At 37.8% G+C, this 144,179-nt stretch overlaps 2 protein-coding genes across 8 annotated transcripts in view; one reads left to right on the top strand and one right to left on the bottom strand.

Moving 5' to 3' along the window:
- Nucleotides 1–6,253, top strand: part of MYOC (myocilin) — a 21,484-nt gene extending 15,231 nt beyond the window's left edge. Inside the window, exons 2-3 of the mRNA XM_027868584.1 lie at nt 1,026–1,151; nt 4,708–6,253. Of these exons, the coding sequence (XP_027724385.1) occupies nt 1,026–1,151; nt 4,708–5,492 (911 nt within the window). The 3' untranslated portion in view covers nt 5,493–6,253. The remainder of the gene's footprint in view (nt 1–1,025; nt 1,152–4,707) is intronic.
- Nucleotides 6,254–24,033: 17,780 nt separating this feature from the next.
- Nucleotides 24,034–121,585, bottom strand: PRRC2C (proline rich coiled-coil 2C). 7 transcript variants are annotated; one of them, XM_027868577.1, is made up of 35 exons: nt 121,328–121,585; nt 99,551–99,719; nt 93,070–93,247; nt 92,054–92,163; nt 88,652–88,777; nt 86,138–86,373; nt 81,867–81,949; nt 80,858–80,991; nt 80,682–80,772; nt 79,004–79,142; nt 76,011–76,100; nt 71,096–71,768; nt 68,235–68,404; nt 66,244–66,490; nt 64,988–65,201; nt 59,160–61,424; nt 56,677–56,885; nt 52,585–52,739; nt 51,611–51,980; nt 51,098–51,183; nt 50,011–50,199; nt 49,567–49,818; nt 48,641–48,733; nt 44,625–44,726; nt 39,761–39,962; nt 38,516–38,719; nt 37,352–37,464; nt 36,551–36,687; nt 34,705–34,939; nt 32,981–33,103; nt 31,219–31,437; nt 30,356–30,459; nt 28,881–29,007; nt 27,832–28,068; nt 24,034–26,034 (listed from the first exon to the last, which is right to left on the bottom strand). In XM_027868577.1, exons 2-35 carry the CDS (start codon nt 99,663–99,665, stop codon nt 25,777–25,779), a joined length of 8,286 nt encoding a protein of 2,761 aa, XP_027724378.1. In that variant the 5' UTR covers nt 99,666–99,719; nt 121,328–121,585; the 3' UTR covers nt 24,034–25,776. The 7 variants fall into 7 exon arrangements, with proteins under 7 accessions (XP_027724378.1, XP_027724380.1, XP_027724381.1 ...); XM_027868579.1 differs by having other exon boundaries at nt 32,996–33,103; XM_027868580.1 differs by having other exon boundaries at nt 92,069–92,163.
- Nucleotides 121,586–144,179: the final 22,594 nt, after the last annotated feature.

Raw genomic sequence — 144,179 nt, 5'->3', positions numbered from 1 at the left:
TATATAAATGTTCTATCATTGTTGAGGTGTCACTGCTCCCAGGGACGCCTGCATTTCAATATCTGAACAAAGCCTTTAGCTAATAATAGCAATGATGGTGATGGTGATGGTGATGATGATAACAATAGCTTACATTTATATAGCTCCTTGGGCTTTTAATATCTTGTCTCATTTGATTTGATCTTCATAATGTCCAGGTGGGGTGGATATTTTTATTATTATTATCTCCATTTTGTTGATGACAAAACATGACTTCCCAGGGTCATGCAGCTATTAAGTGTCTGGGGCATTACTGGAACCTGGGTTTTCCTGATTCCAAGTCCAATGCTATACCATGGACCCACTTCTCTGAAATCAAAATTAACCTACTGATAAAGCAGCTCTGTTAATCAAATATCCCTCCTACATGACTTCCCTCAGCACCTATGGCCTTCTTCCCCAAATTACTCTGTATTGAATTTTAATTTTTAAATTGTATTTAATTTTTCTCTCTTTCGCAAATACTTATTTTGTATTTACAAAAATGTGTACATACTGTCTTCCTCTATAGAATATAAGCTTATTGAAGGCAAGGGCTATTTCACTTTAGCACAGGGAAAGTGCTTAACAAATGCTTGTGAAAATAAAACAATTCAAATTGAATGCTGTGAAATTATAAAGATTAAGCTTGGCCTAAGGAAAAGATAGGAAAAGGTATCTTCTTTGTAGAGGTGGGGAACTATGGACATGGAGCACTGCAGATAAATGCTTTTTTGATGTATTGGTTGGTTTTTCTGAACTAATTTTTAAAAATCTTTAAAAAAATTCTTTGTTACAAAAAATGGTTCTCTGGGAGAGAAGGGGAGAGTTGCATTATGAACCATGGGTAATGTAGAAAGAAAATATACAAATAAATTTATTTTTAAAAAGAAATGTTGGTTGAATTGTATGGAAAGCCTATTTAAACAATTTAATTTATATTTTAGTTGTATATCATTATCGATATCTCTCCTCACAGCTTCATTTATCTCATTCTTTCATTACAGTTTCTAAATGGGGTGTACAGAATTTAGACTACCAAGAACTGAAGTCTGAATTAAGTGAGGTTCCTGCTTCTCATATCTTCAAAGAGAATTCAACCAATCATTCTGGTACTAAAGATGTGGACAATGGTATTACCTTTATATTTCTTCTTATTTTTCTTTTCCTAATTTGTCCCTATCCCTCTTTGACTTGTCCTCAATATCAGCCTGCCCTGAAGAACAAATGAGAATTTCCTTTGTGAACTGTGAGTTGACTTTCCCTTTTCTGTGGTTTTCCAAGGAAGGAGAAAGAAAGATAGGCATGAACAGGGGCCTGCTGTTTTTGTGAATGTTATAGGAACTTGCCCTACTTATTTTGTGGAATCTTTCCATATGTGTTTGACTCACAGACTCTCAATGTTGGAAGGCACCCTAGAGGCCATAGAATCTAGCCTGTACTTGAAGAGCAATTCCCTTTATGACATCCCCAAAGAGTCATCAAGCCTCTCATTTAAGTATTCCAGGGATGGCAGCCTGAGGCAGCCTATGACGCTTTTGGACAGCTCTGTTTATTTGAAGAATTTTTCTGACATCAAGTTTTGGGTTTTTTCAACATCTGTATGTTGCTCCCTATCCTACCCATGGGCCAAGGGAAGCAAATCTAATGCCTCTTCCAAATGATGGCCCTTGAAACACTTGAAGACAACCATCATATTCCTGAGTGTTCTCCAGGACAAATATCCCTAATCCCTCCAATCAGTCCTCATTTAGCATGGTTTCCACTTTTCTTCCCATCCTGGTTACCTTTATCTGGACTCATTCCCATTTACCAGTAATCCTTCCTAAAATGTGGTACCCAAAACTCAATACAGTACTGTAGATATGGTTTACATAGGGCAGAGTATAACAAAATTATCATCACAGGGTCTGATCACTAAGTCTCTTTTTGCAACCTAAGATCCCTTTATATTTGGGAGTTATATCACTACTGATTCATATTGAGTGTGTGGTCTGCTAAAACCACCTACATTTTTTTTCATATGAAGCATTGTCTAATTTTGCCTTCTCCATCCTCTACTTCCACAGCTGATTTTTGAAACACAAATATAAGACTTTACATTTCTCTATTATATTTCATTTTATTATACAGGATGTCCCAGAAGTCTTAGTATAGTTTTAAGCCACTGAAACCTAAAACTACACTAAAACTTTGAGGCACCTTACATTTGACCCATCCTATCAGCCAATGGAGATATTTTTCAATGCTTGCCTTTGTCCTACAATGTGTTTGCTATCCCTCCCAGTTGTATGTCACCCACAGATTTGATAAGCACACCTTCTATGCTTTTGTTTTTGCCACAGGTAAACACATTGAACAGCACAGAACCACCAAGAGACTCCTAGGGAATTACTCTGGAGACCTCCTCCCTGTTATCATCTGTCTATTAATTCCTTGACTCCAGTCACTTAACTGGTTTAAGATCTAACTAATGACAGTATCCTCTTGCTCATACCTCTCCATCTTTTCCAAAAGGACAATATAGGACAGATTGTCAAATCTTTGCTGAAATTTGGGTATTCTCTATCTACATCATTCCTCCTCATCACTTTAGTCTAGTAATCCAGTCATAAAAAGTAAATGAGTCAAAGCCATGCCTAGTTATCACCACTTCCCTTTCTAACTGCTTACAAATTATCTTTAATAATACATTCTAGAATTTTGTATTATACTTAAATTCATCCATCCATTATGTGCAGAGTAGTGCATTGGGCCATAATGAGAAATCAAAGATTATTGAGACATGATGGTGGATCTTAAGGTGTTTATAATTTAGTTCCAATACTTCTTTTAATATATTTCTTCCATTTGTGATAGAAAAACTCCCACACACATATCTTCACCAAAAAATTTATGCGCAAAACATTATGCTCAGCTGAAATAATTGAGGAGGCTTAGCCTTGAGGAGATTGAGAAGGGACAGGATAATGACCTTACAGTAGCTGAAGAGCCGCCATCATTGTGAAAGTAGGATCAGACTTGTTTTGCTTGGCTATAGAGGGCAGGATCTGGGGCAATGGTTAGTTTCAAGGAGGCAAACAGAGGCTTGAGGTAAAAAACAAAAAACAAACAAACAAAACAAAACTACCAAATGAACTCTGTGTATGATACAGCTATTCAAAAGTGAAATGGTTGCCTTGGGACGTGGTTCCCCCTCGCTGGGGGTCTTCAAGCAAAGATCACCTATCACATATGACATAGAAAGAATTCTTGTTCAAGTATAGGTCAGACTGCATGGTTTCTGAACTTCCTTCTGACTCTGAGATTTTGTGATTCTATGAGGCTGAGATTATACATTTCAGAAATGTTGACTATTACTAGTAATATCAAAACTATTTTTAAAGTGCCTGGCACATAGTAGGCATTTAATAAATGCTTACTCCCTTTCCAGTGATGATCATATGAGAAAAGTTTTGAGAAATAGTCAAATTATGAAATAATGAGATATGAGAAGACTAGAGAAAATAGACCCCATCTTCAATAACAAAATTAAAAATGCTTAAGCCCATTCAACACAGTGACTAGGATTTGTTTAAATCTAAATTTTTTTTGTCTAGACCTTTCCTCAAGCTGATGATTTATATATCATTCTATGTCTATCAAGATATTTTCCCCATTTATTCAACAAACATTTATTAAGTGCCTATTGTATACAGAATACTGTTCCAGTGACTAGGGCAGAAGCAAAGTTTAGACAAGAGATGGACCCAGTCCTTACAGAGCTTACAGTTTAGTCTTTGGGAAGAGCCAAGACACAAATGTAACTAGCTCTAAAACATACTATTACTTGACAATTGTATTAGAGACCTGACGAATGTGTGAGAATATGGCTTGTGAAATCAGTAAAAATCACATATTATCAAAGTAGCAAAAGAAGAAGGTAATTCTCTCCCTTATCTGTAAGCTGGGTCACTTTAAAATGAGCTCTCCTCACAACAACTCCGTGAGAGTTTTATGTCTATTTTATGGATGGAGAAACTAAAATTCAAGATGTAACATTATTTGGCCTAGGATCACACAGCCAGTAGGTGGTTTGAATCCAGAGCTTCAGATTCAAGTCAGGCTTTCTTTCCACTACATTGGCAGCTGGGTGGCCCAGTAGAGAGGCCATTTGGCCTGGAGTCAGAAAGTTCTGAGTTCAAATTTGGCCTTAGACACTTAGTAGATGTGTGATGGGTAAGCCACCTAATCTCTTCCTTCCTTAGATCCCTCAACTGTAAAATGGGGATAATAACAGCACAGATCTTATAAGGTTGTTCTGAAGATCAAATGAGTTAATATTTGTAAAAGCTCTATAGCAAACTGCCTAGCACATAGTAGGTACTTAATAAATGCTTAGCCCCTTCCCTATACTATGTTGCTTCTATTAGAGCCAGGCAAGGTGTAGTGATGTGCTTAGAGCTCAGATAGGATAGTTGAGTTGTTTTGTTTTCAAGCCTTGGGTCAAAGGGTTGCCTTTTAGGAGTTCTTTTTGGGTTAGTGCTATTGATTTTTTAGGATGAACATCAGTAGGACTCATCACTTCACCTAAGCCCATGAAAATTGAACCAACAGTGCTGTGGAGGTGACATTTCCTATCTTTACAATTAGCATTTACATTCAGAAAGATCTTTGGTAAATAGGTTTATTTTTCTATTTATTCAACAGGATGTGGAGAACTCGTCTGGGTAGGCGAACCTATCACTTTGAGAAAGGCAGAGACAATTGCTGGCAAGTATGGTGTGTGGATGAGAGACCCCGAGCCTATGTACCCCTACACTCGGGAGACCACTTGGAGAGTTGACACAGTTGGCACAGATATTCGTCAGGTCTTTCAGTACGACCAGATCAGCCAGTTCATGCGGGGCTATCCTTCCAAAGTTCATGTGCTGCCCATCCCAATGGAGAGCACAGGTGCTGTGGTTTACCGTGGAGCCCTCTATTATCAGAAACATACATCTAGAATTGTGATTAAGTATGACCTGAAGACTGAAAGTGTGAAGGCTCAGAAGGAGATTCCCAATGCTGGCTATCATGGACAGTTCCCTTATTCTTGGGGTGGCTATACAGACATTGACTTGGCAGTGGATGAAACAGGACTATGGGTCATCTACAGCACAGAAGAAGCCAAGGGAGCTATTGTCCTTTCCAAAATGAATCCAGACACACTAGAACTCAAACAAACCTGGGAGACCAACATTCGAAAGCAATCGGTGGCCAACTCATTCATAATCTGTGGCACTCTGTACACTGTCAGCAGCTATTCAATGGCCGATGCCACCATTAACCTGGCTTATGATACCAGTGCCAGGAGCAGCAAGGCCTTGACCATCCCATTCAAGAACCGGTATAAATACAGCAGCATGGTTGATTACAATCCTGCTGAAAAGAAGATCTTCTCATGGGATAACTTCAATATGGTGGAATATGACATAAGGCTCTCTCAGATGTGAAACACATCAGAGCTATCCTAGGAATTAGAGGAAGACACAATCCTCAGTACTAACTAGGAACTCAAGGACGGGAGGAGGCGGAGGGAAAAGCAAGCTGTCCTATGCTCATCCTGGTTTTTTGTGCTTTCTGTTTTCATAAACTCAGAAGAATTCACCTTTTCATAACACTTGGCTCTGAAGTAATAACATTTTGCCCACTAGGGGGACTGAAGGGAGAGAAGGAAGGAAGGGTAAGAAGATGGGTACAGTCACAAGTGTTGATTGAATACATGATAGGTTCTGCTCAAAACTAGCCATGCTTTTATGAAGAATACCAAATGGCTGAAGAATCACACCTTTGGAGGGCTTCCTGAGGAAAGCAATAGGGGAAGAAGCTGATTGTTTGACGAGTGGTTTAGCCAAGACCAGCCATTCCATTGCTTTGGGTGGTGGCTTTGTGAGTCCATCAGCATGGATTCTCCCTCCATGGATGGGATTGCACCACTCCTCCATACCTGCTCATCCTCCTTGATTCTCATTCATGTTTTCCTATAAATTTATCACCAAAGACTGCCCGACTTGCTGGGGTGGGGGGAGCAAGGGGAATCTTCCACTGTTATTTTAATTTCGTGGGGCTTGTAGAACTGCAATATATAACACAAAGCCAGCAACTCAGAGTGAAGAGAAGCATCCTAGTGCCTATGCCGGGCTTTGATTCAGAGACAATGTATTCACAAGGGTAGCTCCTACTGTCTCTGATTGTGCCCACTGGTGCCTTTTCAAATAAACATGTTGCAAAATGTTCACGTTTGTATTCGGTGTGATTATATTACTGTGCTTTTGATAGATACTTGTGTTCACCGAGGGCATTCATGTTTCCTCCAGATTCCTTAGAATGCTTCCATTTGAGATCAGGGGAATGGTATTAGCTTCCAAAAACTAATATGGAAGAACAGGGCTTGAAGTAAAAAATCATAGGACCACAGATAGAGAGCTGAAAGGGACCAAAGGACATTTAGTTCAACCACCTCAGAAGAAGCTGGCATGGTTTACACCTCCAGCCTCTTGCAAAATAAGGAATCAGGCAACATTTATATATAATCTTAGAATCATTGATCTAGAACCAGAAGGGGCTTTAGAAGTCATGTTCAACCTCTTCATTTTACAGATGAGGGCACTGAGAAACAGAGAGGTTAAAAAACTTATGTAAGGTCACTCAGTCACTTAGGCAACTACATAGTAGGATGCATAGAGCAATGGGCATGAAGTCATGAAGGCCTGAGGTCAAAGTCAGGCCTCAGACTGGTTCAGGGACCCTTGGCAAGTCGCTTAATTTCTGTCTGTCTCAGTTTCCTCAACTGTAAAATGGGGATAATAATGGCACCTACCTTGCAAAGAATGTGATAATATTTTTAAAGTGCTTAGTGCAACACCTGGTACACAATAGGTGTTTAAATAAATGCTTGTTTCCCTTCCCTTTCCTTCAGGTACTACATGGCAGATTCAGGATCTCAACCCAGTCTTTCTGACTTACCACATTACCTTACATATCCCTTTAGTACCCCCCCTTCCTTTCCTTCTCTCCCTTTTCCCTCCCTTCCTATCTCTCTTTCTCTCTCTCCCCTCTCCTTCTCCCCCTTCTTCCCCCCTCCATTGCCCTGATTCTGCCTTACACCCTCATTTTGTCCCCAGTTAATCCCCAATAAAGTATCAGCTGACATGAGGATGCAGCTAGAAGAGAAGCTGACTCTGGAGTCTGAGGATAGCGATAGGGGCTACACCTGAGAAACTCACTCTACAAATGCAGGTTGATACCTTCTCAGCAACTTGGAGTCTTAAGAGAGTTGCCGAGATCAGAGGTACCAAACGGCCTGCAATCTCCAGTGCAGCTAGATTACAACGTAATTGGGAAATATTGAACAAAAAATACAAATACAATAGAACATAGATATTGCTAATATGTGGTTTTCTAAGCCAATATATGGCCGGCAAGGACCCAAGGTCAAACAACTAATATGTGTCAGAGGCAGGTTTTGAACCCAAGTCCTCTTCAAGGAAAGTCCTCTAGCCGCTGTGCCACAATCCCTCTCAGTCAGGTAATCTGGGTTAAAATCCGACCTGTGCCATGGCTTGTACAACCTTGGGCAAATCATTTCATCTCTCTACCCTCAGTTTCCTCATCCATAAAATGGGGTTTGTATGTCTAGATGAACTCTGAATGCTCTTCCAGTTCTAGATCTATAATAATAGCTATCATTTTAATATAATAATATATAATTTTAATATAACAACAGCTAGCACTTTGGGACTTGCAAAGGACTTTACACATATCATCTCATTTGATCCTCACAATAAGCCCAAGAGGTAAGCGCGATTATTATCCTCATTTTACAGATGAGGAAACTCAGCGAAAGGTTAAATGACTTGCCCAAGGTCACAGCCACTAACTGTTTGAGGCTAGATTTGAACTCAGAGCTCCCTGATTCCAGGTCCAGAGCCCTATCCACTGAGCCACCTCCTAAGGTCTCCTGGGGTATCTGCATTTTAATAGGAGTTGCAAAAATGAAAAGTCATTAGGACCCAAAGAAATAAATTTTTTGATGATGAAATTTTAGACATGTTGACAAGTTATTGGAGAGGAAGAGGAAGATAGGTTGGGACATGATATCATTTATTCTAATCACACCATACCTACACAGTACTAAGGTTTATTCTGGTTTTGTTTTTATTTTTTCACCAGTCCTGGTCCTACTTTTCCATCCCACTACCTTTGGTTTTTTTGTTCAACTTCTGTGACAAGCAATGACTGAAGTCTCACATTTTCAAGATTTTATTACTTTTACCAATTACAAAAGACAACAAATATTCTACAAGGTAACATCAATGACATCAGAAACTACACCTACTTCATGTCAAAATTTTGGTTTAAAAAGAATTTTTAAAAATACCTAAGCTAAGGAATAACAATTGAGGTCAAGGGAACAAAAGTCTCACTCACATTGAAAAACGGGTGCAAAGCAGAGGATGCATGTGAAGCTGCTCATTTCTGGTGGTATGGGAAGCCCCTTGGAGACACATGAGACAGAACTCAGCAGGAGTTATTTCAATCAGTGACTTCAGTCAGAGAGGTCTCAGATCAGCATTACAGAAGCAGGCAAGGGCCTCTGTAGCCTTCGGCAGGAGATGGAGGAGGCGGTGGAGGGACCAAGAGTATAGGAGAAGTTGTGCCCGGGGGAGAAGAGAATCCTAGCTTCATTAATCTAGAAAGAAAGGCAGAAACGAATCTTTGACAGTGAAATTTTAGACATGTTGACAAGCATGTTGACAAGTGAAGAGACTTGATTAAACATCCCTTGTAATGCCAAGGACAGCTAGATCTGGTTTCATCATTCTCAACCTCCTACTGTCTTTGAATGTTGGACTAATTATCTTGAGGGACCTAGCAAGTATTCAGCAAATATTTCTTTGATTGATTAAAGTCAGCGGAAGGCTAATTATCTTGGCTAATTAAAAATAATATACTTTCCCTATAGAAATCAAAATACTTATGCCAGCATTTTTTTGTGATAGTTAAGAATCGAAGACAAAGTAGACGTCCATTACCTGGAGGACGCTAAACACATTTTGGTACCTGAATGAAATGGAACACCACTGTGCTGTAAGAAATGATGTGTATGGGGCAGCTAGGTGGTGCAGTGTATAGAGCACTGGCCCTGGAGTCAGGAGGACCTGAGTTCAAATCCGGCCTCAGACACATGATACTCACTAGCTGTGTGACCCTTCACAAGTCACTTAACCCCAAATACCTCACCAAAAGAGAAAGAAAAGAAAATCTACAATAAGTACTTCATTAAAAAAAAACAACAACAACAACACACTTTTGGGGCAGCTAGGTGGTGCAGTGGATAGAGCTCCGGCCCTGAAGTCAGGAGTACCTGAGTTCAAATCCGGCCTCAGACCAAACACTTGACACTTATTAGCTGTGTGACCCTGGACAAGTCACTTAACCCCAACTGCCTAAAAAAAAAATGATGTGTGACGAATTCAGAGAAGCAGGGAAAGATCTACATGAACTGATGCGGAGTGAAGCAGGCAGAGGCAATAAAACAATATACACAGTAAAGACAACAATGTAAATAGAATGAACCACACACACATACATATAAAAATTGAATGTAACAAAATTATGAAGATCAAGCATGATTCATATGAAGAGATATGAGAGGACACCCCCAACTCACCCCTTCATGGCAGTGGGAGGTCCACAGATGTTGCACATTGCACCTGTTTTCAGACTTTTTTCAATGTATTGATCAATTGTACTGAGTTTTTTTTCCCTTTTTTTGTGTGTTTAAAAAATACTATTTGTTACATGGGTGACTCTCTGAGAGGAGGAGGGATACTGGAGAAAACTATAATGATGTAAAAAACAAAAGACAACAATAACAATTTACTTAGAAAATAATAACACATTCAACAGCTATCTAATTCATTGGTCTATGAAATCTGGTCCTACATGAAATAGTTGGACCAGATTTAGAGATCATCTAGACCAGAAGGCCACATGTGGCCCTCTAGATCCTCAAGTACAGCCCTTTGACTGAATCCAAACTTCACAGAACAAATCCCCTGCACTTGAGGACTTAGAGGGCCACATGTGGCCTTGAGGCTACAGGTTCTGCACCTCTGATCTAGGTTAATGTCCTCATCTTACAAAAGAAAGATTTCACCTATATCACCCTACCAGTGAAAAAAGTTCTATGAGTCAAACCCAGAGCTCGTGTCCCAATCCACTGTTCTTTCTACCATACTATACTGCCTCTCAATTTCATATATGGAAACCTGACCTCAGCAGATCATAAAAGCAGTGACTGTAAGAGTTGGAAGGGGTCTCGTTCAACCCTTCACCCAGTCCGGTAGTACCCTTAAAAATAATCCCAACAGTCTAGTTAGTTCTTGAACCCTTTCAGTAACAGAGGACTCACCACCTAACAACATAGACTGGAGAACATTATGGCAATCTTCAACTATTTGAAAAATTATTAATTATTCGATGTATCAGACTTGTTCTGGTGGATCCGAAAGGTTGACGCTAGGAGCAAAGTGTGGCAGTTTCAGAGAGTAGGGTTTAGACTTAAAGAAAAACTTGAACAATTAGAGCCATCCACAAGAAGAAAAGGCTGCCTGCCCTTCCTAGAGGGACTCAGTCAGAAGTTGACCATGTTGGAGGTGGGATCCTTTGTTCAGGCACAGGTGGGAGTAGGTAGGCCCTGAGGTGATTTCATAACCCATTTTATTATGAGACAGCTTTAATTCTTAGAAATTCCTCAGACGGGGGCAGCTAGGTGGTGCAGTGGGTAAAGCACCAGCCCTGGATTCAGGAGGACCTGAGCTCAAATCCAGCATCCGACACATTAACACTTACTAGCTGTGTGACCCTGAGCAAGTCACTTAACCCCATTGCCCAGAAGAGGTGCTCGATAAATAATTGTTCCCTTCCTCTAAGATCTAGCTTCTACATTCATAAATAGAAATAATATATAGATAATACATAATAGATAAAGTAAAACATGCCCTGCCTCCCTCAAAGGCTGCCAGAAGATCAAATGAGACCTTGAATAGGAAAGTCCTACAGAAAGGTGAGAAGGTGTCTTTTATTCGTCTGTTTTCAGAGTCAGGCCTAGACAAACCACCTACTCTACAGTTTTGTAGTGTAGCTTGCTGGCAGGATGGCCACTTCTCTGCCTGGACCAAGTCCCTTCCTCCCAAACAATCCCAGCATCCAACTTCAAGATCTTTGTATCTGTGGGGAAGGACTTTGGAGGGCATCTGATCAAACTCGCTCGTTTTAGCGATGAGCAAAATGAAGACGTAGAGAGGTGAAAGACATACAGTGACCGGCCCACTATCTTCTAGGAAGGAGAAGCTGTATATCGGGGTATATATCATAGCCATGCTCTTAAACCCTCATACCTCACTCCCATTAAAATACACTTATGCTGTACCCTATTTCCTTAAGGGCACAATGGCCTCTGCCTTCTAAAGGTTCTAATCCATACCATAGAAAACTAAAGGAAATGCCTGCTCCCTATAATTTCCCTCCATTCTGTCTCTCTCTGTCCCTCTGCCTCTGTCTCCCTCTGTCTCTGTCTGTCTGTCTCTCTCTCTATATATGTATATGTATATGCATATATGTATATTATATATATATATATATAAATTCCTCATCATTATTACTGCCATTGGAATAACTGAAGGGCTAGACTTCAGGCACAGGACCATGGTGGGGGGGTGGGTGAATAGCTCTAGCAGGCTCCCCAAATGGTACAGATGAACCCCTCCCTTCTGTATACATGGAAAGTCTGCTCCCATTATTGAGGGCTCTTCTCTTTCCTCCACAGTCAGACGCTTCATGTCCTTGCCCTACTAGAGCAGGGGTTCCTAAGATTTTTTGTGCCATGGACTTTGGCAATCCGGCTAAGTCTATGGACATCTTCTCAAAATAATGTTTTTAAATGCCTAAAATATGTCCAAAAGGAAATCAATTATTCTGAAATACAGGTATCAAAATATTCACAAAATAAATTCATGGACTCTAGTTTAAGAATCCTTGTCACCAGCAGAATGTTTGAGAGAAGATTACCCCAAGGAATTCCATGGGAAAGATGTTTCTGGCCACAGTAGGTTGGGGAATACATTTCACTTCCTCAGCTTCCAATCATAGCAAGCAAACAAAGAGATTTTGAGTACCTCTGATTCATGGCAACTCTTCGCTTGAACACCTCCATGGCCAAGTCTTTGTAAGGGATGTTGATGCTTCTGACCATGGGGATGTCCTGAGCTCCTGCCTGGAATGCCAAGGAAGGATGAGGGCCTTCCAACTCCTGTAGTGCTTTGCTTTTTTTCATTGCTGAATCTGAAACACAGCATGGAATGAATATTCATTAGGCTTCTCTTACAGAGCTGGAGACTAATCAATCTCAACGAGCACTGATACTTCTTGCCAGGAATATTGTCATCCAATGGGCAGGAAAGAGAATAATCCAGATGCATGCATGCATGCATGCAGCTTCCTAGGGTTCCTAGTAAACTTATACTGTTGCCTATGACAGCATCTTAGTAGCAGCCCACTCTCCTCTCAACTTCTCCATGTTGGACATACTCCTGGAGGAGCCTGGCCTACAGACTTTACAGGGAATAAAGGATGATAATTAAAGAACTAAAGTTGCTTCTTTCCTATTTTTTTCCTTTTGGGGGGTAAAATCCCAGTACTTAAGGAAACACTAACCATTTACAGTGCATCAGAACAAATATTACTGCTTACTATGTTCAAGGTTCTGTGTCAAAGAGTTCAGAATACAAAAGGGGGCAATTCCTGCCCTCAAGTAGCTTAGAATCTAGCAGGTTAGAAATGACATTGTCCAAATAAGTACAATTCAAGGTAAGATAGTGCTGGAGGAAAAAGAGAGAGAACCAAAGCACTTTAGGAAAAATTGAGGAGAGAACCCAGAACTTAAAACCTTCTGAGATCTGATTCCAGACCTACCTTTCAGCTGAGTTTTGGGGCTGAGAGTCAAATCGGGGAAGGCTTCATGGAGGAAGCACCCCTGAACCAATTCTTGAAGAAAGAGAAGGATTTCAATGTGGAAAGAAAGCACTCTCTGTGGAAACATACGGAGGCAGAAGATGGCAGGATAAGGTCAGGGATCAATTTAACTAAAATGGCAGAATGTACAAAGGGAGTTGAATGCAAGAAGGCTGGAAAAGTATGTGGAACTGGCTAGTAGACGACTTTAAAAGCCAGAACACGGGGTCTACAGGCAATGGCAAATCCCTGAAGGTGTTTGAGCTGGAAAGTGATATGGTCACATTGGTATATTAGGAAGTCACTTAGCTAACTCCAGATCACAGAGAATCAGCAAAGAAAAAATTTTTAAGTCCTCATTCTTCTATCAAGACAGATCAGGCGCTGGTGGAAATTTCAATCTTTAGCTTCTTTTTGTTCTGACTTGTATGATAGACCAGAAAAGATATGTTTTCTTGTTCTTCCCATTATTAAACTGAAGATGCTTTTTGACAGCCAAGTGCTCCCCAAATCCCTGGCCTTCAGGGAGATGAATATCTAGATCCATGATAAAAAGGTTCTTGGTAGTGACTTAAAGTACCTTGGGAACCCTTTCTAATATTAGACACCGAGGTCTCCCCAGGCAAAGCTACTCAGTGTCCTCCTCCTACATCAGAGGTTCTCAACCCGGGACCTGTGATTTCAGAAGTTTTGCAAACTTGGATGGAGTGAAAATCACATCTTTATTTTCACTGACTGCTAACTGAAATTTAGCATTTCCTTCAATTATTTGAAACAAACAAAAAGGTTAAGAATGGCAGTCCTCTACCCTTGAAAAGTCACACCCCAGGCCTTCCCTTTTTACAGTTATACAAACAGTTCCCCTTGTGAACCGATTTTACTTTCTCTCATCAGAGTATTACTCAGTTTATCCAAAGCTTTTTTAAAGATGCGGTGACAAAAACTAGACCATCCCTCTGACCCTAACCCCTTTTATACTTAAACACATACACCATACCACACCACACCACACCTGGATGAGCTTTCATTGGGCAGAAATGTGAACACTTCTTCAAGCAATAAGTCTTGAGTTCCTGATTCCAAATGAACTGATTTTTTTTTTCCCCGATAGGGAGCTCAATCTTCTTGCCCGTCAAAGGAATGCTTAGTAAGCAAGCAGATGTCTTCTGACTTGAACACTTGCCTGCTTAAACTCTCTCAAACATTGCCAACTTAAGCCACATTACTTAACTTTCCTCCCTTATTTCAAAGACTGAAGAAGGAAAGGTTTGACTAGTCAGGTGATAGTGAGAGCCTACAGCTGGACTCACTTAGTATACCTTCCTCCTTTCTCATTTGATCATCACTAACAACCCTGTGAGTTAGAGAAGAACATGTATATTATTATCCATATTTTACAGATGGAAAATGGAGTCTCAGGTTGAGTGATTCACCTAAGGTCACACAGCTAGTAAGAAGCAGAGTGAAGACTTTTGAACCCAGGCCTCCTGATACCAATTACAGTGCTCTTTCTGCTAGCATTAGGACCCTGGGGAAGTTACCTCACCTCTTGGTGGCTCAGGCAGCTTACTAAGACTTTAAGTTAGAGAGAGAACAGCTGCTGACCTGTTTTATTAGAAGAGCTTTTTTTTTTTTTTAACCCCAGTTCCCTACACTGATGAAATCACAGGCACTGATAAGAATATCTACCTATTTATCTGTATCTCCAACATCTCTATCTTCAACATCTGTCTGTCTCTATCTACCTATCTCAACATCCATCTATCACGTCCATTCACCCACCCATCCATCTCATCCATCCATCCATCCATTTTTATATTATCTATCCACACATATATCTATCTATTGACATATGTATCTTAAGGTATACATATGTGTATATGTGTGTGTACATACCTACACAAACAATTTCTGAGTCTGATGTAATTTTCAAGATAAAATAATGCTGCTTGGTTTTTACTTTATTACAGACCACCTCCAGTTAGTCCTTATTTTCTGCCCTTAAAGAGTCATCCCAACAAGGTTCCAAACAGGTCCTCCCTTCTGAACTTGGATCGCTGTAAAGCAGTGGAAAGCACTCTGGATTTGGACACAGCCTATTTTCGAATATGAGCTCTATTATTTTCTTACCTGTGTATTCTTGGCTTGGTCACTTAATCTTTCTGGGCCTTAGTTTACTCATGCTGTCATCTATAAAATGATGGGAATGAACAAAATGACTTCTAAGGGCCTTTTCAGCTCTAAATCTCTCTCTCTCTTCCTCTCTCTTTTTTTTCCCCCCTTGGAGCCTTGAGGTGGTGCTTTGGATAAAGCTGGGCCTGGAGTCGGGAAGACTGGAGCTCCAATCCAGTCTCCGACACTTTACTAGTTGTGTGACTCTGGCCAAGTCACTTCATCTCTCAGTTGCCACAACTGTAAAATGGGGATAACAATGGCACCTACCTCCCAGCGTTGCTGTGAAGATCAAATAACAAAATATTTGTAGAGTGCTTACACAGTTCCTGGCACTGAGTAGGTATTTAATAAATGTTTGTTTCCTTCCTTTCTAGTCTCATTTTACCTGTTTTTACAAATTTCGAGTCAACAAGCATTTATTTTTTTAAATAAATTTTTATTGATGTCTTATGTTTTTCTACATCAATATAATTTCCCCCAGTATTCTTCCCCTCCCCCCTCCCACACAGCCATCCCAGATAACAAATATTTTTGACACCCCCCCAAAAAAATAGAAAAAGAGAAAAAAACCAGCGTAATTGAACACCACATCAAAAAAGCCTGAAAACGTATGCAATGAACTACACTTGTGGACCTCCCACCTCGGCAAAGTGGCGGGGTTGGGTGTCTTCTCGTATCTCGTCCTTTGAGTCATGCTTGCTCATGACACCAAGCCATGCTTGACTCTACTTTTGATTTCTCTTTGTGATTGTTCTTTCCATTAACATTCTATACTCATTGTGTATATTGTTTGCTTGGCTCTGTTTACTTTACACAGCATCAGTTTATGTTGATCTTCTCATGCTAGCATTTATAGAGCTCTTTCAGGTTTATAAAGCACTTTACAAAAATTATCTCATTTGATCATCCCAACAACTTGGGGAGGTAGGTTCTATTATCATCCCTACTTTCTTGTTGTTCGGTCATTTTTCATTCATGTCTGATTCTTTGTGACCCCATTTGGTGTTTTCTTGGCAGATACTGGAGTGGTTTGCCATTTCCTTCTCCAGCTCATTTTACAGATGAGGAAACTGAGGCAAACAGGGTTAAGTGATTTGCCCAGGGTCACACAACCAGGAAGTGTCTGAGGCCAGATTTAAACTCAGGAAGATAAGTCTTTCTGACTCCTGGCCTGGCATGCTAAGCTTTTTGCCATCTTGCTGCCCTACTTTACGGATGAGGAAACTGAGGCAGAGAGGTGTTAAGAATGACTTATCTAGGGTCATTCAGCCAATAAGAGTCTGAGGCTGAATTTGAACTCAGATCTTCATAACTCCAGGTCTAGCACTCTATCCCCCGTGCCACCTCATGTTTCTCTCTATTTATCACATTTGTCATTTCTTAGAGCAAGTAATATTCCATTAGGTTCATTGTTTAGTCGTTTCTCAATTGATGGGCATCTCCTTTGTTCCCAATTCATTTTTGTCACAAAAAAAGGGACTGCTATGTTTTGGTGTAAATGGGGACTTTCTTCTTATCCATGACTTCTTTGGTATACAATGGAATCTCTAGATCGAAGGGTATGGACGTTTTCGTTACTTTATTTACTTAATTCCAAATTGCTTTCAAAATGATTATACTGATCCACAGTTCCATCAATCATGCACCAGTATGGCTAATTTCCAATAACTCCCTCAATATTGACCATCCCCATGCGCTAAGTGCTGTGGATACAAAGAAAGGCACAAACCAGTCCCAGTCCTTGACCAGCTCGAAGTTGAAGGGGGGAGACAACATGCAAATGATTTTGTGCAAAGAAAATAAATACAAGCAAAAATGGAGGTGATGTTGGAGGAAAAGTATTAATATGAAGGGGGCTTGGGAAAGACTTCCAGAAGGAGGTTGGGACCATTTCAGCAAATAGCAACCTTTAGATGTCATAGCCTATTCAATCCAAAAAGGGCCTTTAAAGTCATCTAGTGCAATTCTTTTATTTTGTTTAAGGAAGAAAATTAAACCCAAATAGAGAAAGCAATTTGTCCAAGCGAAACAACTAGCTAGTGGCAGAAATAAAACCATAGCTATCAAGGTTAAAAAGACATTCTTCTATACTCAATATGCCTTCTGCCTAATTTGATCATTGGGTCTCATTTTCCTAAAATGTAAAATGGACCAGGTGACCTTCTACAAGTCCCTAAATGATTCACTATTCTACTCACCACAGCATCTTTTCCACCCTCTCCCTAAAAAAAACCTTTCCATTTCTCCCTCTTCCTTTACCCTCTCTCTCCCAAGAACTTTGCCTTCTATTTCCCAGAAAAAAAATGAAGTCATTTGTCAAGAGCTCCCTTTTCTTGCCTTCTCCTCATCTCAGCATTACCCAGATGTCTTCTGCTACTGTCTCCTCCTTCATTTCTGTTTCACATGAAGAGGTGGCCCTTCTTCTTGCCAAGGCAAACCCCTTTACACGTCCAAGTGGTCTCATTCCATCGGTTCTTCTCCATAGCCTGCCCTCTTTATCACCCCTACTCTCTCACTTAATTTCAATCTCTCCCTGTTTCCTGGCTGCTTCCCTACAAACATGTCCATGTTTTCCACATCTTTAAAAAAAAGTCCTCACTTGATGTCTGTCCTTGTTAGCTGTATCTCTTCTCCTTCCTGTGACTAAACTCCTTGAAAAGGCCATCTACAACTGATGCCTTCACTTCCTTTCCTCTCATTCTCTTAACTTTCTGCAGGGACTTAGGACCTCATCATTCAACCAGAACAATTCTCTCCAAAGTCACCAACAATCTTTTAATGGCCAAGTTAAGGCTTTCCTCAATCCTCATTCTTCTTGACTTCACTGTAGTCTTTGACACTGTCAATCACTTTTTTTTTTTTTTGGATATTCTCCTCTTTAGGTTCTTGTGACATTGCTCTCTCTTGGTTTTCTCCTACCTGTCTGACCACTTCTGAGTATCCTCTGTTGGATTTTCATCCAGATTGCCCCCAAGGCTTTATCCTGAACTCTCTTCTCATCTCCTGCTGTCCTACTTTGCTCGGTGATTTCTTTCAATTTCTATTTTGCCCTCTGGTTCTAAAATATCAGGGGAGTTTTCCTTGATAATTTCTTGAAAAATGATGTCTAGGCTCTTTATTTGATCATGGCTTTCGGATAGTCCAATAATTTTTAAATTCTCTCTCCTGGATCTATTTTCCAGGTCAGTTGTTTTCCCAATGAGATATTTCACATTCTCTTCTATTTTTTCATTCTTTTGGATTTTCTTTACAGTGTCTTGATTTCTCATAAAGTCACTAGCTTCCAATTGCTCCATTCTAATTTTTAAGGAAGTATTTTCTTCCGTGAGCTTTTCAACTTCCTTTTCCATTTGGCCAATTATGCTTTTTAGGGCATTCATCTCCTCATTGGCTTTTTGGATCTCTTTTGCCATTTGGGTTAGGCTATTTTTTAAGGTGTTATTTTCTGTTTTCCCAAACCTTCCCTTCTTAATTTCCCTATTACTAGGGTAGCATTATCCTTCAATTCATCCAGGTTTGGAACCTATGTGTCATTCTCAAGTCCTTACTCTCTCACCCCCCTTCCCCCCCCCATCCAATTGGTTGCCAAGCCCTGGCATCTCTGTCTTCATAGGATCTCTAGCATTTGTCCCTTCCTCTCCTTTCACTGACACCGGCCTGGTACATACCCTCATCACCTCATGCCTGGACTCCTGAAATAACCTCTTGGTCGGTCTTCCTGCCCCATCACATCCTCTTTTCAGTTGTCAAACTGATCCTCCAAAAGTGCAGGTCTAACCATGTCACTCTGCCCTTTGAATAAACTCTACTGGCTCCCCATGACCTCCAGGATCAAACAGAAATCCTTTGTTCGTCTTTCAAAGTCTACCATAACCTCGCCCCTTCCTATCTCTCTAGTCTTAACACTTTCCCCTCTTCCACATACTCTGCCATTCAGCAACACTGGCTTCTTTGCTATTCCTTGTACAAGACACTCCATCTCTCCAATCCATGTATTTTCACTGGGTGCTTTGAACTGTCTCCCTCATGTATGCCTCCTAGCTTCCCTGCCTTCCAGCTAAACTCCTACTTTCTATAAAAAGCCTTTCCCAATCCCCCATTAATGCGGGTGCCTTCCCTCTAATTTATCCCATACATTTAAGTCAGAAAGGTCAGAGGGAACATCTGGAGAGTAGCGTTAGTGAAGTGCTGGGTCTTGGGCCTCCTTCTGCAAGGTTCATACCTGAAGCTCCTGGAAATCTTCTAAAGTTACTTTCTCCTTGGTAAGACCCTCGAACTTCTCAAGTAACAATAATGACAATAGTTAGCATTTCTAAAACACCTAGTATGTGCCAGGCACTGTGCTAAGTAAGCACTTCACAAATACTATTTCATTTGGTCCTCACAACAGCCCTGGGAAATAGGTGCTATTATTATCCCTATCTTACAGTTGTGTAAAGTGAGGCAGAGGTTAAGTGACTTGCCCAAGGTGACATTGCCAATTGTGTCTGAGGTTAAGTTTGAATGAAGGTCTACCTGCCTCCAAATCCTAATTTATTATCTACCCTCTATGATTTGGGGTGATAGAAAATTATTTTATTTCTCAAGCACCTGTTGGAGCCAAGGGCAAGCTCAGTGAAGTTTTTATTTGTACATTAGTCATCTTATTTTTAAGAAATAATTCCGATGTTTTATGTGGTTCAATTTACTGTTAAGTCCACATTATTTTAATTTCCTAAGTATTTGTCAAAAATCTACAATGTGTTTAACATTTGACTGCAGCAGAAGAATCTGAACAGGTTTATTAAACCCTCATACAGAAAATCCCAGCATGGTGTAGTGAAGACAGCCTTGGAATTGGAATGAGACCCGAGTTCAAATCTGGATTCTCCTACCCATGTAATTTTGAGCAAGCCACTCACTTCTCTGGGCCTGTTTCCCCATTCATTAATTTGGGGAGGGTGGTGGATTAGATTACGTCCCTTCCAGTGTTAGATTTAAAAATTGTAGGTTTTCTTTCTCCCCCAACTTCTGTCTTTTTAGCTCCATAATGGCAGTCAATGGAGAACATGGAATTCAGTTTAAAGGCATTAGGCAGCTTGACAGCCTCAGCAGCACAACTTTATAGCCAAATAAAGCACCTCTTAGCACAGAAGTACTTTGATATTTGTAATGCCTGTAACTGAAAAGTACTCTCTCCTTTCGTGGGATATGAAATAGCCATTTGTCAAATTCTGCCTTTATGTTGCCACATTGTTTTATGACTTATGGCACATGGTTAGGCTTGACTTCCTTTTTTTATACATGGGGGTAACTCAGCATGCTGTCCTAAGTAGGAATTCAAGAGCTTACGGACCTTTCTGAGGGAGCTACTGGCCTCCTAGGGCAAAAACAAAAACAAAAACAATATATAGAGATGAACACTGGACAAGGGATCTAAGAGATATAGAGATTCTGGCTGTCATTGCTGTTCCCACACTCCATGGTCCAGCCAGACTAGTTTTGGTTTCACACACAACACTCCATATTCCCCATCTCTGCCTTTGCCCTGGCTTGTCTCCCTTGCCAGCAATGGCATCACTTTCATTTCTTTAGAATCCCATTTCCTTCAAAATACTGTTAAGCCAAGGAGGCAGCTGGATGGCCAGTAGATGGTGCTGGGCCTGGAGTCAGTGAGAGCTGAGTTCAAATATGGACTTATATACTAGCTGGGTGACCTTGGGCAAGTCGCTTAATCTCTGCCTTAATCCTCTGGAAAAGGAAATGGCAAACCATTCCAGTATCTTTACCAAGAAAATCCCATGGACAGTATGGTCCACTGGGTCACAAAGAATCAGACATGGCTGTTTGAACAATATATATCTATATCTATCTATCTATATATATGTATGTATGTATACATGTGTGTATGTGTATGTATATATATGTATATATGTATACATGTGTGTATGTGTATGTGTATGTATAGGTATAGGTATAGGTGGCAGGTGGGTGGTACAGTGGATAAGTTCAGGCCTGGAATAAGGAAGACTCATCTTCCTGAACTCAAATCTGGTCTCAAGACACTTAACTGTGGCATGTCATTTAACCATGTTTGCCTCCATTTCCTCATCTGTAAAATGGGCTGGAGAAGGAAATGGCAAATTCCAGGGTCTTTGCCAAGAAAACCCCAAATTAAATCATGAAGAATTAGACACGACTGAACAACAAACATATTCATATTAAACATTTCCTTATTTCCTCCCACCCCCAAAAGCAACTAGTATTTTAAAAATGCTGTCTCCAATTGTTTATGTACATTTTCTCATCCAAAAGAAGGCAAACTCCTTGAGGGCAGAGACTTTTAATTTTTGTCTATTGGCAGCATCTAGCACAGTAATACAGAGGGCAATACACACTTGATTATTCTTTTCTTTTGGTTTTACGGGGTACCAATGACATAATATAATAACAATTCAGTAACTCCTCCTAGTTCAGAAAGCACTTCCCTCCCAAATGCTATTATTATCCTAATTTTACAGATGAAGAAACTAAGTTATGGTAGAGTGGCAACTTGTCCAGGTTCTCATGGCTAGGATGAAGCAGAGCCAATGCTTGAAGCCAAGGCCTACATCAGATAAGTCTAGTGCTGCATCTGCTGCATCAGGCAGTCTCTCCTAAACACCTTGAGATCTTCCCCTCCAACCCCTAACTTAACTACAGAAACTTCTATTTGGTGGTGGGGGAACTGAATGTACCGGCTTTTGAACTCAATGAAAAGGTGGCACAACAGGCATGACATATAATGGAAATGGCCCCGGATTAGGTGTTGAGTCTTGGTTTTACTCCTGGTCCTTTCATTGAGCAACATGGCAAGTCACTTAGACTGTAATTCCCCCCAGTTTTCCACTCACTCACACAACAGGGACTAACACTCGCTTCCTTGTTCCCAGGTGATTTTATGGCTAAAATGACACAGGATATACTTGGGAAATGGTGTGGGTGCTTCCATCACATCTTTTATTCCTCTAAGAATCTGTGTGTGGGCTTTGATGGCTGCCTTGGTCCACCAAGAGCATGACAAGCCTTTCTGATGTATCTAGATTGGTTCCCGGCAGACAAATGTTCATCACAGAGCTTTATGATCTACCAGAACCCATTCCTGGGCACAGTCTTCAATAACTCAAAAGTCACCTCTACAAGATATTGAAGTATAAGAACATAGGGAATTCTATTTTTTTTGTCCAAATCTGTGATTTTATTGGTTATGACAAACTTACAATGTGGGAAATCCCTATAAAAGCATCCCACCTACAGGTATAACAGGACACTGAAAAATTGTCACTTGCTCAGGGTCACAGAACTAGTATATGTCCAAAACACAATCTGAACCCAGGTCTTGGTAGTGCCAAGGCCGGCTTCCTATCCACTATGCGACACCTCCTCAAAATGAAATGTATACTTGAAAAATATAAAACACTTTGCTTCAAGTTGTAGTTGATTCTATCAACTGGTACAGCACATGAGTAACCTCTGCTGGCCAGTTGGGAAACATGCAAGCCCATCATCAATTTAGATTACAAATCTGTCACCAAGATTAGACTAATCTGCCCCAACACCAGTCTCACATGGAATAGTTCACACATACATATCAACAAAGATAACAGGACAAGGCTACAGAACTGAATAGGGTAGGGTTTATCTCATGGGTTCATGTGGGGCCCCTTCTCCTTTGAAGGATTAACACAAGATAACACTGTTCAAGTGAGTGGCAGGGGGTTAAACACCCCCCCCCCCTTTCCTGACCTGCAAATCATTACCACGGGCCTAAGAGGGCAAGTTAGAGGCAGCTGGATGGTGCAGTGTGTACTGTTTGGCCTCACATCAAGAAGACCCGAGTTTAACTCCTGTCTTAGACAATCACTACTCTATATGAGCCTGGCAAGCCACAACCTGTCTGCCTCATTTTCCTTAACTGTAAGATGGGGATAAAAAAAGCTCCTACCCCACAGCGGTGTGAGGACCACACGAGATTTGTAAAGCATTTAGCACAGTGCCTGGCACACAGAGTAGGTACTCAGTAAATGCGATCTTGACAACTACTAAATCCCCAACTACCCAAGGGCTAGAAGTTAGGAGTTCAAGTCCTCGCTCAGCCCCGTGACTGGTATGACCGCATGCAAATCACTGAATGTATGAATGAATGAATGTATGTATGTTTTTTTCCTCTCTCCCTTTTCGGTTCAAAATAAGTATCCAGAGAAGCTTTCAGGATCCAATCAAAAAAATTTGTGAGTCCCTTTTAAAAGTATAAAACTCCATAAAACCCCAAGGAATTCAGGCTTTTATGTTCCCAATTGCTGTTTAAAAGGCAAGGTGTCTCTCCCCCAAATATGCTTGACTGAAGAGTCAAACATATTGTCTTAGGTGAAGCACAATTACACTAAGAACAGGGACCTTAGTACTGTCAGTATATTAATCCAACAAACTATCGTTTTATAACATCATAAGCAAACTTGACCACAATACTCCAACTGGCAACTACACTAGGGCAATCCTGGGAGAGCAAACCTGGCTACCTGTTCATCGCCCCTAAATCTTCTTTCAGATTATGTTTTGTGGAGTCAGTTACTGCTATACAAGGTCTGCATGGATCTCTACTCATTCCTCACATGGCAGGGCTCCATGTAAATGTGGTGACTCTGTAGAACACAATGAGTGGTGGCCCTTCCTTCCCCTTCTGATTATTCTCTTCTGCTGGTTGACATCTTGGGTTGTCACTGTTCTTATCTGACACGCCATTTGCTGTACCTGACAGGAAAGAATCAAGGAAGCTACAGGATACATTATTTAGAGAATATTTTATTAGTTTCTGTAATCAAACCCATGTAAATAAGACCTTACATATTTAATACAGTGTGTTACCCCTGTACAAATGGAAAAAAAATTAAGTTTAACGTTTCTAGACCAATATGGCTGTTAATTTCTGTACAATGCCAACTCAACACAGTACAAGTGGGATACTTTTTCCAAAGTTGACATCACAGCTAAAGTTTCCAAAAATTCAAATTATATATATATATATTTATATAAAAAGATAACCAATAGCAATTTGCTAGGCATCAATAGCAGCAACAGCCTTTCCAGGTTCTGCAGTCACTGAACAAAATTATACACATTAGACTTTCAGCTCACTGTTTCCAAAACAAAAACAAAACAAAAACCCCTGAAAACATCCCCCTCCCCGGACAAAGAAGTTTTGTTGGTTTTTTTTTTTTTAAAAATCCCAGAAAAACAGCATTCTGTTACTGATGTGGTACCTGGCGCCTTTTATTAGCTTCTCAATCATCATCTGGAAAAACAAAAGTCTATCTAGAATAACGTCATTAAAAACAGCTCTGGTATAGCACGGTCACTACTACGTATCATAAGCAGGTACAGGATATTTTACATTCACAGAAGTATAATACAGTACTGTCCTACAGCTATAATACTAGAGGATACAATTAAAAAGGCATTATTTGACTTGATTCTAATTTTCCAGCACAGAATAGGCAGGAAGGGTAGTGTGACACAGCTCTGATACAGAAATGTACCTCCTTAGATAGGATTTCCATTGACTAGCCCCACAGGTCTAAGTGCTTGTTGCTCTACATGAATATCAGCTGAAAACCGTTTAGAAAACCACTGGCTTCATACAAAGATGGCTGAGCAGAGGCAAGAAGGACTTGTTTGACTTATTAATGCAACAAGTCTGCCATGTCAAGGGAGTGGATGCTTTCAGGAAGGAAGAGGATGCCAAGTAGCACTTCACGCTTTAGGCCACAATTTAAATACAGCATCATTTCAAACAGAAGCAGTAGCCAAACACTGGCCATTTGGATAAAAAAAAAAATTCAAAGGATGCTGACATGACTATCCATCCATCTGTTTACAGGTCAAGGGAGGGGAGATGATCAGTTACTGTCCTTTGATTGTGTTCATTTAACTCAGCTTCCATGTTATAAAACAACAGCAAGCTGTCATAATAAAAAATAAGGCTACTCTGTCCAGCACCATCCATCTGCAGCTCTTATGCACGGAGCCTATAAAAACGGAAACAGCAGCCAAGGAACATAAAGGAGCAATAAGAAACCATCTCTGCTCAGTAGCTGGGAACATGCTGCTCAAGCTACATTCTGATTCTGCTGTGCTATCTTGTCTTCATGCTTCTGCTATGGCAGGTAACCGTCAAGATTCTGCATTAGGTGTAGGTCTGTGTTTGCTCATACATGGGCATCTCCACCCTGACTATAAAAATGCACCGCCATCAGTGCAGACTGACTTCTGGCTGGGTTATAAAGAGCAGCTGCTGGTCTACAGAGCTTCAAGCTTTCCCTGGTACTGCAGCTGTCTGTGCGACACTGTCAATAGCATATGTCCCTGTGTGTCCTCCTGAGCCCGACAGGACAATGACACAACGACCACTTCACCCTCCCTTCCCCCAGCTGCTATGGAATCCTGCCGGCATTGGCTGAACTGGTTCTCCAATCCCCTCAGTCCCCCCAAACCCACCCCCTTCCCACCCCCAACTATAAACCACAGCCTTTAGGATTTGGTTTCTTCTGTTTTGATCGCCTGGGGTTTGATTGGTCCGGTTCTAACAGGTTTGGCTGCTGTGGTGGGTGTAGGGGGAGGCTTGTCCTCTACTCTGTCCTGACAAACTCCAGAGGGGTCAGTCAGAGTTTCAGGAGTTTTGTTTGAATCACTGTCCACTTTCTGTGCCTTGCCTCCTATCTGTTTGCTCTGCTGTTGTTCGGAGAAGAACCGTTGCGTGGACTGAAGAACCTCTGCTCTCTGCTTTGCCTTAAAAAAGGAGAAACAACTAGGCTGAAAAGGCAGCAACGCTGTAAAAGCTGTCAATAAGACACACAAAGATCAATGACCAGATATACCATCACCCAGATCTAGTGTCAAGTTAACACCTTGCAGGGATTTTCTTATCCCTAGAAGAACTGGATTGGAAACTTGAAGGCACATATGAAAATTCAAAATGTCTAGCCATCCAGAGACCATACTACAAGGAAGCACTGATATTGCTGCTCTCCCAAAACCGAAAATCCAATGTCTTGGTGCTGAGTCCTTTTCCCACCATTCTCTTATAAAAAGGAAAAACATTCAGAAATTGGTATTTTAAACACTAAATTCTGCTAACCCCTACCCATTACTGGGCTGAGAGAACAGGTAATTTAATCTCATTGGCATTGTAGCCCAAAGAACATACTTACGTTAATCCACAAATGATATCTATGTATCACATACAATCCACCCAGGTTGGTGTGTGTGTGTGTGTGTGTGTGTGTGTGTGTGTGTGTGTGTGTGTGTATATATATATATATATATATATATATATAAACTACTATACCATAAGTTAAAAAAACACCTACCATCCAAGTTCCTGAAAACAATTTGCAGAAAAGCCCCATACTAACAAAAAGAGATTGTACACATTTATTCTAATGTTCTTTAAAGGGAAGTAATCAAGGTGAATTGAGCAGCTAGCAGCAGAAAACAAATCACAAGAATGGCTTTTTAATACCTATCCTCAAATTTTGGGAATTCTTATCCATTTTATTATTGTTTACAGGAAGTTAGCATTACAAAAAAAGTACGTAACTCAAGTTAGAACTGTTTTTGCTTTTTAGGGGGCTTTTAATTTACTCTTTTTTAGAAATACAACAAATGACAAACCTTTAAAAAATCTTAAACTCACAGAACTCAACATTTAAGACAATTCCTAGGAAGTGAGACTCAACATAACATATCTTCATCAAAGGAAAACATCAAAACAGATGATCTTACTTCCTTTAAAAAAAAAAAAAAGTTAGTACCTCTCCTGCCAGACCTCCCAGGTGGAGAAATGGTAGGATTTCTTAGATCCCTAAAGCCAAGTCTAAGGACACAGGAGATAATAGGATTCTGTTGCCTGTCGAGGTAGCAGACCAGTAACATAATGTTTACAACTTTAAATTGTCCCCACACAGACTCCTAGGCAATTGTTCTGTTAAGAAATCTTCTTCTTTTTTTTTATAATGGATTTCATCTGGAAGGATCCCAAAGTGCTTTCCAAGCTCTCTTTCCTAAAAGTAACTTGACCCTATGACAGGACTTTGTGTGTGTGTGAGAGAGAGAGAGAAAGAATAGGTATAGAGGAATGCATAGGAATAGTTTTAACACAGAAAAGGTAGCAGAAAAGTTGTCCCCTCTGAAGGGAGGGGAGAAAGTTAATCAGGAAGACTATTGTAACCAAATGGAATTCTGACAGGCCATCAGTAATATCATTAATTCAAAGGGGAGGAGGGGGTATTTTTTTTTAGTAACCCCCAAAGTTTTCTGTTCTTCCTTCAAAAGCTGCACCTCAAGGCTAAACTCAGATCTCCCTCAATTTATTTCATTAGCAATTTACTTGGCCACAGGTGTAAAAAATGCTGGTTTGTTACCAATTGCAATTGCAATGGAAGAAAAAAAAAAGGGAAAAAAAAAGCAGCTAGTTTTGGGTAAATTACAACAAATGCCTGGATTTGTGTTAAGGGTCCCGAGGCATCTTAAGACATGGTTCAAGAGACACAATCTTGCCCTATCAGCTGTTAACACTGTACTAACCTTCATGTCTTGTTCAGCCTTCAACGCAGCCTGGGCCTGATTACCTCTGACTCCAGATAGTGATCCACAAGGACCCCTGGCCACATGTGGCAAACGAGGGTGGCTCATGAGGCCTGTGGTCATCGGAGGAGGCATCTGACTGGCCAGTGCCATTGGTGGCCTCTGAACAGGCGCTGGGAAGGTGTTAGTATGTGGGGCTCTTACCAATGGAGGGACCAGGTTAGGCTGAGAGAGGATCTGAGTGAAAAAAACAAAACATAACACATTGAACTGTTAAAAAAAATTGCCAACTAACACAAGTTGGCTTTTCCCAGAGTAAGTCTAGTTAATGCCCACCGTGCCACTGAAAGGAAATGTGTGGGCTGCAGGGTTCCATTAACAGGGGCCAAGATGAAACACACCAATGCCTGAAGAGTCTAGCCCAGAAAACTTGAGCCAAGGCCACACTATGGTGCATCACTTGGCTCTATCATCTCAGCTGCAAATTCTGAAGAGGGGAAAAAATAGTGATGCTATTATAAATGAGGACATCTTTAGGAAAGAGAGACGTGCAGCACACACCTAGACACAATGCAATATGAAAACAAGAGAAGTGCTTCTCACCTCTAGGGACCATGCATCCTCTCTCAGAAGTCAAATCTACTTGGGGAGAATTTAACTTTGGTTTGCCCTGTCAAGACAGTTTTTACCACAGGACAACCAAATTGTATATATGAGAAGACATATCTTCAGGTAGAAACCTGTGAATCTTAAAAACCCCCAAGCACTGGGACCCTTCTTTTTAGACTCATCTTTTCCCAAGGCAACAGATAGGACTGAAATGTACTGTCAGAGCTGTGTGGGGAATCTTCCAGGACTTGGCTCTCCCAGATGCTTTAAACCCTTCCTTTTAGGAATATACAACTGCCAACAATAAGATCTAAACTGGCATTAACATAAAATGTCACTGGTAAGAGAAGGAAGCCTTGGGCTTCTCAATCTGTTAACACAAGGCAGGATTAACAAGTCCCAGAATGTGGAAGGAAACACTCTTGTCTGTGTCTGCCCACCTGGGGTGCAAACTGTGCAGGGAATGGTTGTGTCATTCTCACAGTTGCAGCTGCAGACTGGAACTGCTTCTGGTAGACAATGCTGTTCATTTTGCTGGACTGGCTGTTGGGACTTGTGGAACTGGCCCTTGGGAAGAAGCCACCAGTAGTTAGTCAGTACCTGCCCATGGCAGATAATCCTACAACATCAATAACTCATTTATATAACATTTTTTAGGTTCACAACTGCCCTGTAAGGCTGGCAATGTACTATTTTCCCATGTTAGAAACAATACAACTGAAGATCAGAAGAGTTAAAACAACAAACCCAGGACCGCACAAGTATTATGTGACTCACCCCCATGGCAGTCTTATTCCCACAAACACTACTATTTCCTCAAATGAGATCACTTTTTAATGTAAGTGAACTGGCCGAGCAGTTTAGCATATTGAACAGTGTATTCTGGGGGCAGGGATAAGACTGTCCTGGCTCTGACACCTATGGGCAAGTCATTTAACTTCTCCATGGCCCAAGACAACAATCAAGACCAGAGATATCCAAGTCAAGTGTGGTCTGAACCAGATTAAAATGTAATTGGGAAATATTTAACAAAATAAAATATAATAAAACACAGGTCATGATAACATGTAGTTTTCTTTTGCTTTCTGGTGAGGCAATCGGGGTTAAGTGACTTGCCCAGGGTCACACAGCTAGTCAGTGTCAAGTATCTGAGGCCGAATTTGAATTCAAGGTCCTCCTGACTCCAAGGCTAGAGCTCAATCCACTGCGCCTCCTAGCTGCCCCTATAATATGTAGTTTTCTAAGTCAGTATGTGCCCATCTGAATTGGTACAGGGAGCTCCAGATATCAATGAAATCATAGGTTCCATCCCTATCCCTAGTCCTTATTAAACTGACTTTAAAAGCAAGTAAATGGTTTAAAATTTGTGGCCAAATTTTTATCAGGTTTATTTTCACTGGGTCTTTAATCTTGAGCAACACAAAATTAATAGAATTTTTATTTGAGTCTTGTTTTTATATCGCATTTCTTTTCAAATATACTCCTCCCTAGCACCAACCATTAAGCAATCCCTTCTAACAAAGAGGTGAGAAAAAGCAGTTCAATTAAAAAAAACCAACCAATTCATCAACTATGTCTACATTTAAGCAATACTTTACACCACAACACCAACCTCTCCAATGAAGGGAGGAAAGGGTTATTTTTCTCAAGTCTTCTCCACTGATTTTTGAATCAATGTCAATTCAATGAATTCAGGAATAATTTTAACTTCAAGATCTTTTTCAAGTAGGACAGAGTGTCAAAGACATTAAGTTATAATATCTAATATTTTCCTATAGCCACTTATATCTCTCATACAATGTAATATATTGTATTACAACTTAATGATGAACACAAAATACTAGATAGCAATTAACACTGAGGGGGGTGGAGGGAATTATTACGTTTCATAAGCAAGTTTAAAATTCTCATTTACCGGAAAGGACTGGATGTTGGTGTGGTGCTTCTACCTCCAATTGGAGGAGTACCTGGCTTTACATCAATGCCACTTCCAAAAGCTTTCAGATCCATTTCTGACATCTGGATAATAAGACAAGAATGGAACTGATCTTAACATCTAGGAATTCCAAGATCCACATGTGATGTTTATTCAAAGTCCTATTACAGGAAAAGAGACTGAGGGCTGGAAGGGATATTAGAGGCTACTTAGTCTAACTTGCTCATTTTACAAGAACTCAGCCTGAGAGGTGAAGTAATTTGCAAGTCACACTGATAGCCCCTTGAATCAAGAAAAAAACAAAAAACAAAACAAAACCAAAACTAAATTAAAAAAAAAATCCTTCTTCCCACTTAGCCAAGGTTCCTTAAGAGTTCTACACTTCTATGAAACGTTATCTGATAGGTTAATCCATCTAAAAGTAAGAGAGGGATGACATACAAAACTATCATAAGGTGGTTTCACATAACAGAATGTATCAAAGCCTGTCCAAATCCAATGTCGCCTTCATTCATGTACTCATCCCCGAAAATTTAATCATAACATAAAAACCTGATTAAATGGTAATGGAGAAAGATGGCAGCACAATGGATATATGAAAAGCAATTTTAGATGACAAGTTTCTAAGTGTCCTATGTTTCTTTGAACAAAAAAGTTTTTAAAATGATAGTAAGAATCACTTGTATAGAGGTAGATTCACATAATTAGAAGGGTGCACTATTTGTTTTGCAGAACATTGATTTAGAATATAGTAACCATAGCTAACTAGATAATCTTAGCCTTCAGGTGTCTATCTCCCTTCAATTACTGAATCAACAGTAGAATGTGTTCTATTCACTAACCTTTCCAGTAGCTGCAATCATGCTATGCTGAGTTCCCGCAGGAATTAATCCTCTGAAAGGCTGGTTTACTTGTGTGGGTCTACTCAGGCCTTGGGCCTGAGCCTGTGGTGGGGTGTGCTGTAATGGGGGCTGCAATGTCTGTGGTAATGCAATTAGAGGTTGTCCAGTAGATCCAAAGTTAGGCAAAGAAAGCTGTGAAGCTGGCAGAGGTACAGTTACCTGGAGAAGGAGAGAGAAAATAGAAAAGAGACAATTCAACAACATGCTTACATGTTTTATATCATTCCCTACCTACACCCTTAACCCACATAACTTCTATTCAAACAATAACTAGTGACTAGATTTCAATAAACGCAGTTACTAGACTCAGAGAAATACAGATTCTTTCTGAGTTGACCATGAACAGGTCACATAGGCTTCCCAGGTCTTTATTTCCTTATGTTACTTCTGAAATGATATGAACTGGCTGCATTTGGTAATAAAGTGTCAGCCAGCTGGTAGTATCTGCAAATTGCTTCAAGTTCCTCAAATGCAAGAAATTTCATGGGACCATGAATGCAATGAACTGCATAATGGCACCCTTGCCCCATCTCTACTGAATAATCTAAAGAACCTAAAAGCAAGGCAGCAAGTTCATGAGATTACAAGTTTATGTGAAGGAAGGGAAAAGCCACAGAGTTGAGTCATTCACAATGATCATGAAGACAAATACCAAAAGGAAAATTATTTTCAGGAACAAAATAAGACAACATAATAACAGATCTAAATAAACAGCAACTTCTCACTGCAAGGTTTGGCATTTACAATACAAAGATTTCTGAACAGGCATTTCATCTCAATTTTTTAAAATCATTAGAACTGAATAAAACATTATCAAGAACAATGACAATTGTCAAGCACATCCTCTATTTTATTTTCAAGGGATAAAAACCCTTTGTTTCTAAATGGAATTTGATGTGAGGGACAAGTAGAGTATTTATGAACAACAGCACCTAAATGCTACTGTTCAGTCACATCTGACTGTTTGTGACTCCATCTGGGGTTCTCTTGATAAAGATACTAAGTAGTTTGCCATTTCCTTCACCAGCTCATTTTACAGATGAGGAAACTGAGGCAAACAGCATTAAGTGACCTGCTCAGGGTCACACAGCTAGTAAGTGTCTGAGGTCAGATTTGAACTCAGGCTTGTTACTCTATTGTACCACCTAAGATGCGCCATCCTCTAAATAGGAAGCTAGCTAATAAGCAATGCCAGGGAATTACAGTTTTAAGAAATATTTTTATTTCAATATGCTCACTTTGAAAAATGTACACTAGAATGTATGCCTCTCTTATCCTCTCCATAAGTTTGATTTTTTGGCATTCTGTTCCCATTTTAAAACATTAAGCACTCAGCTAATGCACTTAATCTTTTATTTGATCAAACCTACCAGACACAGTTGTAACATATATCACATTATCCTCCTATTTCTGCTCTCCACTCCTGCCCTGGCCCTGTGATAGATTTTATGTTTAGTTAATAGGGATAGGGATTGGAATTATGATTCCGTCAGTATAGGAAGTCCTCAATAAGAAAACTCTGCTACTGCAGGCCAGCATCTTCCCTGCCAGAATAGTAGAGAGCTGCCTGAAACTGAGAAGGGATGTGACCTGCCCATGACCTCCCTACCCATATTACACCATGTACTAGTATTTTAAACTTATTTTTACACATAAAATTAAAAGAAAAAAAATAAATAAAAAGAAGATTGAGGAAATTTACCATGCCATAGTTTACCTGCTGGAGAGCACTGGGTGACTGAGCAGTATTATAGAAACTGCTCTGACCAGGCTGTTGTACTTGTCCAGAATAAAGATTAGAAGCCTGGGTGAGACTTGCTCTTGCCTAGAAGGAGAGTTTAACAAATTAGGGAAGAAAACAGTAAAACGGTGATATAAATCCCTATTATTTGAACCTTGAATAATTTAAAATTAAAAATGCTCTTAAAAGAATCTTTTTAACCCTGTAACTTATTAAAAAAAAATTAGAAGACTGTTTTCCGAGAGCACCCTCCTTCTCCCACCTCATCTCATGTCACAGATAACTGCCCATGACTACCTCATTCACTTTGTCTCACTGAAGAGGTAGGTGAGTCCTTCTCCTTGCCAAGGGCAAAGCTTTCTAGATGCCCAAGTGATGTGATGCTACCCTGTCTTTTTCCAGCAGAGCCCTCCCACTCTATCATCCCTGCTCTTTTCACTTATCTTCAATCTTTCCCTGTCTATTGACTGCCTCCCTACATGCACAGACATGTTTCTTATCTTTAAAAGACAAAACCCCTTCATTTGATCTGTTTACCCCCACTAGTTATACCTTTCTTCCCTCATACCCTGATACCTCATACCTTCACTGCTCCTATTACCTCTCTGCAGTCTGGTTTCCAACCTCATCACTCAACTGAAAACTTCCCTCTCCAAAGTTACTGATGATCCTTTAACTGCCAAATCTAATGGCCCTTTTTCTCAATCCTTGTTCTTCTCGACATCTCTGTAGTCTCTGACACTGCTGATCATCCTCTTCAACATTATATTCTCTTTCCTTAAGGTATTTGTGATAAAAATTGTTTCTTGGCTCCTTTCCTGTCTGACCATTTCACACTCTCTTCTACACAGGCATTATGCACTATCACAGGTGTCCTGGCAAGGTCCTATCCCTAACTAAGGTATCACTATCCTCCCAGTCACCCAGGCTCACAACCTAAGCATCAACCTTGACTCCACAACTCTTTCTCATCCCCCAATCTATTGCCAAGTCCTGCAGATTCTACCTTCCCTTCTCTATTCTTTATGCTGTCACCAGTCTGGTGCGGGCCTCTATCACCTCACATCTACACTACTGCAATAGGCTTTCTGGTTGATCTCATCACCACACGTCTCCTCTCATTCCAGATCCTCTCAAAAAGTGGGTCTGACCAAGCCACCATCCCCAACTATTCAATCAACTCCAGTGGTTCTCTATTACCTCCCAGATCAAATATAAAATCAGAAGACTTAAAAATCTGGCTTTCAAAGTCCTTCGAAACTTGGCCCCTTCTTACCTTTCTAGTCTTTTTACACCTTTTTCCTTTTTTATACTCTACTATCCAGTGACATTGGCCTTAAAGTTCCTCTCAAAAGACAGTCCATTTTACAACTCTTAATACATTTTCATTTAGTTGTGCGCTATGTATGGAATTCTTTTTCTCCTGATTTCTGCCCTTCCCCTCCCCCCAAGTCCCAGCTAAAACCCCATCTTCTACAAGATTTCATTTTTAATGCTGATATCTTCTATGTTGTTTGTATATTGTTGTTGAGATGTTGCTTCCCCACTAAGATTGTGAGCTCCTTAAGCTACTCTTTTTCTTTGTACCTCCAATGCATAGAAAAGTGCCTGACACACAGTAGATGCTTAATAAAAGCTTGATTTGACTCAGTGTTCAAGAGATGATGTTAACCACACTCTCCTACCTGAAGCAGATGTGTGTCAATCAACTGGGAACCTCCTAACCCTGAAGCTTGGCCTAGCTGATGCTCATACAATATAGGAATAGGTTGAGCATTAGAAGTTTGTTGAAAGGCAATGCCTGATTGCGCCTTGGCAAGTTCCTGGTGTTGTACTGCTGGAAAATTGTGTAAGGTTGTGCCAGAAAGAACGACTGGTGATGGTTGGGACAGACTGCTCTGCATAAAGGCTTGCTGGGACCTATAACAGTATTGGAGAGAAAATATTTGCATTAGCATTATTTCTTCTTTTTACCTGCATGGATTACTATCTCGATTGCCACGATGATAAAAAATTAGGGAAATGGGAGGGACAGTGGAGAAGAACAGACATTACGTCTAAGGTAAGTAGGAAACAAAACACAAAGATCTAAATTTAATGCTATCAAGTCAATCTACCTCCTGGAATTAGTTATGAGAAAAAGGGAAGACAACATTGGACTGAAAGAACAAATTTAACTACAATATAGTTAAAGAATTAAAATATTTCATTTGCTTTAGTTCTCCAAATATAAAACAGGGATTAAATGGAAACATCGCAATGGACCCCACCCATACACAGGTAGAACCGATGGGGATTAAACAAAAAACAAACCAAGAAAAAAAAAAAACCCACAAAAACTAAAAATCAAGTAATTTTTTTCTTTAACTTAAATGCTGGTCATTTTTAATTAAACAAAAACTATAGAGGTTGTAAAGACACCAATGACCTACAGAGGAATGAAAAAACCAACTGCCTAATAAATGCCAGATAAAAATGGAATCCAAATAATCCTGGGAATAACAATGATCTTCAAAGGCAAGAAAAAAGTTATGACACAATTTTAGGGTTTAACCATAACATTCAAGCCCAAGATAGTAAATGCAAATTGTCATGATTGTTCTGGGTTTAATATTGCTTCTAATATCTCAAATTTTTATATATTTTCTTATGTAACAACCCAGTGAGGAAGAGAGTACAAAAGGACTTTCATTGTTTTTTCTTTTTTATTTGAAGAAACTCTGCCACTTCTTCATGAAGCCTTCCCTAATCTTCCTCTGACACTCAGGTGCTGTATCTTTACCCCCAATTTCTCACTTCACTCATCTAGGTGTACATTACATCATGCAGGGACTATTTTTTTTTTTTTGTATCTCCAAGTTCAGAGCATAGAACCTTGTGCATAGTAGGTATTGCTTAAATTACAGCTGAATTGAACTAAGTTAATAAAAAGTTAGTCAAACCAATACATTCATAAATTACATTTACACTGAGAACACTGCCTAAGCTATGACCCTAAAATGTCAGACTGAGAAATTTAAGCAAATGATCACTAATGACAATACTAATGGGAGATATTTAACCAAAAGATTATAATTTTGGGATCCTTATCAAATTTTTTACAATTTTTGGCATTTACATTGAAACTTATCTACCTGATAATAATGGTATAACCTTTTTACTTCCACATAGAACTGCATTGTCCAATATGCATAAATCTTCTAGAAAACCAAAGCCTGTACTCCATTAAGTGATAAGATTAATAACTGAAAGAACAGGAGGCATGACATAGTAGAAAGAAGGACAAACTTGGGAGTTATGAAGTTTAGATTCAAATGTTGGCACTGACACCACAGGATCAGAAATAAGGCTCATTTCCCCCATCTAACTACCTACTTTACATGGCTGTTTTAAGGACAACATTGTGCAAACCTGAAAACACTCGTGAAATGTGAATTAATCAAGTCTATTAGTTGTATTATTTGTTGTTGACAGAAAGTTCAGAGAATCATAATGTTTAACATTTTAAATGTCATTTTTAAACACATTTACCTATATGGCTGCAGGGGAGAATTAAATAATTCCTGAGCTTGTGAAACAGCAGGTCCTGCCCCCAAACTCAACTGGGCTTGATGTTGTCCTTGCAGAGGTGCATAGATAGGAATTGGAATCTGTTGAACTGAAGTGGGCTGCGATAAAACAGAAACACAAGTATGCACATGTGCATACACACACAACACAGAAATATGAATAGAAAAGTAAAATCTTTCATGAAGTGAAAAATCAGCTTAGTTAAAAAACTAAGAAGAAAAAAAATAATGCAAATCAGCAACAGATGAAAAAATAAATGTCTGGCAAATAGCAAATTATAAAAGATTACAAATCTCCATTTAAAAATGGAACCAAATTTTATAAATACAGATGCAATCCTAAAGAAAACTGTTCAAAATTATCTTCACAAACCCTTCGAGGTGAACAAGCAAGACATACTAAACACTTGATAATCGACTCAATGCATTTTTATTTTCAAGAAACACTAAGAAGCTAACAAGCAGCCAGCCCAAGGACTACAATGGTACTCAGAGAATCTTTAAAAAAAAATACCTAAAGGAAGGTCTCTATAGTAGATTTATTTGAAGATACAGGTATGAAACACACAGAAAAAGGTGAGGATAGATGATTCATACCATCTGAGTCCTGATATCAGTGATATCATAGGTTCAATGAAGTAAAATATTTATTCTAAGACTACTATAATCAATGAGAAAAACACAGTTAAGTCCTAGCTACCAAGCACAGAATGTAGCAAAGTAAAACAAATGTACATGCCTCTCAAAATGTATTCCAAATTACCTGAGAAAGTCCTGGTTGAAATCCTTGTTGCTGAGCCAAGGATGCTGGAGCCAAGCGTGCATGCTGGGTGTTGAATAAGTGACTTGTATCCATATAAAAAGCTGGGATCTGTGCTGAAGGTCCCCAGGAAAAGTATAAGATAATTACTAAGGGGTTTTTTCCTACATAGTTTCATAACTTTTATAAAATGTCATGGTTGAAAAAGGACCTCACAAACTATCTGGCTCTCAGTCTCATTTTATTGTTGAGGGAACTGAGACACAGAAAAGTAAATCTGCTGAAGGTCACAAAAGCCATGACAGACCCAGGACTACAAGATTTCAGTTTCCATGACACCCAGACTAATTTTTATTTGATTACAACCATACTATTTTATATTCAAAAAGCTATGTCAAGTCCTTAAAGCAATCAAACAACCAATAAGCTTTTATTAAGTGAGTGCTATATGAAAACGTTATTTTTGATGCTAGGGATGGAAAAAATATAGACAGAATTACTAGGTTTTGGGGAGTTACTTCCAAATATGAAATAACTAAATTTGCAAGTTCATTTTTCGTTATGAAAAGCAAAAGACAAATTAAAAAAAAAAAAAAAAAAAAAAAAGCTGCCTGAATCTACAATTACTCCTTTTAGGACAAAATCAATCAATAAACATTTTTCAGATGCTTACTATGTACCAGGATTGAAGACACACAGACAAACACACTTAGTAGCTCTAAGATTAAGATAGTATGATATCCTCAATAATATAGTTAATAATTAGAGATCTCTGGAAAAATTGTTTTTAAGTACTAAGAAATGATACATGTGACCATCTTCCATGTGGCTTATAAAACTTAAACACCAAAAATTAATCATCTGTAACCATGTACCATTGTTAGGAGTCTTGAATTCCTTGCTTTATCTACAATAAGTGAGTGGATGGCTTATCACAATCACCACCACCACAGGTCATTTGCCAGAAACTTATATCTTGGCAAACACAAAATATAGGGGGAAAAAAGTATATATGTATGTATGTATGTATGTATGTATTGCTCAACATAAGCTAGAATTTAATGTTTAATAAAACTTGCATCATCTAGTGAATAAACCTTTTTTGAAGGGAAGTAAATACCTGAGATACCTTTACTGATTAAAATTCAATCCTATAAATATCATTACCTGCTGCAGATTGTGACACATAGACTTGGGGGCTCTGCTGCTGCTGGGCAATAAGGGAAGGCATGCAGCTCAGCTGAGAGAAATGACTAGCAGAAGGCAGGCTGCTGGTCTGTAGCTGTTGAGGCTTCACTTTGCAGATGTTGGGAGGATCTGAGGTGGTTGTAGATTTAGTACTCAAAGAAGAGGTAGTATATGTACCAGCTCCTAGGGCAGGAAGTGGGAAAAGGGAGAACAAGTATGAAGGATACATTGTACAATGACAACTCTCAGCAAAATACAAACTTTGGAGAAAACATCAAAACAAAGTCATCCAGTAACAAACTAAGGTTAAGTAGTTTTTCACATAATTCTCTACATGGACCAACAGCAGGAAATGGAAATACTCTCGACTGAACCTGAAAGGTTCAATAAAACACAAGGAAAAAAATTTCTGGACAGCAATTAATCTTCAAGAATTGGTGATTACTAAAGGAGCTTCCACTTTCATTTCTTTCATTGAAATTAACACTTTGGTACAGGGACAACTACCTCATGAATATCATTCATTACTGAATAAGTGCCTGTTGAATGAACTGAATCATAAAACTTCAGGTTGAAAGGTGAAGGATATATATGGCAGGAAATTAATACAGTTAATTTTAGATTCAATAAGTAGGAGGGAGCACAGAAACGTGTCTCATAGTTTAAATGGTCACTTGCCAGGTGGCAATAGCTATATCAGATCCCTTTACCTCTGACTTAAAACGAAACAAAAAAACTGCAATGCTTCAAATGGAAACTTGTCAAAATGCAGTAAAAATATTTTCATGTTTAATATAGGCACTCTAGTCATTTTAAGTGATCCTTGATGATTAAACTGCATGGAGAAGACATTTGTCTACCAGTGTCAGTCACCGAGGCCAACTAAAAATAGTTGCTTAGGTTAGATGCTCAACGTAGATCCAAAACAAGTCTTACAGAGCTGTCATTTATTTGTAGTCAGTCTATGATAAGGTGACATTGACAGAAAAACAATTAACCACAGGAGTATGTTAACTTATAAAATTTTATTAAACTACACAAAAATCACACACACCACAACTCACACAAAAGAAGACTAGACAAAAATCTCGAGTGTACTGTCATAGTTACTATGCCACCACTATCTTTATAGGTCTTCAGGAGTAAACCCCCATCCCTACCACGGAAAGGATCAAAAAATGAGGGGGAAAAATTTAGATGAAAACCAAACACAGACTCTGCTACCTGATAATGAAGTTGTGGGAGTGACGGATGCGACAGGAATAGGAGGCATCGATGCACTTGAGAAGGAGCTGTAATTACCAGTGCTCGGTACACTGGCACTGCTGCTACCTCCACTTGCAATAGAAGCTGCTGTGGAAGTTGCTGGTGACCCCTTTTCTCTCACATTTGGTGAGTTTTCCCATGCTTTGCGTGCAGATTCCATCTATAATCAAAAGGGATAATTTTATTAATATCCCAGAGTATAAAGATTCATTAAAATAATGGGAAACATGTATACAGCATATGCAAACACCTTTTCCAGGGAAGACCTTTAAAAATTCAAGCTAATTTATAAAACTGAGGTCTTCTTCATTCCCCACCCTTGTTCCTCACCCTGCTGAAGAGAACCTGCTTTGAACCCAGTAAAGTTTCAGAAAGAGCTTTGTGATCTGCTTTGAGAAGCAGTAAGATATCTGTTTACAAAGAATCACAAGTTAAGTACCCGGAAGTGGAAGATGGCAAAAATTAAAAAACAAAACAAAACAGAGCTCCCTCCAATGGACTCTGTCAAGTCATCCTCCCTATAAAAGCTGCAAAATATTCCCTTGCCTCAAAACTCAAGAAGTGGGAGATTTAATATATACTATTAGTTAGACTCCAGATTCAAGGTAAAATGATTCTATTTAATTTTGTAACAGGGCTAAGATGAGTAAAAAGCCAATGACACCACAATTATTTATTTGAGTAATTCCCAATGGATACGGTTTTAAGTGAGATGACATATTCTCCTTACCTTATAAAAAGATGTTTTACATGGCAGCTTGATACAGTGGAAAAATTACTAAATTTGGAGAAGACTTGGGTTCACTATTTAATATATGTGGTAAAGGAGAAACTATTTAGCTTCTCTAAAACAGTCTTATTTACAAAATGGAACAACACTTGTCATGCTTACATCATACGGTTAAGAAGGACAAATAAGATAACAGGACAATGTTTTGTAACCATAAAGTCCTAACTGGATATAATCTATTATCACAGCTGCCAGAAATTTGTTATCTGAATAAAGATATTAAGGGGCAATAAGGGTGGAGAAACGTTATCTATCTATAGGCAATGTTGAAATCAACACAAAAATCTTACCTCTATAAAAACAAGTACCATTCCTTTCCCCATCCCAGAAATTAACTCTAAATGGGATTTAGCTTTTACTTGTTTTAGTACGTGAATTAAATATCTGATGCAAATAACTTCAAGGCCTGTATATCTGTATTTACTGAGAAAGTATTTATTCCTAAAAAAGCTAAAAGATATTACTTCTTATTTTATTAACCTTGTATATAGTATAACACGAACTAAATGTGCTTAGTCAAGATGATTAGAACTGAAAAGTCATCTGAGTGATAGGGGCTTAAAATAACACAAGTAATATATTCACAATGATCAAACTGACCTCCAGATTGTCCTTATGCCAGATGTTATCAATATTGTACATATTAGTTATTGAAACTCTGAAATGTGGCATTAAAGGATCCAAAATAATCACCACACATAGAGTGATAAAAGCAAAGACAACGTACACTGACAAAGTTATATTCAATTGGTTTCAATTTCAATTGCTATTTCTTTTAACATTAAATTTCCTCTTAGTTTATAGTAAAGTGGATTAAAGCAAAAGTAAAGAAGCAAGGTCATTTCTGAAAAACAGATTCAGTTGATAACAAATAAGCTTAGCAAATGCAAAAAATAAATATGAAGACAGACATTTTCATATATCAGTTACCATGGGACTCATCAATATTCTGAGGAAGAGAAAAGTAGAAGATAGAGTTGATAGAGTTTTAGCTGCAGATATTGTGATAGTAAAACAACAGTATTGAGGCAGGACTGAAACATTAAAAGAAAAAATCTATGGGGTTACAAAATTAATAAAAAAGCCTCATACTCCTTAAGAGAAAATTGCTATCAGGGTTAATTTGTGGAATTTCAAGACCACTACTAACATATTCAGAAAAAAAAGAAACAAAGTCTAAGAACGAGTATTTGAAGACTACTAGAAACTTTTTTTTTTAATTTTAAATTTTTTTTATTTTTAGGCAATTGGGGTTAAGTGACTTGCCCAGGGTCACACAGCTAGTAAGTGTCAAGTGTTTGGTCTGAGGCCGGATTTGAACTCAGGTCCTTCCAACTCCAAGGCCGGTGCTCTATCCACTGGGCCACCTCACTACCCCTTGCTAGAAACTTTCAACCAGGATTTTTTAGATATACATTTCTGTACATAGACGGTTCATTTTCTTTTAAAATATTTTTATTGATATCTTTTTTTTCTATCCCCTAAATTTCCCACTCTATTACTCTCCACTGTCCGAAAGGGAAGAGAATATATTGTCTCACATAACAAAAAAAGAAAAAAAAAAATCAGCAAAACTAATCAATATATTGGGGGAAAAAAATTCTGGGGAAAGCTAGGTGGCGCAGTAGATAGAGCATTGGCCCTGAAGTCAGGAAGACCTGAGTTCAAATCCAGCCTCAGACCAAACACCTAACACTTACTAGCTGTGTGACCCTGGGCAAGTCACTTTACCCCAACTGCCTTTAAAAAATTTTTTTTTAAAAATTCTGACAATTTATATGTAATGTTCCACATTGTGCACACTGCAAAAAGAGTGTGTGTGTGGGAATATCTTTTCATATCTCTTCTCTGGGGTTCTGCTTGTTCTCTGTAATGTTCAACGTTCACTTCTAATTTTTTTTGTGGTTGTTCTTCCCATTTACATTGTTATAATCATTGCATACATGTTTTATTGATCTGTTTATTCCACTGTTACTTCGTGCAGATTTTCCATATTCTTCTGCATTCACTTCTTACAGCACAGGAATATTCCTTTACACTTATGGGATCCACAATTTGTTTAGCCATTTTCCAAACGACGGGCCTCTACTCTGCTTCTAATTTTTTGCTATCACACTAAAAAGGCTGCTATAAAAATTCTGTTGTAAACTGGACTTTCTCATCAATGACCACCTTGGGTTTGTAAAAATTCAGTAGTAGTGTAATCCCTGGATCAAAAGGTCGGAACATTTTAGTCACTTTATTTGCACAATTCCAAATTGCTTTCCAAAATTGTAGTACTGATTTACAATTCTACCAACAAAGTACCAGTGTGCCTCTCCCCCTCCCAATCTTTTGTCATCTTTTTTTTTCAATTTGCTATGTGCCAGGAAAAGAATTATGATCTTTTTAATTTGCATTTCTATTTTTACTTAATGTGAAGCATTCTTCCATATGGTCAACAGCTTACAAATCTCCTGAGAACTCAGCTTACACAAAGGATTTTTCTCATTTAATTGATTCCCTTTTTAATCTTATGTATTCAAAGTTATCTATCCTTTTTTTGGTTAAGAATATTTTTCCTACACAGAGTTGGGTTTCTCTTCTAATTTTTTTATGGAATCATATTAAATATTAAGGTCCTTGCATCCATTTAGAATGCATTACGGAATATAAAATAAGGTGTTGGTCTAAGCCTAATTTTCTGCCTGATTGTTCACCAATTTTCCTAGTAATTTTTATCAAAAGGGAATTCTTCCCTAAGTAATTTATGTTTTCCAGCTTATTGAAATACTGGGTTACTGAGTTCCACTGCCTCTGATTCTCTCATCTGTCTGTTCCATTGCTACCCCTGCATGTTATAACCAATACCAGATGGTTTTGATGACTGCCATGTTATAACGTAGCTTTAGACTTGGAAGTGCTATTCCCCCTCCTTCCTATGTCTTTTCATTATATAACTTGATAATCTAGATTTTTAGAAATCTAAAGAATTTTACTATTATTTTATCAAGTTCTATAAAGTATCCTTTTAATAGTTTGATTGGTATAGTATTAAAACTGCAAATTAACTTTGATAGTATTATAATTGTTTCATAAATAAGTACTATTTATCTCCAGTAAAGCAGTCTATTATTCATGACATACATTGTATCTACATACAGCTTTCTTAACCACGGACTTTTCTCAAAGTAAAATAAAGACCAAAAGGTTCACTGTCAACCATCAATAACATTAGGAAGCATTATTATACTACAATTTCTCATGAAGTTAAAAAAAACAAACCCAAAACCTAGAAGACAATACAACATGAAAAAAGTCTAGCATTTCACTCTTTGTTTTTCTGTAAGCTGATCCTATGGTAAGAATCTGTTTTTAATGTCCTCTTATTAATCGAATCATCCAAAAGCATTAACAAGTCATACTGCCACAAGTTTTTATTCTAATTCATAACACTATCACTTTAAGAAACAAGGACTGAAAACAAGCCCTAATCTATTGGCATCACAACTATTTCTTTCATTCTCTAGGCTGACTATTCTTATTCAAAGAATTATAGTTGAACCAAATAGAACACAGTATATAGATTGAGCTTTTATTATCTTAAAAAAAAAAAAGGTAACTGATCAAAAAATTTTTTAAACACAATGCACACCAATGATAACACCACAGAAAGACAACTAGTAACAGGCAACCTTATTACTGCTCATCTGAGCAAAACACCAAGGAACCCTATTCGTTTCTGTTGCAAATACCTAATGAATTCTATTTAAAATTTTTTTTAAAAAAAGAATCTATCTCAAGCAACATATGGTACAAATGTAGTCCTTCAGTCCTGAAGCTAAAGCCTGAGTCAGAAAATAAGGACAAATGGAAAAGTGGTAATGGACACTAGAATAATCAAAGCCTGACTCTTCTTCCCCTTTCCTTTCTTCTGCTTTATTACTCTTGAACACCAAACAAAAAAGCTCTAAATGCACCAAGAGAATCACCATGAACTTCCTTCCCCCTGCATGCAAGAAATAAGGACCCTTAGATGGACATTGTACATACCTTAAAGGTGAGGTTGAAAGTAGTGGGAGGAGCTGGACTTACGCTGGAGCTCTGTTGTAAAGTCTCCCTCTTAGGGAGGGGAAGGGTGTTGGGCAGGGGCACCTGAAAAGGCAGGCAACATACATCACAATCTAACTAAGTCTACCATAAAAGCCCCATTAAAGAAAAAAGCTCAAGTGGTGCTAAGGATTTAAGTTCTTTTCTTAGGGCCTGGCTATAAAAGACCAATTTGTGTAACATTACATATCCGTAAGTATTCCACACAACCCTGGTCAGCTCTGTGGAAGACTAAGTACTATCTGCCTTTTAATAAGAAAATCAATGTGAAGTTAAGCCCCAAAGAGATACCACATTCACTTAAAAAAAAAAAAATTCCCCCAAAATTCATGTCCTAGCTACCTGAAATAATATAGTGGATTTTCTATGTAAGTGAACATGCCCAAAATTATGGATCACAAATAGCAAAAACTGAATTCTGGTTATGTTTTCGCAGTCAATTTTTTTATAATTACTTTCAAAAAGCAGTTTCAGTAGATAGAAACACATATGCATTAAGTTGCCACGAAGACAGAAACAAATTGTATTACAAGTGAAACTCACAGGATTGCCCCATGTTCCTTTACATTGTTTTGTTGTAGTGGAAATTGAGCACACTACCAGAAATTAATTATATTTCCCTAATATTAGAAGGGTCTAGATATAAGAAATGATATTTAATCTTTTCTTTATATACTGAGAAATATAAAGAGACCCAATAGGAGGCATAAGAAAATGACACGTATCTACCTTTGTCATCCCTTTCCTCCTCTATGCTCTTTTGTTTTCTGTTTTTTGGTGATTTGGGCTGATGGGGATGCTATAACAAAGGGTTGTGATATCATATTCCAAAATATAGGAAACAAAATATTAATGTATGGCCCACCTAGGAAGATACGGAAGTAATTTCATGAAACAAAATCCTTTCATCAAAATATCATGTATATTCTTTCATTTCAACTGATATGAAACACTGGTGATCATTTAACACTACAAAAACCAATGCTAAAATTCTGACATTTAAAAATGTGACAGTCCTTAATTCTGTGATGACTTGCTCTAACTCTTACAAATAAGAGAACCAAAAAGCAGTAACACTAGTAGACCAATTAAAAAAAAAAGGTATTAAAAAACACAAAGTTCCCACAAAAAAATACTTATCCCAACATAACTTCATAATTGTCAAAAGCCCTTAATAAAACCCCTGAAGTCAATTTACAACCTGTCATATTATTTAGACCTGGTTACCATTTACAATACTCCCAAAAACCTGAGCTTGCCATTTTCACACAGAATTTGGAACCTACATTAACAAGCAAGCTTAACAAGCAACCACAGTTTCTGAGTTTCTTCTCCTAAATGGCAATAATGTAGACACCATTAAAATAGGAAGCCTGAGGTTCTACCATCCATATCCTCAAAATTTCACAAACTATATCTCATTTTTGAAGAGGAAGGTTTAACAGAAAGCTTCATAAAAATACAATTCTCTTAGCTTAAAACACATTTCATATTTGAATAAGGCAGGCACCAAAATTCAAACAATTTTGCTGGCCCAGTTCAAATTACTTTACATGCCTGGGGCCAATTTAAACTACAGGCAGTCCTCCATGACACCTATTTACTTTTTAATAATTTAATTTATTCATTGATCAGTTTCAGAGCATAACACCCAACGTGGGCAGTGATTCAAAGGGACAATAGGAATGGAATCTAGGGGATTCCAACAACCAATATTTAAATGTCATTCTCCCTATCTCCCCACTTGTTTGTGTTGGTCAATGAAACCTTTCTTTACATTGATAAGCAAACAGAATCCCTATACATTTGTCACCCTAAGACAGAGGAGGGAGAAGTTGAAGGAAGGTTTGGGTGGGGATAAGACCAAACTGGATCTTAAAGATCCACTCCTGTTCTAAAATTCATCTTCATTGATACAGTTGCTGTTATTACTTTAAGCAAAGCAAAAATGAAGTTAAACCAGATCAGAAATTTCCCCGATTTCCAAATTCTAACAGTTCTTAGTCATTAAATATTTATGTGTTGAAATGAATAATTTTATCTAATATAGCCACTCACACATAGTCCCTCGTACAGCGTGTACAGTAAATTTATACTCACTTCATACAACTTTCATTGGAAAAGTTGTGTTAGAGTAGTAGACTGGCAATTATTAGATATAGGCTCTAGAGTCCCAGCACTGCCACAAAAAGTGTGTTTCTAGACCAAATACTATAGTTTCACAACTCTACATTAATTGTCAAAAGATACCCAAATTCCCTGGCATTCAAATCACTTCATAATTTTACTCAACCTTCCTTCTATCTACACTGGGCAAGTCAGACCCTACAGATCTAATCTGTAAAATTTTCGTATCTATAAAAGGAAGAAATTAAACAAGATGATCTCTAAAGTACCTCCAATTCCAAAATACTATGGATTATTATCTTAAACAATAAAACAAATTTATATATGGAGTTTTAATAGTCAGAATTATGAGTTATTTGACAATTTCTTTACGGTTTTATTATATTCTCCTAAGTATTGGATTATTATTAGTAATAATCTAATTCAAAAATGACAGACTAAATTTAAGAAAATGAAATTTAATAGGGATTAAATGTCAGAACCTATTTAGTTCAAAAATCACCGGCAGAAAAACAGGCTGCAGGCTGGGGAAGGCATGGATAGCAAATAGCTTTTGTGAAAAGATATGGGAGAGCTAAGTGAATCGTAAGCTCAAAAAGTTAACAGTGTGTCCAAAACAAGGGAGGTGATTCTGCCCTATTCAGACTGTTTCTGAAGTATTGCATTTCATTCTTGCTGCCATATTTAGAGCAAGGAAGTTAACAAGCCAGGAGATGAGACCAGAAGGAAGACAGAAGGGACAAGGATGCTTTAAGAATAGGAAAAAAAAGATAAGAATAAGATTAGAAAAAAATAAATGATACTTGGTTGAAGGAAACAGAATTATTTATTTAACCCAGAAAAAGATGAAGGGTGAGAGGGATACTACTTGTCAGCCAGAGGACAAAATTAGAGCAATGGCTGGACGTTAACAGGCAGATTTAGGCTCAAGAAAGCTGAACTTTCAACAAGAACTATTCTAAAGGAGAAATGAATTGAGATGTAAGAATTTCTATCTTACTGAAGGTTGTCAGGCAGACACTTTATGATGACTTGTCATGGTTAGGTGTGATAAAGAGGGAATTGGATAAGATAAAGAGGGCATGTTTGGGTGTAGGTTGGAGTAGATGGCTTTGCAGGTCCCTCCTAATTCTGAGATCCTTTAATAACTCTTTATGAATATAGTACTCTAAAGATTTGAGCACTTTCACAGATGCTATAAATTCATCAAATATTCAATGTAACATGCAAACTGGCAACCTCATTTGACTTTCACAACAGGAATATAAAATGTGGGGACTTACCACTACTATTAAGGTCTCCCCTCCCTCCAACTACTTTAAATTAGTGAGATTTGTTATTCCAGTAATAGATGATACTTGGAAATTAATAACCTTTTTTCAGCTTTAATCAGACAGATAATTCCGTGATCGCTAACTAATACTCATGAAAATAAGAACAGGATCCACAAACTCAAATGTGAGATGAAGAGCTATTTGAGTATTCAGCTTATCTGACAGAAACCCTTCATCTGATTGTCTTTCATGATTGTCAATGGAGACCATGTTAATATCCACTACAGGGGTTAACTTGTAAAGCAGGCAGGTGTACCTTAGAACCTTAACAGTGAGCTTATTACTAGGAATATCAGAAAAAAGAAAATTTGCTTATTTTGCTTTTAATCTGGTAACTCAACAAGTACCTGGAGAGCAACATTATAGCAAAGTTTTTCTGAAAACCTATAATCCTAGACATGTCAGGATTCCTTCCCCCTTCCCTTAGAAAGAGCCAGCTATCGTCCACTGTGATAAGGACAGTTTCCAAAGCTGCCATATACAGAATTAACTACTTACATTAGTAACCAATGTCTCTTCCATCTTGGTATTACTAGTAGCCACAGTGTTAGGTAGAGAAGAAGAAGGTGTAGTGTAGTCTGTTACAGACTCCTGTGAAGGAATAAGTAATAAAAAATATATTCTGAAAACAAAACAAAACAAAACAAAAAACCACACCTCACCACATTACTATGCCTTTTCCTAAAGACATATCCTAGTTCTAGTACTAAAGTTAATTTTGGAAACACCAGGGCGAATTAAAAAAGCTTCTAAAAAAAAATGTAATATCAATTTCCTGTATGCAAATATAGCAAGAAACCCAAAAGGTCTAAAATACTCTTTTTAGTAGTAGAATAATGGTAACTGCTAAGGCAGAATAAGCTAACTAATATTTTGAAAAGAATGACAACTTTGAAAAGAACTGACAGCATGCTAAAAGCCTGTCAAGTAGAACTGACAAAATTTATAGGTTGCTGAGATAAATATGCATTTTTATACAATCCATTAGACATCAGTGTTAACCATAATCACTTTCATGAGCAGAATTATATGGCTGATGAAACAGAATAATTGTAGGTCCCCATAGTGATCATCTACAAATAATCAGGTACATTAAGATCAAATGCCACCACTTTCTCCTGCATTCCTCTTTATATGTTATGTACTTCTAGTAATAATATGAAACAGATTAGAGATACTCTTTTCAGATTTTTATGCAAAAGTAAATACAGGCTTAGGTTTAAGTCTTGATTACAGATCACATAGCAACAGGAAATTTAACATGTATCTCCACTGTGCCTAGCACATATTAGGTGCTGCATATTTGTCGAATGACTGATAGCATGGAAATCATGAGTTAAAAATGAAATTAGTTGTATTCGTGACTTCTGTGTTATTTCAGGTAAATGTTGCAACTGAATTTCTAAATACTGTATTTTGCTTACCTTTGTATTAGCACCAAATTCTGGGGCAGAAACAGAGATCATTGTGCCTATTTCAGAACTCATTTCTGTAACTGTTTTGGTTTCCTTTGTGGTAACAGCATCAGGATTTCTGACTGAAGGTGGGTTGGATTTTTCCTGTCCTTCAGGTTCTGCCTGTTGAACATCCTTCACTTTTCTATTTTTTAAAGAACGTTCTTTTCCAATGGGACCAGGTTTGTGTTCTTTGTTCTCTACTGGACTCAAATCTGGAAGCTAAATTCAACATTTTTGGGACAAGTAAATATTTTGTTCAAAGGCCTTTATGAAAATGCTTCTTTTCAATATACTAACAAGCATATAATTTAAAGCCCACCCTCCATTCACCTCCAAGAAGGGCTAGGTTTTTAATTCTTCCCAAAATTTGGCAATAAAATGAACGATAGCATTGGGAATTGACATTTTCACCTTCTGGGCTTTGATTGGCCCTGCCCGCGGCTGCTTTTGCCGCTGTTCTTTGGGTTCAGGTAATTTGTCAGGAGGCTTTTCAGTTAGTACTGGAACAACTTCATTTTCATTGCCATTTGAAGCTGGGGCACCAAACTGAATGGTTTCAATTCCAATTTCAACACCACTTTCTTGGCCATTCTTTATTCCCTGGAAAAAGTACAAACACATTAGCTCCCAAACCAAAAAAAGAAACACAAGCTATCAAAGCTGCCAATCAATCAACAAGCAATTATATGCCAAACCCTGAATATAAACTACAAAAGAGAGATAGTTTCTGTCCTCAAGGAACTTATACTGGGAAATACATCCACATATATACATGCCAAAATAATGGGAGTGGGATGACACACTAACAACTAGAGGAATCATGAAAAGTTTTTGGAAGAGTTGGCACGTAAAAGTGAGCAGGGAAAGAATTTTCCACATCAAGGGATAATCTATGCCATGGCACAGACACAGACACAGTGAAAGCTCTGTGTGTGTGTGTGTGTGTGTGTGTGTGTGTGTGTGTTTATGGGGGTGGGGAAGAAGAGGAAGTGCTAGGCTCAAAATGCCAAGTAAAGAGGTTTCTCTTTAAAGGCACTGGAAAACCACTGAAGCTTCTTGTGCAGTAGAGTGACATGGTTAGATTTGTGCTTTAGGAATAATGATCCCATGTGTTAAGAATGGACCGCAGAAAGGAGAAATGGAGACCAAAGAAGAGGCTGTTGAAATAGATGAGGTGATAAGGTTTGCACTAGGGTATGAACTGTGAAAGTTGAAAGATTTAGCAATTGATCGCCCTAGCACATTGGTGTGAGTGAGAATTAAGATCAGAGAACAATTTCTGTTAACTAAAGAAGTCATATTCAACTGTTCTGGGTAAAAGTATACATTCTGATTACATAGCAACCTGTGTTGAAAAGAAAACTGGACTTAGAATCCACATGAATGATTTAAATTATTAACCTGAACAAATCATTTCCTACCTGGTAAAATAGCTGTAGATCACAACTAAAGTATGTAACACCTGCCATGGTATTTTATTGTTTGAAATAATTTTTACCTCTGGTGATGAAGTTGATCCAAAAGATGTTAAAGGCTTATTCCATGCACTGACTGAAGGTGGCTGTGGTGGACTAATGGGTCCCACTGAAAATCAAAAGCCAGGAGGTATGAATTTTAATTTCAACAATCAAAATCACCTTTTAATAGGTATTTATTTTCTTAAGGTCACTTCATTAAAAGAATTTACATGTTTCACTATTATACAATGCTGCAAGAGAGAACTTAACACCTGGACAAAGATTATTATTTTAAGCATGTCAGTCCCTAAAACCATACTCACATCAAAAAGGATGTTGGTACATGATGATTTAATACACTTTTGGGCTTGGGAAAAGTATTTCTGATTTCCCTTTAGCTAATGAAGAACAACATAATCCTGGACAAGGAATAAAGAACAAAAAGGTCCTTCCAAATAAAGAAACCAAAACCAAAACCATCACCATTGCTATATGGAAATAGTGTTCCAGTCCTGCCCACCCACAAACAGTTAAGAATCAGAGACATAACTTACACTTCTTAGAAATGTCACTGAGAACAGCTGTAGGGGCTACTTTGTTCTCCCATAACTCTGCCCCTAGAGGCCCATGAGACTGTGCGTGCTGGAGAGACTTTCCCGTTGCTACATAGTCTATGCCATTGGTTCCATTTGCTGCTTGGACTTGCGGCTGGACTGATGGTGGTGACTGGTTAGGGGTCTGTGCTGTTGGTGGTGGCTGAACCTGAACAGGGACTTGAGCCTGTGCCAGACCCTGCACTGGAGGTGGGGTTGCAGTTTGTGGTTGCTGGCTGACTGTAGCCTGTTGCTGTTTTTTAGCAAATCTTGGAGGAAGCTTAGAATTCTGATTTCTTCCTTTTTCATTTGAAGATTTTTTGTTCCACACCTTTAAAAAATTTGAAGTTTTAACAATGTAGTTATGGGCAACCACTCTTAACCAGTCAACAAGACATGATTCAAATTATCCATTCAAGAGACAAAGCACTCCTGTCCTTCTGAAATACATATTTAATATAAGCAAATAAAGACAGTATGTTCCGAAAATGGTTCCATTTTAGGGTTAAGGAAAAAAGATGGGATAAAAAGAAAAAAAATGGCCTTGTCTTTATAAAAAAATTCAAGTATCTTGATTATTTAAGTTCTCATTATTACAAAGCATCTTTTACTGGACTACAAAAATTTGCTGCCCCCATTACTACAGAGATAACCTCCATAATCTTCCCAAGCACAACTCCAAAAGGAACCATCGGAATCCTATTAGTACTTGAAACTCAACATGCTATTACTATTCCATTTACAATTTAATCTCTGATATGTTTATTTTATGAGCTAAAAATACAATAGCAAACCAGTCTTAATACTTGGAGAGAATATAATTGCAATAAACTTTTATTTTCTGCATCAATAGAGTCTTTTACCAAGCATGATGCACACAATTATAAGATACTTCGGGTAAAATTCTTATCCCAAATTTTTTTAAAGTTTCAAACCTGTATAGTTTGTTCTTCCTTCTTTCTACGTTCTTCATCCTGTAAACGTTTTTGTTGTTTTTTTGAAACCACTTCAGTGAAACCATCATCATTTAAATTTGACTGGGGGTCTTCAACCACAGTCACTTCGGGATGGTCATCAATTATTACAACACCTGTAGTTTAAAGAAGATAGTGCTTTAGATTTACCTTATGTGTTTAAGAATTCTCCATTCAACAGATGTGACCCTGGACGGTCACTTAATCCCAATTACCTCACAAAACAAACAAAAAACACCCAAAAACACCCAAAAAATTCTTCATTCAAGCAAGACCAAAGACCTAACATGCTTTGATGCTCACTTTCCTACTTCCCCCTAATTCCCATGGTGAAACAGTCATTGGTTAGTATACCACAAGATCAAAGTTGTTTTTGGATCAGATGTGTAATTTCATTGGTATAGGCAACACCCAATGAGGAAATTCCCTCTACCACAGATTATTCTTTAAACAGTTTAATATATCTGTAAGAATTTCAAACCAAGGACAAAAAAAGCAAAATATCTGCTTTGGATGGGTCACTTTAATACTTTTCAAGACTTAAGGAAAATGCAAGACATCCAACTAAGCAAAGTCATCCCAAGGGCACTTTAAGGATAAATAAAGAAGGAAAAGGAACAAAAGAAAAATGAAAAAGATCTCCCCTCTACCTCAGTGACACACCCATATCATCACAACTTAAGAATGTGCATGATAGGATCACTGAGAACAAAGATGGAACAATCAGCTAGATCAGACCCTGTGTCTACAGAAAGGCCTCAGACGCTTACTAGCTGCGTGACCCTGGGCAGGTCACTTAACCCTGTTTGCCTCAGTTCCTGATCTGTAAAATGAGCTGAAGAAGGCCAAGAAAAACCCAAATGGGGTCACGAAGATCTGAACATGACTGAACAACAATAAATATAGGAAGGAGTTATGCTAGAAGTAACAATGTGAGGGTGCTGAGGTACTGATAAATAAAGTAAGGAATGAGTCACCTTTCCTAACAATGGACCACACATGTTTTTACTCTTTCACAACTGCTAGATACATGTAAGAGAACAGAAGATCTCACTGCATGTCTTGGTTGGTTATGAAAAAGCATTTAATTTAGTAGAATGATGTGTCTACAGGTTGCACTGTGGGTTTCCTCTACCATACCTTAAAAACCTCTTCATCCTGGAGTCTCACTCCAGCCCTGAAAAATCACAAATTAAAAAGATCCTCCCTTTTCTAGCCTCTCCTTCTGATTGGAAGGCTCCTACCAGAACCTTTGTTTTATCTAGACCCCTAGCTCTTCAGCTTCCTTTTCTGTGTAGTCATATACCATTAGAATGTAAACTCCTGAGGGAGGGAACAAGCATTTATTAAGTGCCAACTATGTGTGCCAGGCACTGTGCTAAACATTTTATAATTATTATCTCTTTTGATCCTCACAATAACCCTGGAAGGTAGGTGCTATTATCAGTCCCATTTTACATATGAGGAAATTGAGGAAGACAGGGGCTAAGTGACTTGCCCAGTGTCACAGCAGTTAAATGTCCAGGCTGGATTTTAATCTAGATCTTCTTGACTCTAGGCCTAGTACTCAATCCACTGGACAACAAAGTTGCCTCAAGGGCAGTCAATACCATTCTTCTTCCTTGTATTTGGGCTTTGCACAGTGCCCAGCAAATAGTAAGTGCTTAACAAATGTCTGCTGATTGAACAAAATGCTGCCTTACAGGAGATTATCTCTTCTTTCCACCCAAACTTAAAATCACTGAAATAAGACAGAAAAAGGGAGAAGTCTATCCTCCAAAGATGCCTGCCTTCAGCTTAGAGATGAAACTGAAGAGGATTTACTGTGGATAGGAAAGTTCTCCAGATGAAGTCAAGTACTGATGGAAGAGATCATTCAAAGGCTTTGATCTGACCATCCACAAAGGAAAGACCAAATGGATCAAAAGAGATTGAAGAAGGTCTCGAGCACAATGGGTGGACCCCCTGTGGTAAGCTTGTGAGAGAGCATGGAGGACAGGCATACAGAATGGGTAGTAAAGAGTGGGTTCAGAACTATGTAAATGGAGGGAACTTCAAAATTATGAGTGCATATAAAAAGACAGTATTTGTAAATATTGTATAAGGAAGATAAGACTTTTTAACCAAATAGTGACTTAAAAAGATCAATTTAACATGGGAATCATCTTAGCATGAAAATATAATAGGTTAGTTGAATAATCTATATTCTTCTGATTGTGGGTCCAAAGAAAGTTTGGGAGGAATATGTGGCAACCTATATGTATTATCACTACAAATGACCAAAGATGTTTCCAAAGCATTATTTCCCTTAAAAGTCTATTAATAACCTTATGAAAGTCTTCAATGAACAATGTTTTAAGTCTACGGGGAAATAATTTCCTCTAAGAGATTATTACCCACTACAAAAAAACAGCAGCTAAAACTGGTTCAGGCTGCACGGAGGCACACTCTAGTTTTGATAATTATGATTAGTTTCAAAGTCATCATCTATTCCATTTTATTTTATTTTATTTTATTCTTAGTGAGGCAGTCGGGGTTAAGTGACTTGCCCGAGGTCACACAGCGAGTACATGTCAAGTGTTTGGTCTGAGGCCGCATTTGAACTCAGGTCCTCCTGACTTCAGGGCCAGTGCTCTATCCACTGCGCCACCTAGCTGCCCCTATCTATTCCATTTTAAAAGAATCTTATAGTTAGTATTTATTTTCCTCTATAGATTAGTCTTTCCTCTATAGTTAGTACTTATTTTCCTCTATAGATTTAAAAACAACAACAAAACATCAGGTACAACAAGACCTTTCCACACCTTTCACTCCACTGCGTAACAAGATGTGGTTTGCTACAGAATGCCCTTTTGTGAAAAACTACCAACATCTTCACTGAGGATGTCTTCATTACGTGTGTGTATTGTTGAAGTTCTTAAAGAGCTTAGAAAGCAGTCATAGAAAATGGTAATTGAAATTCTCTCAATTGCCTTTGGGTGGAAAGTTATTATTCACTCTCTCAATACTCTTATAACTACTCACACTTGATGCTTACCTGTTCTATATACATTTACTCTAGGTCCAGTTGTTCTTTCTGTCTTGGTGTTTAGTGTCATTTCTATCAAGTGTGACGGTTCCAATGATAAGGAAAAGTTCATTACAGAAATTTTGAAAGATTATTTGTTTTCGGAGGAATGGGCCCTCATAGGATGACCTTGCTGGTTAACTCCCCTAACGTTTTCTTCAGTTAAAGATAATGTACTCACTGAATTTCTCTATTGCTTTGTGAACCTTCCACGCCATATATGGGGATAACTGCATCTCTGATCTTGTCATCATCCACACACAAAGTACAGCATTTCAACAACGAAACTCCTTTATCAGATCCTAATTTCCTATTGCATTCCGGTCTAGCCTGCACTCCAGATTTTCTCTACCACACCTCAGAAACTTCTTTATCCTGGAAGCACCCTCCAGCCATGGAATTCGAGTAGGTTGGAAATAAAGCAATCTCAGTCCTCAGAGGCCTCTCCTTCTGATTGGATACCTCTTACCAGAAGAACCATAATCTAAGAAGTGAGCCTAGGCCAGCCATGTCTTCATTCGTCTCTATGCTGTACTCCAGACTTTCTCTACTAGTGCTCTCTCTCTATCTGCCTCCCCCACCCCCTTTATGTGCTATCTTCCCTTATTAGAATTGCTCCTTGAGAACAGGGACTGTCTACTTGTATATCTGTATGACAATAACTTTCCACTATACCAGGGCTTTAATAATTACTCATCTGCTTTCCCTAAACTTAAAAATATTAAAATGAAATCGCATTAATTTAATTTTTAATTGAAACTTAAATTTTGCTGGTAGCAAGGTATCATTTGATTCATATGGAGGTCGAGAAGTGAAGTTCCTACCTGACCTGTAACCATAAGTTTCCTCACACTTGTAGAAGGCAATAAAAACCAGTATATCATCAAAGCTAAGTGTGATAGGTACTTATTGTTATTGCCTTGGTAACTGTTGAAATTACTACTCTTTTCTATGGATGTATAATTTTTTTAAAGTTGCAGACATACTTGCATAGTTGTTGAGGTCAAACTGGGATAGGGCATCCACTTTCTCTTTGGGTTTCTTAGGACCTGGTTTAGGTTCTTCTCTTTTTTTCCCACTGGCATCTTTGGAGTTCTTTTGCCCAGTGCCATTTGGACCTCCATCCTGATGATGCACTGAGCTGCCATTGGCAGGATCAACACCAGCCATACCTATAGACTGGTCTTCAAATTGACTGAAAAAGAAAATATTTTACATAAATACATCTGTATTTCCATTAAGCTAAAAGTAAATTATATGCTATCCCATATAAAAGAGAATATTAGTATTTGAAAAGTTTAATTTTTGTATGTAAAGAATATTTAACTGGCAAGCAAAAAAATCTAGGTTAGTTTTAGTCATTACAAACTAGCACTCTGAAAATCTACAACCTTTTAAAGTGTCCATAGTTCCTTCACCTGTAAAATTAAGGTTTGTAACTAAGGTTGCAGCTTTAATTTCCTTAGATTAAAAAACTGGAGATAGGGTAGAATACCTGAGATCTGTGATTTGATTAATATAGGGAGCTACCAAGTGTCAAATTTCCTCCAGTGATTCAGCTCTCAGCAACTGTCTTCAAAAATTGCCTAGAAGCACGGAAAGTTTAAGTTATCCTTCCAAACTCACATAGCTAGTATGCGTCAGAAACATTACTTGGATTCCAAGGTCAGCTTTCCAGGCAAGTGGCATGGTTAGTGAGTAAGAGTACTATGCCCAGGAATCAGAAAGATCTAGATTCAAATTCTATCTCAGACACTTACTAGCTGTGTGACCCTGGGCAATCTATTTTAATATCTGTGTTTCAGTTTCCTATCAGTGACATGATGAGGTGGTACCTGGTGATCTCTTGTAATTTTAAGTCTATAATTCATGCTGCTACTTCTTAGGTGACCACTACTATGGTTATTTTAGGCAAATCTGCTTTTAAAATATTTTGCTCCAAGTTGAACAAATATTATTTCTGTTTCTAAAACAGCTAGTCCTTAGAAATGCTGTGGAAGTGTCTTTTCTTTTTCAGTATTCTATATAAAACAGAAAAACTGTGTATCCCCTAATTTATTCCTTAGTATCAGAATTTATTTAAAAACCCCTATAAGAAGACTACAGCGTGGTGGGAAAAGTGATGGACTCATGAGTTCTGAGTCCTAATCTTCCTATGCCTCATTTTTCTCTTTTGAAGCAATATATAATTATTACTACAATTGCCTGCAGCCCATTTCTTTAACCTGGAAATGAACCTTAATGTGTTTCTGAAAATATGGCAGGTAAAACTGAGTACACTGAATCACTGGCCCTGGAATGTTTTAAGAAGGCAAACCATTCAGAACTCAGGATGTGAGAGGCAGGGGTAATATACTGAAAGCATTCCTTCTACCCAGAAAAACTGGGAACCGTTTGTCCCCTAAATTCAACTCACAGATCCTTTTAGCATTAATAAATACAAGCCTTCAAAAGATGCCTTTTAAAATTAAGACCACCCATTCAGAGCCTCTTGCCAATTTGTTCATTATTTTTTCCCAATTTGTTTGCAGGTTAAGATAGAGAAATGTGAACATGCTGAAATATATTTTATAAAGCTCAATAATATAGATTAAAATAAAATAATTTCATTTACAGTCCTGAATAATATACACTCAAGCACAATGCAAATAATGTAGTCTGAGAAATACAATTCAAATTAGCCTATGGGCTTTGTGTCTCAAAAAATTAGCCTGGACAAAACAAAGCAGGCTATAGACAAGTAAATATGGTAATAAATTTCACTGGATCAGGATATTAATGTTTATTAATGTCATTAAATGTATTGCTGCCAAGAAAAATTCCCAAATTCAGATTTTTCTCAAGTTCAAAATGACCAGATGGATTAAACACCTAATGTCACTGAGATTTTTAATTATCTTACATAAGATACAAAATTTAGCACCACTAAAGAGTTAAAGGTTGTACATGTAACAGTTCTAAAGCTATCTATGTGCTTAACCACTCTTCTTGACAGTTTTATTGTAATTAATTTTCTCAAGGTCAACATTTGAATAGGAGTAACACACTATAGATGTAAAAGACTCTACTATTACACACAGCTACCAAGGTCAGGAACTGCTATTTTTTTTTAAACCACTTTACTAGCATACACGATTATTAAAGACTGGTTGGTTAATTGAATGACAATCATTTTTACATGTACCATTCCCTGACTACTTGAGGTCTCACTGATCTCCTTTTCCTCTGAATTTCTACAGCAACGAAATTAGATATTAACAAATTTAGATTATTCACCGCATTTTCATGAATTAACCTGATATCTCTCTCCCTTGAGAATAGGGATCATATTTTTTACATCATTTTGGGAACTTCCAAAGCAACTAACATTAAGTATGACTAGCATAATTCATAAATCTAATTCTTTCACCAGTTCCCTCCTGGCCCCTTACAAAGGAAAATCAACTCACTCTCTCTCTCTTATACTCACCCTCTTTTCCCACTTTTTGATGAAGGACCACTTCTTCTTTCATTCCTAGGACCAGAGAAATTCCTTCCTGATTTAGGTGGACCACTGTTGCCTCGCCTATTCTGGCGATCTATTCCAGGTCGCTGACTGGAAAAGCTTCTTTTTGCTATTTCCCTTTTTGGAGGCAATACATTCTCTCCTGCCTTTGCAGCTGCCTGTGCACTCAAATCCGCTGTTTTCTTTTCATCACGCTCCCGTCTCTCATTGAAATCACTACTTTCAGAAGCTGTTTCCCATTCTTCATTTGCTTGATCTGAAGAGTTCTGATTGGATAAATCTGGTGTCTTATTCCCAGAAATATCCCCAGTAGTACTAACTGGTTCCTGAACCACATTATTAATTGTGCCATTTGTTACAGAAGTGGCTGCCACATCACTGATTTTTGAAGCAGCTTCCCTCTCCTTTAGCCGTCTAAATCGAGGAGGTTTATCCTGCCTCGGTGGTCGTGCAGGCCGTTGCCTTCGAGGCCTCTCTCTGGTTGGATCAAACTTCCCCCGTTCAAATTTTGGGGGTCTTTTATCTGCTGGTATAGGTATAAACTGCTCATGCCTTCTTGGTGGCTCTCCATCATCTGGTTTGGGGGCTTCTGCTTGTCGTGGATTCCAGTGATTGTCACGATATGTTGGCCTTCGTAATGTGGAAGGACGTGGTGGACGGCCTCCAGGATCCCTTCCACCACGTCTGAACATTCCCCCCCTGCCTCTTCTAGTAGGTTCTCCTTTAGGAAGGAAGCCAGGTTTGGTCTTATTCTCATCATCCCTTACATATAATTTTTCCAGTGGTCTGTTGTTATCTACTCGGACATTATTTTCAGGTTTGAAAGAAAGCAGAGGCTTCAGAGGTTTTTTGTTTTCAGGGCGTTCCTCCCTTTTAGGATGCTTGCCTTTGTTTAAACTATCTTTGTCCGAGGGAAGAGTGTCACTGGCACTTTCATGAACTTCACTATCTGAGTCAGTTTCTGAACCCCGCTGCCTTCTGCGTTTGGGCACTATTTCAAAATCAGAGCTTTCACTTCGAGTTTCACTTTCTTCTCGCTGCCTCAGAGATCCAGAAGGTGCATGCTCTATTCTTGGCTTTGTCTCTCTGTAATGAGGATAATCTCTACTGTGTCCTCGGCCCCCTCGACCACGTCCACCGTAAGAACCTCTATAGCTTCGACCCCTGGAGTAATATTCCCCACGTCCTCGACCTCTATAGCCTTGATCTGGGAACCAATCTCTATCTCTAGCCTCCTTCCAGTAAGTTCGAGGGGGTAATGTTGGTTCTTTTTTCATTGGTCGTGAATCTATTCGTGGTCTTTCTACTCCCTGTTCTTTGCCAATAACTCTTTCAGGTTGTTTTTCTTCCTTGGTTACAAGAAGAGGAGCAGTCTGTTGATTTGATGTTTTAATGGCAGGTTCTATGTGAACATTATCTACAGTTTCTGATGGCTTCACAGTATCTTGGGACAGCTTTTTAGCCAAAGATGAAGTCTCAGCAGAAGGCTTCTCTGGCTCTGGTTGGGGAGGTGGTGGAAGTGGTTGTGGTTGAACCTGAGCTGCAGGAGGTGGAGGAGGATCCTTCTTTTCAGGCTTTTCAGGTTTTACAACTTTCTCTGTTGGTTTTTCTACCTTTTCACCCTCTTTCTCCTTTCTCTGTTCCCGCTCTTCTTTCATATCTCGAAGTACTGGTTTTTTAATAGGTCCTGATCTTCTCACAGGTCTGTCACCACCTTCATCCCTTCTACTAGAGCCAGGCCTTGGACCCCATCGTGTTTCTGACTTAGATTTGTACAACTTTTCAAGTTTTGGTCCTTCAGAAGGCCTTATAAAACCTTCCTTTTTCGGCTTATCTTCGAGCCGTTCTGAGGGTTCTTTTGTATCTGTGCACCTGTTAGTTATTTTAGGAATGTTTGCAGGTGCGTCATTCCTTGGCTCCTCTGGTTTTTGAGAATGATTGGATCCGTGGGACACACTGCGTTTCCTGACCGACTGACTTTCTCCAACTGGACTCTGATCATCCTGAGAGGCGGGAACAACATTCTGATCAGCTAGTTCAAAACAAGTTGCTTGACTACTTGTGTCACTGGGAGGAGGTCTGGTATCTTCCAAAGACTTGTTTGGCAATTTCTGTACCTCTGCCTCACCAGTATCTCTGAAAAATTCTGCCTTGGGATGAGTGTCCAACTGAGTATGTTCAACTGGGTAGGAAGCAGCCATTAATTCTTGTTCCAATGGGGCTTCAGGCCTATGTTAAAAAGAGGTAAAAATTATTGAGAAAGTATTCCTTAAATAGGTTTTCTCTTCAACACCACTGAATTACAAAAAATAACGATTTATCATCAAAAGACAAGATTCCCAATCCTCGTTATAGAAATATAAATTACAAGCAGCTAGTTGTAAATTATTTTAAAACTTCAGAAATTAGCATTTTGAATGGAAGAATTCTAAAAAGGGAGCAGAACAGAACAGGAGGCATCCCAGCAAGTCAGTGGAAAGCCCCTCCTCAGCATACCAGGGGGAGATCCTGAACCCAACCCCAGGGTGGTATAGCAAGCAAGCACCAACACAAGGACCCCCTAGTGCCTGAGTATGGCCAGGGGAATCTGTGGACACCTGCTTGGAAAACTACCACATGCGAAGGCATTCTCTGGCAGCCAAGTCTCCCAGGGCCTCAGCAAAACTCGGGGAAGTGCAACTCCAAGAGATAAAGCTCCAGGCTGAGAGACATTTGCCAGCAGCGAACCAGCCCCGTGCAAGGAGGCATCCCCTAGGGGCCAGACGCCTCACCCCGAGAGCTCCAGTGCTGCTGATTCCAGCCCAACACCAGATGAGCTGCCAGAATCCTAGAGCCTCCAACTGCCAGCACCTGAGGCTCCAGTACACAAAGCCAGTGACCGGATCCCTGGCTCCCAGCACAAGAAGCTTGGGTCAGTGCCCTCTGCTCCCCATCAGGAAATAAGCAAACACCATGAGCAAAAAGAAACGGACAATGACCACAGATTTTTATTATGGGGACAGGGAAGATCAAGGCACAAATTCAGAAGAGGACAACACTGTCAATATATCCACATTTGAAACCTCAAAGGGGAATATGAACTGGTCTCCAGCCCAAAAAAAACTTCTTGGAAAAGCTCAAGAAGGATTTTAAAAGTCAAATAAGAGAGGTAGAAAAAAAGCTGGGAAAAGAAGTGAGTACAAGAGTTAATAGCTTGGAAAAGGACAAAAATTAACTGTAGAAAACGAGTCCTTAAAAAATACAACTGGCCAAATGGAAAAAAGGTACATGGAAGAAAACAATTCCTTAAAAAGCAGAATTGGCCAACTGCAAAAGGAGGCACAAAAACTCACTAAGGAGAATACCTTAAAAAGTAAAACAGGCCAAATGGAAAAGGAGGCACAAAATCTAATAGAAGAAAACAATTTGTTAGAAATTAGAATTGTGCAAGTGGAAGCTAATGACTATGAGAGTGAGAATCAGTCAAACAGAAAGAATGAAAAAGGAAATAGAAGAAAACATAAAATACCTCATTGGTAAAACAGATCTGATAAAACAACCTGGGAAACAGCTCCAGGAGAGAAAATTTAAAAAATTATTGGTCTACCTGAAAACCATGATAGGAAAAAAAAGCCTCTTTTAGGAAATCATCAAGGAAAACTGCCCTGAGATCCTAGAACCAGAGGGTAAAATAGTCATCAAAAGAATTCACCAATCACCTCCTGAAAGAGATCTCAAATTGAAATCGCCAAGGAATATTGTAGCCAAATTCCAAAATTACAAGGTCAAAGAGAAAATACTGCAAGCAGCCAAAAAGAAACAATTTAAAAATCATGGAACCACAGTCAGGATTACGCAGGACCTTGTATCTTCTATGTTAAAAGATCGCAGGGTGTGGAATAAGATATTCCCTAAGGAAAAGGAGTTTGGATTACAACCAAGGATCAACTACCTAGCGAAACTGATCATAATCTTTCAGGGGAGGAGATGGACATTTAATGAAATAGGGGACTTCCAAACCTTCCTGATGAAAATACCAGAAAATAACAGAATATTTGATCTTCAAATACAAGACTCAAGAGAGGCATAAAAAGGTAAACAGGACAGAAAAAAAAAACATTATTAATAAGGGTAAGGGGAAAGGGGAAGAAAAGGGAGGGGGCTAAGAGAAGGGAGGGGGGACTGAGGAAGGTGATGGTCAAAAGCAAAACACTAGTGAGGAGGGAAACACAGAAAGGAGAAAGAAAAGCATTGGGGGGCGGGCCTAGGATGGAGACAAAGACACAGATAGTAACCATAACTGTGAATGTGAATGTGATGCACTCTCCCATAAAACGGACTCCCGTTTCTGAGACAAGAACTCATTATTTAACAAAAACTGGAAAATAGTACGGCAGAAACTAGGCACAGACCAACACCTTATACCCTATACCAAGATAAAAATCAAAATGGGTACATGATTTAGATACAAAGATGGATACTATCAGCAAACTAGGAGAGCAAGGAATAGTTTACCTTCAGAATCTATGGCCAAACATGAGATAGAAAACATTATGAAATGCAAAATGGATTACTTTGATTATATTAAATTGAAAAGCTTTTGCACAGACAAAGCCAATGCAACCAAGACTAGAAGGGAAGCAAAAGCTGGGAAACAATTTTTACAACCAGTGTCTCTGCCAAAGGTCTCATTTCTAAAATATATAGAGTACTGAGTCAAATTTATAAGAATACGAGTCATTCCCCAATTGGTAAGTGGTCAAAGGATATGAACAGGCAGTTTTCAGATGAAGAAATTAAAGCTATCTATAATCATATGAAAAAATGCTCTAAATCACTACTGATTTAGAGAAATGCAAATCAAAATGACTCTGAGGTATATCACATTTATCAGACTGGCTAATATGATGAAACAGGACAATAATAAATGTTTTAGAAGATGTGGAGAAATTGGAACACTAATGCATTGCTGGTGGAGTTGTGAACTGATCCAACCATTCTGGAGAACAATTTGGAACTATGTCCAAAGGGCTATAAAAACGTGCATACCCTTTGATTCAGCAATACCACTTCTAGCTCTGTATCCCAAAGAGATCATAAAAATGGGAAAAGGACTCACATGTACAAAAATATTCACAACAGCTCTTTTTGTGGTGGCCAAGAATTGGAAATTGATGGCATGCCCATCAATTGGGGAATGGTTAAACAAGCTGTGGTATATAAATGTAATTGAATACTACTGTGATATAAGAAATGATGAGCAGGCTAACTTCTGAAAAACCTGGAAAGACTTATATGAACTGATGCTGAGTTAAGTGACCAGAACCAGGAGAACATTGTACACAGTAACAGCCACACTGTGACTGACTTTGATAGACTTAGTTCTTCTCAGCAATGCAAGGATTTAAGACAACTACAAAAGACTCACGATAGAAAAAGCTATCCACATCTAGAGAAAAAACTATGGAATCTGAATGCAGATGGAAGCGTACTATTTACTCTCCTTTTTTTGTTGTTGTTTTGGTTTGATTTTTCTTTCTCATGGTTCCTCCCAATGGTTCTAATTCTTCTTTACATCATGACTAATGCGAAAATATGCTTAATATGAATGTATAAGTAGAGCCTCTATCAGACTGCATGCCGTCTTGGGGAGGGAAAGAAAATTTGAAACTCAAAATCTTACACAAGTGAATGCTGAAAACTAAAAATTAATAAATTGTTTAAAAAAAAAAGAAAGACTATACCAATACACATACACAGAGGAAACAGACTATTTTTTGTTTTGACTTATGATTGTGTAACACAATGATTACCTTAGGTCCTTGGGTTCTTCAGTCAACTTGGGGGGAGAACTTGCCTGCTGAGGTTCTACTTGGGGATAGGGGTCTGATCCCCACATCATACGAGGCTCAGTGAGGGAAACAGCATGGTCTCTTGCTGATCGAGCAATATGTTCAAATGATTCAGAACTAGTTGTAGAACCTTCTATTTGGTCTCTTCTCATTAGGGGCTTAGGAGGAATCATTCCTATCATAAGAGTTCAGAAACAAACGAAATGTGAAACTAAGCTAAATAATAATCACAAGTAAACAGTACAAAAGCAGAGATAACAGAATGCTGTAATTGTATATTTGGGGTTGGTGTGAATTTTCTTTTATGAGAAATGAGTACATTTCTAAAGATAAAAGTACAGAAATATAGAAAATAAAAAAATTTTACTTAACATGCAAAGCATTGTGGTAGATGCTAAAAGCAATATAAAGACATGTCATACTTTCTGTCCACAAGGAACTTGTAAGCCTGAGAGGGGTAAAACAAAAGGAAAAGAACTAGAGTGCTAGATTATGGGAAAGTTTCATGAAAAGGGTTAAATGAAAGCATGATTAAACTTTGAGACAGGATAACAGTTTAAGGAACAGAGACAACCAGATGGTACAGTGAATAGAGCCTGAGGCCTGGAGATGGGAAGATATGAGTTCAAATCCATCCTTAGACCTTTAGTAGCTGTGAGACCTGGGCAAGTCAACTTAACCTCTGGCTCCTGTAGTTTCCTCAACTGCGCAATGGGGATAATTAGAGCACCTAACTCCCAGGGTTATTATGAGTATCAAACAGGACAATATTTCCAAAGTGCCTAGCATATTGTAGGTTCTTAATGCTCATTCCCTTCTCTTGTAAAATGTAGATAATATTTAAGTTACCATACTGACTGCCACCATATTCATGGGAATTTATAAATGAGAAAAGTCTCTACAGATGTGCAAAACATTCTTAGCCCTATAAAGTATCAGTGGTGGGTTTTAAGGTTCTTCTTCCTTACTCTCCTTACCCCCAGCAACTATTCCCTCTCCCGTGCAGGATGAAAAACTGTAAGGTAAGGCGGTGATAGAATTTAATAATCTGTATTTAAAGTGAAATGAAGTAACACTACTCCATTATGTTCTCCTCTTTAGCTAGTCTCTGGCAAAAGTCAATCAAGGAACACAAAGCAGACGCTGAAGAACTAAAAGATCAATTTGGGAAAAATGAATTGAAACATTAGTTTATAACAATGACAACTTCAACATACCAGGATGTATAGGTGGAATATCCATAGCAGGCCTTCCTGACATCATTCGGGGATCCATATAAGATTGTACCATAAGCCAACGTGGATCAAAACCCATGGAAGCTAAATGTTGAGGATGAGGTTGCATGGGCTGGTAAAGAGTTCTATGCGGAGGAGGAGGGACAGCACCACTGGAAGGCTGAGAAGGAGCCGACGGTGGAAGGACACCTTGTTGCTGCTGTTGCCACTGTTGTTGTTTCATTTGTTCCTAAAAAGCAATGCAAGATCAACACAAATGAGTGGGAATAAGTCAGCCTTTCAAATTTAAATTTGTAATGAAAAATTATGAATTCAATTATAGGGCTAATTAACCTGAATATAAGACTTAACTAAATTTTTAACCTTTTACAACACATTTCACAGACTGTTAAAGATGAATAATTCCATAAGTATTTATTAAATGTCCAGTATTTGCCAGGCACTGTGCTAAGCTAGGAATGCAAAGAAAAATAAAAGACAGTCTTTACCCTCAATAAGCTCATGATTTAACAGGGAAGACCACATGCAAACAACTATGTGGACAGAGGCAAGGTACTGGAATAAGAGTGACGTGGAAAAGCTTCCTGTAGAAGGTGAGAATTTAGTTGGGACTTAAAAGGAAAAATAACAGATGAGGAGGGAGAGCATTCGAGCCATGGAGAACAGCTGGAGATGGAACGTATAGTTAATAGGCTGGTAAGGTATGTAAGAGGGGTGTGTGGGGGTGTGTGTGTGTGTGTGTGTGTGTGTGTGTTTTTTGGGGAGGTTATGAAAGGTTCCAAGTGCCAGAGGATTTTGTATATGATCCTGCAACCACTGGTATTTACCACGTAGAGAGATAACAATGGTCAGACCAGTGCTTTAGGAAAATCACTTCAGTGGCTGAATGAAAAATGGATTGGAATGGATCCATCATCAGGCTACTGTAATAGTTCTGGCATGAGGAAATTATAACCTGTACTGTGACGGTGGCATTATCAGGAGAGAAGGGGACATATTGAAGAGATACTGAAAAAGGGAAAAGACAGGTTTTGGCAACAGCTTGGGGGGGGCGGGGCGAGAGTGGGGATAAGAGATAGTAAGGAGTTGCTCTGAGATATACAAAGGCCCTTTTGTCACAACATCCCTATGAAAGAGGTAGTACAAATATTGTGACTATTTAAAAAAGAAAACTAAGGCTCAAAAATTTTAAGTCACTTCTCCAGAGTGACACACAACAGGATGTGGTGAGTCAGAACCTTTGAACAGAGGCTGCACCAACCTTAGAAATCATCTATTTCTTTTCATATGGAAATGACAATGCATTCTCATGTGGAACTTGAAAACATTACTAATAAAAAACAGGTTGTACCACATGCAATATTAAAAGAAATGGAAACCAAGAAATGGACAGTATGTGCTGAAATCAGGAATAAAATTATATAAAACGGTAGGAAAGGAGGGTGATGGGAGACTAGAAAGAAGTTACTCAGTTATCAAAATGCAAGTCTTCAATTAAGAAGGTACTGTAGCTTTCAGAATCAAGTACAATCTACTGGATCTCTCGCCACAAAAATTGATAAATATATGTTACAGAATTTTACACATAAAATATATATTCATACACATACAGACATATGGTGGGAAGGGACAGACGTAAATTTATTGATCTGGGAAATAACTAGTGTGGATATTCCACTGGAGACAGGCACCTCATCTATAATGCATAGAGAGCAGTCTGTAGTAGCCAGAAGTTAAATGACTAGTAGCCAATGGTTACAAAGGTAAGTGTGTCAGAAGCAGCATTTGAATCCAGATCTTCCTGACTCCAAGACTAGCCCTTATTCCAAAAGGCTACCCAACATGAGACATTCGGGCATAATTATACATTTAAAATTTTTATACCCCAACCCACTACTCACCATGTTTTGCAAAAAGTAGGTGTTTACCAAACATGTGACTTTAAAATTGCCCAAAATAATTTTTCTTCTCACCTGCTGTCTTTGGAACCGTGGTGGCAGAGACTTCTGAAACTGTTTGGAATAGCCTGATGAAACAGCAGGTCGAGGCTGAGACCCTGAATCTGGTTCTATTTCATGAGCCACCTGTGGGGTTTCTTTTTCACTACGGTTGCTGTCTTGTCTAGTGAAAACTGGCTGTTCCTCTAACAAAAGAAAACACTTGACAATTACTATTCATACCCATTTCTGTGTAATTTGTTTCCAGACACTTGATCAAATGAGTTCATATATTGCGTTTACAAATCTTAAAGTACTATAAACTATTATCTGTCTTTCACATCACTGTACACATGCCTCAACTTAATAACATTTTCTAAAGGGAAGATGACCATAATACTTCTGTGAAGATATTTTCTGTTCTAACAGATACTAGAACTAGGAAATCTGACCTAGAAAAGTCACTGAGATTCTAGTGGATCAAGGAATCTTATAAAACTATTTACAACCCTAGGTTCCCCACAAATACTGGGTCTGGGGGACAGAGGGCACAGATCAAATTAAAAAGGCAAAACAACTAGATTTCTAAATTATAAATACATATTTAGCCTAATTTCCACTTTAGATTTAAGTGAGGGAGGGCTGTGCAAATGCACCAGCCTCACTCTCTCCTCCAGAGTCATCTGGGTCCAGTGGCAAGATATCGATCAAAACAACTGGAGGTGATCCCAGATTCAGTGGGAGAATTGCTTTTAACTGCAAGGAAAGCTCAAGTCAAAGACACAGAAATCCAATAAAGTGTAAGCCAAACTCATTCTAAGTATTTATGGAACAGTGTATGTTGTCAGGTAGGATTAAATTAACAAGGAATTTACATGTGGTAAAATTTTAAAATGTAATTTAAAATGTAGTTTCACACACAAATGCAAAATTAGATATCATACAAGAAGTCCAGAAGTTCACTTTTTAAAAAAATAATGACAGAGCTACAAAGTCACAAATTGTAAATAGGTTAATTGGCACTGTGAAAGATCGTAGTGGTGGCAAATGGAATGGCTATATCAAATTTAATTGAGAACAAATCATAGATTGAGATGTGTAATATGACTAAAAAAAAAAAAAGATGAATCCTGAGGTATGCTCAAAAAACCCAAAATTAAATCAAACCAAAACAATAAATCCAGATTAATAAATATTGAAGCAAAATACTACTGTACTCACAGTACTTGGGGCAAAAATGTCATTAGATCGTGTTAGGGCTAGCATTCCAAAACAGACAATTATAAAATGTCAGAAAATAGAAGTTCCACTATAAAGCTCCCATTTTCTACAGAAATCCAAGGAGATTCAACAATTTAACAAGTCCTACAGCTTCTTAATAACAAAGCCAAAACTACAACACAAGTTTCCAGCTACCTAGTTCATGCTCCTATCACATCACACTGCTTACAGGCTCATGTTTTGTAGTCAAAATACGAACATCTTTACTTCTGTTGTATTCATGATATTTAATTAAAAAAAAAAAAATCGACATTATCTCAAGTAGTTTCAATCTAAAAGATAACCAGATGAACAGGCTGACTTCAGAAAAATCTGGAAAGACTTGTATGGTCTGATGCTGAGTGAAATGAGCAGAACCAGGAGAACGCCGTACACAGTAACAGCCACGTTGTGTGATTAATATTTATAGACTTATCCCTTCTCAGCAATACAAAGATCTAAGACATCTCCAAAGGCCTCATGATGGAAAATGCCATCCACATCCAAAGAAAGAACTATGGAGTTTGAATGCAGATCGAAGCACACTATTTGCTATTTTTTCTTCTTCTGCTGTGTTTTGTTTCCCCTTTCTGATGGTTCCTATTCTTTCTTACATCACTAACGTGAAAACATGTCTAATAGGAATATATATGTATAGCCTACATCAGATTGCACGCCGTCCTGGGGAGGGAGGTGGGGACGGGAAGGGAGAAAGTAAAACTCAAAAGCTTACTGATAATTCAAAATAAATTAACTAAAAACAAATAAATAAATGATAACAAGAATTCCCATATGAAATACAAAATAATTTCAGTTACACTCTCCTATCCTTCCCCACTGCCCCAGTCGTAGAGGGTAATATAGAAGAACTGAAATTACTGACTGCTAGGGTCTATAAAAATTAGCATTTCCATGAAAAGCCTCCTAAATTTATAATTTGTTGTTAATGAGTTTTTCCTTCAGAAAAATGCCCAACTATACTTCTTGGAAGCAGGGGAAATTGTTCATGGCTAAGATGGGGAAAGATGTGTGGTAGTCTTTTGACAAAGTCTGGCAGATAAAATCAAATAAGAACTCAGAAGAAATGTACCTCCACTCAACCCTCCAACTTGTAAAAGAAACAAAAAACGAAACCTAATACTGCTTTGGTATGACTAAGTCTTCAAAACCCTAAGCAAGAGCAGTAAAGAAGTCTAGGTAAAAGAAGTGGTCACTGAATTAATCACTCCATATAATAGAGAATTCATATTAAAAGTATTGCTTTCTTTCTTTCTTTTTTTTTTCCTAACTGAGATCTCTACTGAGGTCTTCCTCTGATGCTTCATTGTGGAAAAGAGGTGATGGTGGACTTTCAAAGGCTCTATGAAGAGAGTAAAAGACATGGGAGAGATGCTGCTAAGCTAGTAAATCTTTTAGTATAGGGACTGGTGAGGGATTCCAAATGCAGAAGTCATCACAAGAACGTTAACTAAATGACAAGAATAGGACTTTTTTGGTGAACTGTACTGGCGAAGCATACATTCACACCAATAAAACCACAGGAAAAAATAGGCACTATCTTACTGAAATATAAGAAACAATGATTGTGAAAATTTTACCTATTCAAGAACCAAAATATGACATAAAAATATACAAACCTATTTTTTCTTTATTACAGCTTTCACTTTCTTGTTTATCTAACACAGGTTGTAATGCAGGCTCTTCCCGTTCCAATTTTTCCTCTTTCTCTCTTTCTTTTTCCTTCTGCTGTTCTTTTTCACGCTCTTTTTCCTTCTCTCTCTCTTTTTCTAGTTCCTTTTCTGCTTCTCGTTGCCGTTCTAGTTCTCGTTCTTTTTCTTGCTCTCTTTCCCGTTCTTTCTCCCTCTCGAGTTCTCTCTCCTTTTCTCGTTCCCGCTCCAGTTCTCTCTCCTTTTCCCGTTCTCGCTCCAGTTCTCTCTCCTTTTCCCTTTCTCGCTCCCTCTCCTTTTCCCTCTCTCGCTCCCTTATTCTTTCTCTTTCCCTTTCTTTTTCCCTCTCTCTTTCCCTTTCCTTTTCACGCTCCCGTTCCCTAATTTCTTCAGGAGATGGCTGTTTTTCTACAATGCCATATTTCTCATTTAATTGTTTCAGCTTTTCTGCACATGCAGCCTTTCTCTGCTCTTCCATCCTCCTTTCTTCCTCTTCACGCCTCTTTCTAGCACGTTCTACTGCTGCAGAAAGTTCTGATGGCTGCCTTCGGCGCTGTTTCCAAGCTTCATCTTCATCAGGAACCTGTTTGGGAGGAAAAGGACCTGATCTTCCAGGTCCTGCCTGTCGATCAGGAGGTGGATGCTGAAATATTAAGATAAAGAATGCCAATTAACCAAGATACACACAAAGGAGAATAATTATCATAGGTCTAATGGGGAAAGATCATTTTAACTTCCTGCTACCTGTTAAAAGACTGGATCTCAAGAAATCTTTTTTTTTTTTTTAAATTAAAGTATTGGCCTGACCATGGCACTTTCCTATTCAATAAGCTCCAACGTCTCTATTACTTCTCCTCTGATATGTATTTGCCCTTCATAACCTGGCCCCAACCTACCTTCCTAGCCTAACTACATATTATTCTCCTTCATATATACTATGATCCTGGATCCATAACTGTCCCTCATACCTGGCACTTGAATTTGAGTCTCTGTACCTTTGCAATGGCTGTTCTCCATGCCTAGAATGCACTCCATCCTCAACAATGTCATTTAGAATCCTAGTTTTCTTCAAGGTTCAGCTCAAACACTAGCATCTATATAAAAGCTTTACTGATTTTGCCTCCTCTCTCCAAAAAGGTTGAACCTATTTTGTATCTCCTTATATACACACATATGTCTCCCTTGTCTATACTGTAATCTTTTTAAGGTAAGAGATCATTCCACTTTTGAGTATGTCTACCCAGATCAAACCTAGTGTCTGATACAATGTAGTTGCTTAATAAATACTTGTTGATGGACTGAATGACACTTTGGTATTCCATTATATCATGTTACCTTATAATATAACCTTGTAACATGACTTGATTCTATATACTAGGAAATAAATCAGATTATCAATATTGCTTCTTCTAGACCAACTAGTATACTTAGACATTGGTATGGCAATCCTGTTCATTTTTAAAAAGAGCTTAAAAGTTTCATCACAGAAAAGACTTCAATACTGGTCTATACTGTTTTATAGCAGGAGTTTTTAAACCAGGATCCATGAATAAGTTTTTAAAAATTTGATGTTTGTGTTTCAATATTAATTGATTTCCTTTGTAATCCTATGTATTATATGCATTTAAAAACACTATTTGGAGGGAGAGGTCCATAGACTTCAGACTGTTAAAAGACATTCAGAACATAAAAAAAAAAAATTAAGGATACTCGCACCAAAGTGGAAATCTGAGAAAACTCAACCCCCAGTTTTAAGTTAGTCACAGTGATTTTAAAAGTGTGAGGTCAAAAAGATAAATAAGTTTATGTGTGGATATGTTTCAAAGTTCAGGGAATAAGAATGAAATGTGAACCAGATGTTAATTTACAATGGAAAGTTCTGTATTATACATCACCAAAAAAAGTGCTTTCTTTATTTGATTCTTGTAGCAAAATACGAGATAAGCAGGGGCTGGAACTAGAATTATTCTTCAACAAGCAGGATTCATATGAAGAAAATGAAACCCAGAGAAGTTACATGGCTTTCCAAGCTCACAGAAATATAAAATTGTAGAACTAAGACCCATATTCTGACTCCCATTTCTATACTCTTTACTATACAACAAGGCCTGTAAAGGTAAATAAGTATAATTTGCTTCTGAAAAGCAAAAACAGGGGCAGTAAGGTGGTGCAGTGGATAGAGCACCAGCCCTGCAGTCAAGAGGACCTGAGTTCAAATCTGGGCCCAGACACTTGACACTTAACTTGCTGTGTGACCTGGGCAAGTCACTTAACCCCACTGCCTAGCAAAAAAGAAAAGCAAAAACATCTTCTATGGTAGATATTCAATATATATTTTTGATCTAATTTTTTAACTATCATTTTTTGAGGATTCTTTGTGTTTACTCTATTTTAAAGTTTTCAGTTAATTTAAAGGTACCAATTATTCCAAGGTGATGCAAACCTAAGGTGCAATAATGCACTTTAAAAATACAAGTAATTGCAAATCCCAGCTAAACTCTCTGCCAGGACTATCTCATATACCTTCATGAATGCAAATATCATCTGGAGGGCTAAAGTAATAGAAATGGGGAAAAAACTGGCTTGACTTTGCAACAGACTTGCCTCAGTTACAACATATTAAAGGTTTCATGTAAGCACTAAAACCAAGTTTGTGTATATTCAACACTACAAACCATTTTCCAATGATGCCTACGTATTTTAATCTTGCAAATGCAGCATGCTTTATTATCTTATGGTAGTAAGGAATTGTCCAAAGATCACAAATAGTTTAAATGGGAATTCATTTTGTATTTAAATTTAATTATACAGATGTGATTAATATTCCGAGTATTCACTGTAAAATCAAACAATAATGCCATTTGGAATAACTATAAGCTCTTATTTACTGATTCCTAACACCCTCACTACTTACTGTTAACGAATACCATCTTTTTTCAGATTGATGCAGAACACCAGTTTACAAAAAGCTGTCGTTTGTTCTAGTTCAATCCTACAATGAAACATGGGGGCTAAATAGAATCTGAATTATTTTTAATTCCCTATGGGACAAAGGCTGAACATAAAGTAAGAATAAAACAGGGTCATGTTAAAAAAATTAATTGGAAATATCATTAATAAGTGTGTAAATAAAAAAAATGTTTTAGGTGAATAAGCAAGGTCTCTATTTTTAAAATCTAACAGGACACCTTATTTCTTCACAAAACTCAGTAGTGCGCAAGATTAAATCATTTTAAAAATCTGTCAATTAAATGGCTTAACTATCTAAATCAACATTTATGAAGTACATGCTTTGTACCAGGTACTATGTTAAATGCCAAATACACCCCCTTCTCCTCCCAAACAAGTCCCATTTCCTCAAGAAGCATACATTAGAAAGGAGGAGACAACACAGAATACAATTGCATGGAGATAGGAAGGGAAGGAGCATCACCTTTGAGGAACTCAGAACACAGTATGGCTGGACCACAGATTACATATGGAGGTAAGGTAATGTGAAAGAAGGCTAAAAGCTTAGAAGGGACAACAGGGTGAAAAAGCTTTAAATTCCAAACAGAGGAATTTATATTTGGCCCCAGAGATAAGGAACTACTAGAGTTTATTGACTAATAGGGTGACATGGTCAGGACCACATTTTAGAAGAATCAATTTGGTGATTATGTGAGGGAAGGACCAGAATGGGCAAAGATCAGACAAGAAAACCAATTACAAGGCAGAATATTGCAATTCTCCAAGGATGACGGCCTGACATGTAGACTGTATGAGTGGAGACAAGGGGGTCTATCCAAGGAATCTTGTAGAGACACAAACAAGACTTGGTAAATACATGGATATGTGGGATGAGGATGGAAGTAAGAAATTGAGGATGATGGCAAAGTTGTGAACCTAGGTGACTGCAGAGCCCTCAACAGTAATTCAGTAACTTCAGAAGAAGGCTAAGTTTGAGGGGTCCACAGCACATACACAGCAATGTCCAATAGACAGTTCATGTTGTGGGATTATGTGTGACCAGAGGTTAGGAAAAAGATCATTAAGTGAGAGGTCGCTTATGGCTGGCCAAATAAGATGAAGGAAAGAATAACATAACTGAATGTCTCTGCAGAACAGAAAGTGTGACATCAGAGAGTGTATCTGTATAATTCGTAATTTATTAAACATAACTATTTACCTATCACTTACAAATCTGTTTCAGTTTATGTTACTTAATTTTATTCAAGTTAAAACCCAATTTTGTTTTAGTTATCCTAAGGATAACAAAGCAATTTCAAATTCAAGTTCATCCTAAAGAATGAAAGATCTTAGAGGCAGGTAGGTGGTGCAGTGGATAGAGCACCAGCCCTGAAGTCAGGAGTCAAATCCACCTCAAACACATGATATTTGCTAGCTGTGTGATCCTGGGCAAGTCACTTAACTCTTGATTGCCTTGCCAAAAAAAAAAAAAAAAAAGTAATGAAATTAATTTAGGGCAGGTAGGTGGTGCAGTGGATAGAGCTACACAGGAGAACCTGAGTTCAAACCTGTTCTCAGACAGGCGACACTTACTATATGTGTGACTCCGGGCAAGTCACTTAACCCACTACCTAGCCAAAAAAAGCAAAATTACTGAAAGATCTTAAGTTAAAAAACAAAAAAACAAACAAACCCACACCCCAAACCCTCACAATTTTGAATACATAAAAATACTTTAAAAAGCTTAAAGACAACTACACTAAATTTTCATGATTCAACAAAACCAAGTCTCTTCAAAGAATAATTTTAAGTATGGATTTTCAGATATTTTATTAAGTTCCTGAACCAGAAAAACATACTCCAAGTGAGAAACATTTGCATGTGTCTTTCCACTCAAAAATTCAAGCACTTTAACCAGTAACTAGTAGCATCATACCTGCTGAACAAGTGACTTTGGCTGAAGCGGCAAGTGGGCAGCACTGTTCTTTTCATGCACTAAGGACTGAGCTGGGGGAGGTCCCCGTTCCTAATTAGTAAAGAGGAAAAGATTTGCAAAATGTAAAATATGAGTCATTCTGAAAAAAAAATATATTTAATACTCTAAATTAAAATTCAAAATCTTTCAAAAGCATCTCATGCTGTAAGATCTAAAGTAAACCATTAGCTTTTATTTCTATTAGTGGCCAAATACTATATTCCTTGTACATTTTTATTCCGTTCTTAAACTAGTACCACATTTAATTAAGAAATAAGCTTGTGATAAAATTTTATTTTGTAATGTAAAAGTTTCCTTATCCTTACCATGATCAGACTGTATCAATCAACAGACACTGTATCAATCAATAAATTTACTATACATAAGAGAAATCATGCTACTTTGGGGAGTTATATTCAGCTAGGAATTAGACTACAGTAAAACCTAACACCTGAATACATTTGGCTATCTAACAAATATTCTAAGATTGGTCTAACCAGGCAAGAGTTATTAATGATGACAATAATCAATGAACATGCAAAGGTGTCTGCTCTATTGCCAATATGCCCTGATGTTCTAAGACTACGACAAAGCAGGAAGGGACACATTGAATATTTAGAGCTACATAACAGGAATGAAATTTTGGATCAATTCTGGAGAAAGCAGATGTATTTAAGGAGATAGGGATTCCCAAGTGTTAGCAGGTGCCAGACAAGTCATCAAAGAAAAAAAGGAGTAGTAGTGGTTGGTGACTCACAGCTAAGGGGAACCAAGGAAGCTATATATATATATATTGACCTGATAAATACCAGTGATTAAGAACTATCTGAGAACTGTTCAACTTGAAGATCACTATTCCTAAAAATTATGAAGTTCAGTAGAGTTGAACTGAACAACTTAGAGATTACTGCTAAAAGAAGACAATAGATGCTAAAAAAGGAGATCTGTTTTGATAAGAAAACACCCTCAAAAAGCAGGCAAATGAAGCTACACTGAAGTCATGCAACCTGAAATTAATCCTAGATTTCAAAGGATAAAAAGTGGCTAGAAGATGTAATCTAATATATTGAGGGTAATGTCAATTCAAGAGAATTAGAACCTTTCGAGAATGAAAGCTTGGAGAAAAGATTATAAGAAAAAGAGGCAAATGTTTGTAGAGACTAATGTAGATAAGCTGTGGAAACTAAAAGCCAGTATGGTTTCATCAAAAAAAAAGATATGAGGTTACCATTTCTTTTTTTTTTTTTTACAGGGAAGCTAGACTGTTAGATTAGGGAAATCCTGTAAATAAATACTTGACACAAAGTCTTTCATATTATGCTTGAGGATCAGAGAAGAAATATGGGATTCTATGATAATGTGTTATAGTTAAGGCAGGTACATTTGGGATTAGGTGATTTCCAGAAACCTAAGAATACTCATTAATAATGAGTTAAGGGTTAATTTGGAGAAAGGGAACTGTCTTTAGTCCTCCATTGTTAACATATTTTCATCAATTACTTAGATAAAGACATAAATTTGCAGAAAGCACATAGCTTAGAAAGATAACTAACATGCTGAATGACAAGGTCTAGCTCCAACAGTATCAACAGTGTTGAACAATGGGCCAAAACAAATAAAATTTAATATAAGAAGAATAAAGACTTATGCTTGGGTTAAAAACATGACCATCGGGGGCAGGTGGGTGGTGCAGTGGATAAAGCTCTGGCCTTGAAGTTAGGAGGACCTGAGTCCAAATCCAGCCTCAGACACTTGCCACGTACTAACTGTGTGACCCTGGGCAAGTCACTTAACCCCCACTGTCTCACCAAAAAGCAAAAAAACAAAAAAATAAAAACATGACCATCATAAGAATAAGATGTTGAAAATATTGCTATGCAAGTTTCTGTGAAAATCACCTGAAGATTTTATTTGACTAAAAGCTGAATAAGAGTTGCATGGTCACCAAAAAATTAATGTTATCCTAGACTATATACTTTTTTTAAAGTACAGTACAACATGCTCCAAGAGGCACTAAATCGTTATGACTGAGTGATAACATTACTAAAACTACTGGAGATCAAAGAAAGAAGGGGCCCAGATGTACAAAAATATTTAAAGCAGTTCTTTTTGTCACAAAAGGGAAGTGAAAGTTAAGGGGACTACCTATCTGGTCGAGTATGGCTGAACAAATTATGATGTATGAATTGGAATACTGTGACTTAAGAAATAGGAAAAGGCACTTTCTGAAAAACCCTGGAAGCTTTGTTATAAGCTGGTACAGAATGAAGTGAGCAGAACCTGAAAACAACCTTTACAGTAACAACACTATAAAGACAACTCTGAAAGAATCAGAAACTTTGATCAACCACAACTGCAGAGGATCAATGATAAGAGTTGAAGTTATGGTGAAGCATATGTTGGCATTCTACAAAGGAAACTCTAACAATTTAATTAACCAAAAATAGAGCAGGCTGCTTCAGGAGATATCAGATAGTGTGATTCCTTCTCACTGGAAGAATCAGACAAAACCCACATAATGGCTTCATTAAGAATTCAATGAATGGAAGAAAAACATACGAATGAACCTAACAGAGAAGCAGATTTCCGGTTCTTATAAACTAACATTTAAGTTATCCAAAAGCAAAACTGTTTGCTAGAAATCTTTAAGCAGAAAGACATTCTGGGCTCTAAGACATTTTAACAGAAAGATTTAGAAAAGTAACAAGCAGTTTGGCCTAGTCTCTCCCTTTCTTAAAATTCTTTAATTCAATAAGAATGTTTAAGATATACCTCACATGGACTGTGCAAAAATAAATAAATAAGGCTATGACTGGCTTTCAGTAAGTTACTACATTTGAAAGTCTTCAGCTGCATGACATTCTAAGTATTAACTCTCTCCCCCTCACTATTTCAATCATGCCATTACAAAGAACGCTTGCTGATTACTTTATATATACCTCAGTCCAACCAACCTGATTAAAAGGAGGTCCTTTTCCATAGGGACCCTTTGATACTGTTGATTGTGGAAGCAACTGAGATTTGCTGCTAGAACCTTCACCTTCTTCTTTGCGGTTTTCAGCACTTTCAGAAGTCTTTGGTGCTTCTTCTTCACTAAAGAACAAAAGGCATAACAAGAATGGGGCGAAAATTATGTATGATCAATATCTCTTTTATCCACTACATTTTCTCTAACAGTGTTTCTAAATTGTGATTTGTGGAATACCCTTGTCTCTTTTTACAGATTTCCAAGAAAGAAAGTGAAATGGAAATGAAAATTAGCAGTCAATTTCTGAGACAGTCACAGGAGTCCTGATATTAAGGCACTATGATTAACTTTTTCAAAAGAAAATATACTAGAGTTCTTTGAATAGCAAAACAAACAGGTTGCTAACTGTTCTACTGGTCCTCCTACTACCTGTCTGGATTTCTTTAGTTCTCTTTGCTGGATAACATCTTCCTGACCCAGACCCTGAGGCTCTGTCTGTCCTGAGCCCCTGTCTCTTCTCTCTACACTCTTTTGGTGAGTCCTATGTGTTGAATTAGCATCTCTATACAGATAACTTCCAAATCTATACATTTATATACACAGCCCTAGTGGCTCTTCTGCGTTCCAGTCCCAATCGCCTACTGGATGCTTCAAACTAACATGTTCTGTAAGTGTGCCATATTTAACATATACAAAACAGAATTCAAAGTATTTTCGCTGGATGCCCCCACCCCTTCTCTGCTTCAGTTCAGAACAGCAGCTTTATGGTTCACTGAGTTTGCACTCTTCCTTCATCCATCTAATCAGCTGAAAAGTTGTCACTTCTACCTCCACATCTCTTCTTCATGTGGCTCCTTCGGTCCACTCACAATTACAATCCTATTTTGGCCCTCATCACCTCTAGCCTGAATTTTATCACCTTAAATTGGTCTCAAGCCCCTTCTCTCTGCAATCTATCTTCTATACAAATGTCAATGATATTCCTAAAGCAGACCCAAAGCACCATGTTGACCATGTTATTTCCTTCCTATTAACTCATCGGCTAGTAATTGCTCCTAGGAAAAAATACAAAACTCTTGTCATTTTAAGTATTTCACATAGTGTCAGTTTAATAACCTGCCCTACCCTAAACTTTCTAGTCTAGTCTACACACGATTCCTCTTCATGCACTCTTCCACAACTTTTCATCATCAAACCTGTGTCCAGGCTACTCTTTTGCCCCCAAACCTGCAAAATGCACTTGCCTCCTTATCTCTCTCAGAATCCCTGGGGTTTGAACTGAAGCTGAGTTTAAGTCTGAGCTCAGCTCAAACACCTCCTACACAAGGCCTTTCCTGATACTCCCAGCTGTTACTACTTTCTCCATTCAAATGGCCATATATTCACTTTGTAAAGGCTTCTATCTGTACACCCAGTTCCCCATTTACAATGTAAGCTCCTGGAAGGCAGGGATTGTTTGATTATTGTATTTATATTCCCAGAATCCTGCACAATGACTAGCCCAAAATAATGCTTTACAAATATTTATTAACATGCTAAGACTGATATTTTTTTATAATGAAGCAAAGTGGTAAAAGTTTTCACACAGATGTTTAATACTGTACAACTAATGGCAACCCACTGAAATTGGAAGATATGGTTTAACATATGGTTTAATGACTTACCAATTATCTTTGCTGTCTTTCTGACTACTGCCTTGTTCATCATCATCACTAAAATTGAGTTGTTCTGTATAATCTACTTCCATCTGAGCTCCTATTAAATATAAATATAAAGGAAAACTCAGAGTAATTCCTTGGAGTGAATGTAATAAACTTAAGAAGCCAATTTCAATTCTTACCTGCCCAGCCTTCATCAGCTTCAGCATCTAGGTTATCAAACTTATCAAGCTCCTTGAGTTCCGTTGCACTAAGAATAGAGGGGCGTTCAGGCTCAGGGGCCCAAGTAGGGGGTGGACCTCTCCCTCTAAGACCTCTAGATGAAAAATGAATGTAAGGGTTAAAACACTGCACTCCAGAATAGAATGAAATACTGAGTTGGCAGAAAATTCAAGATTGAAAATTTCTGGTTCAATCTTCAAAATAAAACAAGTTCTTTTAAGAATGAACAATGGATTTAATACTTCAGAGAACCAAAACTTTATCCACGGAAAATTAAACTAAAATGTAAATTTGTACGATCTTTTAAAAATTGAGTGTAAAGGAGCCTAACAATTACAAAATATACCCTTAAAAAGTTTCTTTCCCTTATTTACTCTACACATACTAAGATAACATTATGCAATAAGAAGATCCACAATTCAAAAAGGACAAGTCAAAAAATAAAACAGAAAGAAAACCAAGGGACGGAAAAGATCCTAATCTGTTTTTGCAAAAAGCAAAAATTACTTCTTATTCTTTCTTTTGTATCAACACATCAATAGAACAATTTTGGGGGCAGCTAGGTGGCACAGTGGATAGAGCACTGGCCCTGAAGTCAGGAGGACCTGAGTTCAAATCCAGCCTCAGACCAAACACTTGCCACTTACTAGCTGTGTGACCCTGAGCAAGTCACTTAACCCCAATTGCCTAAAAACAAAACCAAAAACAAAAAAACCCCAAAAAACAAAACAACAAAAACAAAACCAAAAACAATAGAACAATTTGTACTTTGTGGCATGCTTTCTTAAAATTTCAAACTCATTAAATCATTGGAAAATTTAAATATATTCTTTTTTTCTGATTTAACAGAAAACTATCATATTTTAAAATCAGATTTATACATTATTAAATGTCTGCATTCCACAATCACTAGAAATTATGAATACAGAATACACAATCTAATATACTTTAATCACTTAAAATTCTTACTTGTTAGCTTCTGATAAGGAAGGTGGGAACCTGATGGGGCCATGTAATGGAGGATATGCCATCCTAGGATACTGCTGAAACATCTGGAAGAAAAAGTCATTTATCTAACCCAAAAATTAATTTAAAACTTAAAAAACCTGCTTTATCCCTAAAAAGCTACATAGGCATGATACTAGCTAAAATAAACATTATTGCTACTTACCTAAAATAAATTATATTCATTTTGAGTGACTATTCTGTAATTAGGGTTAGAAGGGACTTTATACCTTTCACATTACAGATGAGAAAACCAATGTCCAGAAAGGCAAACAACTTGCCTACTGATGGGACCAGCTCTTGTACTGATAGCATCAAATCCCACAGCACCAGAGGATTTCAGAAATGAGATTCAGCACCACTCAAAACAGTGATCCACCTATCCACACAGGAAAAGGGATCAGAAATAACTATGGTCTGGATCATGCTACCAGCTGGAAGGAGAACCCACTAACATACCAATCTTGAACAGGCTCTACAGATGGACAGTAATGTAAAGTGGGCCTAGAACTGAAGAGTGAACAGGTGGGTTGCACTCAAGAGAGATAGCACAGTGCTTTTAATGATCCCAGATTTCTCCTTGAAAGAAAAGTCAACATTTCACTAGGGATGCTAACTGACTTCAAATAATGGAAGAAAATAGTCTGAAAAACTATCTATCACACAACTGGTTCCATTATACCTCAACACTGTGATTTCATCAGTTGCAGAGAATTCCCCACGTGGAAATGTGCACCACCAATGAGGATGGACAAATTAGCTCCAACTTACAATCACTGAAGTTAAATGACCTGCCCATTGTCATGTTCATGTGTTCATGTGTCAAAAGGACTTATCACATGACCAGAGGCAAGCCACTTAATTTGAATTCCATCTGTCAAACAGTGATAGAACGTACTTTGCAGAGAAGTTATAAGGATCAAATAGGATTCTGATCTATCCAAGAATATATTATTAAAAAAATTTATCATTAAAAATATGAATTATCTTGCTCTAAAATTTAGTTTCATAAGCCGGAATTGCAAGCTCTTTTAGAGAAAGGGCCATTTTCAACTTTGAATTTCTTGTTTTTAGCATAATAACTGAAACACAGTTCACAAAGTTAGTATATGAAAACTCAATTAGAGTTTACTTTAACTACTGGCTTTATATTTTCTGGTTAACAAAAGAATTGATTTTAACTTGGAAGTTGATTAGCCTAATAGAAAAGATAGTGCAAAGCAAGATGGTATGTATGTCTGAAGGATATGGTGACTTGTGCTCAGTGGGGAATAAGGCCCTCAAGGCTGAACCACGGGAAATATTACTTTTAAAGCAAGGCAAGTGGTGGCTCAAAGAATTTTAAGTGAGGCTCAGTTCAAGAACTACAGGACGAACTATATTCAACATAGGACTATCAATAGTCTGCTAACATCTTATCCTGTAACAAGTACAAGTAGAGCACCAGAAAGAATGGATTAGGCCCAAGGACTCCAATAGATCAACGAAATGAAACTAAAGACCCCCCCCCAAAAAAGGTAAAGAATAAAATTAGAGCACTTGGAAAGAAAATTAAAAACTTAAGATCAGGAGATGGAAACTTTACCAAAGTTGTGGACACCCTGAAAAACAAAACACAAAGAACTCAGTGATTCAGTGAGGAAAAAAAACAAACCAAAAAACAAATATTAGAACAAGGTCAGAAGACTGAAAACTTAGAGGATAAGAGATAACTATCAGTAACAACAGAACTGAGAAACAGGGGAAAAGAACTGGAGAATGTCTGAATAAACTATGATATTTTTTTATTATTAACGGAACAATACTATACCATAAGAAATGATAAATATCACATATTCAAAGAAATCTGGGTAGAAGTATATATAGACCGATACAGAATAAAGTGAATAGAACCAGAAGAACAATTTATGTGATAACCAAAATAATATAAAGGAAAACAGGTCTGAAATACTTCAGAATGGATCAATGCAATTATAAATTATGACTACAGAAAAATGATAAAAGAATGCTTCTGATCTCATGGTAAAAGGGTGGACAAAAGATGCAGAATTAGATACACATTTTCAGATATGGGATAATTAGTTAGTTTTTCCTGACTATACTTATTTGTTACTAGCAAAGAAAATAGTTGGTAGGTAGTGACAGAGTTGCAAAAATAGAAAAAGAAAAAAGAAAACAAAGTATCAATTAAGTTAAAAATAAATACAAAGTTTTTCAATTTCATAATCAAAATTATCTACTTTATCTTTTGTAACTGCCTCTATTCCTCACACCTGTAACTACCTACATTATATAATTTGCTATTCTGACTTTTTTATGGTATGAGCTTAAATATTCAGGTCAGGGTCACACATCATAATTATTTGTGGAAAATGGTGCAACATGCTGGTCTAAACCTAATTTCTGCCAGACTGCTTTCCAGTTTTCCCAGTAATTCTCATCAAATGTAGAATATTTTCCTAAGTAATTTATACTGGGGGTTTACCAGGCACCAAGTTATTATTGAGTTCCATTATTTATGCTCTTTTTTGTCTGATCTAGTCTGTTCTGGTGATTTATTTTTCTATTTTTTACAAAGCGATACAATTTTGATGACTGTTGTTTCATAATATAGTCGGAAGATCAAGAAGTGCTATTCCTTTTTTAATTCTACCATTTTCATTATTTCTCTTCATAGTTTATATTTTTTTTTCTAAATGAATTTTCTTCCAATTCTGTCTAGTTGTCAAGCATCTCTTTGGCATAGCACTAAATCTATAAGTAAGCCTAAGTCTCATTTTTTAAGACACTGACAAAATCTAGCCATAAGTACGGAATATTCTTCTAGATTTAAAAAAAAAAATTCTTCAAGGAGCATATGAGCAAGCAACATGTGGAATATTGCATACGATATCAGATTTTTTTTTCAACACGTCTATCCATTTTGCTGATTTTTTTCTTCCTCTTAAAAGAATATCTGTTAAAAGGCATGGCAAGGAGGAGGGATACAGGGAGCAACCTAGGAAATGTTAAAAACAAAAGATATCAAGAAAAATCTATTTTAAAAATACATCAAAGAGAGAAGAAAATTCAAGGATAGAGATAAGAGAAAATGTGTTACTTTGGTGTTAAAATTTATACTTTAAAAAACAAACTGGATTTAACAGAAGTTTCTTTTTATATGTAACTTTTCTTTGCGTCCTTTTTTGTAGACTAGAGTGTTCACGTTTATTAAATTTGGGGGGGAAAAAAAAGAACCAAGAGGGGTTTATTTCCAAACTCAGATTGAGAAAATTACAAAACAGACTAGCAAATTAACTCAAGGATTTGAGGGAGACAAGGATAGACATCCTATGACCTGGAAAGAATAATAAAAGATAATATCCTATATCTGATGTTGATTTAAAGCTCAGATTACTAGTTATGCCATGTAAGGTTTATGAGGCATTCATTTAAGCTATGTGGTGCTCCGAAAGTTTTTTTAAATATTCAATGATCTATGGTCAAACTAGATAGGTAGAATAAAAATAATTAAAAATGAACACACAAATGAATAGTGATTTCACCAGTGTGGTTTAATTCCCTCTATCAACACAAACTGCAATTGTTCTCTAAGTAGGTATGGTCTTAGTGCAAATGATTAAGGCACATAGAGGTTAAGTAAATTCTCTTGGGTTAAAAAGCTAGCATTTTGTCAGGATTTGAATCCAGGTCATGTTAATTCCCAAGCTGAGCACTTTAAACCCCCAAGGCATGGTGCGACAAATAATTAAGAGCTACTGATGAATTAAAAACAAAACAAAACAAAACAAAAAACAATTTCTACTGTTTTTCCTCCAAACACGTTTTTAGATTGCTGCTGATTTAAATGTTCCCGAGGGGATAAGTTACTAATAAAGAAGTAGTGAAACAGTTCAAAACCAGGCCTTGATATTCAGACCTTAAACAAAATCTAAAATAAACACAAGACCAAAATGAAAATATCTTTGAGAGTTATAGCTTGCTTCTTCCAGGAAGGAAGAAGATTTAAAAGCATTATCTTTTTTTTACTCATCACCATATTTATTATTAAATTACATAATATTAAAATTGCATAGCACTGTATGAAAGGTGTCAGGCACTCCTTGAGAGCAGGGGCCATTTTTGGTTTTGTCTTCCCAGACCCCAGAAGACTGTCTCATACTTAGTAGATATTATTTTTTTTTTAGTTGAATTGGTATGCAGATTTTAGACCTCATCCACTTAACAGTACTTACATAAGGGGGCATCATTGCTCTGTACTGAGAGGCAAGAGCAGGCTGCTGTTGTCCATTCAGTTTAGGCTGAGGTATCTGAGGCGGAACACCAGGTAACCTCTTTTCTGTTGTTTTATGAGAATCGTTTTGCTCTACTGGTCCATTTGCACCATCATCTTGACCAGGGAGCTTATCTTCTTGATCAGATGGAGAAGATGGGCCAGCAGATTTACCACCTTCTCTCCAACTAGCAACATCTGGTAGGAAGAGGGATTAAACATGCAAAGCACTAAGAATGAAATGGATAAAAAAAGCAAAAATTGGCTTTTATACAACTTAGGAAGCAAAGTCAACTGTAATTTTTTGATGGAGATGATAAAAATCTGCTCTGGGGTTTAAAGGCCTAACAAATCAATTGTGCAACAACAAATCACTGAAAAAGGTCAAGAGATGTGCCCTAGATGGTAGTACAATTAAGTTTATTTGGGAAATGGCTGAATGACTGGATACCAAAAGTAATCATTCACAAGCCAAGAGTGATTTTGGAATGAGGTTAAGTACAGTGCCACCAAGGATCTGTGATGGACCCTACTCTTTACCATTTTTGTCAATTATCTGGATAAAGGCACAGAAGGCATGTACAAGAGGGATAACTAACACATTAAATTACAGTCAGTATCCAAAAGGGTTCTGATAGGTTAGATTATTGGACTGAATCTAAAATGATGAAACTTAAAAGGGATAAATACAGAATCTTAGACTTGGGTTCAAATAATCAACTTCCTAAGTACAAGATATGGGGAAGCACCATCTAAATTTAGGATCCTTTTTTATGATTCTTATACAGTAGACTGAAAAAGATCTGGGTTTTTAGTGGACAGCAAGTTCAATATGAAATCAATGATATGAAGGCAAAAAAAGCTTAAGACAGCATAAAGCATCCTGAGAAGCAGAATATCAAACACATTGGGGGTGACTATGTGCCACAGCATTCTATCCTAGTCAGACCCACCTCTAGGGTATTATGCTCAGACAGTGGCCCCATAGTTTAGGAAGGTCAATGATAAGCTGGAGGCTATTCAGAGGAAGGCAACAAGGGTGGTAAAGGGCCTTGAGATCATGTCATGAGGACTGGATGAAGGAAAGACTTTAGGGAGTGAGGAGAAGGTCATCCCATGGGAAAGAGGGTTTAGGTCGGTTCTGCTTGTATTTAGAGGGAGGAATCAGGAAAAATGGGTAGAAGCTGCAGAGAGACAAATTTCAGTTGATTTAAAGAAAACCATTCTAGCAATTACAATTATGCTAAAGTGGAATGGACTGCCCTGGGAACTGGATGTGCTTTCCCTCCACTTACTCCTTACTTGAGGGTCAATGGCCTGAGGTCTCTTCCTACTGATAATCAGTGAGGTAGGAAGCATATAGAAAACTAATGTAACATACCGCCTTCTCTAGAAGTCAGGAAGATAATAATACCAAAAAACCTTATCATTTTATATATTTGACCAGGTATGCACCCTGGGTCACCCTTTGACTACTTGGATCTCTCTTGCTTCACACACTCCAACAATCACGTTTGTCAATTATGCCTCTGCAACATCTGCATCCATCCCCTTCTCTCCAGTAACACAGCCATCACTTTAGTTCAGGTCCTCATCTTCATTCCCTTAGAATGTTTCAATAGCACCAAAATTAGTCTCCTTGCCTCAAAGTCTCCTTTACACTGCAATCCATCCTCCACAAAGCCACAAAAGTGATTATCCTCAAGCACAGGACTGATGTCACTCTGAGATCCAGAATCTTTAGTGGCTCCCTATTACCTATACATCAAATACAACTCTTTACTTTGACAGTTAAAGCCTTTCACAAACTGGATCAAATCTACCTCCCCAGTTTTGTTTTGTTTTTTGATCTCCACTTTGTGCCCTCTTTTTCTGGGCTTCTTTCTACTCATCACACTATATTATACCTTCTACCACTGTGTTTTTACCTATTCTGCCCCTTATACTTGGAATGGACTCCCTCCTTCTCTCTGACTTTCAGAAATTCTAGTTTTCTTCAAAACTCAGGTCACACATGACCTCTATACACTTTCCTGATCTACTCCATCTGCTAGTTTCTCCCCACATAAATTGAACTGTATTTATGTTGCATATATTTATATGTGTAGGTTACCTTCTTGATAGAATGGGAACTCCTTGAGGGCAAGAACTGATTTATTTTGTCTTTTTATCCCCAGTGTTGAGCATATAATAGGGGATTAATAAAAATTGCTTGATTGCCTAAATGATACTAAAAAAAAAAACAAAACTAAGTACAAAATATCAACTACCCTGAATTTTTTTTTGGGGGGGTAAGGCAATCAGAGTTAAGTGACTTGCCCAAGGTCACACAGTTAGTAGGTGTCAAGTGTCTGAGGCCAGACTTGAACTCAGGTCCTCCTGACTCCAAGACCGGAGCTCTATCCATTGCGCCACCTAGCTGCCCCTAACACTGAATTTTAAAAAGTAATTTATCCAAAATAAAATGCTCTCTTACTTGGTGGTCGTAAGCTGGGTCCAGGTCCATAGGCATCATCATTTGTATCCTTGTCTTTTTTTTCCTGATCTCCAGCTGCTTGCAGACTAGGAAACTCTTGCTGGAAATGACTATTTACTTGAACACCTAAAGAATTTTTAAAATATCAAATATAAATATATAACCATGAAACATTAATTTGCTGGTCAGCACCCTCTCCTGTTTTCTATTTTCTAAATAAATCACTATTAGCTTTCTGCTGAAACTTAATATTGATGGAAAATATTGCCTCAGTCTTTAAGAGTTTATATTTAACTACAACTCCTTGAAAAAGGAGTTGGGGGGTAGGGGGAGATGACAGTGAAGGACAGTGGTGAGTACATAGCAAGAGAAGATACTTATCAGCTACTTTTATAGAGAACACAAGATATCTGGATTAGGATAAGAGTTGTACCTTCCCCCCTCTTTCCATGGAAATAATTTCATGGCACAGATAGTTCACGAGGAACAAAGGCAAAAAGATCATGAGGAAGATAATGGCAAGACTGCCAACATCTTCCAGAAGATGGAGAGATACAAAAATTCAATGGCAAATATGATCAGACTCTTTCAAATTCAATCAATATATACTTTAATAATCTAACTACCCTGGGACAGGGGAGTGGGGAAGGGTGGAGAGAGAGGAAGGAGAAGAATGCAGTAGTAGCACACTAGGAATATAAAGGAAAACAGTTTTAAAAATACTGAAGATATAGTTTGGGACTGTGGAACAAGAACAATGATTTTTAGATAACACAAGAGATTCATATACACACATACAAATGAATAGTTTCTTCAAGAAGAAAACAGAATGATTCTAGATTTGATAAGCACCAAATAATGCCACAAAAATGAAACTGATCATATCTTTTTTTTAAATTTTTTTTTTTTTTTTTTGGTGAGGCAGTTGAGGTTAAGTGACTTGCCCAGAGTCACACAGCTAGTGAGTCTTATGTGTCTGAGGCCGAATTTGAACTCAGGTCCTCTTGACTGCAGGGCTGGTGCTCTATCCACTGTGCTACCTAGCTGCCCCTAAACTGATCATATCTTAATACAAACTTATGGGAAAGAATGGAAGATTATATGCATCATCCCTTTTTAAAAACAGCAAAAAGAAGTGATTTTTGCAGAAAGCTTGATGTGAGACCAGTTAAACCAGATCATCCCAAAAGGATTTAAAAATAAACTTGCAAACAGATGAAAACTGAAAAACTTCTTCAATGAGAATGGAGCTACAACAGGGAATTTATACTCTGTATGAAGAAATGGAGATAAGGAAAACAAAGACAAGAAGAACACATTAAGTATACAAATATGTTGTTTATATTACAGACTGTCAAGTTATCAAGTTATATTAAGTCATAAAAAATCCTAAGAATATCTCTATTGAAAAAAGAAACTAAGAGGACACCATAAACCATCAATCTGTATCCTGTTTTCATCATCTTCATAAGACAGAAAAAACGTAAAGAATTAAAGGTTCTCTCCAACAAGGTGCTTTCATACTAGATTAATGAATAGACAGAGGTAACTTTTAAAAAATACATAGATTACATATGTAACACACTTGACAGAAATGCCTGCCATCATCATGGAGAATGTCTACAGGAAAAGTCCATAAGGACTGTCTCTAGAAAGTGAATTCCTCTAAATTCTTCTATATGCAGATGACTGGCTTACTACACCAGGCCTCTACCACACTGCCTAACGTCCTAAATTACACTCCTGGCCATCACAAATTGTTCAGAGTAACAATCTACAAAAGATAAACCAAATGGAGAAAGACTGCCTAGTATCAAATTCATAGTCTTCACTACATGGTTGGAACGGGCAGCTGCAGTTGTTTGATGAGCACGTAGATCTTGGATAGATGTAGCAGATGGTCATTGAGCTGGTGCTCAGAATAAAATAGGAGAAAAGAACTAGATTGCATTGGCTAACATGTATGGCACTTTTAATATCACCAAGTTGCTCCCTCAAACAAAAACCCATCTTTTAAACAGCAGTATTCTTTTGTTGATGCTGTATATGCCTTTGAATCAATGAAAGGACAATGGAAATATGGGTGACATATATATATATATACACACACACACATATACATATATAGGCTGCAGCATATTACCTACTACTACAAACTGCACATAAGAAGCAGTATAAAAAGATGTGACCAGAAGATGTTGGCCAGTACACATTGTTTATTTCTGAAAAATTTCTAGGAAGATTTCTAGGCAAGATTCCCAAAGGAAAAGAAGAGGTTAAGGGTGGTCTGAGATCTACATCACTGGAGGAAGTATGCACATGGGTGAGATTACAGATCCAATGAAGTAAATTAACTCCCCCAGATTACCTATACCGGTCAAATCCCTTTTCTAAAAAACCATACTATTTCTCTGAATTGGAGTCGATGGCTAATTTGAAATACACGATTTGGTAACAAAGACTTTAATTATACAGAAACTTAATAGGGAATATCTTTTTTATTTAAACAAATATTTTGAAAATCCTTAATTCAGACTTAACTCACTAATCTTGATTGATCCCTTCCATAAATTCTGAGGAAGCAATATTTATGGCAAAACTACAAAAATACTGTACTTTTTCGGGGTGGGGAGGAGGTGCGAATATTAAAGTTAGATCCTACTTTAGGAATGAAGTCAATAATGCCTATATCTGGGTTTAAGAGAAAATCTTTCAATGGTTAAGAATGATAGTACAGTGGTCTAAAAGATGGTAAACAACTGAAAATATATACTGAACTGACCAGATGATGCTGAGATTCTTATAACTAAAGGACATGTTCATTCATTTAACTCAAAACCAAATGCTGCAAAATGCCAGGGAATTGTGCAAAAAGTGCTACGTTCCAGAAGAATACAGAAGCCGTATGGCTCCATTTTCATTCTCTCTCTCTCTCTTTTTTTAAGGATAGCAGATAACTTAAATTGCCAGAGTGTCATACAGAGGCTGTTCTTTTTGCCCAAGGAAAGCAGGTGATAGATATGAAAACACTAAAATTTGACTACTGCCCTATTCTTAAGTGTAAGTGAGACAGTGAGGTAAAGGGTAGAAAGGAAAGATAGATAACATGGGACACAAAGATAAATCATTCAAAGATGGTTGATGTTTAAAAAAAACCCCTATTCTGTTTCAAAAGTTCAAGCTTGAAAATACATGTTTACTTTCATTATCATACTGGGAGAAATGAGTAGTTTCTCAGTCACTTAACACCTGCTTAACTGACAAAAGAGATATAAAACTATTTCCTAGGGGTTGAGAATGCTACAAAAATTCTCAGAGGACCATGTAAAGCAAACCCATTTCCTGTATGGCTGTTCTGTTACTGTGAAGTCCAACTAATTTTCCCAGCTAGTTTACACTTACCATCTCCTTGCCCACCTTGCTTGTTACTGGCCCATGATTTGACAACCGGAGGAACTTCAGGGGGAGCAGTAACTCCTGATTTTGGCTGCGCTGGCGGCACTTCTGGTGGTCTTTAAAAAAAAAATAGGGGGGTGTGTGTGTGAGGGGGAGCGAATACCTATTTCAGAAATGGAACAAGTATATACGTTAACTAGAAATGTCCACATTTGGTGCTAATTTCAAGTGGTAGTGTCACCTTAATTTAAAAAGTTACTTATCACAGATTTAGCAAAGAAAATGCCTCAAAAACCTTACCTTCTACTTTACCAGGATCCCTGCACAACAACCACAAGGAAAAATATCATTTGTTATGGATCATCATTTTCAAGAAAACCACTTTTAATTTAAATAGCTTAAGAGGGCATAAAACGAGGTTAACAAGGTTATATGACCATTCCCTCTAAGTTGTTTTAACTAAGCAGTAATGGCACTGTGAAGGATAAAACATTTACAGCACACTCATAAGCATTAATGTCTAGGCCCAATTAATATCATCAATGAATAAAGAAAGGATATAATGCCATATTTAGGATGTAACAAAGGACCAAGAAAAAAAATCTAGTCTTGTGATCCTATCAGATAAGTGCCATTACTAACCCACAATTAATTTTTTTAAAACAATTAGTTCACTATGACTAAGAAGCACAAAGCAGTAAGTCTTTGACAGTATTTGGAAAAATAGTCAAACTGACAACATATGGTACTCTAAGGTGCCAGTCTGATAAAAAATACTGCTCCAAGGATAAATCCAGGGATATGTAAGCGTTTGATGTCACAGACCATGACAAAAATTATCACTATTTAGCTTAATGACCCAATCAATATAATTCAGTACGCAAATATTTCTGTGCAAAAGGAAACATATTCAATCTTTTTTTTATCTAAGTCACAGGAATAAGCAAAAACCGTAAGGCAAAATGTTCCTGAACTTTAAGAATCCATGTTCCTTCCTAAATGGTATACTACTGTAAACTCACTTTTCTTCTTCATGTTGTTCCTGTTTAGATGCCCACCCTGTACCATCTTTAGGCACAATGTTCACATTAGGATCATTGCCTTTGTTTTCTGCCTTGAGACTGGGGAGGTTGGCAGGTGGGGGCATACGCCGAGAAATAGCAACTTTTCCCAGACTCTGCAATCCATGACGGGCAGCAACTGTAAGATCAATAAAATTGGGTTAGTTTCTGCATTTCCATTTCATTTGTCTTACTCTTCAAATATTATTAGGACAAGTGAGATTTGAATACAGTACATGCAAATAATGCTGGATAAGTAGGGTTTTTAAACCACTGATGATCTTGACACTTCTTAAAAGCTTGGGGGTGAAGAGGGAAGATGTTTTAGTTTTTCTTCTTTTAGAACTTAGCACAATGCATGTATACATAGTAAGCATTTAATAAATGCTTGCTGATTGATTAATAAGAAAAATGGTAGCAATCAACAACTGACATTTTCATTCCCAAATGATCAAATACCCTAACCCAGTATACCTTTAGCTACTCAATATCTATGACCTACTCCTCTATTCCATTTCACACACACAGAAATGATCTGGCCATCATCCACAACCATTCCACTTTCATGTTCATCAACTCTGAAATTTCTTCACTGGATCACAATCTTTTATCAAACTTTTGCTACACATGACCTCTAACGTTGATCTTCCCTGCCATGACCTCCAATCATTCCATGCCATTTTTTCTTCCCTTATCTCTATCCTCTCAGTGAATCATTTCAATTCAATTCAATATCCTCTACTCTTAATTCTGCCCCCTTCTGCCATGGTTGATCAAGCCCTGCCAAACCCATACCTTGGATTTCTCACACCACCTGTGTGTCTCTTTTGCTCCTGGAGAAATCTCTAAATCAGGTAAACTAGTTCCACTACAGATTTATCTTACATAATCTCAACTAGGCCCTCATTATGGTGCGGCAAGCTCTCTACCTGTCCATCACCGATCTGTCACTGCACTCACAAAAAAAAAAAACCCCCAAAACAAAACAACCCACCACCAATAAAAAAACATCCAAGCATAAAACCCCACAACTCACAAACCCAATCCTCACTCCCCACCCCTATCCCAGCTATTCCAAAACTTCCCCCTCCCCTCCAGCCTCTCAATGGAACTCCTTCCCCCACCTACCCTCTTAGCTGAGGCCCTCACCTCATACTTCAATGAAAAAATTAAAGTCATTAACCAAGAGCTCCTTATCCCACATCATTCAGATTTTTATCTTTGCCCACTGCCTCCTCCTTCTGTTGCCCTGGTTCTCATACGAAACAGACAGGCTCCTTGCCAAAGCAAATCCTTTTACTATATGCACCCCTGATCCCATCTCATCCTTTCTTCTCTAGCATTCAGCCCCCCTCCCATTATTACCTTCAGCCTCTCTAATCTCTCCTAATATCTTCCCTATTCCCTACAAACATATACCCCTACTCTTCAGAAACCCTCACATGATCTAACTATCCCTACTACCTACCATCCTACATTTCTCATCTCCTTCTTGGGTAAACTCCTTGGAGGTTGCCTATACTAGCTGCCTGCACTTCCCATTCTCTCACTCACTCCTAAATTCTCTGTAATCTGGTTTACAGCCTCACATCATTCAACTGATGTTCAATTCCAAAATCCAATGAATTTTTAATTGCTAAAGGCCTATTGTCAATCCTCATCTTTTTCAACCTCTTTACATCCTTTGATCTTTTCAAGTACTCTTTCCTCCTGGTTTTTCTCTCCTACCCAAGTTTTCATGACACAACTCTCTTCCTGGTTGATCTCCTGTCTGACCACTCTTTTTCAATCTCCTTTGCTGATTTTCATTCAGGTCATGCCCACTAATCTTGGATGTCCTCCAAGAATCTGTCTAGGACCCGAGTCTCTAGATGATTCCCAAATCCATTTGTAAAAACCTAATGTTTCCTAACATCTTCTGTATATGTCCCCTTTTCTCCAATGAGACAGCTATTATCCTTGTGCAGTCAAAAAGTATTTATTAAACACCTATCATGTGTTCAAGTACTGTGCCAAGCTCTGGGAATCCAAAAAAAGCCAAAATAGCCCAGCTCAAGGAGTTCACAGTCTAAATGGACAACACACATACAACTATGTACAAGATACTAAGGGTATAAACTGGAAATAATCTTCGAAGGAAGGCAACAGCATTAATGGAGATCAGAAAAGGTTTCTTGCGGAAGTTAGGATTTTAGCTGAGACTTGAGGGAAATCAGAGAAACCAAGAGACAGTTCAAGAGGAAACACCTTCCAGGTATGACAGTCAGCCAATGTCACTGGACTGCACAGTACATGGAGGGGGGGAAAGTTAAGAATACTACAAGTTTTTGGTTTTTTTTTGTTTTTTTAAAAGCATAAATGAGCACTCTACTTTGTCACAGGATTTTTCTGCACTTGTTGAGATAATCATGTGGTTGCGCATATTTTTGTTTTTATTATGATTATGTTGAATGTTTTTCTAATGCTGGACTATCGTTATATCCCTGGTATAAATCATGTTTTGTCATGATGAATGATGACTTGAATAAATCGCTGAAGTCCATCTGACAGCAACTTACTTAAAATGTTTGAATCAACATTTATAATACTGGTCTACAGTTCTTCTGTGGCTAATCTTTTCCTGGTTTAGGTATTAGGACTATCTCGCTCAAAAAAAGAGTCTATTAAGGTGTTTTATTTCTCAATTTTTTGAGAATAATTTGGGTAGTATTGGTACTAATTGTTCTTTAAATTTTTAATAAAATTCTCCTGTGAACCCACCAGGACCAAGATGTTTTTATTTTCTTTGATAATTAAAGTTAGTTCTATTTCTTTTTCTGAGACTGGATTATTTAAAATACCAATTTGGTCTTTGTTAGTTTGGGTATTTATATTTTTGAAAGTTTTTTCTTCTCAGTTTCTCTTCTCAGTAGCACATAGCAGGTTCTGACAAAATTTTCTCTTACGTCTCTTGTGGTTTGTTTGTAATTTCACCTTGTTTGTTTGTTATTTTGTTAATTTTCTGCTCTTTTCATTTTAATCTGGATGGCAAAAGGTTTATCAATTTTATCTTTTTCAAAAAAGCAACCTTTGGGTGTTATGATTTCTACAGTCGTTTTGCTTTATCAATTTCTCTTCTTTCAATATACCCTCTCTTGTGCTTACCTGTTGGCCTTCTAATTTTAAAAAGGCATATTTAATTCATTAATTCTCTCCTTTTCTACTTTGGTAATGTATGTTATTTGAGATGTATTTTTTCTCTTGAAGACTGTTTTTTCATACTCAAAGTTCTGGTATGTTATTTCATTGTTATCCTTTTCTTTCACATAATTATGGTTGATTCACTCATTATCTGGGATTTCTTTAAGTCTCCATTTGGGTTTGTGCCTTGTTTGTGCTCACTGCATCGACTATTATTTTACATTTGCTTGCCTGAGTGCCTGAATATGATCAAGTTTTGTAAAAATCCACATGGTGCTGAAAAATTCATGTTATTTAGCACTTCCATTTACAAGACACATCAAGTCTTTTTGCTCAAGTTTTTCCAGTACTTTGTTCAATTCTTTATTTTCCCTTTTGTCTTATGTTAGATTTGTCCAAAGCTAAGTGAGAGACCTGAAAACCTCCTGCTATTATTGCATTAATGTCTATGTCTTCTTGGAATTTAGTTATTTTTTTTTTCCTTTTTAAAAATGTAGATATTGGGGGCAGCGAGATGGCACAGTGGATAGAGCTCCAAACTTAAAGTCAAGAGGACCTGAGTTCAGACCTCAGACACATAACACTCCACTAGCTGTGTGACTCTGGGCAAGTCACTTAACCCCAATTGCCTCACAAATAAATAAATAAATTTAGATATTAAAGCATTTGGAGCAGATAATTTAATATTACTATCAGTTTCTTTTCTGTGATTCCTTTCAGCATAATGTAGTTTATTATTCTCTAGACTGTGAATTTTTCCTTTTGCTTTGTCTGGTTGTATGACTGCAACACTTGTTTTTCTGGAATCACCTAACAGTCAATTTTTTTCCCCAGACTCTCATTTTTATTCTTTGTATGTCAACTGTTTTCAAGTTATGGCTCTTATAAGCAAAAGATTGTGGAGTTTTGTTTTCCAACATAAATGGTCACTCTTTTCATTTTATTGGATTATTTAATCCATGCATATTTAAAGTTATGACAGATTTATAATCTCCTCTGTTTCTAACATTGGTTTTTTACTCCCCTAATTAGAAATTTTTTCCCTTTTCTTGCTCTACAAAGATAGTGCTTCATCTTTTCAGTTATTTTAGCTCAGTCTACTTTAAGGCAAACCTATTCCCACAAGTTGTCTTCCTCTTCGCCAAAACACAGCACTCATTTATATAGCAAGCATCACATGCCATGAGGACACACTATATAACTATAGTGTTGGGGCAGCTAGGTGGTGTAGTGGATACAGCACTGGCCCTGTACTCAGGAGGACCCGAGTTCAAATCTGGCCTCAGACACATAACACTTAGTAGCTGTGAGACCCTGGGCAGGTCAAATAACCCCATTGCCTAACCCCAAAACAAAATATAACCATAGTGTTTATGAACATATATAAACATTCCAATAAACATAGGAGTAAAGCAAGGATGCCCACTCTATTTTTCTATATAATTTTGGAAATGCTCATAAACTAATAATAAAAAAGAACTTAAAGGTGTAACGACAGGTAAAGAAGATAAAGCTATTCCTATTTGCTGATGATATAGTATACTTAAAAAAATCATATGAAATAAGCAATTGAGATGATTAATACTCATGATGATGAGATGAGATGAAATAATACCAATTGAGATGATTAATAGCTTCAACACAGTTGCAGGCTATAAAATAAACCTGAAAAATCAACAGTATTTCCATGTAATAACAAAATCTAAGAGGCAGTAATAGAAAGGGAAATACCATTCTAAATAATAAAAATACCTAGAATATTTCAGGGTCTACCAAAACATACAAAAAACATTTGCACAGATTCAACCATAAAGTGTTCATTAAAGAAACAAAGGACAACTTATATAATTTGCTAGGACTATTAGAGATTTATAGATGATCATGCCAATATAATAAAAATGCCAATAATATAAAAGTTGATATATATGTATATATATATATACACACACACATACATACACACACACTCTACAGAACTACATACGAAAATTCATTTGGAAAATTGAAGATATAGACTATCAAGAAAAATAATGAAAAAAAGGTAGGGACAAATATGGTGAGTACAGACTCATGGAAAAAAATCTCTCAACTGATGCACAGTGAAATAAAAAAAGCCAAGAAAACAATATTACAATGTAAAGGAAAAGAATGATCACAAAAACAAAGTGAATGCTACAAAATAACAAAGGACAAGAATGTCTTCAAAGAAGAGATTCAAGAAGACACCCCCCCCATCTTTCTGCAGAGCTGAGAAGCCCACTAGTATAGTATATTGCACACATGTGCAACAGGTATAAAATGATGAGGGCCTGTATCAGTGTGGTGGCAAGGCCAAAGAAAAGAAAGTGGACATATACGAAAGATACTGAAAAGGTGGAATCAATAGGACTTCACAATGGACTGGCTATAGAGTTTGAGTGAGAAGTAAAGGACAATATCTAGGCTGCAGGGCAGGATGACTTATAAGATGGTTGTTCTCTTGATAATAAGAGTGTTAACAGGGAAAGGTTGGGGGAGAAGGAAGGAAACATACATTCCCTTTTGGACATGGTGAGTTTAAGAAACTTGCGGAACATCTAGTTTGAGATATAAGACTGAAGGTCAGGAGAAAGGTTAGGGCTGTATAAATAGATGTGAGACTCATTTGCATAGAGATGACAACTAAATCCATGAGAGCTGAGATAGGTCAAAAATCAATTCACAATTGCAATAACATTCTTTTTGGCCTCTCTTTCTCAGGTGTCTCCCCACTCCAAACTATCCTACATTTTGATGCCAATCAAAATTTTGTTGAAGCACAAGTCTGACTATGTCATGACCCTACTTAAACTCCAGATATTTCCTATTACCTCCACATATAAAATATAAAATGCTCTTTTTTGGCTTTTAAGGCCCTTCACAACCTAGTCCCTTCTCATCTTTGCAGTCTTCTGCCCTCTATTTCTCTCCAGATACTCCTCAGTGTCTTTGCAAGGGCTTGTCTCCATGCCTAGAATGAACATGAACACCCCCTCCTTAAAATGATCTCTGGCAAGACTTTCCTGCCTTGCTCCCTCTGAGATGAACTTTTCTTTTACACTTTATGATCTTGTATATAAATCATGATATTTACATTAAATGAGTTTCAATGCCTCATTTGATGTATAGGGAATCTAAAGCAAACACTGGGCAAATCACATGTGTACACAAGTGAGCATGTAATAGTTTATATCGATATAGATGTAGCTATACAGAAATGCATACAGAAAGGAACTTCACTTACCTGTAGTTTTCTGAGTTTCTAGTGATTTTCCCTTATAAGTGTTAAACAGACTGAGTGTTGTATACTTTGTTTTCCCATCCTTTGCTTTTGTGCTCTGGCCTGACTTCTCCGACATTTCGGTGGAAACTCATCGAGTCCAAAACCTCTTGCCTCACCCCTTAAAACCAATCTTCAACATATAAAAAAGGGAAAAAAATAAATTAGGCTGATAAATTTAAAGACAAGATTATGAGTCACCTTATGAGTAAATACATAAGATTTATCAGAGGCCAAAATAACCCTTATGTCAATGACGAATTCTATACCAGCAAAAAAACTCCCTTAATGACATCCTACACTAAGCAATTGAATCAGGAAAAAAAATCAAAACAAACAAAACAAACAAAAAAAAAAACAACCACAAAAACCTGTTGTTTTTTTTTAAAGTCTGTACAGAATACAAAAGACCAAATGAGCTCCAAAATTTAAAGGTACATTTTGTATTTCATAGATGTCTCAGATGAAATAAACTTTTAAAAATTTCATACTTGTAATAAGGATATTTTGTAACAGAAGCAGTGCAACTGGAGGGAGGTCTTGATTTCAAATTATGCTTTGATACTACTTGTGGGACTTTGAATAGGTAACTACTGTTCTAGACATCAGTTTCCCTATCTATAATAAAGGAAGTTGGACTAGATGACTTCTGAAGTTCTAGGTCTAAATCGAAGTTAAAAGTTTAATTGGTTAGTGACTTTATTAGTTTAAAGCAATTTAAATGTTGCTTTAAGTGGCTTGACTTTTTCATTTAATTCATCAAACACACTATGCACAACAGACTTTGCAGGCCACTGAAGATACTAAAAAAGTATAAGCCCTTGTTTTTCTCCCTTTAGAATGTGAGCTCCTTGAGAGAAGGGATTATTTCTATCATTATACTTGTATCTCCACTACCTTCTACAGTGCCTGGAACATACTAGGCACTTCAAAGATGGGTGATGGACTGGTTACTGTAAACAGGGTAAGACCTAAGCACAGAACCCTGGCATATGACAATCTGGAGATACACTTCCAGTCTGATATGGAACTGTTAATAACTACTCTTTGGGTAAAGCTATTCAATCACTTCTGAATCTACCTAACTGTATTCCTATCTAACCTATATCTCTTCATCTTGTCCATAACTTTGTCACATATCACTGTCTATACTTTTAAAAAATCTAGGTAAATGATATCCATAGCACTTCCCTGAACTATCAGTTTAGTTTAAGGGGAAGAAAAAGAAAAAATAAAAGATGATGGAAGCAGGGAGATGAAATTAATCTGGCAGGAACAGTTCTTGACATGAGGCTATGATGGGTTTGTTACAGGTCACCAATTACTTTTCACAAACCATCCCTTTAATAATTCTAGAGTTTTGCCAGTATTTGAAGTCTAATCTACCACCTCTAGTTTATATGTACCGCTAGCCCTTATTTGGAAAATCAGACATATACTTTTCCAGGTCTATAACACCTCTCCTACCTTTCTGAATCTTTCAAAGATCACTGACAATGCCCAACAATCACACACCTGCCAGTTCTTTCAGTCACCTGTGATGTAATTTATCACGGGCAATTAGGAGCTCTTACTATTTCCCCATTTATCTTGGTAACAATACACAATTAGTCATTTATACCCTTTCTTCTCTGGTCTTAATATTCTCCCTGGCAGAGAAAAAAAGCAAATAAAAGTTCAAGTCCACCTCTTCTCCAACTTTTGTCATTATATTCCTATCTAACCACCCTCACTATAGTTAAAAACAATAGAAATGACAAAAACAACCATTTCATGAACCTAACTTCTCACTAATCTCAGCTCAGCTCATAAAGTCCACCTCTTCTCCAACTTTTGTCATTATATTCCTATCTAACCACCCTCACTATAGTTAAAAACAATAGAAATGACAAAAACAACCATTTCATGAACCTAACTTCTCACTAATCTCAGCTCATTCTGAGATTTATTATGCTTAGAAGATGATGCATTGACATATTATTTTGTATCTATCCTCCACTACCTCGTCTTCTTGCACACCCATCTTAAGAATCTAAGAATCTACATCTCTGCCTCTTTAGCTGACTTCTTTTTCTCCTTGTGGGGATGGTGTGTGTGAGTGCGTGCACGCACTTTCATAATTTAATTAAAAACTTTTCATCCCTTCTAGGCTGACACACCTGGAAGAATTAACCTATGTAAACTTTATACTCAAGTCTTTCTCTGATTTCTGAAATGTCTGAAAGGGGAAAGCTTTGGCACTGAACAGATCAGAAGAAGTCTCTTGAAAAGGGGAGCTTAAGTCTTGAAGGAAGCCAGGGAAACTAAGAGGTAGAGGTGAAGGGACAGAACACTCCAGGTATGGGCGACAGGAAGTACAAAAGCAAAGAAATAAGAGATGGAAAAGACATGTCTTGCATATAGTAGTAAGAAAGACTGCACTAGTCATACTTTTGAAACATACTGACTTTACAGCCACTGACAAATCACTTAATATCTCTCAAGTACCACCCCTCCACCCCAAGCAATTCTCTAAACTTATAAATTACAAAGTGGTGAATCTGTAACATGGCTGAATATCCATACCAGTTGTTCCCCACATAGATGTAAAGCACAGGGGCTCTGCGAGCACCACCACCACCAACTATCCCTAGAGGAAAACATATTGCCAGACTACCATAAACAAGACAGCCCAGGTAAAACCAATGTTCATCACTTGAAAAGGTAAAGGTGGGGCAGCTAGATGGCGAAGTGGATAGAGCACTGGCCCTGAAGTCAGGAGTTCAAATCTGGCCTCAGACCAAACACTTGACACTTATTAGCTGTGTGACCCTGGGCAAGTCACTTAACCCCAATTGCCCCCCCCCAAAAGTAAAGGACTCAATGAATGCTCAAGAACAAAAGAGGCATAAGAGTTCACACAATACAATGTTTGAAATTTCAGTTCATCCTTTTTAGCACAGCAGTTATAGGAAATTCAACAATGAAGTGCTCTTCCCAGGCACCTGATAATTCTGATTAACTGAAAATTCCAGCCCCCCCCCAAAAAAATCATTTAAGTGCCTATTAATATGCAAAGCACTTTATTAGATGTTACAAGAGATACAAAAAGGAAAAAACCAGTCACTGCTATTAAAGAGTTTTCTAATTTACTAAAGGTGAATAAGGTAGGGTGGCCTCAGGAGTGGTTCAAATCCTAATTTAAATGCTATTTCCTATTTGCTTGATAACAGTTATCTGCTTCTCTTCCTTTCTTTCAGATGAAATTATTTTGTATTTAGTTTTCTATGCAAATGTTGTTTGCTTCTTGAGAGCAGGGACTGATTCATTTTTGTCTCTGAATCTCCTTAGCAAGTACTTATTAAGTACTTGCTACATTCCAGGCACTCTACGAAGCATTAATCAAATATCATCCAATATCAAAGCCTGTTGAACTAAATGGGAAACATGATAAAAAGATGTGTAGTCAAGAAAGAACGAAGAGGAAACATTAAGTACTTTAGTTAGCTTAGACTAGCAGTTCTCTACAGAGAAAGAACTGATATTAAGTGAATACAGACTGAAGCACGCTATTTTTCATGTTTTTTTCATTTTTTTCTCTTATTCAAGTCTTCCTGAACAAAATGACTAATATGGAAACGTTTACATAACTACACATGTACAATCTATATCTGATTGCTTACCTTCTGAGGAAGAAGGAAGGGATAGAATTTGGAACTCAAAACTTTAAATAACAATGTTAAAAAATTCGGAGGAAAATGTCATCTACCTCCAGAAAGAACTGATGAACTCTGAATGCTAACTGAAGCACACTTAACAAAAAAAAAAAACCAAAAAAAAAACCTTTTATTTTTGTCAATTTACATTGGAGGGGCGAGAGGGAAGGAGAGAATTTGGAAGTCAAAATTTTAAAAAATGACTGTTAAATTGTTTTTACATGTAATTGGAAAATATTTAAAGAAAACAATTTTTTAAAGAGTGAAAGGTTCTGGGACCAAAATTTCAAAACCATTAGTTCAGATAAAGAATAGGACAGTAGATGAAAACTGAAAAGACAAAGTGAAACCTGAAATATCAAGAAAGAGGGGTATATAAGCATATATATCATAAAGTAATTACAGCACGCACTGGCTAGTCACAGGGATTGGAGCTCTACCTTACAAGATTAATCTGGCATTTGTGCTTATAGATGGATTAGATGAAGGAATGGGGGGAAAAAAAGCAGACTAACCAATATTAAAAGGCTATTAGAATAGTCCAGCCAGATAAGAAGTAATGAAGATATAAATTAAAGCAATGATAATGAGAATGGAAAAGAGACTTTATTATATGAAGAACTAAAACTACTTTGGAATATATATATATGAAATGTCGTAAGTAGTACATAACAGTCCTGGAAGTGTTTGAAGTAACAACTTTTCTGAGGCGATTTCCTCTCAAAACGAGGATTAAAAAACAAAACAAAAAACCACCTCCCTACCTTTATAGGGTATACAGGGTACTAAAAATAACTCTACTATTATTATTATAACACAGTCTCACTTCTAACTTCAAGTGCCTCGTATTCGGAGGTGCTTAATCTTTGCTGACTGGTCTTCTAAAATATAACTTAGTTGAAACAATTACAATATAATCGCTTACTATCATAAAACAAAAGTCAAAAAACAAGATCCTAGATTCTGAGCTGGAAAGATCTTTTTGTTCAGTAGCAGACAACTCTTCATGACCCTGTTTGGGGTTTTCTTGGCAAAGATACTACAGTGGTTTGCCATTTCCTTCTCTAGATCATTTTACAGATGAGGAAACTGAGGCAAACAGTTAAGTGACTTGCCCAAGGTCACAGAGGTAGTGTCAGAGGCTAGATTTGAACTCAGGAAGAGGAGTCTTCTAGACCTGGCACTCTCTATTCACTGTGCTGCCCCTAGCTCTCTCAGATCTCTAAGAAAAGTCTTAAGAGATCATTCATAGTCAAACTCCCTCATTTTATACAAAACTGATCCAAAAGGTTAAGTAACTTGACCAAGGTCACATATGTAATAAACAAGAAAAGCTAGGATTTAAAAAAAAAAGACAACCACTCCTAGCTAATCTGACTTCAAATCTAATGCACTTTATACCATGCTCCCTCTGTCAAACAAGTATATTTATTTTCTCTTCTCTAATACTCTAACAAAAATAAAGCAAATTCTTTCCTTCTGGAGATAGCAAAGAGTTGGAAAAAATAGCATGGATTCTTAAGTCCATATATTTCCCAAGGGCCTCGAGCCTCCCCCCCAAATATTTAAATGTTTCCACAGGCAAGAAAAAATAAGCTTATACTGTCTTATACTCTAATAAAGTGTCAAATTTAAATTTATTAAAGAGATATAACTAGAAAATTGTAGGTTTCTTAGATGAGGAATAGCATGAATTAGTTTCCCCACACAAGTCACTGGTAACACATGAATTTCTTTCAAGGAGCAAAAAGCCTCCCAAACTGGGCACTGAGACAATCGAGGCTTCTCTGTTTTCCAATATATCAACCTGCAAAACAGGGCAAATAGAATTTCATGAAACTTGGTGCCAATGGGATTATAGCAAAAAGAAAATTGGTTGGAATTGGAAGATGATTGATGCAGCAGTATTAAGAGAAGGGACACAGATCAACTGAAACTAGCAACTGCTTCAGACAAAAAGTAGAAATATCTAAAAAGAGATAACTGGAAAAGTAGGAAACAGCTAATGTTAGCACACACCCTTTGAATATAACTCTTAACATCATTCATGGAGTTCCCTGCAACTGCTAAAATCACAAGCCTAGATGTTACCTCAAAAAAATCCTGGCAAGGAAAGGGAGTTAAGTTATTCCAAATGGAGTTTTAAAATTGCCTTTATAATATTCCTTTCCACCCCCTTTTGGGATAGTTTCTATTATTTCCTACGGCAACTTTATTTGGAGATTGAGATAAATAGGTAATAGAAATAATTATAGTAGCTCTGATTTACATATCACTTTGAAGGATTTAAGTTCCTCTCACAATAGTCTGATGACATAGTTGATACAAATACTATCCAGATTTTATACCATGAAGAAATTAAGCCCTTGAGAACTAACTACATGGCTAATAAGCAGCTAGAGGACAGGGACTCAAGCTCAGGTCTGCTGATTCTAAGTCCAGTGCTTTTTCCACTACCTTACTCTGTCTCTATTCGTCTCCTCTTTGAGGAAAAGAAATTATTGAATATTTGTTTTATGAATCTAGCTAACTTAATCAAATTTTTCAGAAGGGCTGTTTCACCAAGAAATGACATTTAAGTTCTTTAATAAATGCTTTGCCCACTGAGAAGCAAGGACACCAAATTTCAGTTTACAAAAACAAAAGCTAAAATCAGCAAAGACCTGAAAAACAGCATAAATCTTACAAAAGTTTATAGTTGACTTTACAAGGGTCAGTTTGATAATTAAATTCATAATCATAACCACTGAGGATGATGAACCATTAAAGACTGTTATTCCAAATAGATTAAAAAATATACTTTCTGAACCAACTGGTACACAAATAGACTCAACATCAAGTTTGTTAATTACTGTGGAAATTATGACAATTATGACCTAGAAAAAAATGTCAAATTCTACAAAATTTCTCAACTTGGAAACCTTAAAATTAATGTATCATATATACTGTTAAACAACTACTCACATGTATTTAGCACTTTACAAAGAACAGATGAAAGAGAGCTGTGGACTTAAAGAACACTGAATTAATTATCTAAGAACTGAAGACGCTTGATCCTAGATTTTGAAACAAAAGCCCTGGTGAAGTAACATTTACTGAATGCATATCCACAATTAAAGATATAGAAATATCTCTGCTACTAATTCCATCAAAATATTGAGACAAATAAGGCTTAATTTCCCATTATTACAAAAAATGGTGTGTGGACTCTAATACAAAGTGTCCTTGGATACAACCATCTCTACACTAAAAATAAATGAATAAATGAAAGAATTTCAAATGCCAATGATTTTCAAAGTAGCACCAGTTTGAGTACTGAATATTAGGAGATAACTAAAGTTGTATAAAAGTCATTTCTCTTTGGCCTTGCACTTCAGAAGACCAATTTTTACTTCCATGAAGTCAAGCTAGATGCAAAGGTTGAAAATTTAAGGAGGTAAATTTAGGCTTGATATAAAGAAAAACTACCTAACAATTAAAGCAGTCAAAACAAAATAGATTAAATTCCCTTGTTGGAAGTTTACAAGCAGGAGGGATGTATTTACATTTATCAAAATTTTACTGGGAATTCTTTTGGGGGGATGGGACAGAACAGCCTCTGGTGTTCCTTTCTCTGAAATTTATGATTCTATGATTTGTTTTCCTATTCCATTTCCCCTACTTAGGCAAAACTTTGACCCCATAACATGTCACATTAATGTTTCACTGGCCACCATACTAGAATTCTTCAACTCTAAGCTTCTGTGTGTCTGGATATAGTCATCAATTCTGTGATCTGATTCCTCCACTGTTCTCCACGAGAAGAAACTTAAGCTATTGGACCTAACTTTTTTTTTCCTCTTTGGTGAGGCAACTGGGGTTAAGTGACTTGCCTAGAGTCACACACTAGTGAGTGTTTTGTGTCTGAGGCCGCATCTGAACTCAGGTCCTTCTGACTCCAGGGCCAGTGCTCTATCCACCGTGCCATCTAGCTGTCTCACAAACTCATTTTTAAGACCTCTGAATATCCAGGACCTCATAAAAATAAGGAGTAGAATTAGCTCAAAACATCAAAGAACAGTGTGAAGTTATGCACATTTTCATAAGACTATTGACAATAAGTTGCCAAATGGTGATAATGAACCTAATCTTTGCTTTAGTGTTTTTATTTTCTTTCATTGATATGATGGTAATAATTTCTTAAACAGACCAAAAAGAACCATTTCTTATACAATTATGTGCCAAGGCAAAGGTTGATAGCATATAATCATATCTAGCATTTAAGTACTGAAAAATTATTTACAAATATTATCTCATTTGATCCTCATAACAACTCTGGGAAGTAGATGCTATTATTATTCCCATACTATAGATGAAAAAAACTGACACAGAAAGGATTAAGTGACTTGCCCAATATCATACGGTGTGTGAGGATGCATTCAAACTCAGGGCTTCCTGACTCCAAAGCCAGTGTTTTATCCACTGTACTGCCTAGTTACCATTTAAGTTGTACAAGTGTAACTGTGGACATTGAGTGAAAAAAGTTTTATGTGATCTCCAATGCCGGCTTTGAAGGTTACATGAAGGCAGGTCTTTCTCTGTAACTTCCACAAAGCTAAGATTACTGTCAGCACCCATCCCACTATACATTCTTCCATATCAATCCTGAGCCCTAATCATTTATGACTGTCTTTTGAGTTAACTAAAGGATCCAAAAAAGTTACCACTGTAAACCTCAACTCTCCTACAGCCAGATGGATAGATATACAAAACTTTCAAGAAAGCTGACAGATCCTACTATTCATTACATGATAGTAGCACTGACATGAAAAAGCAAGAAAGTCTTCTGTATTAAAAACTTGAAAGGGATTAATGAAAAAAATGTGGGAAGAAAGGGGATCTAGCAGTACTAGATCTCAAACTATATTACAAATCTGTAATCATCAAAAACAATTTGGTACAAGGGAAGAAATAAGAGAAATTGATCAATGGAACAGATTAGGTACACAGTATAAGCAGAATGAGTTGCAGTAACTTAGTATTTGATGAACAGAAACATCCCAGCTATTGGGACAAGAACTCACTATCTGACAAAAACTGTTGAGAAAACTTGAAAGTAATCTAGTAGAAAGTAGGTATAGATCAACATCTCATACCATATACCAAATAAGTTCTAAAGGAGTACATGATTTTAACATAAGTGGTGACATCATAAGCAAATCAGAGTAATGTGGAAGAAATTCCCTGTCAGATCTATGGATAGGGGAAGAACTCATAACCAAACAAGACATAAAGACCTAGGACATTGGGGAGGAGGGGAAATCACTACTGCAAGTTTCTGATAAAGGTCTCATTTCTAAGGTATCTAGGCAACTGAGTCAAATTTATAAGAATAAGATCCATCCCCCAACTGATAAATGGTCAAAGATATTAATAGGAAGTTTTTGAGGAAGAAATCCAAGCTATTAATAGCCATGGGAAAAAAAAGCTATACATCACTAATAATTAGGGAAATGCAAATGAAAACAACTAAGTTTTATTTCACACCTATCATCAGACTGGCAAAGTTAAAAAAAAATGGAGGGAGGGGAATGATCTTTTTTCCCTCCCTCTCAGTTAAAGAGAGTATAGATTTTAAGAGGCAGGGTTAGCAAAGGTGCTGCCAATAAATAAATAAATAAATGTTTTGAAAGGAATGCTAATTTTAAAAACTGCACAGAACAAGAAGCTTAGATGAAGAGTTATGAAAGTAACATGGAAAATTTAACAGAAACTTTTAAAACAAGGACAAAATGGTGTGAAATGGAGATTTACAGTTTTAACCCAATTTTCTAATTCTTATGGGAGTCCCTTATCTACTAAATCACATTCTCTGATAAACAGGCATGTAAACATCCTTATAGAACACAAGAAGTGGAAGAGAAACTGTTAAGGTGGGAATACTTCACTTTAGGGAATGGTGACATAACAAAGGGCAATCTAGTGAAGAACATGCAGTCATTGACACTGAAGTAGAATTACAATTGCTATCTTAGTTTGAGAGCACATTATTTATTCTGTTTGGACTATTCTAATATCACAGATGGCTGGGGGAACATATTTGCCACTGTTGATTCATGATTTGACTTATTCCATGAGATGGCTTAAGATTTTAATAGATATTCCACAAAAATAAATGAAACTCATTATTAAAATTCCTAAGGAAAGCATTACCCACCACCTGAATTTCTTAAGAACCAATATGACAAACTAAATTGGCTAACTATGATTATATAACACATTAAAAATCTTTCCAATGACCAGAGTCCTTTTTCTATCATAAAAATACTCTTGGACTTCAGATTCATCTGTAAAATTGGGAGGCTCACTGGACTCTAAGATGTCTTCTGGTTCTAAATCTAGGATTCTAATTGCTTATATTTACATGGCACTTTATATGGTAATTTATATGAACTGTCTCATTTGATCCACATATCAACCCTATGAATTCAAGTATTATCCCCATTCAGAAAATAAAACTGAATTTCAGAAAGGGTCAACTGACTTGTCCAAGATCACACAGTAGCTAGTAAGAAGCACGGCAAAGACTTCAACTCAAAGTTTTCTGAGGTGAATTACTTTTTCCCACAACTTGATACTATAAAAAAAGACAGTAAGTGCTTCATGGGAAGCACTTACTAACCTTTACTGCTCTCAAACTCAAAATGTAAAAATACTGAAATGTTTATTTAATATAAACCTTATTTCTTCCACCAAGTTTCCCCCCTACCACAATGGATACCAATTTGAGCAAGACACATGGCATCCTTAGGAACAAAAATGTAGAGATATGGTCTGGATAAAACAGGTAGATTTACAGATAGGCAGAACTATCAAAGTCAGATACAGATTTAATTCTAAGTCATAAGAAACCTAGAAAGCCATCTAGTTTAACAACCACTCAATGCAGGAAATCCCTTCTAAAACACTTCTGGACAAATAATTACTCATTTTGTCTTTGAACACTTCCAGTGACAGTTTCCTGTAATTCCAATCAGTCAATAAACATTTATTAAGCACCTCTGATGTTAACCATCCCTGTGACTACAGGAACTATATGAATGGTCTGGTAGTTTTGTACTTGCATGTCAACTTAGGCACAGTGCCGGGCGGATAAACACTTAATATAATAAATGCATTTATTAATTCATTTAGGGCACTCATTTCTCAAAAACACCCCCCCCAAAAACCAGCCAATTTTGATGAGTTTTAATTGTTAGAATATTCTTAAACTTTGAACTGAAATCTGTTACACATCACCGATCTTCTCTTCTGATTAAATATCTTCACATTCACTAGTTATTCTCATTTTATTATTTTGTCATACTTAATCAGTTGTTTACTGTCCAGGCTCCATTTGATCAATGTGATACTAATACACACAGTAGAATAACCTCCCATATTTAAGTTACTATAATTCTATGAATACAGAAACAATTCAGTACCTCTTTTGATGCTACTCCACATGATTTTGAACCTGTGACTCAACAAGACTTTTTTCCTCCCACTATTTTTGTGTATATATAGATGGCCTTATCTACTAATGATATGAAACTACTTGATCTGTGTTTTGTCCTACCTTGCAACTTTGACAAAGCATCTAGCAAGGTATCTTGTAGGGTAGGTGATTTAATAACTTTTTCAAAAACTCAATATAAAAAAAAAGTTTAAAAGATCCTGAGAAAAAGCATTCATTCAGTACCCACATTTCCAACAACCATTAATTAAAAGAGGCATAAAACTACTGAGTCTTGCAGAATCTAGCATAACTTTTTAAACAAAAACTTATCTTGAAAGAACTAAAAGTTGCATGAACTGCTCATAAGTGTTCAAAGTCACTGGATAAAAAAAAGTCATATGTAGAGGGTCACAGTCTGAGCATTACTCAATAATTAGGGGCCAATTACTCTCACAAGAAAAAGATTTTTTTTTTCTTTACCAATCAAGTATTTGCAAATATTCACTTAGGATTGTGTGAATGTATCATGTAAAAGTAAGGCCTTGAGTTAGGCTTTAAGATGACTCTGCTATCTAAAAGATAGCGTTTGTGCAAAATTTTACAGCATACAAAATTTTTTAAGAAATACTTTCATTTCATTCTCAACAATAACTATGTGACTGATAAGATCAGAGAGTGACTTGCCAAAGGTCATATGCAGGGAACAATTCAGGTGTGGGTTGGATTAGACAGCCTTTGAGGTCACTTCGTATTTTAACACTGAAAATTTTACAGCTAAAGGCATCAAATTGGCCAATGCAGGAAGACAGTTATTTGTCTTCCCCACGAACTCTGAATGATTCATAATATCATGGATTTAGAAATGGAGAGAACCTTAGAAATCCCTCTTTTCTACCTCTCTAATTTTAATAATGAGGAAATTCAGACCCTGACTGAAAATTAGTCCCTCCACATCCTTTCCTCTCATTCCTCTTAATTCTCTGCAGTCAAGCCTCCAATCTACTCAATTGAATCTGCTCTCCCCCAATTTAACACCCCTTTCTCAATCCTTGTCCTTCTTGACTTTTCTATAGCCTTTGATCATCAAGCAGTCCTTCTTACGCTGATTATTCTTTACTCTCTAGGTTTTCATGGCGCTGCTCTTCTCTTGCTGAGTCTTTGTCCTGGCTGTAGTAAACATGAGCATCAGCCAAGGCCCTGTACTAGGTTCTCTTCCTCTATACTAGGTTCTCTTCCTCTATACTAGGTTCTCTTCCTCTATACTATGCTTGGTAATCATCAATGCTCATAGATTCAACTATCAGTTCTATGCAGATGATTCTCTAATTTATCCACTCTAACTTCTCTCCAGACTTTCAGTCTTATATCTCTCCAAATGCCTTGTTGGACATCTCAAATGGAATGTCTCATACTCATCTTAAATTCAACATATTATCTTTTAGTCCAATCCTTCCTCCCAGTTCCCTATTAAATCTGTCATGGGCACCACCATTCTCCCAGTCACTGGCTTTCCACCAATTATCTCCAAACAGGCCACTCCAAAATCTATTATGTCTACGACTGCAACATTTCTCTTATATGTCTTCTGTTTGGCTTTTAAAGCCCTTTGTGACCTTGCTCCTGTCTTTTCAGTCTTTCTTTACCTTGCTCATCCTCACAAACTGTAATCCAGTGACACACTTTGCAGGAGACACTCATCTGTTCCCTCCATGCCTAGACTCACTGGCTATTACCTCCTCGATACCTTGAATGTTCTGCATATCTCCCCTCCTTTCTTCCCTGGCTGTCTTCAAATCTCAGCTAAATTCTCACCTTGTACAAAAAGCCTTTCCTGGTCTCCCTTAATTCTAGTGCCTTCCCTCTTGATTACCTCTCATTTGTCCCGTATATATTTTGCTTGCACATAGCTGTTTCTCCTATTAGATTGTGGACTATTTTTTTTTGGCCTTTCTTTGTATCCTCAGTCCTTAATACAGTGCCTGTCACAACAATAAGTACATGCTTTTGCATCTGTCAAAGCACGTTCCTCCCAAACATGTATTAAGTACTTACTACATGCCTGGCAATATTAACCACTGCAGATACAAAGAAATTCCTATATTACTCCAAGGATATGCCCAAATTTCCAATGAGGAAACAAATACTATTGATTATAATAATTACTACTGGACTGACCTACCCTCTTAGGTCTTTTCCAACTCTAAAATCATATGGCTATTTACTTGTCTTTTTAAAAGAATACAAATAAGTATATACACACACAACCTTAAATGACAGCACTACTTTCCAGCATCTTTTCCAACGCACACACTGATCTTTATAGGACTGCTTTAGTAATGCAGTCCTAGTATACTATCTGAATATACTACATTTTATACAGTATATTTAGTATACTATCTGAATATACTACAGCAGAATAATCCCTTATAAGTTATAAAGGCAATAAAAATCAAGCTGCTCCTTAACCCAACAGTGAAAAGGACAAGGTTAGGCTTCTACCTCCTGAACATTTTTAAAATCCATATTAATACAGAAAAAGTAGTGAACATAGCTTGTTAATGGATTCAGGTAACAAGCCTGCAGGTTAATTTAGGATTTATGAGAAGCATCTAGGGGTAGCTAGGTGGCATAGTGGATAGAGCACCAGCCCTGAAGTCAGGAGGACCTGAGTTCAAATCCGGCCTCAGACCAAACACTTGACACTTACTAGCTCTGTGGCCCTGGGCAAGTCACTTAACCCCAATTGCCTTTAAAAAAAAAAAAAAAAAGAGAGAGAGACAGAAACATCTAGGTATCTGTTTCTGAGAAGGATTACCAATCAGTGGAAGCATGGAGAGCCTGAACTTAAAATGTGGGACGGTTAGAGTACTTGCAATACCTCCCAGCCTTAAGTCTCTTCCCTTTCTAATGTGTTCTCATGGTGCAGCTAGAGGCGCAGTAGAAAGAGCACCGGCCCTGAAGTCAGGAGGACCTGAGTTCAAATCCAGACTCAGACCAAACACTTGACACCTACCAGCTTGTGTGACTCTGGCCAAGTCACTTAACCCCAACTGCCTAAAAATAAATAAATGAAATAAAAAATCTAGTATGTTCTCACCATACTGATACATCTAAAGCACAGGTCTAACCAAGCCATGACCTCTGGGATCAAATACAAAAAAACCATTTGGCCTTTAAAGCCTTTCAAATCTGGCTCCAACCTACTTTTCTAGGCTTATATGTCATTCTCCTTTCAAGAATACTTCTTTCCAGTCAAACTGACCTCCATTCTGTTCCTCATACACCATATTCCATCTCCTGTCTCTTTTGCACAAGCCTGTTGCCACATGTATGCAATGCACCCCACTCCTCCTCCCACCTCTTTGCCTCCCTAGTTATATATATATAAAATACATACACATAAATTTTATATTTTTATAATTCAATTGACCTGCCAATATCTGCAACATGAGGCCATTTCTAATCCAAGCTGCTAGTATCTCTTCCAAAATATTGTTTTTATTTTGAATATACTTATACAGATACAAGTTGTCTATCCATATGAAACTTAACTTCCTTGAGGGTAGGGATTGATTGTCATATTTTTATGTTTAGTGCTTAGTACAAGTGACAAAATTTAGCCAGAGAGCACAGAAGCCTTCTTCTATCCTCAAGGCCACTAAGGTTTTTGACGTTAAGTTCTTTAACCCTGCCTCCCAAGTCCTAGTACTGGTCAAATTGAAGAAATGAGATACTCCCCACATACCCCAGGTCCTCATTACTCATCTTCAAAAACTATGAGCTTTCTGTTTTAAACACAATTGTTAAACTGTAAAAGATTAATAAAGTTAAGAAGACTGAGAACTGTGGACTGGGTTAGAGTACAGTTAGACAAATTTAATTGCTTATTGAACACCTGTACTCAGAATGTCGACTAATGCATGATTGCTACCTAGAAAGGTCTCCACTGGTGTGCTTCAGGGGTTCTTTATTTGGCCCCATCCTGTACAGCATTTAAAAAAATCACTACTGCAGACAAATACATAAAAGGCAGATATCAAATCTACAAATAACAAAAACTGGGAAAAGTTATCCATTGGATGACAGAACCAAGATTCAATAAAGATGAACAAGACTAACACCAAGTCAAGCCCATGGAGATAAAGTTTTAACAGGGTCAAGGTAATGAGGCTACAAAACAAAATTATCCAACTATGGCCTAAAAACAATTTAGTTTAATGGAAATTTTTTTTTTTAATTTAAGTTAACCATAAGTTTGAGGAACCAAAAGTGCAGTGCTCATGCTAAAAATAAATAAACAAATGAAAATAAAGGGCACTTTCAGGCTGCAAATTGAATAGAAAAGGCCACATCAAGGGAAGATATGTGTACTCTGTACTAATCGGAATATATATATGGAATTTCATTTTGACATCACAATTTAAGAGAGACACTGACTTGCAACCTGGTAAGTCCAATAAGAATCCGGTTAATAAAAATATTGGGAACCGTGTCAAAATGGAAATGACTGAAAACAAACTGGAGATTCTTATCTAAGCCTGAAGACTTTAGGAAGGCCATGATACCTGTCTTCAAAAACTTGAAATACTGTCATGTAAGTGACAGAATAATTAAATTTAATACCCACAGTGACACTGGGAAAAAACTAAGACCAAGTTATAGATAAAATTTTCAGTTCAATTGAGGAAATTATATAACTACAATAAAATGGGCTGCCTCCTAAAGTACAGAGCTCACTATTCACGAAAAAGTAGGATCATCAACTATTTTGAAGTGTTGTATAAGATTCTTTTCAGTAGAAGTGGGGCTAAAAATGGTCTCTAACATAACTCTCCAACCATAAGACGATAATTTTATGAAAAATTTATGTTACAATCCATCAGAATTTCTAAAGACAGGAGAATCTATAATGGATGCTCTTTAATTGTATCCTGTTATTAAAATTAAAAACGCTGTTGCCATATGTTGAATGCCTAAACTAAAAACAAATATTGGACCTAAAACACAAGTATAGTCATTTACTTTTGACAAAGTATAAAAAAAAAATCTGCTAAAGTTTTTAAAATCTTTTAAAGTTAGAAAGGTTCAGGCTGTTCTTTGAAACTGACACACACAAATTAAATTCTTGAAACAGAAAGAGGCCCTAAGCAAAAGAACTTTAAGTTACTTTGCATTAAAAATTACTCTTCTGAAAATATAAGCTTTTGTAATTCATGTTTACTCACCAAAAACCATCTAAATGGTTTATCAAAACTATTATTCATTTGTAAAATATTTCAAGTTATAAGCCATTCTGACTTTTAAAATATGGGTGCAGCTAGGTGGGCCAGTGGATAGAGCACTGGCCCTGCAGTCGGGACCTAAGTTCAAATCCAGCCTCAGACACATAATACTCACTAGCTGTGTGACTCTGGGCAAGTCACTTAACCCCAACTACCTCACCCCCTCCCAAAATATATATATATATACATACACACACACACACACACACACACACACACACACACACACACACACACACACACCGAGAAGACATTTTTATTTTGCTGACTTTCATTTTTACAATTCTTTCTACATTCAAATAAGAAAACCAGGAACACCTTTAAAAGTCTTTAGATAAGTGACAACAGCACAAATGAGCAAAAATCTGCTTAGCATGGTATAATGAGGCATACTAAACTCAGAATTTGGTCACCTGGGCTAATTATCATTCTTAATATTTTCATTTATATAACACTTGAAAAGCACTTTGCATTTTATCCTCACAACAATCCTGAGGTCAGGCAGGTGTCATTATGCCCATTTTACAGCTAAGGAAACTGGGTGAAAAAAATTAAGACGATAAGACAATATAGCTCGTCTGATTCAAACTCAGGTTTTCCTGACTCCAAGTCCAGCACTCTATAAACTACAATATCTATCTGCCTCAGTTCCTTTGCATTGCTACTTAGCAAGAAATTTATACGTGAGCCTCAGTTTTCTCAATTGTAAAATGGGAATAATACTTGAACTTACTATGACAGGGTCACTGGAGAGGAAAATCTCTATTAAAGTGAGCTATTTCATCATCCTATCTCATTGTTTTCTAACATGAAGCTAATCCATTATGATTGATAGTTTAAAAAGCCTGTATTTGTTTTATGTTTCGGGGGGTAACTTTAGTAACTGAGTGGAATGTGAGACAAGGGAGAGAGAGTCAAGAACGATCTAGTTGTGAATCTGGAATACTGAAAGGATGGTGATACACCTGACAGAAATAGGGAAATTAGGAAGAGGGGTTAAGTTTTTGGAGAGAGGTAATGAGTTCTATTTCAGAAATTCCTACTAGATAAGGGCAGCTGAGGTGGTGCAGTGGATAGTGTGCTGGGCCTACAGTCAGAAACACCCATCTTCCTGAGTTCAAATCCAGCCTCAGACACTTACTAGCTGTGTGACCCTGTTTGCCTCAGTTTCCTTATCTGTAAAATGAGCTGGAGGAGGAAATGGCAAACCACTCCAGTATCTTTGCCAAGAAGACCCCAAATGGGGTCAAGAGTCAGAAATGACTGAAAAACAACTGAAAACAACTAGATGTCTGCCAGACATCCACTTGATATTTGTCTAACAGGCAGTTATTAATGCAACAACAGGAGTGACTAGGGCTAGTTAAGCCAATATGCATTTATTAAGCTTTCAGGATAAATGGTGGCAATAGAAAGAAAGGAAAAAACCACTGTCCCTGATTAAACTCACATTCTAATGAGGATGACATGTAAACAACTATGTACATACAAGTTATATGCAGGGTAATTTGGAGATAATCTTAGAGGGAAGGACTGGTAAAGGCTTCCTGCAGAAGGTGGAAATTTAGCTGAGACCTGAAGGAAATCATGGAAGATGGGAGGTGGAGACAAGGAGGGAAAACACTGCAGAAATGCAAAAAAGTTGGTGAAATTGTAGGAGTTAAAAGATGCAGTGTCTTGTGCAAGGCTCAACAGGAAGGCCAGCATCACTGGATTGTAGGGTCAGGTTATGAGGGGTTTTAAAAGCCAAACAGAAGATTTTATATTTGATCCTAGAGAAATTAGGGAGCCACTGGAGTTTGAGTTGGGGAGTGTAGGGGGGAGAGGGAGTGTCACATGGTTAAACTTACACTTTAGAGATCATTTTGGCAGCTGAGTGGAGGATGGGTGGGCTGTATCATCTTGAGATTTCAAGCTGGGAGACCAACCAAAAAGCTACTGCAATAGTCCAGGCATGAGGTGATGAGGGCCTGTACCAGAGTGGTGGCAGTGCCAGGAGAGAAAAGGGACAAATAGGAGACATTTTGAAGATAGATGTAAAGATTTGGGAGTTACCTTTTTGGAGATAATAAATGAACTCAAAAAGCTGGTAAAGTCACTGAGATAGAGAAAAGGGATGGCTAGGACAGAGCCTTAGGCTACACCCACAGAGAAGAGAATATATATGATGATCCAGCAGAAGAGACTGAGAAGAACAGTAAGGAAGATAGCAGGTACAGGTAAAAGCAGTCAGAGGGGATAGTAAGTAGTTAACAGTGTCAAATCCTGTAAAGGTCAAAAATATGAGGATTGAGATATGGATACTGAATTTGGCAATTAAGAGATCACTGTTAACTTGGAGAAAGCAGTTTCAGTTCAAGTGGCCAGGTCTGAAGAAAATACATTGCAAGAAACTGAGAAGTAACTGAAGAGGTTCATTCCCATAGGGCCTAAGAGGACAAAAAAAAAAAGATAAAACTCCCTGCCCTCATGAGGGTATATTCTACGAAGGGCACACATATACATTACATATACAAAATGAATGAATTTGGGTAGTTGGGGAAGGCACAGAAATAGAGAGGTCTCATGTAGGAGGTCAGGTTTGCACTTAGCTGTTTAAGGAAACTAGAAACACTGAAAGGTGAGCTAGCAGAGTATTCCAGGCAAGTGGGAAAGCCTGTGCAAAGGCAAGGGATGTTATGTGTGAGAACAGCACAAAGGCCAGTTTGGCTGGATATCAGCAAGTGAAGGGAAATAACATAAAAGGCTGGAAAGGGTAGGTTGGAGTCAGGTTGTGAAAGACTTTAAAATTGGAAGAAGTTTGTATTTGATCTTAAGAGTAATAGCCACTGAAGTTTCTTGAAAAAGGGCTTTAGGAGAATCACATTGGCAGGTACACGAAGGTAACAGTCCATAATAAAAAATAGTTCTATCAACTAACATTGGAGAAGAGAGAGACTTGAGGCATACAGACAAATTAAGAGGCCACTGCAACAGTCTAGACCTCATCTAGTATGGTGGGTATGCAAGAGAAGAGAGGATAAAAGATGTAATACAGCTTAACATCAATCTGGGTTTAACATTTCTGTAAAAAATATCTTTTTATGCTAGTAAATAAAAAGTTTTTCTCTCTCCATGCTTTTCTAAAGCTAACCTGACTCAACTGTCAGTACCAACAACACTAGTCAGAAATGGAAAGTATTATGACTCAGAAAACCAACATATTAAGTGTCAGATTCCTAAGTAACATAGTTAATGTACACTCAGATGAACTTTCATTATGTTACTCTTTTCATAATGTGACAAGTATCCATATATTGGAAGTAGATTAGTCATAAGGCAGTTAGTCTTAGAGAATTTTAAAGTCATGCCTAAGAACACTATTCTTTAGCAACTATGCTACATACCCTGTCTTCCACAAATATATTAAAGTCATCATTTGCAGTCACCCAACTGATGCACTTGCAACTCAATGCTCAACTGTTAAGAAATAATCTGACTTTTGAATAAGTCTTTAGAAATAAATTTTTACACTAGAAAACTATAAACTAGTGAAGGAGGAATGGAAAAGGGTTAACAGAATGTAACTACAAAAGCTACTTCAGAGATAAAGGGGCAATATTTTCAAGTAGAGGGGAAAAAACTGAAAGGTGGGGTATTGTTATAGTAAACAAGCAAAAAGGGGAGATTCTGAAAAGGAAGGGGTCTTGATCAGTGAAATGAATAGGCTATTAAGTGTTAATGAGGCAGAAAGAAAGGATTAAGGCAAGATAAAGTTGAAGAAATCGTTTTTTTTAAAGACTTGTTAAATACTTATTTCGCCTAGAACTAAACTTGGAATTTAGAGATAGTTAACTGCTTCAGAGAAAAAGCTCAGAAAGGAATGTTGTCAGATCTGGAATTTATTTTAAAAAGTATGTTACTTTGAATCAATCAAGTGGAAATACACTCATATTTAAGGTCTTCCTCCTTCTAAAACACAAATCTGTTTTCCAAGTCATCTTCACAGAACAACTAATTCTGAAGGCAAATTAAATAAAACTTCTCACTAAATATCAAACTACAGTTCATATTTACTATAGATTATACAATAACCATAAATTTTTTGATTCATTAGCTCATCAAATCTTAAAGTTGATCACCAACCTCAATCCTGTGTCATCACAAAAAAAAAATTACTTCAATTTTTCTAAGCAAGATTTCTAAACCTTCTTTTCTGAGATCCATACGGAGCAAGAAGAGATAACTGCAGTCACACACCCCTAAAACACCACCTTAATTATCATAGGCTAGAAAAGAAAATCCACTTTTATACAGGAGTTGGAGCTCACCCTATTGTTTCTTTTTGGAGAAAGTCATCCACTGTCACAGCTTTAAAAACAAACAAACAAACAAACAAAACCTGGGATCTTTCCGGTGCCATAGAAAGAGAAACCCTCCTCTTTTTTTCCTCCTCCTACTCCCTTTCGGCACTACCCCATCTGGAATCTGGACCCCCGCTCGCAGCCCGTGCACTGCACAGCCTCAACTGAGGAAGAACCCACGCGGAAATCCGGCCGGTTTCGGGAAATCAGCAAAGCGGGGATTTCGGGAAATCAAAAACCCATCCCGGCTGAACATCGCGGCACACATCCCATTGTCTGCCGGCCCCAGCTCGAAGTCCGGCACGCTGTCCCTTTGTAAGGAGGCTCCAGCTCGGCCCAGCGCCCTGGCTCCGGGGCCGAGGCCAGGGATGCTCGTGTGGGCCCTCCTCTCCTCACCCCCGGGGTGCCTCCCGGCGGCGCCCCCGGCTCCCGGCTCCCACCTCCCCCCAAGGCGCTGCAGGGCCTCGGGGGAGGAAAGACACCAACGCCCTCCTCCCACTTGGGCGGCATGTCCCCGGCGGAAGTAGGATCGGTCCCGGCTCCGCGAGAAGAGGCTTTTCTTTCTCTTTCTCTTTTTTCGGCCGGCTTGGATCCTTAACCCCGTCCCTCCCACACACTCTCGAAGGGACGCTCCCCCACGAAAGGAGACGCCCGCCCACCTCCGGGGACGAGCAGCCCCCCACCCAGCCGAGACGGGCCCGGGCCCGGGCCTCACTCACCCTGCGGGCCACATGGGGGGGTGGCGCCCGCTTCCCGCTCTGCCGGTCCGCGGAGGCCTCGACCACGGCCTAGGAGGAGGGCGAGGCGAGGGGAGACACGGACCCCACGCCGCACCGCCCCCCCATCCCCGGAGCCCCCCGCCCCGGCCCAGGGCGAGCTCCTGCCCCTTCCCTCCCCTCCTGTCCGGCAGGGCCCCCTCCCCCGTCGCGGCGCAAGCTCCTTACCGGCCGGTGTGGGTGGGTGGAGAACGCGGGTGTGTGCGTGTGTGTGCGTGTGTGTGTCTAAGTGTCGCGCCCGCGTCCGCAAAGGAGTCTCCGCCCGGCTCCGGTCCGGGAGGGAGAAGGGTCTGGGGAAGGGCTGAGGGGGAAAGGGGGGAGGTGGGTGGCGGGCCACTGAGCCAGGAAACCAGAGGCCGCCCTCAGACAAACCGACCCAGCACGGCCGCCGCTTCCAGTAAAGGAGAGCGAGAGAGCTAGAGACGGGCAAGATGGCGGACAGCCAGCCCGGACGTGCTACGTCATCGCGCTGACGCACGTAAGGCGAGTCTCTCTTTCTCCCTCTCCCTCTAGTCCCACGCCTCCCTCCGGCGGAACCCTGAGAACGGGAGGGTCACGTGGGGACGCGGCGGGTGGAGAGCGGGCCGAGATGTGCCGTCTCCTGGGAGGTATCTGCGAGCGCAGGCGAGCGTTTCCCGGCACCGCGGCGGGCGGCGTGCTCCTGCCCCTCGGCGCCCGGCGCCCTTGCGGGGGTGCCCAGAGGGGCGCGGCCCAGGACCCAAGGCTCGCTCTGGTTCGGGGGCGGGCACCCTGCGGAGACTAAAGGTCTTTGGGCACCGTCCCGCTTGAAGAACGTGTGTGCTCAGGGCCGGGGAAGGCGTGCGTGCACTCCAAGACGTCGTGTTACCTACCCAAAGAACAGTTTGCATCAGGCATCACGGTTTTCGGATGCATTAAAACACACAAAGCGTGATTTCAGGCCATTGGCAGCTTTGAAGCATCGGAGGTGTGAGTTGTCCCAGTTGTATGTACGCAGGCCCTTCAAAAGTGTTGTCCATGAGTACGTGTGCACCCCAGATATGCATCTTACTAACCTATGCCCCTTCACCTAGCAGTCCATTTTTCCGTTTTTAGTGTGTCCCGCTTGCGTAATTCGTGATTTTACAGTAATAATTTAAGAGTTACAAAGATGCAAACAATTCCAAACAGCAGATAATTTAAAAATCACTTATATTTGGCTTAAGAATGTACGAAGGTCCTCTGATTGACCTTTTTTTTTTTAAATTACATTTTTACTTCATGTAATTTGCATCCCCTGAACACACACTAAATTTACTGACAGAGGAGTTAGATCTGGTAGGTGTCAGGGGAGCCTAGTATTACAAATCTATGGCAAATGATCTCAGAAAATAAGAGCTGGAAGGGACCTCAGATATCATCTCATCTAAGGCATACCTGAATAGGAGTTACCTATATGACAGCCCCTGTGAGTGATATATGTAACATCCCCTTAATAAAAGGATTTGTTCTGTAAAACTTGAACTCGGTGAAAAGACTGAGGCCAAGGACCTAGAAAAGCACATGTGACCTCGAGGACACAGGTTCCCCACCCGATTCTGGCCTCTGCTTGAAGACCTCCAGAAATCATCATACCACATATAACCCCCCCCCCCCACAATAGACAATGTTGTTTGTCCTTCCTTGTATGAAGAGGACCAGTGACATCGTGAGGGTAATGTCTTGACTTGTAAGTGACTTGGTTTTAGGTGAGGTAGAGCTGTGTCATCAGCTTCACTCTGCCAGTCATTGAAGTCCAGTGGTAAGACAAAAGTCTAGATCAAGGCTTCTTAAACTTCTTCCATTCTGAGACCCCTCCAGTGCTTCTTAAACTGCTGCTTATCATACTGATGAAACCCACAGTTTAAGAAGCACTGGTGTAGATGACTAGGGATGGCCCAAGATGCAGTGGGTGACCTTGTTCTTTCTAAACTAGGTCTTTCCCAGGTCTCAGTTTGACTGAGCAAGACCATTCCTTGAGTAAGAGCTAGGTTAAGAATTGAGACAAAAGATGACCCAATTTACCATCACAAAACTATCAGTTTGAGAGGGAAAGACCCTTAGAGTTTCTGGCCAAAATAGAAAACAATTGTTACTTACACTCATTCTAAGCCATCAAAACCTAAATAATGAACCAGAGAGGCTTCCATGTTACTGACCATTCAATGTGAGCCAGTGGTTTGGGTTTAAAGGCACCTCAAGTAGCTCTATTTGAAACACAATGGACTTTTTTAAAGCCTGTTTTTTCAGACCTATATTTCAAGAAACCATAAATGAAAACTGTAGGACAAAAAGTAAATTGTCCAACTGCCTTGAAAAGCTACACTGGAGAGAGTTAGTTTTGGAGTTTAATATGGACACTTCCCACAGAAGAAGTGCTTTGACAGTCACTGTGATTCTTTAATCTTTGCTTCTAAGGACCCATAAGCTCATCTGTGTCATCAACTTTTTTTTTCCTTTTTTTTCTTTTTTTAGGCAATTGGAGTTAAGTGACTTGCCCAGGGTCACACAGCTAGTAAGTGTCAAGTGTTTGTGTGTCATCTATTAAGAAACTGAGTCATCCAGATAGAAAGGATACCTGAACAGGACTTGGCCACAGAGTTGAGATCCCTCCTTAAAACAGTCTGAGTCTACTCCATCTTTCAAAGACAAAATCGTCAGAGACCTAGCCATCACTTCTCCCCATAAGTCCTTTCCAAAGGGTATTATCATCTTTGTGCTATTCTTGTACATCCCATTGATTTTTAAAAAGGCACAGTTTCAGAGGAAACTGGGAAGACCTTTGTAAACTAATGCAGAATGAAATGAACAGCTACAAGAACCATTTATAACAAAACATTTTTAGAGAAACAACATTATAGAGAAAAAAAATTTGAAAGACTTTAGAACTGTGATCAACACAATGACAAAACAAGTCTGAAAGATTGAAGATGAAACATTGCACTCACCTTCCAGGAAGATAAATCCATTTTGGGGCATATCTAATATCAATAATCAATAGTCTACCAAAATTTTTAAAAAGTAAAAAAAAGTGGGTCATTGAAGCATTTTTAAGGTGCATAGAATGTCAATAGGAAACATGGACAAACAGGATAGAAAATGTTGAATTTCTTATCTACTTAGATGGAAAAGCAAACAGTTCATAATGTAGATTGCAGCTTCATCCACAATCCCATTTTCTCTTCTACCTTGTGTATGAAAATGTGTCTCTTATTAGCTATATGTTAAGTTCAGAATTAAAAACAGCAACAATGGATAAGGTCAAACTATGCTTAGTCATAACTAGTTCCAGATAGTAAGGTTGCTCCCAATCAAGCATTTCAAGAGTTTATTTTCAGCCAAAAACCAGTTTCTGTATACTTCTTCCTATGAAAGAAAAGTTTGACAATGGTGTTTTATAATTTAGCTTTTTAAAGTGGTATATATTATGAGAAACTGGACTTTATATATCCTGGAAAGAAACAGGGATTTCTTTATTTTTAAAAATTTTTATTCCTTTTTAAAAAATTAATTAGTTGTATGTGTGTTTATAATATATAATATATTATTATAATTAAAATTATATTATAATATTATAATGTATATACACTTGTGTATATACATGTGTATGTATAGAGAGAGAGAAAAAAAGGGGAAAGAGAGTCCTGAAAAGCAAATTCTGAAATTACATTCTATTCTCCTCATTTGTCACCTGGCTGAATTACTTTGGGACTTTTCTGACTCCCCTACTCTGACCCAGTAAGCTCATCATCAAGAAAACCTCATTATTTTATAAAATCCAATCATCCTTGCTTCTTACTACCCTCTACTCTCCTCTGATTAGAAAGTGGAGTCATCAACTCCAAAACCTCCATTTAAGGAGGAGGCTCAGCACAGTTTTTCCTACCTGGCTGCACTACTTTGGGACATACCATAGAAATTTGTTCAATTGCATTATTTAATGGTAAGGAAGGGGACACCTAGGTGGCACAGTGAATAGAGCTTTGGCCTTGGAGTCAGGAGGACCAGAGTTCAAATTCAGCCTCAGACACTTGATGGCCTCAGCAAAAAGTAAAAACAAACAAAACCAAACCAAAAATGCTAATGGTAAGGAAGATTAATCTTACTATAATAATTGATACTGATGTAATGCTTTAAAGTTTACAAAGCACTTCATATCTTATTTAGTTTGATTTTCACTACAGCCCCAGGAGATAGAGGTTATTTCTACCTCATTTTTATAGATGAGAACACTGAAACTCAAAGAGATTAAATTATTAGGAGCTTAAGACATACTCAAGGTTGTACAGTGTATGTGTATATGTCTGAGCAGTGTCTGAGGCAGAATTCACACCCAAGTCTGCACTCTAAGTCATTAGAATGCACACATTCTTGCGGGTTGGATCTGCTAGAGGGCTGCTACATCTCCAGACTTGAGAGTCCCTAAGTTTGCACTCCCCAAACTTAGGCACTCTCACTAATGAGCTTACCTGTAATAGACAGCCAATAGGTACAATTGGATAGAGTGCTGGGCCTGAAGTCAGGATGACTCATCTTCCTGAGTTCAAATCTGGCCTCAGACACTTACTAGCTGTATGACTCTGGGCAAGTCACTTAACCCCGTTTACCTCAGTTTTCTCATCTGTAAAATGAACTGGAGAAGGAAATGGCAAACCACTGAAGTATCTCTGCCCCAAATCGGGTCATGAAGAGTTGGACATGACTGAAACAACTAAACAACATCCAGAAGACACAATTAACTTACTTTTTTACTAAATATTTACTAAGCATTTACTAAGAATTTACTAAGCATTTACTAAGATAGCATGGCAAGAGCAGTACCTATACAATATTTCTCCCATAACGTGGAGGTTATTCTCTCACAAATACATATGGAATCTGGGGGAAGAATGAGCACAGAGTACATTGGTGGAGATGCAGCGTGTAGGAAATGTGTGGTCAAACAATTTTTACCTCTAACTGCAGGCTTTGTCTTCTAGAGTTGTACTCAAGCTGTCCTCCCCTGGCTACAGCGTCTTTTGTAGGCTGGTTGTTCAGCTAGGTTCCCTGGATCTGCTCCTCTCTGAAGTTCAGTTGCCAAGTGCTAGAGAGAATTCTCCCATCCACAGTTGATTCTCTTCTTTGTTGCCAGGGGTCTCACTCCTTAAAACTGCTTGCTGCCCTGTCTGTCTGCTAAGTATCTGTGCTACACAATACCATGGATGAAGCAGGGCGGGGGAAGGAAGAGGAATGAATGAATGGTTAAATGAAAAAAGCATTTACTAAGTGTTTACCCTGTGCCAGGAACTATACTAAGCTCTGGGAATACAAATTCAAGCTAACAAGTCAGTCCCTGCCTTAAAGTAGTTTACTTAGGAATAGAAGAAAATAATACATATATATGAGAGGTAGAGTTAGAAAGGAAGGCGGGAGGGGTGGGCAGAAGGTGCAAGGCATGGTTTGGAGAAGGCCAGGAAGTGAGGCATTGGGACCAGCACCAAGCACAGTAAGACAGATGTCCTTCTTCCCCCTTTGTATTCTTGTAGAGGCCAAGGGGCCGTACTTCAAAAAGCTGCTTTCTGGGCTATTGATAAGAAGAAAGTCCCCCTATACACCAAAATATGGCAATTTTTTTTGTGATAGCAAAGAATTGGAAACAAAGTAGATGTCCATTAACTGGGGAATGGCAAAACAAATTGTGGCTAAACATAAATTGTGTATGGAATGTTACTGTGCTTTAAGTAATGATGAATGTGGGGCAGCTAGGTGGTGCAGTGAATAGAGCACCAGCCCTGGATTCAGGAGGACCTGAGTTCAAATCTGACCACAGACACAAAACACTTACTAGCTGTGTGACCCTGGGCAAGTCACTTAATCCCATTGCCTAGCCAAAAAAAAAAAAAAAAAAGAAGAAATGGCGAATGTGATAAATACAGAAAAGCATGGAAAGATCAATGTGAACTGTTGCAGAGAGAAGTAAACAACACCAACAAAACAATATACCTGATTACAATAATATAAGTGGAAAGAATACCACGAAAAACCAAAAGTGATTGCTGGAGAATTATGAAGAACAAACATGACTTGAAAAAAAAGGATAAGAGAAGGTACTCCCTTATCCCACCCCTTTGCAGACATGGGAGGTCCACAAGTTTTGAACATATTTTGTACAAATATGTACAATAAATTGTGTGTATTTTCAGACTTTTTTGATGTATTGATCAGTTATGCTGATTTTTTCCTCCTTTTTTCTTTTTGTCTTTACAGTGTACAAAAATACCATTTGTTACATGAGGTGGCTCTCTGGGAGGGGGCAAGGGAAGTATACTAGGCGGAATTATGGTGATGTAAAAAAAAAAAACATTAATAAAAACTTTTTTTAAAGGTTGCTTTCTGCTTGAACTTTCCCTGTTGTCTCCAAAGCCGATAAACTTAGCTTTTTGAAAGCTTTGAGCAACATAGCCAATCTTGTGTCAGCCAATGCAAAACTTTCCTTACAATTCAATCAGAGAAACTTTTTTCACATGTTCTAAAGGGATAACAGAACGTACAGATTTTTTTTGTATTTTTTAAAAATATATTAGCACTTGTTACCTCTGTTACCTGTGGCTTACTTTCTGTGATTACATCAACTGAACTAGGGAACCAACTACCTTAACTATATCTCATAACACTCCCACCAAGTAGACCGCCATGTTTGTGGGGCTATTTGTTTGAGTTGGGTCTGCCTATCTTACTCAGGCTGGTAGTACAGCAACCACTCAAGGGCCCATCTTACATAGAAGAAGCCTTGACCTGCTGCTCTGTTTCTGGCTTGGTCTGTTCACCCACCTTTGGGTGGCTCACCATATTGATGCTGGACTTAGGGTAAACACCTAATAGGTTTTAGCTCTACTGCAGCTGAGAACTCCGAGTTCAACTGATCCACCAATCTCAGCTTCCTTAACAGCATGGATTACAGCTGTTTGCCACCACACCCAGCTGGGCAGTTTGTTTTTTTAGAAGTTCCAATAAGACTTCCCCTTAGGGAAAAAATAGTTCCCCTGACCCTGTCACTTAATCTCAACCAATGGAGATCAATTCCCATGGACTGAATAATTGCTTTGTAGGCTTCCTCTTTTAAAAGGCATATAAATCATGGATAAGGATAGCATAATAAGTCACACTTTCTTGTGCATTACCTTATTTTCCCCTGTGAAAGGAGATCTGAGGCAACATGAGGGACCTAGGTACTGGTGGAGTGAAATGGTTTGAAAAGAGGAAAAAGGATGAAGGTGTAAGATTTGGTATTTCCCTCAAATTTTGCCTTTTATCAGGCCTGGTGATTAGCGAAGTGCTAAGATAAGAATGATAGCATTTTAGGGTTTCCTAGATGAAACCTTGGAGGACATTTAGTCAAACGACCCCCTCCCCTTATTTTTCAGGTAAAGAAAATTGGGCCCAGAAGGAATGAAGTTACTAGGATCAAAGGCAAAGATGAGATTCAAACCTAGATTTTCTAAAACTCAGCTCAGTTCTTTTCTGTTCTTTCCAACTGATGCCCCAGAAAGGAATAAGGACAAATGGGACCCCCCCCAAAAAAAAGACGAAGAAAGAAGTTGATGAGGTTGACGAGATAGAAGAAGATACCAAAGAAAATGCCAAGGAGGCAGAGAGATGGAGGCCAAACGTGGATAAACTGGTGTATCTCTTATGTGCAATAATATGGTATTTTGACCTCAGAATAATTTGTGTAACTATATCTGCTTCTTTCATACACTTTCCAGGCTTATTTCACATTATTCTACCTCATTCTACTACTTTGCAGCCAAATTGGCCAACTTGTCATTCCCCAAATTTGGCATTCCACCTCCTTCCTCTTGCCTTTCATTGTACAAACTGTCCCTCATGCCTGGAATGCAGGCCTTCTTTATTCCAACACTTCTTTCAAAGAACAGCTTATGTGCCACCTCCTACAGGGAACATTCCCTGATTTCTCCTAATTATAATACTCTTTACCATCTTCAGTAATTATGTATTTACCTGTCTGTTTATAGGCTGTGTCACCCCCAGTAGAATGTAAATTCTTTGAAGACAAGAATCAGTGCCTAGCACAGTGTCTTGAACATAGTGGTACTTAAATGTTTATTGGATTGGATTGGACGGGTTGTAGCCGGAGACTCTGCTTCTGGCCCCTCAGTTGGCTTTGTGCAGACTCTTTCACCGTGTTTCCGATTCTTATTTTGCTATAATGTCATAGAATAATGTCAAGCTTGAAAGTACATTTCTTGACTGACATGTTCCTGAGAATTTGAACTATCTGGGCTCAGAGAGGAAGGGAAAACGTCACTTTCCTACTATAAAGAAATCACCAGTCTATGACTACTACTTCAGTTTTTGTTCCATCTTATTCTCCATTGTTATTTCTGCTGGGGTTAATTAAACAGTTATTTTAGAAACATTTCTCTGGGTTGTTAAAAGTTACAATGAAATAATTGCTCCAACTGGGAATCAGTTGAACAATTCTCCAGGCCATTATTAACTTTATAAAATGCAGCCTTAACTGGAAGAAAAGAAAAAAAAACCAGCATAATGGAAGGAGAGTTGAGAAAGCATTTTTAAAAGTCTCTGACAAAATCTCTAGGCAAAGAATAGGGCTTGAAAATATATGCATCTCTCTAACAAAGACTTCCTGCACACACATACACAAACACACACATATACATATATACATACATTTCTCTCTGTGCGTATGTATATTCATTCATATAAAATTCGGAAGATTCTTGGGCAAGTACATAAAGCAGTGAGACCTGTCAGGTCAAAGTACATGAAGCAGTGAGCCCTGTCAGGGTTTCTGTGAACAGTCCAACCCTTAGAAAAGGGGTTCTGAATCCTGTTTGTATGTGTCGTGGATCCCTCAGGCAATCTGGTGAAATCTACAGAATTCTCAGAATGTTTTTAAACAATTGAAGTAAATGCTACATTAGAGGTTTGTGAAATTAAAGATGTAATTTTCCCCCCTCTTCCAAGTCCCCAGCCCCTCCTGTTCCCCTCGAATCTGTCCATAGACCCTCCTGGGATCTGTGGACCTCAGGTTAAGAATCTCTGCATTAGAAGATTATGACAGAGATAAAGAGAACAAGAGCCCAGGTTTTGAGTTCCTATGACCTTTAGAATCTCCTTGGGATGTTTTTATCCAACAGTAAAAAATGTTTGTCAAATTTTACGTACAATAACTATCTCTTTTATAGTGAAGAGAAAGCTAGCAATGGAAAAACATGGGGTCAAATCTTGCTTCTAATACCTGCTTATCTGTGTGATCATAGGCAGATCACTTAACCTGTCAATCAGCCCTGCAATTCTCTAGACTGAGTCACAGATAGTAGTTAATTGTACTGATGGAGGGAGCTTCTACCCTGGGAATTCTTTCCACTGAAGCACATGAATCACAGGTCCTACCTATTCCATCAGTATCTGTATCTGTATCTATATCTGTATCTATATCTAAAGTCAATGTCCAGTTTTTAATGGGTGGGGACTACTGACCTTCCTGTCTTCCTTTAAGTCAACTAAAATCCCACTTTTTACCAGAAGCCTTCTCCAACGCCTCTTCATTCCAGTGCCTTCTTTTTGTTAAATATTTCCTATTTATCTTTGTATATATTTATTTGTATGTTGTCTTTTGCCCCTTTTTGTATCTCCAGCACTTAGCGCAATGCCTGGCACACAATAGATGCTTAATAAATGTTTATTTCACTTTCTTTATTTTTTTATGATTTTTTTTCTTTTGTTCAGTTTCTTTTGCAAAATGACTAATATGGAAATATGCTTGGCATGATTGTACATATGTAATCTATGTAAAATTGCTTACCATCTTAGGGAAAGATGGAGAAAATTTGAAACTCAAAAAATTTTTAAAATGAATGTTACAATTTGTTTTTGCCTGTAATTCAGAAAAGTAAAATACTATTAAAAATAAATTTTTATCAATAGTTTGATGTATGTTCTTTCCTCAAAACAGCCCTGTTACATGTAGTATATAAATATTATCCATGTTTTAAAAATGAGGAAAATTGAAGCTTAGGGAAAAACAAACCCCCACAAAGCTAATAAGCGTTAGAACAAGAAATTAAACCTTGATTTTCTGATGACAAGCCTGATGCTTTTTTCCATTAATACCACAATTGCCAGCCATGCAGAGAATGTGCCTTTGCCAAAGGATGCTGACGATATAGGGTCCTTGTTAGAGACTTTTAAAACTAGATAACAGTCAGGCTGGGGGGTAAGGCTGAGTGCATAGGCCTGAGCTGCTCTAACTTAGAAGATACCTGGAGTTCTCTGGAAATCCTTAGAGTAGCTGCTGTCATGAGCCTCTCCTGGCTACTAAAATTTCAGATTGTAGAGAGATTTGCTGCAGTAGCCCTTCAGGCCTGGCCCTGATGTTGCCCTGAAGACACCCTGGATGTTGTCAGTAAATTACATTTACTTTCACTTGGCTTCATGATGATTTGCCCTGTTGTTCTGGGCCAGGACTAACTCAGGCCAGTTCAGTGATTTACACTCAGAATTAAAACATAGTGAGACACTGGTAGACATGTAAATTCCAATAGAAAGAAATATATTTGATAATAAAAGATTTTAAAAATACACAGTCCCTGATTCAGGAGGATGTTGCTAGCAATAGCTTCTTCTCAGAAAGATATATTGACTCACGTGGCAATGGGGGATTCTGGCAAACCTGGAAAAGCCTAATTCCTCTTAGACTGGTCTTTTTATAACTCTGGTGGCCAGGAAGTCACCCCAGTGGTTCAAACACTAACCCCTAGAACTAGTAAAATCCCATAGACAGCCTCCTTGCCCTTTTAAAAAAGAAACCAGCCCAGTCTATGTAAAATAAATGGCATTCTTACTATATATCACTTCATAGTGATTATCTTGACATACCTGACTACATCCTTGCCTTGCTCATAGTATTCACATGTACCTAGTACAAAGGAAACATATAGGCAAAGGTATGAAGTTGGAAAGGCAGGGGAACATGTGACCATGGCCCTGTAAGGAAGGAAACAAAACTATAGGATAGTATCAAATAGAACTTGAAGGGACCTTGGAAGTCATTTATTCCACCCACTCCCACTCACTCATTTAAAAAATAGATTTATATTGATATTTTTTGGTTTTGCATTGCTTTAATTTTCTGCTATATACTTCCCCAACTACCTTCTCAGAGTGCCATCCCTTATAATGAAGGCTTAAAAAGGGTGTGTAGGGGGTATTTAGCAATACTTACCAACATGTTGAAGAACATCTAATGTTCTATTGCAATGTTTCATAGCCATGAACCCTGTCTGCAAAGGAACTGGGGGAGGTATCTTCTCATATCTTCTCTTTGAGGACAAACTTGCTCTTTATAATTTTGCAACACTGTGATGGCTTCCTACTTCCTCTAGGGTTAAATATAAAATGTGCTGTTTGTCATTGAAAGTATTTTACAAACTGTCCCTTTCTTATTTTTCTAGTCCTCTTATAACTTCTACCTTCCCATACTCTTCAATCCAATGACCTATCCAGATAATGTGCCCTTGCCAAAGGTCAAGGTTTGCCAGAGTCCCCCATTGCTACATGACCATCAATGTAACTTTCCAACAAGGCGCTATTGCCAACAACAGCTTCCTTGCTGTTCCATGAACAAGACACTCCATTTCTCAGCTCTGGGCATTTTCACTGACTGTCCCCCCATGCCTGGAATTCTCTCCTTCCTCATCTCTGCCTCCTGGCTTTCCTAGTTTCCTTCAAGTCCCAGGTAAAATCTCACCTTCATCAGGAAGACTTTCCTAATCCCTCTTAATTCTAGATCTTCTCTCCATTGTTTCCAATTCATCCTGTACATATCCTGTATAAATTTGTTTGCTTGTTGCTTCCCCCATTAGACTGTGAGTTACTTGAGGGTAGGAACTGTTTTTTTTTCTTTCATTTGTATCCCCAGCTTTTAGAACAGTTACTGGCATACAAAAGGGGCTTAATAAATGCTTATTGAGTTCTATGATCCATATACTAGCTGCTTATTGTCCCTCACATATGACAAACTATTTTCCAACTCCATGCCTTTTCATTGTCTATACCCCATATCTATAATATTTTCCCTCCTTACCTCCATCTCAGTTAAAAATCTCACCTTCAAGAAGCCTTTCGCAGTCCCTCTCACTGGCTTCCCTCTGAGATGTACATATTCAACAATGTGTTGTTGTCTACTTTAAAGTGGTTATACGGTTGGGAGGGGTTAGATGTTTATTCTATAAATATTGCCATTCCTCAGAAAATTTGGAACTTCCCTTTTAAGACTGCTCTCAGTCTCCCATTCTTTTGAATATCCTCAATAGCAGAGAAAGGTAGGTGGTACAGATCAGAAAGACCTAAACTCAAATACTGCCTCAGACACTCACTACCTGTGTGACCCAAGTCACTTAACCTATCCTGGCTTCAATTTCTTCATCTTTAAATGGAGAAAATAATAGCACCTACCTCCTAGTGATTCCATGAAGCTAAAATGAGCTAATAGTTGTAAACCTTAGAGTGTTATATAAAAGTCAACTGTTAGTAGTGGTGATAAATCTTTGTCCTCAGAAGGTGGATTTGATTTTTGGAAATAGCCAAAAGTCCTTTAAAGCTAAGCCTGCTCAGGTAATAGGTGAATAAAAAGCATCGAGTAAATGATTATTATATGTCAGGTACTAGGGATTCAAAGACAAAAACAAGCCAGTCCTTGACCTCAGGTATACATACGTATACACACACAGATATGTATATATAATGTGTATACATATATACATATGTATGTATATACGTTCTAATATGGGGAGATAACACATATAAAGAAACATGTAACAAATAGAAATCGGGGAAGAATGTTTTACTTTGGGAAATCACAGGGATAGTGAGTAAAGCCACAGGGGAATCAATGGTGAGGATGAATGGTCATGTAGAATATGAAGCATAGCTTGGTATCTAGAGCTTCTAGAAAATAGTGGCCATTTCGAGTTTGTTAGCTGCTTCTCTAGTCAGCATAGCATGGACCCAGGGCAGTGGTTCCAAAACTGAGTGGATTAAATCACCCAACACAGCATCTCAGGAAAGCTCTAGGTCCACAGGCAGTTGCTTCATGGTAGATAGCATGAAAATGGCCTTGTGGTCAGTTAAATAGTCTAGGCCAGCACTTCTTCAACTGTGGATTGCGACCCTGTATAGGGTCATGTAACTGAATGTGGTGGTCGTGAAAAATTTGGCAACAGTAAAAGGTTTCTGAACACGCAATGACCAAAAATTAATTCAAAATGAAACATGTAATGAAACCTTCTGGCAGCGCTTGCCCATGTGGCATCACACAACTTCACTGTAGCCTTGGTTCTGAACACACAACATGTTCATTTTGCACTGTGTATGCCATCACACCATGCAACGCCAGTGAATGCTGTCAGAAACACCTCAGTTCCGATTCAAGACTATTGTATGTTATGAATTGTTGTGTTTTTACTATATATATGAAATTGTTAAATGAACTTTGGCTTGAGATTAGAATAGAATTTCCAACAATTTCTGAAATGGCCCATGACATACTTCTGCCATTTTGTACTACAGATTTATGCAAAGCAGCATTCTCAGCATTGATGATTATAAAATCAAAATATCGATCAACTCTGAAAAACATTGAAGATTCTCTGTGTCCTGCAGTATCAGATATTCTGCCAAGATTTAATTCTTTATGTTAAAATAAACAAACACATCCATCTCATTAGTATGCAAATATGTTTTTGTCTCTAATAAATGGTAAAATTATATGTACACTAAAGAATTGTTTTAAAATAAATTTCTTTACAATTTATTGTAAAGAAATTTATTTTAAAACAATGTCTTTACAATTTATTGTAAATTAATTGTACAATTTATTGTAAATTAAATGTTTGGTTTGTATACCTATTTTATAAACCTATATACTTGGGATCATGTAAAATTTTCTCAGGAGAAAAGGGGTCATTAGTGGAAAAAGTTTAAGAAGCCATGGTCTAGGCTATACCATTTTTTTGGTTAAAAAAAAAAGGCACTGGCCCTGAAGTCAGGAGGACCTGAGTTCAAATCTGACATCAGACCAACACTTGACATTTACTAGCTGTGTGACACTGGGCAAGTCACTTAACTCCAATTGCCTAAAAAAATAAAAAAAGGAAATAAAAAAAGAAAAGTATGCAACTATAAATTTGCAAACAAATACTGTCACCAACATTATCATCACCATCCTAATAATAGTTATGTAACCTCTGGCCCAAAGCCCATCGGTATGGGACTCTGTCCTCATTGGTAGAGATGAATGCTTTACCCTGTGTGAGGAGCAGGGCAGATTTGGTGAGAGGCAAGAGAGCTCCAGCCTTCACCAGTTCCTCTTGAGCATCCCCTTGGGACTCATCCAACCTTAGAGTCTTCTTTTTGATTCTTCAAGCTTTGAGATGCTTTGAGTGCTTCTGGCTTCCAGCTTCAATGTAGAAGGTCAAAACTTCCGGCTTCCAGCTTCAAGAGAGAAGGTCAAAGGAAAAGGTCAACTACATTTCAGATTGCTGAAGGAAAAGATTCTGGGAAGACATGAAGAAAGCTGACAGTTTCTGTCATGTTTTTTTTCTCAGCTTGCTACGCTAGAGACTTCAGAGAGTTATCTCACTTCCAATGGTAGAGCTCCTTCATTTTGTATTGTCTCGTATATATTCTCCTATGTATACCTTTTCTGACTTCTGTTTTGCTATGATTGGATAAATGAGTATCTATTCTCCTTGTGTGTTCATTGTGTACCCTGGTATCTGGTAAGAAAGAGGTCAAGCCTTGGATATAAACCTTGGGGGCTTTCTTTCCCAGCACCCCAGTGACAAAGAGATCAGAAGTCAGATCGTACCCAGACATATCCCCTAGATTAATAATATTTAAGGGAGCAAATGGTTATAATTCTAGTCTGGTGGCCACCTCCCCAACTTCCTGCTTCCCCTCCTGGCAGGAATTAGTCTCCCTTGGAGAAAAGCGGGGGAAGAAGCTAGAGATGTATATTCTGCCTCTCTTTGAGTCACTCAAAACAGGTGGGAATCTTCTCTCTCCCTGAAGGGGAAGCTTGAAGAGTGCCCGAAGAGGACTGAAGAAGGCTCCAGCTCTGGCTTTGTAGGGCAAGGCATTCATTTCTACCACTGAAGAGAGTTCCATACCAATGGGCTTTGGGACAGAGGTTACAATTATAATAACTCACCATTTCTGTAGTACTTTAAGGTGTGAAAAGCACTTTTTACTCCACAAAAACTCCATGAAGTAGAAAATATGCAGTATATAGTTAGGCAAGAATTTCATGCAGTTTACCTTTTGATCCAGCAATACCACTTCTAGGTCTGTGATAACCAAAGAGATCATAAAAGTGGGAAAAGGACTAACATGTACAAAAATATTTATAGCAGCTTGGCCAAGAATTGGAAATTGAGGAGATGCCCATCAATTGAGGAATGACTGAACAAGTTGTGGTATATGAATGTAATGGAATACTATTGTGCTATAAGAAATGATGAGCAGGCGGATTTCAGAAAAACCTGGAAAGTCTTACATGAACTAACGCTGAGTGAAGTGAGCAGAACCAGGAGAACATTGTACACAGTAACAGCAACATTGTGCGATGACCAACTTTGATAGACTTAGCTCTTTTTAGCAATGCAATGATGTAAGACTATTCCAAAAAGACTCATGATGGAAAATGCTATCCATATCCAGAGGAAGAGCTATGGAGTCTGAATGCAGATCAAAACATACTATTTTCTCTTTTTTCTTTTCTCTTTTCTTTCTCATGTTTTTTCCTTTTGGTTCTAATTCTTCTTTACAACATGAATAATGTGGAAATATGTTTAATATGATTGTACATGTATAGCCTATATCAGATTGCATGCTGTCTTGGGGAGGGAGGCAGGGAGAGAGGGAGAGAAAATTTAGAACTCATAATCTTATAAAAGTGAACGTTGAAAACTAAGAATAAATTAATTAATTAATTAGAAAAAGCAAAAATATTTGTTAAAAGGAAAAAAAAAGAATTTGATGAAGTTGATAGAATGTTGGCCTTAAAAGTCAGGAAGACGATGAGGTCAGATGCTGCCTCAAATATGTATTAGCTGTGTGACTACAGCCAAATCAATTAATCTCTCTCAGTCTAAGTTTCTTCATCTATAAAATGGAGATGATTATTGTATGTACTTCAAATGAGATACCATATGCAAAGTGCTTGGTGAACCTTAAAGCACTATATAAATCCTAGATATTATTATCAATACGGCATAGTGGCTAAAAGGCTTGGTGTTGGAAGGAAGACCTGGGTTGAACCACTCCTAGCTTCTTGAACAAGGAAAGTAGCTTAAACTCTAGATGCTTCATTCAACTCTCTGAGAATCTAAGGTACAGAATTTTTACAAGAGATCCTAATGCATGGGCAAAATTGTGGTTTCGGACCAATAATTTTTGAAAATAGTTCAATGAGCAAGCACCTTCTATATCCTTCCCAGTGCACCCTGTCAACCCTGTAAAGGTATAAGTTATACAAGAATTGTCACTTCATAGAAGTGGAGGGAATGCTGTGAGTTCCTGTCCATCCTTGAAATCACATGCTCAGAGAAAAAAGTATATGGTTTATTACTGTATTATGTACAGTATACATAATACTAGTGTATTATATACAACTATTTGGTCATGTCCATGTGTATCAGCTCACTTAAACTTTCTTTGTAAGTTCTACTGTTGCTGTTTGTTTTTTATATCACATCTTGTTCCCTGAATGTCATCACCCTCCACCCCTAAAACAGACAAAAGGATTGAATGTATCCTTGCAACAATGGGAAACATTTAAGCAAAGTCAGAAGTTGCTGCAGAATTCTACCTCTGGAAGAACTGAGACAAGGAAGTTTTGTTTCCTTATCAGTTCTCTAGAACTGAGATTGTTCATGAAATTGTCAAATTAACTATTTTTAGTGTTGTTATAATCAACATTATTGTAGTCAATCAGAGGTGTTAAACACCCAGGAAGCAGGCCACAGCATTCCTGAGTGCTATAGGAACCAGATTAAAGTGTAGTTTATATCTGATTTTAATGTGTTAATGTATTAGCAAAGAAGAAGAAATCATAAACATATGTGGTTTTCTAAGTCAGTATGTGGCCCATAGGGATGTATGTATGTGGCTTAGTGGTTCCCATTTCTATTTGTTTGACACAGTTGGTTTATATTATTCCTTTGTTTTTGCTTTCTTCACTCTGCTTGATTCAATGTCTTTCCCTAATTTTTCCAAATTCCTCATATTCATGGTTTCTTATGATACAATAGTATTTTGTTATATTCATATACCACATTTGGTTATCCATGCCCAAACTGATGAGGACTTATTTTATTCCCAGTTTTTTGTTCCCACAAAGAAAGAGGCTATAAACATTTTGTTATATGTAGCACATCTTTCCCTACTCTATCAGTGACCTCCTTGAAATATCTATCCAATGGTACTATGCTTTTTTTCTGAGACAATCAGATGTAGAAAATCAATTAGCATTTTTCCTATTACCTAAAGCATGTGATATGTCATGATGTGACACATAACTTCTATTTATTCATAATAATGCATGCTACTTCTAGGCAATTTTGCTTTGTTCAGAGACCTCACATCCAAGGATACCTCTGGATCCCAATAAAACTAATTATTTTCTTTCTCTGAAGGAACATGAACCTTTTTTCACTGCTATCAAGTTCAGAAGGTGCTGCTTCTGGATACCTGTTCAAAGACATAAGTAATATGATGAAAAGACTGCTAAATTTGGAGTACTTGGCAATTATGTGACTATAAGCAAGTCACCTAATCTTCCTGAGTCTTATGTAAATTGGGGGTAATAACACTCATAGCATTATTGTGAGGCTTAAAGGAGATAATATTTTTAAGATGCTTTGTAAATTTTAAATTGCTATACAAATGTTAGCTCATTATAATATGTATGTAATTAATATGAGAATTAAAAACATGCTCATAATCAAGTTAACAAGTTTTTATTAAGCAATTATCATGTGCCAGGCACTATACTACGTGATAGGAAAATAAAGACATGAAATAAAAATGTCCCTGTCCTCAAGGAACTTACATTAAATATGGGAAAACAGTACATAAAAGGAAACTGAAAAGACGAAAGGGAAGAGAAAGAAGATACCTGAGAGAACACGGTGGAGAAAGAAGCCCAGAGAGTCTGGAGTCGTAGCAGTGTCTGGAGAGGAATGAAGGAGTATGGTTGGCCTAGTTTCTTCCTTATATTGGATATTCTGGAGAGAACTGACAAATCAGAGGAAGAAGCTGAAGGGGCAGAGTGATCTTTCAGGATGAGAAGGCTGAAGAGAATTAATCGGTTGAGAAAGAAGTCTGGAGAGTTAGCCTAGAGAGTGATAAAGAAATGAACATGGCTGGCCTGGGTTCTTAAAATGGACATTCCAGGAGGAACTTCATAGTAGGTATATGGGAGGTTGTTGTTGTTTGGCCTTCATTTTCTTTTTTCTTTTTTTTTTTGGTCTAGGCAACAAGGTTAAGTGACTTATCTAGGGTCACACAGCTAGTAAGTGTTATGTGTCTGAGGCTGGATTTGAACTCAGGTCCCAAATCCAGGGCCAGTACTCTATCCACTATGCCAGCTAGCTGCCCCATTTTTCCTTCATTTTCCAAGAGGACCAATGACATCACTGGGTAATGTCTTGACTCCTATGTGAATTGGATTTAAGTGAGGCAGAGTTGCACAAAGTTGTCAACCTAGAGTCTTCTAGACTCTTTCAGAGTCATTAAAGTCCAGTAGCAGGACAAAAATCAAGATGACTGGTGATGGCCCAGAATGCAGTGGATGACCTTGGCCTCTTTGATGTCTAACCAATCTCTAAGTATGCCACAGTGCCTGCTTTGGTCACCTTCACGGCCTTTGTAGCAAATTATTCTTATCCACACATTCTGTTGGGGGAGGTCTTCACGTGCTTGGGGTAGATATCCTTCTAACTAACTGATGTGTTTGAGACCTGTCAATTACTCTCCACCTAGTTTAGTTTATCTGTCAAGATGGTGTACTGAAGTGTGGCCACTGTGCATACTACAGTTTCCTAGAGTCACAGGTGAGAGTTGAGTGTCAGGTAAACACCAAAGGTAGATGAGAAGCCCTGAAAAGTGCTTGGCAAATCCTCACACCAGAGGTGTGAGTCCTTCTTGAACATCCCACATATGAAGTAATCTCAGAGGGAAGGTACTAGCATTTGGAGGTGAGAAGGTCCTGGAAATACCTCTTGAAGAAAGTAGGATACATAATAAAATAAAATGTCTTTAAGAATTTGAAGGGCTATCACATGGAAGAGAGATTAGACTTGATCTGCTTGATCCCAGAGAGCAAAATTAGAAGCAATGACTAGAAGTTGTAGAAAGGTTGTTTAATTCAATGTCTTGAGTACTTTATACGAAGTAGCTCTCCCCCAAAGTGGAGTGAACTGCTTTTGATAATTGGGGTAGTAGATTCTTTTTCATTATAGGTTTTTCTTCGAGTGAAGCTTTCTTTCCTTTTCCAGAGGGGGAGAAAAGAACTACTGTTACACTGGTACCCTTGAAATATCAGGAGAAAATGAAAGAAGGACTCTAGCACATTGAGTGGACCCCTGTGGTGTCCTTATATAAGTATATGAATCAGAATCACACAGGTTGGAAAGGCATGGATTGGTCATTATCTGACATGATTGTCAAAGAGAATTTCTGAATCAACGTACTCACAGATCCATTTGGGTTTTTGACATCCACAAATGCTCAACAGCCTAGGATTAGAGAAATTGGATAGATGGGGTTCCCTAGGATAAAGAACTGGCAGGTAAGAAATAGTGAAAGATCAATATGGACAAATGTTCTATAATGGTAGCTACAAATTGATCAATCAATAAACACTTTTTAAGTTCCTAATATGTGCCAGGCACTATGTTAAGTGCTGAACACATCATTGAAATGCCAGACAGCATGGGGAAGATTGGGTACAGAGACAAGTGAAGCCAGAGAGGATTAGATAAACAGAGAAGAATCAAGGGACCAAAGGTCATGATAGAAGCAAAGAGGTGGGTAGAGACTATGAGTGAGAGAGTAACAAGAGGTAGAAAACTTGGAGGTGGGGGTTTACTAGCAGAGTTTTGAAAGTAAGGGCCTTGGAGTATGTGCAGTTCTATGAGATGATAAGGTGGGATTATATGGTATGCAGTTAAAGTGGGTTGGAAAAATTAACCAGTGGAATTGAGAAAGTTAAATTATGTGAAGTACTAGAAGGCTTTTTAGCATGAATATTGATGTCTACAAGAATGATGGCAGGAGATGGAGTGAAGAAGATGCTAAACAAGATGCTAAGTCATTGAGAAAACTGGAATAGTTTCTTGTAAGTTGTGGAAGATAGTAATAAATATGGGGGAGAAGGTCGTGTAGGATTATGTAGACTTTGAAAGAGAGAAGTCAATTAAGGAACAGTGTCAGGTAGTTGGCAAGAAGCATTGGAGGCCAAGGAGTATGACCACACTTCCTTGGAGAGGGTAGGTAATGAATAATGGGAAAAAGAAGAAAGTGTATTTAATTGAGTAGGTTGTGAGGGATGTAGTGACTTCTTGGGGAAGCCAATGTAATGCCAATAAATAGCTTGTTTTAAGCATTGGGAGGGGCAATGAAATATTCCCTGAGGACCACTTAGTTACCCCCCTTTTTTTTGTCTTTAGGGAGTTTATTGTAGATGAAAAGGTCTAAATTAAATCATAATTGCTCTAAACTCCTAGACAGGAAAATTTATAATTCAGAGCTATATTCTCTGTCTAAATTACATTTATATCTATTTCTGGTTAACCTGTGGCCTTTGTTGTTGAGGTAAAATTCAGTTTACTGGAAACATTTGGGTAACAGTAGATTATATTATAATGTCCATAGTTGACAGGCATCAGGAGGAGAATTTAGGAAAAAAAGATAACTTTTTCTTAGGATTCTCAGCCCAGGTCTTCCACTCTGAGATTCCTATAGAACCAATGACTCTTCTTGATATCTCCTATCTCTGCCACAGCTCAATATTCTCTTTGCTCCATGCTTACTCCAACCCCTTGAATCTACTCTCTTGGAATCTCTTTTCTCTTGATTCTGAAATAGCCTTTTTCATCTCATACAAATGTCTTAGCTTGTGACACAGTCTCTCACACAATGACTTTGACTGAACAAGAGAACTGTACAGGCACAGTTCATATTTATTTCCAATTAAGTCAATTAAAAAAATGTGTTCTCTTAGTCTAGGTACCAGAGCTAAATGGGATGGTTTTTGACGCCACCCTTAAGTTTCAATGAAAGTATAGAACTGTTGAGTAAAAATCTTGAAGATATAGGGGACTTTTTTTTTCAGAATAGATTTGAAGATTCAAGATACATTGTGAAATGAACCATAGTAGGGGAACTGGGTTAGGTTAAAATGGAAAGGAATAGGGCTTATCTGAATAGGGCTGAGAACATGGGAGAAGTTATTATTACAGGTTATACAATTTGCATCCAAGTTAACCAGAATACCAAGTTTTAGAAACAAATATGATGGAAATTAGACTAATGTGGCATGTTGGTATCCATAGGACTTCCACAATGAAATTAGATAATAGGAATTAACCTCCCCATGATGTGGAAAAATCTATGTTCATTATAATCTCTCTGGTTGACCATTTAAGTGTTGTTATGTTGGAAAAGTGTGGTTTTGACACGTGAATATTTATTTAGTACTTATTGTGCAAGGGCCTCTGAACATTTCATTAAATTGAGACTATGGCACTCAACTTTAAATGTGAAAATACATATGGTTCTGGAATCACATTTTTGGATGGATATTTCTAAAATTTCCATTGTTATTGTCTATCTGTTTTTAGAGCTGGTGTAATGTGACCTATCACTCAGCTGTTGTTCGTACTTCGGAATTTATACATCTCAAAGTGTGAAGTTTTTGTGGGTGCTTGGTACTAACTCTGTAATACAGATAATTGAGTCATAGGGTAGACTGTGAGTCATCAAATTGCTATTTGTCTTTGGTGGTCATTCTGTTTCAATGTGGTCTTTGCTTTCTGAAAAATGTGCATTTTGATAAAAATTTCCCAAAACTGGTATAGGTTAATCTTTCCCTCTGAAGAGGTGGTAATGAAAATAGTAAATTGATTTTAAATTAAAGCTTGAAGAAGAAATGTACAGTTAAAAATAGGAGTCTATGATTAATGTCTATGATTCTCAGCACAGTTTTAATCCTTTTCTGTGATATGAGCAATTGGTAAGATAATTCTTGAGAAATAAGATAATAGTTTTTAAAATGTCTTTCTTCCTTTGGGTTTCTAAGAACTTGTTCTTATATTCAACTCTACAATGTAGGACAATTTATATCCAATGTATTATTTTAAAATTATTGATATCTTTCATCTTTACATTTTTAATCTTAATCTTTACCTTAATTTCTAAACACATCCCTCCCATCTACCTCACCCATAGAGCCATTCCTTGTTAACAAAGAATTGTTGTTGTTCGTCCTTCCTTCTCAAAGAGGACTAATGACATCAGGAGGGTGATGTCTTGAATTGCAAGTGAATTGGATTTAAGTGAGATGAGCTGTGCAAAGTCATCAGCTTCACTCTCCTCCAGAATCATGGGAGTCCAGTGGCAAGACATAAGTCAAGATGGCTGGCAATGGCCCAGTAACAGAATAAAAAAAAAAAGAAAGGGGTGGAAAACAGTTTAGCAAAACTAGCCAACATATCAACTGAGTCTGAGGGCATCCACATCCATAGTTCCCTCACTTCAATAAAGATTTTCTCATCTTGTCTTTGGTACTGTAGTAAGCTAGACCTGGCTCAGGGTGTGCTGGTGCCTCATGTTGGAGATTGGGATAAAATTAAGGCCTTTTAGTCCATCTAATAGTTAACAAAATGAGCCTTCCTCAGCCATGGCAGAGGACAGACATTCATGGGGGCCAAGC

The sequence above is a fragment of the Vombatus ursinus genome, unplaced genomic scaffold, assembly GCF_900497805.2.
Source record: "Vombatus ursinus unplaced genomic scaffold, bare-nosed wombat genome assembly UNPS02014789.1, whole genome shotgun sequence".
In the NCBI taxonomy this organism is placed as follows: domain Eukaryota; kingdom Metazoa; phylum Chordata; class Mammalia; order Diprotodontia; family Vombatidae; genus Vombatus; species Vombatus ursinus.
The sequence above is the reverse complement of the archived record's forward strand: the minus strand, read 5'-3'. Positions and strand labels throughout refer to the sequence as shown.

What these genes read in the sequence shown, in the direction of transcription:
- PRRC2C (XM_027868577.1), bottom strand. Translation starts at nt 99,665, where the DNA reads ATGTCGGAGAAGTCAGGCCAGAGCACAAAAGCAAAGGATGGGAAAACA. An exon ending in ACCCAGCTTACGACCACCAA is followed by an intron (nt 86,374 to 88,651) that starts GTAAGAGAGCAT and finishes TCTTCCTACCAG; the next exon opens with ATGTTGCTAGTTGGAGAGAA. An exon ending in AGGAAGAACAAACTATACAG is followed by an intron (nt 51,981 to 52,584) that starts GTTTGAAACTTT and finishes AATTTTTTAAAG; the next exon opens with GTGTGGAACAAAAAATCTTC.